The 133,349-nt window shown below is 41.3% G+C and overlaps 2 protein-coding genes and 1 long non-coding RNA gene across 3 annotated transcripts; 2 read left to right on the top strand and 1 right to left on the bottom strand.

Annotated features, from left to right (window-relative positions):
• Positions 1-15,934: 15,934 nt before the first annotated feature.
• cntrob (centrobin, centrosomal BRCA2 interacting protein) lies at positions 15,935-50,887 on the top strand. Its single transcript, XM_029749411.1, has 22 exons — positions 15,935-15,954; positions 16,476-16,491; positions 16,643-16,743; positions 16,900-17,089; positions 17,175-17,262; positions 27,095-27,161; positions 27,289-27,418; positions 27,712-27,828; positions 31,017-31,133; positions 31,367-31,465; positions 31,539-31,742; positions 32,051-32,218; positions 32,335-32,441; positions 34,944-35,048; positions 35,141-35,282; positions 35,539-35,713; positions 37,145-37,333; positions 42,931-43,130; positions 48,689-48,752; positions 48,848-48,958; positions 49,044-49,143; positions 50,666-50,887. The coding sequence occupies exons 1-22, from the start codon at positions 15,935-15,937 to the stop codon at positions 50,832-50,834; spliced, it is 2,679 nt and encodes an 892-aa protein (XP_029605271.1). The 3' UTR covers positions 50,835-50,887.
• A 19,965-nt stretch (positions 50,888-70,852) lies between these two features.
• LOC115191622 (TBC1 domain family member 2A) lies at positions 70,853-120,082 on the bottom strand. The gene is made up of 13 exons (XM_029749409.1): positions 119,965-120,082; positions 119,273-119,602; positions 116,248-116,414; positions 115,654-115,784; positions 115,168-115,379; positions 114,562-114,930; positions 114,070-114,180; positions 112,173-112,344; positions 111,368-111,914; positions 104,398-104,518; positions 96,656-96,841; positions 95,062-95,183; positions 70,853-71,889 (listed from the first exon to the last, which is right to left on the bottom strand). Exons 1-13 carry the CDS (start codon positions 120,013-120,015, stop codon positions 71,694-71,696), a joined length of 2,715 nt encoding a protein of 904 aa, XP_029605269.1. The 5' UTR covers positions 120,016-120,082; the 3' UTR covers positions 70,853-71,693.
• LOC115192084 (uncharacterized) lies at positions 82,499-82,998 on the top strand. The gene is made up of 2 exons (XR_003877871.1): positions 82,499-82,777; positions 82,939-82,998. It is a non-coding gene; the product is annotated as an uncharacterized LOC115192084 (long non-coding RNA).
• Positions 120,083-133,349: the final 13,267 nt, after the last annotated feature.

The following is a 133,349-nucleotide window of genomic DNA, read 5'->3' as shown; positions in this document are numbered from 1 at the left end:
GATTTAGACCTTGTTTATGAAAAACTGTTTATTTCTGTATTTCATGATTGCAACTTGCTGAAAAGTGTCAACAATGTTCCTTTCATCGAGTTTAAACAGTACACCAAAAGGTACTTACAGAGTGACTCAAATATGATTTAGACCTTGTTTATGAAAAACTGTTTATTTCTGTATTTCATGATGGCAACTTGCTGAAAAGTGTCAACAATGTTCCTTTCATCGAGTTTAAACAGTACATCAAAATGGTACTTACAGAGTGACTCAAACATGATTTAGACCTTGTTTATGAAAAACTGTTTATTTCTGTATTACACGATTGCAACTTCCTGAAAATTGTCAACAATGTTCCTATCGTCTTGATTAAGCAGTACAGAAAAAATGGTACTTACAGAGTGCATCAAACATGATTTAGACCTTGTTTATGAAAAAAAAATTATTTCTGTATTTCATGATTGCAACTTGCTGAAAAGTGTCAACAATGTTCCTTTCATCGAGTTTAAACAGTACAGAAAATGGTACTTACAGAGTGACACAAACATGATTTAGACCTTGTTCATGAAAACTGTTTATTTCTGTATTACATGACTGCAACTTGCTGAAAAGTGTCAATGGTGTTCCTATCATCTGGATTAAACAGTACAGCAAAATGGTACTTACAGTGTGCATCAAAAATGATTTAGACCTTGTTTATGAAAAATGGTTTATTTCTGTATTTCATGATTGCAACTTGCTATAAAGTGTCAACAATGTTCCTATCATCTGGATTAAGCAGTACAGCAGAAATGGTACTTACAGAGTGCATCAAACATGATTTAGACCTTGTTCATGAAAACTGTTTATTTCTGTATTACATGATTGCAACTGCCTGAAAAGTGTCAACAGTGTTCCTATCACCTTGATTAAGCAGTGCAGCAAAAATTGTACTTACAGAGTGCATCAAACATGATTTAGACCTTGTTTATGAAAAACTGTTTATTTCTGTATTTCCTGATTGCAACTTGCTGAAAAGTGTCAACAATGTTCCTTTCATTGAGTTTAAACAGTACAGCAAAACGGTACTTACAGAGTGACTCAAACATGATTTGGACCTTGTTTATGAAAAACTGTTATTTCTGTGTTACATGATTGCAACTTGCTGAAAAGTGTCAACAGTGTTCCTATCGTCTGGATTAAGCAGTACAGCAAAAATGGTATTTACAGAGTGACTCGAACATGATTTAGACCTTGTTAATGAAAAACTGTTTATTTCTGTATTTCATGATTGCAACTTGCAGAAAAGTGTCAACAATGTTCCTTTCATCGAGTTTAAACAGTACACCAAAAGGTACTTACAGAGTGACTCAAACATGATTTAGACCTTGTTTATGAAAAACTGTTTATTTCTGTATTACACGATTGCAACTTGCTGAAAAGTGTCAACAATGTTCCTATCGTCTTGATTAAGCAGTACAGCAAAAATGTTACTTACAGAGTGCATCAAAACATGATTTAGACCTTGTTTATGAAAAATGGTTTATTTCTGTATTTCATGATTGCAACTTGCTATAAAGTGTCAACAATGTTCCTATCATCAGGATTAAGCAGTACAGCAGAAATGGTACTTACAGAGTGCATCAAACATGATTTAGACCTTGTTCATGAAAACTGTTTTATTTCTGTATTACATGATTGCAACTGCCTGAAAAGTGTCAACAGTGTTCCTATCATCTTGATTAAGCAGTGCAGCAAAAATGATACTTACAGAGTGCATCAAACATGATTTAGACCTTGTTTATAAAAAACTGTTTATTTCTGTATTTCATGATTGCAACTTGCTGAAATGTGTCAACAATGTTCCTTTCATCGAGTTTAAACAGTACAGCAAAATGGTACTTACAGAGTGACTCAAACATGATTTAAGACCTTGTTTATGAAAAACTGTTTATTTCTGTATTACACGATTGCAACTTGCTGAAAAGTGTCAACAATGTTCCTATCGTCTTGATTAAGCAGTACAGCAAAAATGGTACTTACAGAGTGCATCAAACATGATTTAGACCTTGTTTATGAAAAATGGTTTATTTCTGTATTTCATGATTGCAACTTGCTATAAAGTGTCAACAATGTTCCTATCATCTGGATTAAGCAGTGCAGCAAAAATGGTACTTACAGTGTGCATCAAACATGATTTAGACCTTGTTTATGAAAAATGGTTTATTTCTGTATTTCATGATTGCAACTTGCTATAAAGTGTCAACAATGTTCCTATCATCTGGATTAAGCAGTACAGCAGAAATGGTACTTACAGAGTGCATCAAACATGATTTAGACCTTGTTTATAAAAAACTGTTATTTCTCTATTACATGATTGCAACTTGCTGAAAAGTGTCAACAATGTTCCTTTCATCGAGTTTAAACAGTACACCAAAAGGTACTTACAGAGTGACTCAAACATGATTTAGACCTTGTTTATGAAAAACTGTTTATTTCTGTATTACACGATTGCAACTTGCTGAAAAGTGTCAACAATGTTCCTATCGTCTTGATTAAGCAGTACAGCAAAAATGTTACTTACAGAGTGCATCAAAACATGATTTAGACCTTGTTTATGAAAAATGGTTTATTTCTGTATTTCATGATTGCAACTTGCTATAAAGTGTCAACAATGTTCCTATCATCAGGATTAAGCAGTACAGCAGAAATGGTACTTACAGAGTGCATCAAACATGATTTAGACCTTGTTCATGAAAACTGTTTCATTTCTGTATTACATGATTGCAACTGCCTGAAAAGTGTCAACAGTGTTCCTATCATCTTGTTTAAGCAGTGCAGCAAAAATGATACTTACAGAGTGCATCAAACATGATTTAGACCTTGTTTATAAAAAACTGTTTATTTCTGTATTTCATGATTGCAACTTGCTGAAAAGTGTCAACAATGTTCCTTTCATCGAGTTTAAACAGTACAGCAAAATGGTACTTACAGAGTGACTCAAACATGATTTAAGACCTTGTTTATGAAAAACTGTTTATTTCTGTATTACACGATTGCAACTTGCTGAAAAGTGTCAACAATGTTCCTATCGTCTTGATTAAGCAGTACAGCAAAAATGGTACTTACAGAGTGCATCAAACATGATTTAGACCTTGTTTATGAAAAATGGTTTATTTCTGTATTTCATGATTGCAACTTGCTATAAAGTGTCAACAATGTTCCTATCATCTGGATTAAGCAGTGCAGCAAAAATGGTACTTACAGTGTGCATCAAACATGATTTAGACCTTGTTTATGAAAAATGGTTTATTTCTGTATTTCATAATTGCAATTTGCTATAAGGTGTCTACAATGTTCTTATCATCTGGATTAAGCAGTACAGCAGAAATGGTACTTACAGAGTGCATCAAACATGATTTAGACCTTGTTTATAAAAAACTGTTATTTCTGTATTACATGATTGCAACTTGCTGAAAAGTGTCAACAATGTTCCTTTCATCGAGTTTAAACAGTACACCAAAAGGTACTTACAGAGTGACTCAAATATGATTTAGACCTTGTTTATGAAAAACTGTTTATTTCTGTATTTCATGATGGCAACTTGCTGAAAAGTGTCAACAATGTTCCTTTCATCGAGTTTAAACAGTACATCAAAATGGTACTTACAGAGTGACTCAAACATGATTTAGACCTTGTTTATGAAAAACTGTTTATTTCTGTATTACACGATTGCAACTTCCTGAAAATTGTCAACAATGTTCCTATCGTCTTGATTAAGCAGTACAGCAAAAATGGTACTTACAGAGTGCATCAAACATGATTTAGACCTTGTTTATGAAAAATTGTTTATTTCTGTATTTCATGATTGCAACTTGCTGAAAAGTGTCAACAATGTTCCTTTCATCGAGTTTAAACAGTACAGAAAATGGTACTTACAGAGTGACACAAACATGATTTAGACCTTGTTCATGAAAACTGTTTATTTCTGTATTACATGATTGCAACTGCCTGAAAAGTGTCAACAGTGTTCCTATCATCTTGATTAAGCAGTGCAGCAAAAATGGTACTTACAGAGTGCATCAAACATGATTTAGACCTTGTTTATGAAAAGCTGTTTATTTCTGTATTTCATGATTGCAACTTGCTGAAAAGTGTCAACAATGTTCCTTTCATCGAGTTTAAACAGTACATCAAAATGGTACTTACAGAGTGACTCAAACATGATTTAGACCTTGTTTATGAAAAACTGTTTATTTCTGTATTTCATGATGGCAACTTGCTGAAAAGTGTCAACGGTGTTCCTATCATCTGGATTAAACAGTACAGCAAAATTTTACTTACAGTGTGCATCAAACATGATTTAGACCTTGTTTATGAAAAATGGTTTATTTCTGTATTACATGATTGCAACTTGCTGAAAAGTGTCAACAGTGTTCCTATCGTCTGGATTAAGCAGTACAGCAAAAATTGTATTTACAGAGTGACTCGAACATGATTTAGACCTTGTTAATGAAAAACAGTTTATTTCTGTATTTCATGATTGCAACTTGCTGAAAAGTGTCAACAATGTTCCTTTCATCGAGTTTAAACAGTACACCAAAAGGTACTTACAGAGTGACTCAAACATGATTTAGACCTTGTTTATGAAAAACTGTTTATTTCTGTATTTCATGATGGCAACTTGCTGAAAAGTGTCAACAATGTTCCTTTCATCGAGTTTAAACAGTAAAGCAAAATGGTACTTACAGAGTGACTCAAACATGATTTAGACCTTGTTTATGAAAAACTGTTTATTTCTGTATTACACTATTGCAACTTCCTGAAAAGTGTCAACAATGTTCCTATCGTCTTGATTAAGCAGTACAGCAAAAATGGTACTTACAGAGTGCATCAAACATGATTTAGACCTTGTTTATGAAAAACTGTTTATTTCTGTATTTCATGATGGCAACTTGCTGAAAAGTGTCAACAATGTTCCTTTCATCGAGTTTAAACAGTACATCAAAATGGTACTTACAGAGTGACTCAAACATGATTTAGACCTTGTTTATGAAAAACTGTTTATTTCTGTATTTCATGATGGCAACTTGCTGAAAATTGTCAACAATGCTCCTTTCATCGAGTTTAAACAGTACAGCAAAACGGTACTTACAGAGTGACTCAAACATGATTAGGACCTTGTTTTGAAAAACTGTTTATTTCTGTATTACATGACTGCAACTTGCTGAAAAGTGTCAACAATGTTCCTTTCATCGAGTTTAAACAGTACAGCAAAATGGTACTTACAGAGTGACTCAAACATGATTTAGACCTTGTTTTTTGAAAAACGGTTTATTTCTGTATTACACGATTGCATCTTGCTGATAAGTATCAACAGTGTTCCTATCGTCTTGATTCAGCAGTACAACAAAAATGGTACTTACAGAGTGCATCAAACATGATTTAGACCTTGTTTATGAAAAACTGTTTATTTCTGTATTTCATGATTGCAACTTGCTGAAAAGTGTCAACAATGTTCCTTTCATCGAGTTTAAACAGTACACCAAAAGGTACTTACAGAGTGACTCAAACATGATTTAGACCTTGTTTATGAAAAACTGTTTATTTCTGTATTACACGATTGCAACTTGCTGAAAAGTGTCAACAATGTTCCTATCGTCTTGATTAAGCAGTACAGCAAAAATGTTACTTACAGAGTGCATCAAAACATGATTTAGACCTTGTTTATGAAAAATGGTTTATTTCTGTATTTCATGATTGCAACTTGCTATAAAGTGTCAACAATGTTCCTATCATCAGGATTAAGCAGTACAGCAGAAATGGTACTTACAGAGTGCATCAAACATGATTTAGACCTTGTTCATGAAAACTGTTTTATTTCTGTATTACATGATTGCAACTGCCTGAAAAGTGTCAACAGTGTTCCTATCATCTTGATTAAGCAGTGCAGCAAAAATGATACTTACAGAGTGCATCAAACATGATTTAGACCTTGTTTATAAAAAACTGTTTATTTCTGTATTTCATGATTGCAACTTGCTGAAAAGTGTCAACAATGTTCCTTTCATCGAGTTTAAACAGTACAGCAAAATGGTACTTACAGAGTGACTCAAACATGATTTAAGACCTTGTTTATGAAAAACTGTTTATTTCTGTATTACACGATTGCAACTTGCTGAAAAGTGTCAACAATGTTCCTATCGTCTTGATTAAGCAGTACAGCAAAAATGGTACTTACAGAGTGCATCAAACATGATTTAGACCTTGTTTATGAAAAATGGTTTATTTCTGTATTTCATGATTGCAACTTGCTATAAAGTGTCAACAATGTTCCTATCATCTGGATTAAGCAGTGCAGCAAAAATGGTACTTACAGTGTGCATCAAACATGATTTAGACCTTGTTTATGAAAAATGGTTTATTTCTGTATTTCATGATTGCAACTTGCTATAAAGTGTCAACAATGTTCCTATCATCTGGATTAAGCAGTACAGCAGAAATGGTACTTACAGAGTGCATCAAACATGATTTAGACCTTGTTTATAAAAAACTGTTATTTCTGTATTACATGATTGCAACTTGCTGAAAAGTGTCAACAATGTTCCTTTCATCGAGTTTAAACAGTACACCAAAAGGTACTTACAGAGTGACTCAAATATGATTTAGACCTTGTTTATGAAAAACTGTTTATTTCTGTATTTCATGATGGCAACTTGCTGAAAAGTGTCAACAATGTTCCTTTCATCGAGTTTAAACAGTACATCAAAATGGTACTTACAGAGTGACTCAAACATGATTTAGACCTTGTTTATGAAAAACTGTTTATTTCTGTATTACACGATTGCAACTTCCTGAAAATTGTCAACAATGTTCCTATCGTCTTGATTAAGCAGTACAGCAAAAATGGTACTTACAGAGTGCATCAAACATGATTTAGACATTGTTTATGAAAAATTGTTTATTTCTGTATTTCATGATTGCAACTTGCTGAAAAGTGTCAACAATGTTCCTTTCATCGAGTTTAAACAGTACAGAAAATGGTACTTACAGAGTGACTCAAACATGATTTAGACCTTGTTTATGAAAAACTGTTTATTTCTGTATTTCATGATGGCAACTTGCTGAAAAGTGTCAACGGTGTTCCTATCATCTGGATTAAACAGTACAGCAAAATTTTACTTACAGTGTGCATCAAACATGATTTAGACCTTGTTTATGAAAAATGGTTTATTTCTGTATTACATGATTGCAACTTGCTGAAAAGTGTCAACAGTGTTCCTATCGTCTGGATTAAGCAGTACAGCAAAAATTGTATTTACAGAGTGACTCGAACATGATTTAGACCTTGTTAATGAAAAACAGTTTATTTCTGTATTTCATGATTGCAACTTGCTGAAAAGTGTCAACAATGTTCCTTTCATCGAGTTTAAACAGTACACCAAAAGGTACTTACAGAGTGACTCAAACATGATTTAGACCTTGTTTATGAAAAACTGTTTATTTCTGTATTTCATGATGGCAACTTGCTGAAAAGTGTCAACAATGTTCCTTTCATCGAGTTTAAACAGTACATCAAAATGGTACTTACAGAGTGACTCAAACATGATTTAGACCTTGTTTATGAAAAACTGTTTATTTCTGTATTACACTATTGCAACTTCCTGAAAAGTGTCAACAATGTTCCTATCGTCTTGATTAAGCAGTACAGCAAAAATGGTACTTACAGAGTGCATCAAACATGATTTAGACCTTGTTTATGAAAAACTGTTTATTTCTGTATTTCATGATGGCAACTTGCTGAAAAGTGTCAACAATGTTCCTTTCATCGAGTTTAAACAGTACATCAAAATGGTACTTACAGAGTGACTCAAACATGATTTAGACCTTGTTTATGAAAAACTGTTTATTTCTGTATTACACGATTGCAACTTCCTGAAAAGTGTCAACAATGTTCCTATCGTCTTGATTAAGCAGTACACCAAAAATGGTACTTACAGAGTGCATCAAACATGATTTAGACCTTGTTTATGAAAAATTGTTTATTTCTGTATTTCATGATTGCAACTTGCTATAAAGTGTCAACAATGTTCCTATCATCTGGATTAAGCTGTACAGCAGAAATGGTACTTACAGAGTGCATCAAACATGATTTAGACCTTGTTTATGAAAAACTGTTTATTTCTGTATTTCATGATTGCAACTTGCTGAAAAGTGTCAACAATGTTCCTTTCATCGAGTTTAAACAGTACAGAAAATGGTACTTACAGAGTGACACAAACATGATTTAGACCTTATTCATGAAAATTGTTTATTTCTGTATTACATGATTGCAACTGCCTGAAAAGTGTCAACAGTGTTCCTATCATCTTGATTAAGCAGTGCAGCAAAAATGGTACTTACAGAGTGCATCAAACATGATTTAGACCTTGTTCATGAAAAGCTGTTTATTTCTGTATTTCATGATTGCAACTTGCTGAAAATTGTCAACAATGCTCCTTTCATCGAGTTTAAACAGTACAGCAAAACGGTACTTACAGAGTGACTCAAACATGATTAGGACCTTGTTTTGAAAAACTGTTTATTTCTGTATTACATGACTGCAACTTGCTGAAAAGTGTCAACAATGTTCCTTTCATCGAGTTTAAACAGTACAGCAAAATGGTACTTACAGAGTGACTCAAACATGATTTAGACCTTGTTTTTTGAAAAACGGTTTATTTCTGTATTACACGATTGCATCTTGCTGATAAGTATCAACAGTGTTCCTATCGTCTTGATTCAGCAGTACAACAAAAATGGTACTTACAGAGTGCATCAAACATGATTTAGACCTTGTTTATGAAAAACTGTTTATTTCTGTATTTCATGATTGCAACTTGCTGAAAAGTGTCAACAATGTTCCTTTCATCGAGTTTAACCTGTTATGGATAGGGGGCAGTATTTTCACGGCCGGATAAGAAACGTACCCGATTTAATCTGATTTTTACTCCTGCCCAGAAACTAGAATATGCATATAATTATTAGCTTTGGATAGAAAACACTCCAAAGTTTCTAAAACTGTTTGAATGGTGTCTGTGAGTATAACAGAACTCATTTGGCAGGCCAAAACCTGAGAAGATTCCAAACAGGAAGCGCCCTCTCTGACCATTTCTTCGCCTTCTTGATCATCTCTATCCAAAACAGGGGATCTCTGCTGTAAAGTGACACTTCCTACCGCTCCCATAGGCTCTCAGAAGGCAGCAAAAAGCTGAATGATGTCTTTGCAGGCCCTGGCTGAAAAACACTAGCGCATTTAGATAGTGGTCGATCAGAGAACAGAGATTGGAGGCGCGTGCACGAGGCAACACCATGTTTTTATTATTTCGTCTTTGAACGAAAACAACGACTCCCGGTCGAAATATTATTGCTTTTTATGAGAAAAATAGCATAAAAATTGATTTTAAACAGCGGTTGGCATGCTACGAAGTATGGTAATGGAATATTTCACATTTTTTTGTCACGAAACGCGTCGGGCGCGTAACCCTTCGTCACCCTTGGATAGTGTCTTGAACGCACGAACAAAACGCCGCTATTTGGATATAACTATGGATTATTTGTAACCAAAACAACATTTGTTGTTGAAGTAGAAGTCCTGGGAGTGCATTCTGACGAAGAACAGCAAAGGTAATCCAATTTTTCTAATAGTAATTCTGAGTTTAGGTGACCCCGAAGTTGGCGGATGTCAAAATAGCTAGCCTGTGATGGCCGAGCTATGTACTCAGAATATTGCAAAATGTGCTTTCGCCGAAAAGCTATTTTAAAATCGGACATAGCGATTGCATAAAGGAGTTCTGTATCTATAATTCTTAAAATAATTGTTATGTATTTTGTAAACGTTTATAATGAATAATTTAGTAAATTCACCGGAGGTTTTCGGTGGGTATGCTAGTTCTGAACATCACATGCTAATGTAAAAAGCTGTTTTTTGATATAAATATGAACTTCATTGAACAAAACATGCATGTATTGCATAACATAATGTCCTAGGAGTGTCATCTGATGAAGATCGTCAAAGGTTAGTGCTGCGTTTAGCTGTGGTTTGGGTTTATGTGACATATATGCTTGGTTGGAAAATTGCTGTTTGATTATTTGTGTCTATGTACTCTCCTAACATAATCTAATGTTTTGCTTTCGCTGTAAAGCCTTTTTGAAATCGGACATTGTGGTTAGATTAATGAGAGTCTTATCTTTAAAATGGTGTAAAATAGTTGATTGTTTGAGAAAATTGAATTGTGGTATTTTAGTTGGTATTGTATTTCGCGCCGTGCGATGCCATTGGCTGTTGGCTAGGGGTTCCGCAGGCGGAACGGGGTTCCGCTAGCGGAACATCTGTCCTCAAAAGGTTAACTTTTTTATCACGATTAGAGAAAATGAGATGAGAGAAAAGCAGTTGATAGCTTAGATCGGATACTGTACACCGATTTCAGGCTCGGCTCCTTTCTCTCGGTAGAAGTGGTGCGGACAGGGCCATATTCAACTTCTTTGTCACTCTTCTTCAGCCAGTTAGAGGGGGGTTGAGGTACACACACTGTTCGGTCCAATTATCTTTTCCATGCATTAAGATACCGTCTGATGTCACTTTTCATGATAACCTCGAAAGAACAGATCAGAACAACAGTTTAGTTCAGTTCATTAACTACATGATAAATTATTACTTTTACCAATTATTCTTAATACAAATGTCTAAACATATTTGAAAGAGAATAACAACACATTCTATTGAAACTATTCTTTCAAATTAGCTAATACTTCCCATCACAATTTCAACTTCATCGCAGAGCCAAAAGATCAGGAAGTTAGACCTATAACCCATCGGGAATAGAACAGAACAAACACAACAATACACTCCTTCACATATCACTCAAGGTGTGTAAACTTCAATCCAAAACCTCAAAGGACTGTATCCAAAACCTCAAAGGACTGTATCCTCCCCCATTTTTTAACACAACTCTCCATGAGAGTAATGTATAAAAAAACACTACTACTGGTCAAAAGATAACAACATTTCAAATAACATAATCAAATTAAAATCACTACTCTGAAAAACTCCACAAAGAAAAATTATTGTACCCATATGGTCATAGGAAAATAGACTTAAAGTAGCCTACCTTTAGTTAAAGGCAATGCCCTCCTTCACATTGGTCCAAATTACAAATATGTCTAAGAACTACGAACTCCATCATAATTATCAATTTCACGAATTACCTTGAAATCAGTATAATAAATGACCTAAAATTCATTTGCAAATGGCTTTCCAATGAGGGTGATCAAGCCCCAATGAAAAGCCATGATACGGGTCATAAGTCATACAAACCCTTCAATTAAGTGTTTCTTACCATATTAGATAAATTAAAGAAAAACCGTCAAACATTTTCTACATGTTGTATCTCAAGTTCCCAGAACATTTCTTTATCAAAAGAATAGACATGTTTAATTAAAACAAAAAAAAATTAACTTTTTAAAAAAAAATTAAAATTTTAAAAGTTTTATTTTTTGAGTGACTCTAGGAAACATTCCAAAAAGAGACAATGAAATCCCCATTTTCCCAAAGAAAACACAAAACACTTCGTTAGCATTCATTATACTACACCAATTCAGAAACCCAAAAGTTAACTTCAAACAAAACCTAATAATAATGATAATTCCACTGTACTCCCTCAAATCATTAATCATTAGTTTTAATCTACATCAATGTATACGAATACTTAATTGAACATGCTTAGATACAATTATCCTGGTATCATTACTAGACCAATGTCCAACAAATATGTGATAGCTTTTTCTCCTTTGGATTGTTCCTGTTACCCCACTAAATGAAAAAAATGTATGTTGCAAATGTAGTACATTTCTCAGTGTAAGGAATCAGTGATATTTAATCCCAGCCATTCAATAAAAATGTAGACTTGTTTTCCCATGTCTCCTTTAACATACATACTTTAGTTGACTTCCATCTGTCCCGGAAGAAAGAATCCTACTCGAACACAACAGATAATACAATGTTTAATGAAGTGAAATCAACACCCAAAATAGACAGTGAACAATAAACAAACCCATAACCTCTTTCCAGCAATCAAATCATTTCAACCTGTTGCATAAATTTAGTAAAAACACACATTTTGTTTAACAAATCTAAAACCTTTCAAAAGTTGGTGCTGTCTCATCAGCCTAAGAATCCAAAAAAAAAAATTCCACTCATAATATACAATGTTTTCATTCTTGAAAGGTCAATACTGTTCAGCTCGTATATTAATGATCTTCCTTCTGTCTGTACAGGGTCTGAAGTTCCAATGTATGCAGATGATACAGTGATAAATGCATGCAAATAACAAACAACAAGCTACACAAGAACTCACTACTGTAATGGTTCAGATGACAAAGTTGCTCAGGGACTCATGTTTGTATCTCAATAAAAACAAAACACAGTCTGCATGTTCCTCACAAAGAAAACAACTGATGCCCCTGAGACAGATGTCTATGTATCAGGGGAAAAGCTCCATGTGATATCTGATTTTAAGTTCCACGGCATCATACTTGATTCCAACCTCTCTTTTAAAAAGCAAATTAAAAATGTAATTCAAATAACCAAATTCAACCAAGCTAATTTCCAAAACATATGAAATTGTTTAACCATAGAGGTAAGAAAACTATACTTCAAATCTATGATACTCCCCCACTTAACATAGTACTTTACTAGTATGGCCCAAGCTTGCTGTACAACATTAAAACCCATTCAGTCTGTCTGCAAACAGGCTCTCAAAGTGCTTGATAGGAAGCCCAATAGCTATAAAAAGCATAAGCTCCTGAGTTGGAAAAATATCTTGTGCAATACATTGACACCTATCTTGTATTCAAGATCCAGGCTCCCCTGCCACTCAGTACTTTTGTTAAACAGAAAACCCAAACCTTTTGGCAGCAGATCCACAAAGTCCACCATGAGAGATGACTGTATAGTTCCCTTAAGGAAAAACACCTTTAGTCAATCTGCTTTCAGTGTGAGAGCTTCCCATGTCTGGAATACCGTGCCATTAGACACACACACACACACACACACACACACACACACACACACACACACACACACACACACACACACACACACACACACACACACACACACACACACACACACACACACACTGTGATTAATGTGCACTGTCCCTGTGAAAATAAAAATAAACTCAAACTGCAATCCACTTTAATGACCTGACATTGTTCCACGTAATGGAAAAAGATTATAATGTTAGAATACATGAACTTCCTGCTCAAATTAACTGGTGTTACCTAAACAATAAACCAAGAAACAATAATCAGAATACATTATCACAAAATGTTTCCTTATTCACACCTGAATTACTTACAGCCAAACAGCCCAACATAGCCCTGCGCACACAACTCTCCTATCCTTACCAGTACGCCAAAATATACCCCCTACTCAAACAACGTTCTGCCTTACCCTATCGTAAGATTAAAACCAAACTTTACAACTTAATCAATTTTTATGCGATTTTTCTCGTAAAATAGCGATAATATTCCGCCCGGGCGACGACGTATTCGTTCAAACACTGAAAGAAAAAAATGGAGCTGTCTCGTGCACGAGCGCCTCAGTGTCATTGTTCCCAGAAAGACCACTCACCAAAACCCCTGCTGTTTTTCGCCCAGAGACTGCAGAGCTATCATTCAACTTTCTGCCGCCTTCCTAGAGCCAATGAAAGCCTTAGAAAATGTCACATTACAGCAGAGATGCTGTATTTTTGTTAGAGATGCCCTAGAAGGACAAGAAATGGTCAGACATGACACTTCCTGTATAGAATCTTCTCAGGTTTTGGCCTGCCATATGAGTTCTGTTATACTCACAGACACCATTCAAACAGTTTTAGAAACTTTAGAGTGTTTTCTATCAAAATCTACTAATTATATGCATATTCTAGTTTCTGGGCAGGAGTAGTAACCAGATTAAATCGGGTACGTTTTTTATCCGGCTGTGAAAATACTGCCCCCTATCCCAAACAGGTTAAATCTACCTAGGATAATTTGGCACTTAGGCGGTCCCTCTGGTCATGATTAAAACCTGCACTGTGTACTAACTAGTACACTGACAATCTAAAATGATAAATCCAAAGGGTATCATGTCACACAGATTTAATTTGGTCTTGATTGGGCCAATTCCAAAAATTTTCTTTGTTATTAGTTAATAACATAATATATATGAGCATAAATATGATACAGTAAGTTTGTAAAACTGATGGGCATCAAAATTATTTTTATTTTTCAAGTCCATTTCTGCTTGATACCTGGTATGTCAAATTGCAGTGTGTTTTTTGTCAATATAATTTTTTGTAAATAAACTATGCAATTTATGTAACACACAAATGCTATCTTATCTCCTTGGTGCTTGAGCTTTATTTTCTGGATGTTCAACACTTATAGACCCAGATTATACATTCATGAAATGTGTGTGTGTGTGTGTGTGTGTGTGTGTGTGTGTGTCACGAATCCCACTGAAGGTGGCTCCCCTGCCTGCTCGAGCGGCGTTCGGAGGTCGTCGTCACCGGCCTACTAGCCACCACTGATCCCTTTTTCCTTTTCTGTTTGTATAGTCTTATTGGTTGCACCTGTTCCCTATTGTGTGTCTTGATTTGTGTTTATTTAAGCCTACTTAGCCCACCCAGGTTTGTGCGGGATTACTTTTGCTGTCGTTGTATTTTTTGGATGTGCTGGCTTACGCCTTGTATTCTCTCTCCGGACTGTGTGCCCGTTGTTCTGGGTTGGTCGTTTGTTTACGCGCCCGTTTGTTTTGGCGTTGACCGTTTTGTGCCGGAAAGAATAAAGGACATTATACCTTATCTCTGCGCCTGACTCCTACCACCACTCCTAGTATCCCGTGTGTGTGTGTGTGTGTGTGTGTGTGTGTGTGTGTGTGTGTGTGTGTGTGTGTGTGTGTGTGTGTGCGTGTGCGAGAGAGAAAGAAATTGAGCTGCAGTTCCGAGGTAGAGATACTGACTATTTATAGTATGATAAAGAATTCTAGTGAAGTAACCCTTTTGGACCACACTATCTGCCACATTGAAAAATTCTGGGTTAAGTGAATTATCACTTCTACCTCTAATCAGCAATCATAAGATTTATTCATGCGATCTCCCCCTATCTGCATGCGGTGCTAATCACAACACGCCTTATTGTCATCAGAGTTGAACCAACCAATAAGAATGCTTGAACATTGAACACACCTTTCTTTAGAGGCAAGTGGAAACATAACCAACCCTGTTACATATGGACGGACTCCTGAAGTAGCCTTGGACACCCCCTAGCCACCCCATGTATAACACTCTAGTTCCGCCACTGTTAAGTAGTACTTTAAATCATTTTTACTTGAGTACTTTACACAGCTGTTTGTATGAAGGTTCCCCAACCTCCACAAATATTTTCCGTTTTTGGGATATACTTTCAACATGCACAGTAGGTGGCGGCATGCACATTCGAACGCCATTATTCCAGAGAAGAAGAAGGAAACTACTGGTGTGTGGACTTTGAACCAGACGTGTCGTATCTTAAACAAGCGAAGTGCCGCTAGTTAACACAGCCAAGCGCGGTTTTTTTAATGATTGTTTTTTTAAATCAGGCCCCGGGAGTTTTTATTTTTTTCCCGTTAACTAACGTTAGTACTGTACCAAAGAGCATCTATATACGGACTAGATGTTGATAGCCTTCTGGTAACGTTAGCTAGAAGCTACCACTGAAGAATAGCTTGGTACTGTAGTTAGCTATCCACTACCTTTTCGCGCCCGGGAGTTTTCCGGTGGTAGCGGGAACGTACACAGCCACTCTCAACGGATAGGTAGGGTGGGATTGTGTTCTTGTTAGTCTAACCAGAGTCATACTAAACTAATGACGCTTGTTAGCTAGCTGAGCTTGTTTTACCGTAATGCGTCACTATGATCTACAGTACGCTAGCTTGATTTGAAAATGTATAGCTAGTTAGCTATTTGCTAGCAATATCTCACTTGTTGGTCTCCCATATATTGCTAGCTGTCGTCATAACTTTATACATCCATTTCTTAGGATTAGTCACTTTCCTGTTGCTGGACTAACGACATTGCCACAACAAACAAACGGCATCAAAATTGCCTATTTAACGTTAGTTGGCTAACATTACCTCAGTCTTATTTGCTCACTAAGTTGGCTAACGTTAATGTTTTGGTTTATTTTGTTGCTAGTTAACTTGCGAATTAAATATGAACTTTTTTTAGAGCAATCAAATGTACTGCAACAGTTAACGTTAGTTAGTTTGCTAGCTAAGTAACATTAGCTGACGAATGAGTTCACTGCGAAAGCTATTGTTTGTGAACATAAGTAGCTAACATTAGTTAGCTATGAACCGTAACTAGCTCATGTGGTTGGTGATTGTACAGAAACTCTTTGACTGATTTAGTATTTTCTACACTGACTGTGTTTACTCTGTTTAGGGATGGCATCAACCAGGTGTGAAAAACTACTAAATGACAAAGAACCTTTGCATATATCAGCCCCCACCTCTCCTCCCCCCATTTCCCTCCTCACTGCTTCCCTTTCTAAACAAGCCCCCTCCTCCCCCTCTCTGATCCGCTCCTGGCCTTCCTCGCACCATTACCAGTGGGATGAGTCTTGTGAGGTCAAAGCCCGCCTCTACTCCTCGCTGCAACTCACCCGAGACCTCCATGCCAAAGGTCAACCATCACCAGGCCACACTCACAGGTAACCCTGGCCCTGTCCAGAAACAATCCCTATGCTCCCAGAAACAACCTCACCCCCATCTTGCCCAGAAATAAGACTGGGTTTTCAAAATGCAAATAGACAGACTGGTTGACGGCCAGTGTCATGTCTCGCTCTTAACTATCTCTGTGTCTCCAGACAGGTGTCATTTCAGTTTTCTTCTCCTCGGCTGGGGGGGGAGGGAGGGGGTAAGGCTAGACCCCCCCTGAACCTCCACACCCCCTCCCCCGGGGGGAGACAGGAGGAGGAGGGAGAGGAAGATAGGGTGTTGGTAGAGGAGATGGGTGTTAATCTCCAGACCAGTGTGGACTACAGCAACAGACTCACTGTAACTAACCCCTTACATCCGACACGTGTTTGTTGTATGTGTGCGACTGTGTGTGTGTGACTTCATGTTGGTGTGTTGGTTGCAGAATGGCAGGAGACATATCCAGGACATGGAGAATGTCAGAGCTCACCTTCAAACCATGCTGAGAAGCACACCCAAATTGGAGACAGCGGGTGAGACCCTGGAGACTCTCCTTCTATCCCAAATCAACCCATAGCCTGTACCCCCATAGGCACAGATCATAGAGGAATGGATGGATATCCACAATATGGCAAAAAAATCCGCCTGACTTGTCAGAGGGCAAGATGGAGGTGAAACTAGGGTTGGGCGATATGATGGCATTATCTATTGACGATGATTGACAGCCATCGTCTACAGTGACGACATGTGACAGACGATGGTTTAGCATATTTGAACTTGACTAGTGCCGTGTAGTAAAAAAAGTATCGCAGGACAAGTGACATTCTAATTTGCCTATTCCTATTTGCTATAGCCCAATGGTCACCAACCTTTTCAAGCCTAGGATCACATCCCAAGTCCAAATGTAAACAAAGATCTACCACTTTCAAAAAATTATGAAAAACAAGGCCACAATGTAGTTCCACTTTGACATTCTTTATTTTGTTATCTGTCAGTCACAAGCAAAGTATTCATTTAATTATGTAAATAGAATAATCAGAAGTGCAACTATCATTGATAAGTCATATTACATTTTTCAATATTTCCACAGGCCTATTACTCATTAACCATTCATATACAGTTGAAGTCGGAAGTTTACATACACTTGGGTTGGAGTTATTTTTCAACCACTCCACAAATTTCTTGTTAAACTATAGTTTTGGCATGTCGGTTAGGACATCTACTTTGTGCATGACAATTGTTTACAGAAAGATTATTTCACTTATAATTCACTGTATCACAATTCCAGTGGGTGAGAAGTTTACGTACACTAAGTTGACTGTGCCTTTAAACAGCTTGGAAAATTCCAGAAAATGATGTGATGGCTTTAGAAGCTTCTAATTGACATCATTTGAGTCAGTTGGAGGTGTACCTGTGGATGTATTTCAAGGCCTACCTTCAAACTCAATGCCTCTTTTCTTGACCTCATGGGAAAATCTAAAGAAATCAACCAAGACCTCAGATTTTTTTTTTTGGACCTCCACAAGTCTGGTTCATCATTGGGAGCAATTTACAAACACCTGAAGGTACCGCGTTCATCTGTGCAAACATTAGTACGCAAGTATAAACACCATGGGATCACGCAGCCGTCATACCGCTCAGGAAGGTGATGCGCTCTGTCTCCTAGAGATGAACGTACTTTGGTGCGAAAAGTGCAAATCAATCCCAGAACAACAGCAAAGGACCTTGTGAAGATGCTGGAGGAAACGGGTACAAAAGTTCTACACCTGCATTGCTTGCTGTTTGGGGTTTTAGGCTGGGTTTCTGTACAGCACTTTGAGATATCAGCTGATGTAAGAAGGGCTTTATAAATAAATTGGATTTGATGTATCCACAGTAAAACGAGTCCTATATCAACATAACCTGAAAGGCCGCTCAGCAAGGAAGAAGCCACTGCTCCAAATCCGCCATAAAAAAGCCAGACTATGGTTTGCAATTGCAAATGGGGACAAAGATCATACTTTTTGGAGAAATGTCCTCTGCTCTGATGAAACAAAAATAGAACTGTTTGGCCATAATGACCATTGTTATGTTTGGAGGAAAAACGGTTATGCTTGCAAGCCGAAGAACACCATCCCAACCGTGAAGCACGGGGGTGGCAGCATCATGTTGCGGGGGTGCTTTGCTGCAGGAGGGACTGGTTCACTTCACAAAATAGATGGCATCATGAGGAAGGAAAATTGTGGATATATTGGAGCAACATCTCAAGACATCAGTCAGGAAGTTATAGCTTGGTCGCAAATGTGTCTTCCAAATGGACAATGACCCCCAAGCATACCTCATAAGTTGTGGCAAAATGGCTTAAGGACAACAAAGTCAAGGTGTTGGAGTGGCCATCACAAAGCCTTGACCTCAATCTTATAGAAAATTTGTGGGCAGAACTGAAAAAGCGTGTGTGAGTAAGGAGGCCTACAAGCCTGACTCAGTTACACCAGCTCTGTCAGGAGGAATGGGCCAAAATTCACCCAACTGATTGTGGGAAGCTTGTGGAAGGCTACCGGAAACGTTTGACCCAAGTTAAACAATTGAAAGGCAATGCTACCAAATACTTATTGAGTGTATGTAAACTTCTGACACACTGGGAATGTGATGAAAGAAATAAAATCAGAAATAAATCATTCTCTCTACTAATATTGTGACATTTCATATTCTTAAAATAAAGTGGTGATCCTAACTGACCTAAGACAGGGAATTTTTACTAGGATTAATTGTATTTCCTCGTCCCTGGACCTGCTGTTTCAACAGGTTCTTGGTGCTGTCTGTCTTCTGCTTTTCTCACACTTTACCTTTTTGTAGTCTTGTAGTCTTGCGGGAACCTGCACAATGTTATTACAATACTGAATTTTTCACAATGTATCAAAATAAAGTATTTTCCCACACTACCTCAACCAGGTGCAAATTAGGGGAGGAACACAAAAAATAAATAGCTTTGCATGTGTGACTCCTTACCAACATCGATCAGTATGGCAAAAATAATCTCTGCTCAGAGGCCCTTAAAAATACTTTTTGCAGAGAGAGGAGTGTCTTCCACTTTGGAAGATTAACAATTTTCCAAATGTGAGGATCATGTGTCTGTCAATTCGGACTCTGACAGTGAGTTGGAAGAAGAGGATGAGATTGACCCTCAGCCAGTCCCATGACCAGCCCGTCAGCAACACAGGGACTCCATGGCCACATCACATGCAATAACTTTTTTACTTCGCACAAGCTGGGACAGGAGCTCCTCAAGAGGAAGCTGAAGATTGTAGGAACAGTACAAAAAAACAAGCCAAACTGCCACCTCAGCTGTTGAATACACAGAACAGGTCTATCAATTCCTATAAATTTGTGTTCACGGCCGACGTGTCCCTAGTGTCCTACGTGCCAAAGAAAGGAAAAATGCTTGCGTCCCACCCTAGTCAACAGCGTCGCGCGAAATACAAAACCTCATAAATGCTATAACTTCAATTTCTCAAACATATGACTATTTTACACCAATTTATAGATACACCTCTCCTGAATCTAACCACGTTGTCCGATTTCAAAAAGGCTTTACAGCAAAAGCAAAACATTAGATTATGTTAGGAGAGTACCCTGCCAAAAAAAATCACACTGCCTTTTTCAAAGCAACTAGCATGCATCACAAATACCCAAAACACAGCTAAATGCAGCACTAACCTTTGACAATCTTAATCAGATGACACTCCTAGGACATCATGTTACACAATACATGCATTTTTTGTTCGATAAAGTTCATATTTATATATAAAAACAGCATTTTACATCGGCGCGTGACGTTCAGAAAATATTTTCCCTCAAATGCTTCCGGTGGATCAGCGCTACAATTTACAAAATTACTATTCGAAAACATTGTTAAAATGTAATATTGTCATTCAAAGAATTATAGATTAACATCTCGTGAATGCAACCGCATTGCCAGATTTAAAAATAACTTTACTGGGAAATCACACTTTGCAATAAACGACGTGGTATGCTCAGAAAAATAGGCTAGGCGATACATGTTAGTGCCATCTTGGAACCATCTAAAATCAAATATACTATTGTAAATATTCCCTTACCTTTGATTATCTTCATCAGAAGGCACTTCCAGGAATCCCAGGTCCACAACAAATGTAGTTTTGTTCGAAAAAGTTAATAATTTATGTCCCAATAGTTCCTTCTTGTTAGCGCATTCCGAAGGCTACTCATAATGTACTGAAGCGCGCGGGACTTGTCGTCACGAATGTGGAAAAAATATATATTTACGTTCGTTCAAACATGTCAAACATTGTATAACATAAATCTTTAGGGCCTTTTTCAACCAGAGCTTCAATAATATTCAAGGCGGACGATTGCATTGTCTTACTAAACGTTTCGGAACAAAAGGGTTCCCATGGGCGCCTGCGTCATAGTAGTAATGGCCCTCCCCCTGTGACCAACTTCCCAAGCCTCTCTTTGGGTCAGTTTCTACCATAGAAGACTCAAACCACTTTGTAAAAACTGTTGACATCTAGTGGAAGCCTTAGGAAGTGCTAAATGATTAAGTCCCTGTGTGTTTCAATGGCAAAGGCTTTGAAGTGATTCCACACATCAGATTTCCACTTTCTGTTAGGATTTGTCTCAGGGTTTTGACTGCCATATGAGTTCTGTTATACTCACAGACACCATTCAAACAGTTTTAGAAACTTTAGGGTGTTTTCTATCCAAAGCCAATAATTATATGCATATTCTAGTTACTGGGCCCGGAGTTTGGCACTCACCAAACTCAGATTTACTATAAGAAAAATTGGATTACCTTTGCTGTTCTTCGTCAGAATGCACTCCCAGGACTTCTACTTCAACACCTAATGTTGTTTTAGTTCCAAATAATCCATAGTTATATCCAAATAGCTGCGTTCTGTTCTTGCGTTCAAGACACTATCCGAAGGGTAACGCGCCGGCGCATATCGTGACAAAAAAATTCAAAATATTCCGTTACCGTACTTCGAAGCATGTCAAACGCTGTTTAAAATCAATTTTTATGCGATTTTTCTCGTAAAATAGCGATAATATTCCGACCGGGAGACGTATCCGTTCAAAGACTGAAAGAAGTAAAATGGTGTCATTGTGTGTCATTGTTCTCATATCGACCACTTTCCAAATCCCCTACTGTTTTTCGCCCAGGGACTGCAGAGTCATCATTCCCCGTTCTGGCGCCTTCTGAGAGCCTATGGGAGCCTTAGAAAATGTTACGTTACAGCAGAGATCCTCTATTTTCCATAAAGAGGCTATAGAAGGCCAAGAAATGGTCAGAGAGGGCACTTCCTGTATGGAATCTTCTCAGGTCATATGAGTTCTTCCTGCCATATGAGTTCTGTTATACTCACAGACACCATTCAAACAGTTTTATAAACTTTAGGGTGTTTTCTATCCAAATAAAATAATTATATGCATATTCTAGTTTCTGGGCAGGAGTAATAACCAGATTAAATCGGGTACGTTTTTTATCCGGCTGTGAAAATACTGCCCCTATCCTAAACAGGTTCAATTAATTTATCTGGGGATTTCAATACGTAAATGGGACTTCTCAAACATATGATTTAAAAAGAGAAGTCCTATCAACACACCTACCCACTAACACTCAACTATACTACTTAAGTCTTAAAATGTATTAAATTCAGTTTTCAAAGGTCTTAAGTGCGACAGCGGTGACTAAAGTGTTTCCGTTATATTGTGCCGCCGCTTAATTGTTGCCACCGTGGCAAAAAAAAGGAAAAAATATACAAAAAATACTCCAGGCACACTTTCAAGATGCCTCTGTGTGTTCCAGTGCGAGTCGGGCGGTTGCCAGAGGGGAGAGCAAGGTAGCCTAAACAATTTGAAAGACGACAACACAGTCATTTTCGTGCGAGAGTATGTGCTAGCATTGTGCTAGACTACTGCTTTCCTTGTTACCTGTTTAGCAGCAGTGTTTACTCGTTAACTTTTATTTGTTAGTTATTCTTCTGTTTCTCGTGTAAGTTTTTTATTTATTTATTATTTATTTTCGGCCTGTTTGAAGTAGGCCTACCAGAGTTCTGTGACTTTGACAACCTTGGCTTATTAGTGCAAGCTAGTTTTCTAGTTGACTGTTAACCTCTCTAGGGTATGTGGGACGAAATCGTCCCACCTATGTAACAGCCAGTGGAATCCCGTGGCGCGATATTCAAATACCTTAGAAATGCTATTACTTCAATTTCTCAAACATATGACTATTTTACACCATTTTAAAGACAAGACTCGTTAATCTAACCACACTGTCCAATTTCAAAAAGGCTTTACAACGAAAGCAAAACATTAGATTATGTCAGCAGAGTACCCAGCCAGAAATAATCAGACACCCATTTTTCAAGCTAGCATATAATGTCACATAAACCCAAACCACAGCTAAATGCAGCGCTAACCTTTGATGATCTTCATCAGATGACACTTCTAGGATATTATGTTATACAATACATGCATGTTTTGTTCAATCAAGTTCATATTTATATCAAAAAACAGCTTTTTACATTTAGCATGTGACGTTCAGAACTAGCATACCCACCGCAAACTTACGGTGAATTTACTAAATTACTCACGATAAACGTTCACAAAAAACATAATTATTTTAAGAATTATAGATACAGACTTCCTTTATGCAATCGCTATGTCCGATTTTAAAATAGCTTTTCGGCAAAAGCACATTTTGCAATATTCTGAGTAGATAGCTCGCCATCACAGGCTAGCTATTTTGACACCCACCAAGTTTGACCCTCACCAAACTCAGATTTACTATAAGAAAAATTGGATTACCTTTGCTGTTCTTCGTCAGAATGCACTCCCAGGACTTCTACTTCAATAACAAATGTTGGTTTGGTTCAAAATAATCCATAGTTATGTTCAAATATCCTCTGTTTTGTTTGTGCGTTCAAGACACTATCCGAAGGGTAACGCCCGGCGCGTATCGTGACAAAAAATGTCAAAATATTCCATTACCGTACTTCGAAGCATGTCAACCGCTGTTTAAAATCAATTTTTATGTGATTTTTCTCGTAAAAAAGCGATAATATTCCGACCGGGAAACCCTGTTTTCGTTCAAAGAAAATCTAAAATGGACTCTTCTCGTGCACGCGCACGCCCCAGTCTCATTGTTCTCAGATCGACCACTATCCAAATGCGCTACTGTTTTTCAGCCATGGCCTGCAAAGTCATCATTCAACGTTCTGCTGCCTTCTGAGAGCCTATGGGAGCCGTAGGAAATGTCACGCTACAGCAGAGATCCTCAGTTTTCAATAAAGAGAGTGTAGAAGGCCAAGAAATGGTCAGAGAGGGCACTTCCTGTAAGGAATCTTCTCAGGTTTTTGCCTGCCATATGAGTTCTGTTATACTCACAGACACAATTCAAACAGTTTTAGAAACTTTAGGGTGTTTTCTATCCAAATCAAACAATTATATGCATATTCTAGTTTCTGGGCAGTAGTAATAACCAGATTAAATCGGGTACGTTTTTTATCCGGTCGTGCAAATACTGCCCCCTAGCCCTGGAGAGGTTAAGTGTTCCCTTTATTTTTTGAGCAGTGTATAATTAAACAGAGTAATCTGCCCCCCCTCCAACCATTTACAATTTCTGTTTGGTTCCCTCTTGTGAGCCGCCTCCTGTGGCATATAGATAGTGATCAGATAATGACGACACCAATTCATCTCCCGTCTTGACTACTGCAACACACTACTCTCCGACGTCAACTCAAAATCCTTAATGATTACAAGCATACCCATAACATGATGCAGCCGCCACTGTGCTTGAAAATATGGACAGGTACTCAGTAATGTAGTGGATTTGTCCCAAACATAACACAACACTTTGTTTTCAGGACAAAAAGATAATTGCTTTGCCACTTGTTTTTGCAGTATTACTTTAGTGTGCCTTGTTGCAAACAGGATGCATGTTTTTGAGAACCCCCCCCCACAAATAATCTGTACAGGTTTCCTTTTCACTCTGTCAATTAGGTTACCGTAAATTCCGGACTATAAGCCGCAACTTTTTTCCCAGGCTTTGAACCTCGCGGCTAATATGACGAGGATAATATATGACGCGGCTAATATATGCATTTTTCCCGCTTTTTTTCCACTTTCATTTATTTATTTAAAAAAAAAAAACATTCTGTGACGCACTCAGTTTTTTGGCGGCATGAAGCTTTCATTAGACCAATGAAATTGCCGAACGGGTTACGGTCAAACAACTTTTTTGTTTACTGTTTAGATTAAATCGAGCGCTCTCAAACTTCCCATGTTGGGTTGCGTCAATCGAATCTGGTATTAGGATATAAACAAACCATGCAACTTAGTTTTGCAATGATTATTTCATTAATCTTTAAGTAAATAGAATGATAGTACAAATGGAAAATATGATGTTCGTATATACGGGCTCACTGCACCACCTCGCAGGGTATACAGAGAACTGATCGACCCATCCTTTGTTCTTCCTTATATACTCTGACAGAGATAGGCCAGCAGTGAGCGGGAACTGTCAGAGGGAGGATGAGCATGGTTTAAACTTACTCATCCTATCGCTGGCGTGCAGGCTGGTCCCAGCCTCGCGACGCACTTCCTGTACACTCTGAGCCTATTGACAACAGGCTCAGTTTCTGTTATTGTATTTCAATATCAATTGGTTTCTCATGTTACTCTAGTTTGTGTAACAGCCTTCTGCATGCCTCAACAGTTTTACCCCTTATTTAGCCACAGCCCAGCAGTTAATCACATACAGTCCCTTAGGACATAATAAAAACACATGCATGTAGCATAACAAAAGAGTAGTACATATTGATATATGTGCCGATGTATAAAGATAATTATACCTTACACCCATCGTTCTGATTATGGTAGTCATTTTGTCACCCTCATCATGGCAAAGACACGGAGAAATGCATATGATGCAGCTTTCAAGTTGAAGGCGATTGATCTGGCTGTTGGAAAATGTTTTACTAAATTACTCACGATAAACGTTCACAAAAAGCATAACAATTATTTTAAGAATTATAGATACAGAACTCTATGCACTCGATATGTCCGATTTTAAAATAGCTTTTCGGTGAAAGCACATTTTGCAATATTCGCGCGCTCCAGTGTCAGTGTTCCCTGCCTGACCACTCACAGAAACTCCTGCTTTTTTTTTGCCCAGAGACTGCAGAGCTCTCATTCCACTTTCTGCCGCCTTCCTAGAGCCAATGGAAGCCTTAGAAAATGTCACGTTACAGCAGAGATGCTGTATTTTTGGTAGAGATGCCCTAGAAGGACAACAAATTGTCAGACAGGGCACTTCCTGCATGGAATCTTCTCAGGTTTTGGCCTGCCATATGAGTTGTGTTATACTCACAGACACCATTAAAACAGTTTTAGAAACTGTAGAGTGTTTTCTATCAAAATCTACTAATTATATGCATATTCTCGTTTCTGGGTAAGAGTAGTAACCAGTTATAATCGGGTACGTTTTTTATTCTGCCGTGAAAATACTGCCCCCTAGCCCCAACAGGTTAAATTCAATTTCATGGGACCTGCAGATATCCTGAACCTTTTCTCCAACTATCATAAAAGCTTTAAGATAAACTATAACTTATCAATACTAGCTTATTTCCCAAATATTCTAACCTACGAAGGTGTTGTCCTAAAGTTGTGGCTTTCAAAAATAACAAGAATTAAAGTCCATAGACTAGGCATAGGCTATTCTCAATCACAGCTTTATGAAAGATCAAACAAAGCTTTATGAAAGATGGAACAAACAATATTATTACCCAGTTCTGACGACTATAGACCGCTTCTATCCGGCCTGTAGCCTATAACCTAGCTCACTACGGTAAGACAGCCTATTCCTCATCGGTCACTGCTGCATCATGTGTGCGCCACACACAAACCTTTTCTGCTCCTCCACAAGAAAGGAATATTAGAAAAGATTTGCCGTTGCCTTCATTTAGCCTCTGCTCAGGCTTTCAACAACATTATCTTTCGCCATGATTCGTCCAGTTGCATTTTATTTTGCGCTGTAGCACAACTGTAGTTTTAGCACACTTTTTGGGGGGGTGATCGCATCGTATATAACAATGTTTTATGGGAACATAATCACGATAGGACAAAGGTTGACATCGCCCAACCCTAGGTGGAACCACCACCATATTGCTTACACCTATCCAATCCTCTTAGATCTGTGCCAAGGGGGTAGGGGCTGATTTTGTATTTGGGATTCAGGGAACTGATTACACACACTGAAGAAAAAGGAGACAGACAGACACGCCATTCTCACAAACACACACACACAAACTTTGCCAATATGGTATTCCCTGTATTGTCCTGCAGGAGGCAGCAGTGTTACAGAGAGTCCCAACCAGTCATTTAACAGTGACAGCACCTCACAGCTACTCGGGTAACACTACACATCTTCTCTATTTTAGTTTTTCAATACGTTTTTGTGTTCTATATAATAGCTATGTTGTTGGTACATATTTGACTAAATGTAAAACAAATTGCACTTTTCTTATTCTCTTCTCCAGTGGTGGGGTAGGAGGTTTAGAGGAGTTGTTCCCGCGGTATTCTTTTCATCTGCGTTCTGACGGTGTCTTCTCCTCCCCGGAAGCCACTGTCCTTAGGGAGAACCTAGACAGGGAGAGGACCAGCCGCAAGGTAAACACACACACACACTGATCCTGATATATTCTTTGGCCTCAATACCTTCCAATTCCCGAGGATCAGCCCTGCTTTAGCCTGCTCTAGCCTGGTCAGTGTCTAGCCCCTCTATGTGCCAGTATGAGGGGCAGATGTGTGTGTGAGGGGCAGGTGCTGCCTGGTGTGTAACTGTGTGCGTCTAGTAGGGTTGTCATGGTACCACTATCCCAATACTGGTATCGGGACAACCCTAGTCTGGAGCAGTGTGAGGGGCAGGGGCTGCAGGTTTGTGACGTTACGTGTGTCTCTAGCAGTGTGAGGGGCAGGTGCTGGTGTTGCAGAGTAAGGCTCTGGAGCTGCAGCAACGATTGGCTCTCGCTATGTCAGCTGACCGGAAGAAGGACATCATGATCGAGCAGCTTGATAAGGTGTGGACACACCTTACACTCATACACACTCTTGCGCTCTCTCTGTTTATCTCTCTCTCTCTCTAGCTCTCTTTTTCCCACACACATGCAAATCTTTAGGATGGGTGTTATCTACAGTACCAGTCAAAAGTTTGGACACACCTTCAACTGGAATGTTTTTCCAACAGTCTTGGAGTTCCCACATATGCTGAGCACTTGTTGGCTGCTTTTCCTTCACTCTGCGGTCCAACTCATCCCAAATCATTTCAATTGGGTTGAGGTCGGGTGATTGTGAAGGCCAGGTCATCTGATGCAGCACTCCATCACTCCCCTTACACAGCCTGGAGATGTGTTTTGGGTCATTGTCCTGTTGAAAAACAAATGATAGTCCCAGTAAGTGCACACCAGATGGGATGGTGTATCGCTGTGGTAGCCATGCTGGTTAAGTGTGCCTTGAATTCTAAATTTTATTTATTTATTTCACCTTTATTTAACCAGGTAGGCAAGTTGAGAACAAGTTCTCATTTACAATTGCGACCTAGCCAAGATAAAGCAAAGCAGTTTGACACATACAACAACACAGAGTTACACATGGAGCAAAACAAACATACAGTCAATAATATAGTAGAAAAATAAGTCTATATACAAAGTGAGCAAATGAGGTGAGATAAGGGAGGTAAAGGCAAAAGTAAATACAATGGTGGCGAAGTAAATACAATATAGCAAGTTAAACACTGGAATAGTAGATTTGCAGCGGAAGAAAGTACAAAGTAGAAATAGAAATAATGGGGTGCAAAGGAGCAAAGTAAATAAATACAGTTGGGGAAGTGGCAGTTGTTTGGGCTAAATTATAGATGGGCTATGTACAGGTGCAGTAATCTCTGAGCTGCTCTGACAGCTGGTGCTTAAAGCTAGTGAGGGAGATAAGTGTTTCCAGTTTTAGAGATTTTTGTAGTTTGTTCCAGTCATTGGCAGCAGAGAACTGGAAGGAGAGGCGGCCGAAGGAGGAATTGGCTTTGGGGGTGACCAAAGAGATACAGTGAGGGGGGAAACGTATTTGATCCCCTGCTGATTTTGTACGTTTGCCCACTGACAAAGAAATGATAAGTCTATAATTTTAATGGTAGGTTTATTTGAACAAGGAGAGACAGAATAACAACAAAAAAATCCAGAAAAACACATATATAAATTGATTTGCATTTTAATGAGAGAAATAAGTATTTGACCCCCTCTCAATCAGAAAGATTTCTGGCTCCCAGGTGTCTTTTATACAGGTAACGAGCTGAGATTAGGAGCACACTCTAAAGGGCGACCAAAGGACAGATTTTCACCTGTTTAATATCCATTGATTCTCGCAGTCTCTGAACAGTCGATGTTGAGATGTGTCTGTTACTTGAACTCTGAAGCATTTATTTGGGTTGCAATCTGAGGTGCAGTTAACTCTAATGAACTTATCCTCTGCTGCAGAGGTAACTATGGGTCTTCCTTTCCTGTGGTGGTCTTCATGAGAACCAGTTTAATCCTAGCGCTTGATGGTTTTTGCATCTGCACTTGAATAAACTTTAAAAGTTATTGACATTTTCCGTTTTGACTGACCTTCACGTCTTAAAGTAATGATGGACTGTCGTTTGTCTTTGCTTATTTGAGCTGTTCTTGCCATAATATGGACTTGGTCTTTTATCAAATAGGGCTATCTTCTATGTACCAACCCTCCCTTGTCACAACACAACTGATGGTTCAAACGCATTAAGGAAAGAAATTCCACAAATTAACTTTTGACATTTTGATTTGTTTAACACTTTTCTGGTTGCTACATGATTCCATATGTGTTATTTAATAGTTTTGATGTCTTCTCTATTATTCTACAATGTAGAAAGTAGTACAATTAAAGAAACCCTTGAATGAGAGACACAGGTACAAACACATGCTTACGCACACATTGTGATGTTGTATGGTGGTATTGAAAATGTTGTGTAGTGGATATGCGGTGGTGTAGGGTTTTATCTTTAGCTCATTCATTACAAACATACCGTCATTTCCGGACTATTGAGCGCACCTGAATATAAGCCGCACCCACTGAATTTAAATGTTTTATTTATTTTGAACATAAATAAGCCGCACATGTCTATAAGCTGCAGGTGCCTACCGGTACATTGAAACAAATTAACTTTACACAGGCTTTAACGAAACACGGCTTGTAACAAAAATAAATAGGCTTTAACGAAACACGGCTTGTAACAAAAATTAATAGGCTTTAACGAAACACGGCTTGTAACAAAAATAAATAGGCTTTAAGCAAATACTGCTTGTAACAAAAAATAAAAAATTTGCAGTAAGCTTTAGTTGTCTTTTTGCACTGAGTCAATTCCTCACGCTGCTGTTTCCAACGTCTTATCGTCGACTCAGTAAGACCAAGCTCCCGTGCAGCAGCTCTATTTCCTTTTCCAACAGCCAGATCAATCGCCTTCAACTTGAAAGCTGCATCATATGCATTTCTCCATGTCTTTGCCATGATGAGGGTGACAAAATGACTACCGTAATCAGAATGATGGGAAGTTTGAGAGCGCTCGATTTAATCTAAACAGTAAACAAAAAAGTTGTTTGACCTTAACCCGTTCGGCAATTTCATTGGTCTAATGAAAGCTTCATGCCGCCAAAAAACTGAGCACATTACAGAATGTGTTTTTTTGGAGAAAAACATTTTGAAAGCGGGAAAAATCCATATATTAGCCGCGTCATTGTTTAAGCCGCGAGGTTCAAAGCATGGGAAAAAAGTTGCGGCTTATTGTCCGGAAATTACGGTAGTTCACTGTTTTATATTTTGTTTTACACTGTGGAAATAACTGCATTTAAGAAGCATTGCTAACTGCGGATCTTTGTCTTTCTGCCGATGTTAGCATTTTGTAATATGACACTCAGACGTGATTATTGCCAATCCTGGGGAACCTGGGTGTTTTCATGTTTAAAACAGCTTGCACAAGAAATTAAATCAAGCAGCACTACCCTTTTTTTACTTTCTACATGACTTTGTTGATAGAGGAACATCACCATAGCCAAGGAGTTAGACTATTGAATAAAAATGTTTATTTTTTATATAATGTGGGTGCTTTGGTGTGTTTGGACCCCAGGAAGAGCAGCTGCTGCCTTGGCAGAGGCCAAGGTGGAGCTGTCACCATATATTACTAATAACCTGTGTGTGTATCTATCAGACCCTGGCTAAGGTGGTTGAAGGCTGGAGGAAACATGAGCAGGAGAAGAGTGAGGGAGTGAAGAGACTACAGCAAGAGAAGGAGCTGGCGGAGAGACGACATACAAAGCAGCAAGAGGTAGCACAAACACAGTATTTATGTGCCAACAAAGATTTAACATGTTGCTGCTTTGCATCCATAGCTCTGTTTGAATTTGACAGTGGTTACATTTCCACACCACCATCCCACATCTTTATACCAAATCAAGTGGCGGGACTGTCATTGGCTTTTGTTATCATCACATATACATAGGACTGTATATAATATATAGTGTGTGTGTGTGCGTGCGTGCGTGCATGTGTATTTTCCAGACCCTTGGTCAATTAGAGCAGTCTCTGGCTCAGGTTGCCGAGGCCTTGGAGCAAGAGCAGAAACACACTGAGGAACTACAGAGAACCAACAGACAGCTGGTGAGTAACACACACAGTCACATTCTCTCGCACTATCATTTACACCTATCTGACTGTGTGTGTGTGTGTGTAGGAGCTGCGGCTGGTGGAGTTGGAAGGGTCTCTGTGTGATTGTAGGCGTGAGTATGAGCTCTTGTGTGTGGAGCGAGACAGGCTGCATCTACAGGCCCAGGAAGCCCAGGCTGCTCTGACCTGCCTCCAGGAGCAAACAGCCAATGAGAGAAGATCGCTGGAGGACCAGACAGTCCAGCTAGCCAATCAACTGCAAGAGGAGAGGGTGGGTTTGTCTCTCATGACCAACATTTTGGAATGTCTGTTTAAATCACTCAACTGAAATTGTTACTAAGAAACATGTTTTCCGCAAACGGAAGCCTTGAAAGCAGCTCTGGTCTGTTATTTAGCAACTAACAGCAGTCTCTAACTAGTATTTCCATGTATGAAGCGTTTTTTTAATTGCGTATGAAGCGTACCTAATGGAATCAATGTCCTTTAAATAACTCAAAGCATCTTGAATTGGAGTTAATTCCAAAATTCTAAATTGACCCCATCCTGTGTGTGTGTGCGCATGCATGCGTTTGTTTGTAGGAGTGCAAGCAGCGAGAGGAGCAGCATTTGTTGGAGGTAAGACAGGTGTTGGAGGAGGTGAGGGGAGAGTTGGCCAAAGTGAGGGGGAGACTGCTACAGCTGGAGGAGGAGAAACTGGAGGCTCGGAGAGAGGGGGACACGGAGCGCATGGACTGGGCTTTGGAACAGGTACACATCTATTTGTCTGTGTTTACAAGATCTTATGACTCTGGGGGTTTGTTAACAAAATTGGGGGTCTGGGGGTTTGTTTACAAAATTGTGTGTGTGTGTGTGTGTGTGTGTAGGCCCGATTTGAAGCCCAGCGTTCTCAGTTGGAAGTAAAACTGAAACAGGAGACTGAGAGACTGTCAGCTTTACAGCAGGAACACATTGCCCTGAAAGAACAGCACAGGTACACACAAACGCCACTAGGGGTGATAAAGTCCTAGACCACAGTTATTTTACCCACAAGCAAGGCCCTCCCTCGTCCACCATTTGGCAAATCAGATCATGACTCTGTACTCCTGCTAACTGTTTACAAGCAGAAACTAAAACAGGAAGTACCCGTGACTTGCTCCATTGAGAAATGGTCACCAGAAACAGAGATTATGCTACAGGACTGCTTTGCTAACGCTGATTGGAATATGTTTTGAGACTGCGCCGATAACATTGATAAGCCTCTGTTACAGGCTTTATTAGAAAATGCATCACGGTGAGGGTTCGCTGCTTCCCCAATCAAAAACCTTGGATTAACACCGATGTTGGTGCTAAACTAAAGGACGGGGCTACCACACACAGCTATCGTAGACACCCCTAAAGCTACGGCCATGGACAGGAATAAGTACAAGAAGTCCTGGTATGACCTCTGCAGAGTCATCAAACGAGCAGGACAATATAGGAATAAAGTGGAATCATATTACACAGCCTCCGACGTCCGCCGCATGTGGCAGGCCGTGATCTGCCCAACGATGCCTCTTTACCAGACAAACTCAATGCATTTTATGCATGCTTTGACAACAACAACTTTGTGCCGGGTGTGAGGGCCTTCTCCGACCAAGAGGATTGGGTGATCTCACTCTCCGAGGCCGACATGAGAAAGGTCTTCAATCAGGGCAACACCTGCGATTCTGTGGAGGCGGACGGTATTCCAGGGCGTGTTCTCAGAGCATCCGCAGGACAGTTGGCAGGCATATTCAGTCATTTTCAACCTCTCCTTGTCCCAGTCTGTGATCACCATCATGTAGCACTCACTTCTGTAATCATGAAGTGCTTTGAGAGGCTGGTTATGGCACACATTAACTCCACTTTCCCAGACACCCTAGACCCACTCCAATTTGCATAGCCTTCCCTGTAGCTCAGTTGGTAGAGCATGGTGTTTGCAACGCGTGGTGTTTGCAATGCCAGGGTTGTGGGTTCGATTCCCACGGGGGGCCAGCACAGAAAAAAAAAATCAATAATAATAAAATGTATGAAATGTATGCATTCACTACTGTAAGTCGCTCTGGATAAGAGCGTCTGCTAAATGACTAAAATGTAAAATGTAAATGATACCGCTCCAACAGATCCTCTACACACTGCCCTCACCCACCTAGATAAGTGGAATACCTATGTGAGAATGCTGTTCATTCTCACATTTGGCTCAGCGTCGTCCGGGTTTGGCCTGTGTAGGCCGTCATTGTAAATACGCTCACCAAGCTTAGGACTCTGGGTCTGAACACCTCCCTCAGGAACTGGATCCTGGACTTCCTGACGGGCCGACCCGTGGTGGTGAGGGTAGGCTACATCACCTCTGCCATGCTGACCCTCAAAACAGAGTTCCCTCCTGTACTCCCACGTACGACTCCAACACCATCATCAACTTTGCTGACGACAACAGTGGTAGCCCTAATCACCGTCAACAAGTCAGCCTACAGGGAGGAGGTCAGTGACCTGGCAGTGTGGTGCCAGAGCAACATCCTCTCCCTTAAGACCAAGGAGCTGATCGTGGACTACAGGAAACGTAGTACTCCACATCGACAGTGGAGCAGGTCAAGAACTTCAAGTTCCTCATTGTCCAAATCACAAAAGAATTAAAACATGTCATGAAGAAGGCCCGGCAGCGCCTCTTCCCCCTCAGGAGGTTGAAAAAGTTTGGCTTGGGCCCTCATCCTCAAAATGTTCTACAGCTGTACTATTGAGAGCATCTTGACTGGCTGTATCACTGCTTGGAATGGCAACAGCACCGCCGTCGATCACATGGCGCTACAGAGGGTTGTGCGGACAGCCCAGTACATCACTGGGGCCTAGCTCCCTGCTATCCAGGACATCTATATCAGTCAGTGTGGAAGGAAGGCCCGGAAAATTGCTAAAGACTCTATCCACCAAAACCATAGACTACTCTCTCTGCTTCTGCATAGCAAGCGGTACCGGTGCAACATGTCTGACACCAACAGGCTCTTGAACAGCTTCTATCTAAGCAATAAGACTTATAAATAGCTAACAAAATAGCTACATGGACTATCTGAGTTAACTTTATTTTTGCACTGTCTGTGCACACTCACTCCATCTGTTCACCCACACATAATATGCACATACATTTATAGTGACTATGCACACCCACTCACATACAAGCTGCTGCTACTCTGTTGTCTTATATCCTGTTGCCTAGTCACCTTACCCCTATACATATCTACCTCCATCACTCCAGTATCCCTGCATAAATATTCTATTGGAACTGTCCCTGTATATAGTACGCTTATTTACTTACTTATTGTGTTCTTCATACTTCTTATTTCTCGTGTGTTTTATATAGTATCACATTGTTATTGATTGTTGGGTTTTGAGTTTGCAAGAAAGGCATTTCACTGTACTTGTGCATGTGACATTGAAACTTGAAAACACACACACTTCCACAGTGTTTGACTTGTGTTTTCAGGAATCAGCTGCTGGATCTGAGTGCTCACCATGAGAGAGAACTTTCCTCCCAGTTACAGCAACAACAGCAGCACACACTGACACTCACCCAGGACTACCAGACCAGGTAACACACACACACACACACACGGAAAGTTTATCACACCAGGTTGGTTTTTGCATTTGTAGTGGTTTCTGCCCATTTTGTGTGTGTGTCAGGCTGGCCCACTCCAAGCAGCAGTCTGCTTTGTTGGAGGAGAGCAGGAGGAGGCTCGAAGGGCAGAGAGAGGAGCTTGTGAGCAGACTGCAGAGTTTACTACGCTCCCATTGGACAGAAGCACTGAGACTGCTCAGCACACAGGTACACATACTCACACTCAAACAGTGTTTCCACACAGATTATTTCTGTCACCTCCTGTTAAGAGAGATACTGACTTACACTTTTGCTTTCTGCCTCTGCTAATGTTGGTTCGGTGTAGCATGCCAAAAACGATGCTTATGGGACTCTTGAATTAGGCTTGTGGTGTAGTTGATTTGCTATCATCCGTTTTTTCAATGGTCAAGGCACAGCCTTCTGAGCCAGCCAGTAGAGGTACCTGTGTGTGTTTGTTTTGCAGGCAGAAGGGTCTTCTCTTCCTTCGCTGTGGTACGAGCCCAAAGACTGGATGAACCAACATCCACTACAGGAACCATCATCTAGTTCACACATTACAGTACAGTACAGAGCTGCAGCTGACACGCACATGGTGCAGAGAGAGCAGGAGGGGGAGAAAGTTGCTCGCTTGGCACAAGGTAATCAATAGGAACATTTAATGTTTTAAACCACTCTGCTTAACCTCTCTGGGGTAGCTAGCGTCCCACCTGCGGGACACACTATTCAACAGCCAGTGAAATTGCAGAGCGGCAAATTCAAAATATCAAAAATCTCATAATTCAAATTTCTCAAACATAGAACACCATTTTAAAGATAAAATTCTCCTTAATCTAACCACAGTGTCCGATTTCAAAAAGGCTTTACGGCGAAAGCATAATATTAGATTATGTTAGGACAGCAAGTCAACAAGAAAAACCACACAGCCATTTTCCAAGCAAGGAGAGGCGTCACAAAAACCAGAAATACAGCTAAAATGAATCACTAACCTTTGATGATCTTCATCAGATGGCACTCATAGGACTTCATGTTACACAATACATGTATGTTTTGCTCAGACAAAGTCCAAAAAGTTATACTACAGTTTGTAGAAACATGTCAACGATGTATAGCATCAATCTTTAGGATGTTTTTATCATACATCTTTGATAATATTCCAACCGGATAAATCCTTTGTCTTCAGAACGGAAAAAGAAAACACCTCCCGCTGACGGCCACACGCATGAATGATCTAATGGCACTCAGCCAGACACCTGATACAAATGTATCTCATTCCCTTCCAGTTCACAGTAGAAGCCTAAAACAACATTCTAAATAATGTTGACATCTAGTGGAAGCCTTAGGAACTACAAAATGACCCCTAAGTCACTGTAGAATGAATAGGGAATTAATTTAAAAAACTACAGCCTCAGATTTTCAACTTCCTGGTTGGATTTCTCTCAGGGTTTTGCCTGCCATATGAGTTCTGTTATACTCACAGACATCATTGAAACAGTTTTAGAAACTTCAGAGTGTTTTCTATCCAAATCTACTAATAATATGCATATCCTACCTTCTGGGTCTGGGTAGCAGGATGTTTACTACGGGCACACTTTTCATCCGGACGTCAAAATACTGCCCCCTACCCCGAAGAAGTTAAACTCACTGATTGGACCACTCAATCCTGAAAGTGCTAGCTTCTCAAACCTTCAAACGGTGCCAGAGATCAAGCACGGATTCTCTATTCCCAAGAATACGGTGTTGATGTCTGACTTGTGAGACTACATTCAAATCAAACATTGCATGCTGAGAAAAACACACATAAACAACACTTTCAAGGTAAATGGTGGCAAATCCACAAGCCCCCATTGCCATATTTTTTTGTCAGTCACTTTTATTTTGCGATTTCTAAGCTCAATAATAATTTTTTAAATGTGCTCATGAAACATTAATATGGTTTGCACCGGCCCAAAAGTGTGTGTAATGGTTGCACTGTAGAGTCCTGCAGTGTCTCAGTTGAGAGAAGTGCTTTCTCTATTGTTATTGTTGTTATTATATTTTTGTTAGTATAATTATTATATTTGTTTCACCAGACGCTCAAGCAGTGGTCCTCCGACTCTCCAGAGAGAGAGGGGAATTAAGTGGAGAGGGTGAAGCAAGAGCGATAACAGAGGGAAGAGAGAGAGGGGCAGGAAGAGAAGAGAGTGGAAACCTCAGCGTGCTGAACCACACTCTCTCCTTTAACCTTCTGGAGCCACAACTAGACACCACCAACATTACAGGTACCCACACACACACACACGTCCAGCTAGAAACCACCAACATGACGGTAGGGCTGGGAATTGCCAGGGACCTCACGATACGATATTATCACGATACTTTGGTGCCGATACTGTGATTTTATTGCGATTTGTTGTTCCAATCATATTGCTCATCATATGTCTGCTGCTGAGGGACAAAAGAGAGCTATGAGAAAACAAGTTTTGATCAGTCATTGAAATAAAAGTGCTGAAAACAAATTGTCTCCCTATTTAAAAAGATGGAGAACAGGCTATGAAGGAAAAATACTGGAGTTTTGGTCCAAGTACAGCGAACTACCGCAAAAATAATATTGCGATTATAGTCCAAACAATACGATATATATCGTCAAAAATGGTATCCTTTTATTTTAACTGTCACATTTTCTTCCCCCCCAATCACAACATGATGGGTACACACATGTTCGCAGGCACAAACACACACGTGCACGTTTTGTTCTTCTATCCTCGTGGGGACCTAAAATGAATTTATATTCAAAATCCTTTTTACCCTAACCTGTAACCCAAACCCTAAACCTCTTACCCCTAACCCTCATTGTAATCCTAACCCTAATTTTAACCCTAACCACTGAGTTTAAAATAGCATTTGTCCTCATGGGGACGTGGGAAATGTCCCCACGAGGGAGAATTTTCCATGCGGGAACCTTTGGGGATTTTTGGTCCCCACAAGGATAGAAGAACCAACCACACACACACAGCCAGAAACCACCAACCTGACAAGAACTCAGGTGTGTGTGTGTGTGTGTGTGTATTGTGTAGGTATCACAGGAGGTTGGTGGCACCTTAATTGGGAAGGACAGGCTCGTGGTAATAGCTGCAGCGGAATAGGTGGAATGGTATTCAACACATCAAACACATGATTTCCACGTGTTTGATGCCATTCCATTAGCTCCGTTCCAGCCATTATTATGAGCCGTCCTCCCCTCAGCAGCCTCCACTGGTAGGTATTACACACATATTCAGGTGTGTGTGACATGACTGTGCAGTAGCCTAATAGTCATCTCACCTCGAATCCGTTAATGTCAGAATTGGATTTATGCAGTCTCCCTGAATCCTTCTGCCACAAGGGGCCAAAAAAATGTACAGTAATGCCAACACACTCTTACACACACTAATACACACTTAACACACACACTAATACACACTTAACACACTATCACAATTTTGTCTGCCCTCATCTATCTGCTACCAGAGCCAAATATACACTCACACTAACACACAATGACACACACTAACACAATTGTCTCTTCTGCAACCTAAGCTAAATATACGATAATGCTGCCCTGGGTGTGACCAGGGTGAAATAGAATTTTATTAGCCACATGCGCCGAAAGGTGTAGTAGACCTTACAGTGAAATGCTTACTTACGAGCCCCTAACCAGAAATGCAGTTTTAAAAAATACAGATAAGAATAAGAAATAGAAGTGACAAGTAATTAAAGAGCAGTAGTAAAATAACAATAGCGAGACTATATACAGGGGGGTACCGGTACAGAGTCAATGTGCGGGGGCACCGGTGTCGAGGTAATTGAGGTAAAATGTACATGTAGGTAGAGTTATTAAAGTGACTATGCATAGATAACAGAGAGAAGCAGCAGCGTTCCAGAGGGGAGGTAGGCAATGTAAATAGTCTGGGTAGCCATTTGATTATGTGTCCAGGAGTCTTATGGCTTGGGGTAAAAGCTGTTTAGAAGCCTCTTGGACCTGGACTTGGCGCTCCGGTACCGCTTGCCATGCGGTAGCAGAGAGAACAGTCTAAGACTAGGGTGGCTGGAGTCTTTGACAATTTTTAGGGCCTTCCTCTGACACCACCTGGTGTAGAGGTCCTGGATGTCAGGAAGCTTGTCCCCAGTGATGTACTGGGTCATTAGCACTACCCTCTGTAGTGCCTTGCGGTCGGAGGCCAAGCAGTTGCAACCAGTCAGGATGCTCTCGATGGTGCAGCTATAGAACTTTTTGAGGATCTGAGGACCCATGCCAAATCTTTTCAGTCTCCTGAGGGTGAATAGGTTTTGTCGTGCCCTCTTCACGACTGTCTTGGTGTGCTTGGACCATGTTAGCCTGGCCGTGCAGTCATGAGTGAACAGGGAGTACAGGAGGGGACTGAGCACGCACCCCTGAGGGGCCCCTGTGTTGAGGATCTGCATTTGTTATTAGCTACCCTTACCACCTGGTGGTGTACCGTCAGGAAGTCCAGGATCCAGTTGCAGAGGGAAGTGTTTAGTCCCAGGGTCCTTAGCTTATTGATGAGCTTTGAAAGCACCATGGTGTTAAACACTGAGCTGTAGTCAATGAATAGCATTCTCACGTGGGTGTTCCTTTTGTCCAGGTTGGAAAGGGCAGTGTGGAATGCAATAGAGATTGCATCATCTGTGGATCTGTTGGGGTGGTATGCAAATTGGAGTGGGTCTAGGTTTTCTGGGATAACGGTGTTGTTGTGAGACATGACCAGCCTTTCGAAGCACTTCATGGCTACAGATGTGAGTGTTACGGGTCGGTAGTCATTTAGGCAGGTTACCTTAGTGTTTTTGGGCACAGGCACTATGGTGGTCTGCTTAAAAGATGTTGGTATTACAGACTTGGACAGGGAGAGGTTGAATTTGTCAGTGAAGACACTTGCCAGTTGGTCAGCGCATGCTCGCAGTACACGTCCTGATAATCCGTCTGGCCCTGCGGCCTTGTGAATGCTGATCTGTCTAAAGGTCTTACATCGGCTGCGGAGAGCGTGATCACACAGTCTTCCGGAACAGCTGATGCTCTCATGCATGTTTCAGTGTTATTTGCCTCGAAGCGAGCATAGAAGTAGTTTAGCTCGTCTGGTAGGTTTGTGTCACTGAGCAGCTCTTGGCTGTGCTTCCCTTTTGTAGTCTGTAATGGTTTGCAAGCCCTGCCACATCCGACGAGCGTCAGAACCGGTGTAGTACGATTCGATCTTAGTCCTGTATTGACGGTTCGTCGGAGGGCATAGCGGGATTTCTTATAAGCTTCCGGGTTAGAGTCCCGCTCCTTGAAAGTGGCAGCTCTAGCCTTTAGCTCTGTGTGGATGTTGCCTGTAATCCATGGCTTCTGTTTGGGGTGTGTACGTACGGGCACTGTGGGGGGGACGTCATCGATGCACTTATTGATGAAGCCAATGACTGATGTGGTGTACTCCTCAATGCCATCGAAGGAATCCCGGAACATATTGCAGTCTGTGCTAGTAAAACAGTCCTGTAGCTTAGCATCTGCCTTATCTGACCACTTTTTTTATTGATCTAGTCATTGGTGCTTCCTGCTTTAATTTTTGCTTGTAAGCCGGAATCAGGAGGATAGAATTATGGTCAGATTTGCCAAATGGAGGGAGAGCTTTGTTTGTGTCTCTGTGGTCCAAAGTTTTTTTTCCCTCTGGTTGCACATTTTAACATGCCGATAGAAATTTGGTAAAACGGATTTAAGTTTCCCTGCGTTAAAGTCCCCGGCTACTAGGAGCACCACCTCTGGGTGAGCGTTTTCTTGTTTGCTTATGGCGGAATACAGCTCATTCAATGCTGTCTTAGTGGTATATTTAGCTGTGTGGTATGTAAACAGCTACGAACAATACAGATGGAAACTCTCTAGGTTAGGTTGTGTGGTCTACAGTTTATCATGAGATATTCTACCTCAGGCGAGCAATAGCTCAAGACTTCCTTAGATATCGTGCACCAGTTGTTATTTACAAAAATTCATAGTCCGCTGCCCCTTGTCTTACCAGATGCCGCTGTTCTATCCTGCCGGTGCAGCGTATAACCAGCCAGCTGTATGTTGATTGTGTCTTCGTTCAGCCACGTCGCTGTGAAGCATAAGGTATTACAGTTTTGAATGTCCCATTGGTAGTTTAATCTTCCGCTTAGGTCATCTATTTTTATTGTCCAAAGATTGCAAGTTTGCTAGCAGAATGGAAGGAAGTGTTTTTTTTCTGATCACATAAGAATTCTCAGAAGGCAGCCCGCGCTCCGGCCCCTTTTTCTCCGCCTCATCTTCACGCAAATCACGGGGATCTGGCCTGTTCACGAGAAAGCAGTATATCGTTCGCGTCGGCCTCGTCAGGCTCGTTAACCTCTTACATCTAGATCAGTGGTTCTTAACCTTGTTGGAGGTACTGACCCCCACCAGTTTCATATGCGCATTCACTGAACCCTTCTTAATTGGAAAAATAACTCTCTTCACCTTGAATTCAGCGAGCGTTGTGTTCTTGTATTGTCCATCTCCATGCAGCTTAAGGAAGTGTTCTCTTAGTTTTGCCGGTGCTAGACTAGAATTGCTCAACTTGGCATTGCAAATCATGCAGTTAGGACGCTGACTCTCATCACGTTCCGTTATACATGTGAATCCATATTGTACATATTCGTCCGACCACTTTCTTTTTTTGCTCGACATAGTTAGTATGAAGGGATTAAAATATTAAGAAAGAAATCACACAACGTACCATCACGACAGTCACAATTCGACTACTGAGCGCGCCAAATTCCCTGCAGCACAGATAGGCCAAGCGATGTTGCGTGATCACCTGCAGCCAATGATGGCCAAGCGGGGCGTGTCATCACGAATCATATGAGTCGGGTGTGTGTCTTGACCTCCGCCGAACCCCTGAGACTGACTCACCGAACCCCTGGGGTTCGATCGAACCCAGGTTAAGAACCACTGATCTATGCTCCAATATCCAATGATGGGCGTGGCGCGAAATACAAACTCCTCTAAAATCCGAAAACTTCCACTTTTCAAACATATGACTATTTTACAGCTATTTAAAGACAAGACTCTCGTTAATCTAACCACACTGTCCGATTTCAAAAAGGCTTTACAGCGAAAGCAAAACATTAGATTATGTCAGCAGAGTACCCAGCCAGAAATAATCAGACACCCATTTTTCAAGCTAGCATATAATGTCACAAAAAACAAAACCACAGCTAAATGCAGCACTAACCTTTTATGATCTTCATCAGATGACACACCTAGGACATTATGTTATACAATACATGCATGTCTGTTCAATCAAGTTCATATTTATATCAAAAACCAGCTTTTGATCCTTAGTTTTTGGAAGAGATGTCAAAGAAAGCAAATAAATGGTCAGACAGGGTACTTCCTGAACAGAACCTTCTCAGGTTTTTGCCTGCCATAGGAGTTCTGTTATACTCACAGACACCATTCAAACAGTTTTAGAAACTTTGGAGTGTTTTCTCTCCAAAGCTAATAATTATATGCATATTCTAGTTTCTGGGCAGGACTAATAATCAGATTAAATCGGGTACGTTTTTTATCCAGCCGTGAAAATACTGCCCCCTAGCCATAAGAGGTTAAAGGAAAAAAAGGATTCTGCCAGTCCGTGGTGAGTAATCAAAGTCCTGATAGCCAGAAGTTATTTTTGGTCATAAGAAAAGGTAGCAGCAACATTATGTACAAAATAAGTTTTAAAAAAAAAGTTACAAACAACGCAAATAAACGAACAAAAAAACACAATCGTACACATCCAGGGTTAATCTCTCTACACAGCTAAATATACTCTACGCTTGTGCCTACATCGCCACTTTTCTGTTTGTGTAGCAGGACTTGAGGAGCTGTGTGACAGAGGGGGAGATCTGAGGGGATGTGTGGAGGAGGAAGAGGAGCATAAGGGAGAAAGACAGAGAGCTGAGAGTGGAGAGAGGCAACAGTGGGCGGAGAGGGGTCCCAGCCTCACCTCTGGCCCCAGCCCTAGCTTTGACCCCGGAAGGAGGAGTGAACTACAGTACTATGTCTCCATGGTGAGTACCTCTCACTTGCTCTCTGTGACACACAAACTCACACACACTCTGTCTATGTTCTCTTTACTTTCACTTACACACAGTTCTCTAAAACTATGAACTAGGTTTGAATATTTCCCTGTTATTTTACAAAAGTTCCATTCCGAGAATTAATCATAATTCTCCCTGTATTTTCTGCCAAAACTGTAAGTGTATTTCTAAAGCATATGCAGTGCATTCGGAAAGTATTCAGACCCCTTGACTTTTTCCACATTTTGTTACGTTACAGCATTATTTTAAAGTTGATAATAGTTTTTTTCACTCATCAATCTACCCATAATGACAAAGAAAAAACAGGTTTACATTTTATTTGTGCAAATTTATACAAAGAAAGCCCAGGAAATATCACGTTTACATAAGAATTTAGACACTTTACTCTGAAGCAGCTTTTGCAGCAATTACAAGCTTTGCACACCTGTATTTGGGGAGTTTCTCCCATTCTTCTCTGCAGATCCTCAAGTTCTGTCAGGTTGGATGGGGAGCGTTACTGCACAGCTATTTTCGGGTCTCTCCAGAGATGTTCGATCGGGTTCAAGTCCGGGCTCTGGCTGGGCCACTCAAGGACATTCGGAGACTTGTCCCGAAGCCACTCCTGCTTTGTCTTGGCTGTGTGCTTAGGGTCGTTGTCCTGTTAAAAGGGGAACCTTCGTCCCAGTCTGAGGTCCTGAGCGCTTTGAAGCTGGTTTTCATCAAGGATCTCTTTGTACTTTGCTCTGTTCATCTTTCCCTTGATCCTGACTAGTCTTCCAGTCCCTGCCACTGAAAAACATCCCAGAGAATCTTATTTCTCATGGTCTGAAAGTCTTTAGGTGCCTTTTGGCAAACTCCAAGCGGGCTGGAATGTGCTTTTTACTGAGGAGTGGCTTCTGTCTGGCCACTCTACCATAAAGGCCTGATTGGTGGAGTGCTGCAGAGATTCCTTCTGGAAGGTTCTCCACAGATGAACTCTGGAGCTCTGTCAGAGTGACCATCGGGTTGTTGGTCACCTCCCTGTCCAAGGCCATTCTCCCCCGATTGCTCAGTTTGGCCAGGCAGCCAGCTCTAGGAAGAGTCTTGGTGGTTCCAAACTTCTTCCATTTAAGAATGATGGAGGCCACTGTGTTCTTGGGGACCTTCAATGCTGCAGAAATGTTTTGGTACCCTTCCCCAGATCTGTGACTCAGCACAATCCTGTCTTGGAGCTCTATTCCTTTGACCTCATGGCTTGGTTTTGGCTCTGAAATGCACTGTCAACTGTGGGACCTTACATAAACAGTTTTACATATACTGATTTTACTGTAATTTTTTTTTATATACATTTGCAAAAATTTCTAGACTTGTTTTCACTTTGTCAGTATGGGATGTTTATTTGTAGGGGAGGTGGGACGAAATCGTCCCACACTATTCAACAGCCAGTGACAAATCAGAGCTCCAAATTTAAAACCACAAAATGTCATAATTCAAAGTTCTCAAACATAGGACTATTTTACACCATTTTATAGATACACTTCTCCTGAATCGAACCACTTTTCCCGATTTCCAAAAGGTTTTACAGCGAAAGCAAAACATTAGATTATGTTAGGAGAGTACATAGACACATAAAACCACACAGCCATTTCCAAGCAACTAGCATGCATCACAAATACCCAAAACACAGCTAAATGCAGCACTAACCTTTGATGATCTTCATCAGATGACACTCCTAGGACATTATGTTATACAATACATGCATGTTTTGTTCAATCAAGTTGATATTTATATCAAAAACCAGCTTTTTACATTAGCATGTGATGTTCAGAACTAGCATACCCACCGCAAACTTCCGGTGAATTTACAAAATTACTCACGAAAAACGTTCACAAAATACATAACAATTATTTTAAGAATTATAGATACAGAACTCCTTTATGCAATTGCGGTGTCAGATTTTAAAAGAGCTTTTCGGCAAAAGCACATTTTGCAATATTCTGAGTACATAGCTCGGCCATCACAGGCTAGCTAATTTGACACCCACCAAGTTTGGTGCTCACTAAACTCGTAATTACTATTAGAAAAATTTGATTACCTTTGCTGTTCTTTGTCAGAATGCACTCCCAGGACTTCTACTTCAACAACAAATGTTGTTTTGGTTCCAAATAATCCAGAGTTATATCCAAATAGCGGCCGTTTTGTTCATGCATTCAGGTAACTATCCAAACGGTGACGCGCGAGCGCATTTCGTGACAAAAGAATTCAAAATATTCCATTACCGTACTTAGAAGCATGTCAAACGCTGTTTAAAATCAATTTTTATGCTACTTTTCTCGTAAAATAGCGATAATATTCCAACCGGGCGACGTTGTATTCATTCAAAGGCTGAAAGAATAAAATTGAGAATTCTCATGAACGCGCATCTCCAGCGTCACTGTCCCCAGCCTGACCACTCACAAAATCTCCTGCTGTTCTTCGCCCAGAGACAGGAGACACGTCATTCCACTTTCTGGCGCCTTCTGAGAGCCAATGGAAGCCTTAGAAAATGTCACGTTACAGCAGAGATGCTGTATTTTCGATAGAGATGCAACAGAAGGATAACAAATTGTCAGACAGGGCACTTCCTGTATGGAATCTTCTCAGGTTTTGGCCTGCCATATGAGTTTTGTTATACTCACAGACACCATTCAAACAGTTTTAGAAACTTTAGTGTTTTCTATCCAAATCTACTAATTATATGCATATTCTCGTTTCTGGGCAAGAGTAGTAACCAGTTTAAATCGGGTACGTTTTTTTATCCGGCCGTGCAAATACTGCCCCCTAGCCCCAACAGGTTAAAGTAATGATGGACTGTCGTTTCTCTTTGACTATTTGAGCAGTTCTTGCCATAATATGGTCTTTTACCAAATAGGGTTATCATCTGTATACAAACCCTACCTTGTCACAACTCTTTTTTTTATTTTTATAATTGACCCATGGTCACTCTGACAGAGCTCTAGAGTTCCTCTGTGGCGATGGGAGAACCTTCCAGAAGGACAACCATCTCTGTAGCACACCACCAATCAGGCCTTTATGGTAGAGTGGCTAGACTGAAGCCACTCTTCAGTAAAAGGCACATGACAGCCCTCTTGGAGTTTGCCAAAAGGCACCTAAAGACTTTGACCATGAAAAACAAGATTCTCTGGTCTGATGAAACCAAGATTGAACTCTTTAGCCTGAATACCTAAGCGCACAGCCAAGACAATGTGGGAGTGGCTTCGGGACAAGTCTCAATGTCCTTGAGTGGACCCGCCAGAGCCTGTACTTGAACCCAATTGAACATCTCTAGAAAGACCTGAAAAAAGCTGTGCAGCAATGCTCTCCATCCAACCTGACAGAGCTTGAGAGGATCTGCAGAGGATAATGGGAGAAACTCCCCAAATACAGGTGTGCCAAGCTTGTAGCGTCATACCCAAGAAAGTCTTCTTGGGTATGACGCTACAAGCTTGGCACACCTGTATTTGGGGAGGCTGTAATCGCTGCCAAAGGTGCTTCAACAAAGTACTGAGTAAAGGGTCTGAATACGTATGTAAATTATATTTCCATTATTTTTTTTATACATTTGCAAACATTTCTAAAAACCTGTTTTTGCTTTTGGGTATATTGTGTTGAGGGAAAAAATTATTTAATCAATGTTATAATAAAGCTGTAACGTAACAATGTGGAATAAGTCAAGGGGTCTGAATACTTTCCGAATGCACTGTATCTTGATTAGATAAGTATTCAACCCCCTGAGTCAATACATATTGATACAACTGTAGCTAATATGGGGAGAAGTCTGTCCATAATAAAGTGCTATTCTACCTTCTTAACAGCACTATCAACAAGGCTCTACAGGCTCTAGTTTTGTCACACCTGGACTACTGTTCAGTCAATTGGTCAGGTACCACAAATAGGGACTTAGGAAAATTGCAATTGTCTCAGAACAGGGCAGCACAGCTGGCCCTTGGATGTACACAGCAAACATGAATAATATCTCTCCTGGCTCAAAATAGAGAGATTGACTTCACAAATTTGATTTGTGAGAGGTATTGACATGTTGAAAGCACCGAGCTGTCTGTTTAAACGACTAACACAGGTCAGGCACCCATGCATACCCCACAACACATGATTTCACAGTCCTTAACTCCAGAACAGACTTTGGGAGGCGCGCAGTACTACATAGAGCCATGACTACATGGAACTCTATTCTACGTCAGGTAACTGATGCAAGCACAAATATAGGCACAGACACATGCATACACACACGCTAACATACGCACTATACACATACATGCACATGGATTTTGTGTTGTAGATATGTGGTAGTGGAGTATGGGCCTGAGGGCACACACTTAGTGTGTTGTGAATTCTGTAATGAATGTATTGTAATATTTTTTTTAAATTGTTTAACTGCCTTAATTTTGCCGGACCCCAGGAAGAATAGCTAGGCGGCAACTAATGGGGATCCATAGTAAATACAAATAGATGTTAGACACACCTTTGGCTGCGATTACAACTTAGTCATTCTGGGCAGGTTTCTAAGAGCTTTCCACACCTGGATTGTGCAACATTCCCATTATTATTTTCAAAATTCTTCAAGCTCTGTCAAATTGGTTGTTAATCATTGATGGACAACCATTTTTCTGGTCTTGCCATAGATTTCCAAGTCGATTTAATTCAAAACTGAAACTTGGCCACTCAGGATCATTCACTTTCTTCTTGGTGAGCAAATCCAGTGTAGATAATGCCTTGTGTTTTAGGTTATTGTCCTGCTGAAAGGTGAATTCATCTTCCAGTGTCTGCTGATGAGCAGACTGAACCAGGTTTTCCTCTAGGATTTTGCCTGTGCTTTTATCCTAAAAAAAACTCCCCTATCCGTAACGATTACAAGTATACCCATAACATGATATGTAGATATACCCCAAACATAACTTTTGTATTACTTTCCCACATTTTTTGCAGTATTACGTTAGTGCCTTGTTGCAAACAGGATGCAAGTTCTGGAATACTGTTATTCTGTCAATTGGGTTAGTATTGTGGAGTAACTAATATGTTGTTGATCCATCCTCAATTTTCTCCTGTCACAGCCATTAAACTCTAACTGTTTTAAAGTCACCATTGGCCTCATGGTAAAATCCCTGAGTGGTTTCCTTCCTCTCCGGCAAGGAAGTTGGGAAGGCGCCTGTATCTTTGTAGTGTTGGGAAACCGCCCTGGTCTTTGTAGTTGAATCTGTATTTGAAATTCACTGCTCGACTGAGGGATCTTACAGATAATTAATTGTATGTGTGTGGTACAGAGATGAGGTAGTCATTCAAAAATCATATTGAACACTATTATTGCACACAGAGTGAGTCCATGCAACTTATTATGTGACTTGTTAAGCTTATAATTTACCGGCTCTTCAGTTATTTATTCATAGAAAGGGAGTGGGTTTGGGTGTTAAATCTTAGTAAGCCTCGGTAACACGGTTCCCACTTTTTAACCCTGCTATGAACTGCCTAGTAAGGGAAACCAATGAGACCCCTCTCTCCATCTGTCTTTCTATCAGTTGTTAGATCGTTCTCCAGGAGAGCCCGTGGAGAGTCCAGCTCAGGACAACACAGGTAACCATGGCAAGTAATATTCTAATATTACAAGGTTTAATTACCTCAAGGGTGGTGAAGCATTATGTGTTTTATTTACCTGGAGGGGGTGTGTGTGTGTTTAGGTCTGGGGTCATCGTGGGACAGTGTGAAGTTTCAGCTTCATGCCCCTCTGGACACTCCCTCCTCCCCTGGAGACCAAACCAGACACCCCACACGCAATCCAACTAACACAGGTGTGCTGCATACACACAAATATAGCCTGGGGATATATATCTAATTTCAGTTTATAAACCCACCTCCGCCCCTGTGTGTTTGCAGGTCAGGTGTCAGCCCAGCTCAGGTCTCTCCTGGCGCAGTTCCCCTCCCAGCCTGACAGGGTGTCGCACTCTCTGCAGTTGCTGGCTATGCTGACCCATGGGTAAACCACAGACGCACACCCCTTATGAACCTACCTGTCCACAACTAACATTTAACAAGCTGTATTTCAGAATGTTATTGGAGCTCTGAGCATTCAGACTGCGGTTTATTGTGGCTGTGTATTGTGTGTGTATTAAGGTTTGTGTTTCATATCGTTTACTTTTTTATTTACCTTAATTGAATCAAGGAGTCACCATTGAGATCAGTGTCTCTTTGGAGGGAGCCCTGCATATACATTACCGGTCAAAAGTTTTAGAACACCTACTCATTCAAGGGTTTTTCTTTATTTTTTACTATTTTCTACATTGTAGAATAATAGTGAAGACATCAAAACTATGAAATAACACATATGTAGTAACCATAAGTGTGAAACAAATCCAAATATATTTTATATTTGAGATTCTTCAAATAGCCACCCTATTATGGCAAGAACAGCTCAAATAAGCAAAGAGAAACAACAGTCCATTACTTTAAGACATGAAGATCAGTCAATACGGAACATTTCAAGAACTTTGAAAGTTTCTTCAAGTGCAGTCGCAAAAACCATCAAGCGCTATGATGAAACTGGCTCTCATGAGGTCCGCCACAGGAGTGGAAGACCCAGAGTTACCTGTGCTGGAGAGGATAAGTTCATTAGAGTTACCAGCCTCAGAAATTGCAGCCCAAATAAATGCTTCACAGAGTTCAAGTAACAGACAGGTCTCAACATCAACTGTTCAGAGGAGACTGCATGAATCAGGCCTTCATGGTCGAATTTCTGCAAAGGAACCACTACTAAAGGACACCAATAGGAAGATACTTGCTTGGACCAAGAAACAAGAGCAATGGACATTAGACCGGTGGAAATTTGTCCTTTGGTCGGGTGTCCAAATTGGAGATTTTTGGTTCCACCCGCAGTGTCTTTGTGAGACACTGTGTGGGTGAACGGATGATCTCTGAATGTGTATTTCCCACCGTAACGCATGGAGGTGGTGGTGTTATGGTGTGGGATTGCTTTGCTGGTGACACTGATTTATTTAAAATTCAAGGCACACTTAACCAGCATGGCTACCACAGCATTATGCAGCGATATGCCATCCCATCTGGGTTGGGCTTAGTGGGACTATAATTTGTTTTTCAAAAGGACAATGACCAAAAACACACCTCCAGGCAGTGTGTAAGGGCTATTTTACAAAGAAGGAGAGTGGTGGAGTGCTGCATCAGATAACCTTGATTTGTTTAACACTTAATTTGGTTTCTACATGATTCCATATGTGTCATTTCATAGTTTTGATGTCTTCACTATTATTCTACAATGTAGAAAATAGTGCAAATAAAGAAAAACCCTTGAATGAGTAGGTGTCCTAAAACTTTTGACCGGTATTGTCCAATTTCATGAAATACATAAAAAGTAAAATACAATATCAAACAAATAAAATACAGCACACTACCTATTGAACCGAGAAACATAAATGTACACAATATTTACAAAACAAAGTGAACACATTCTTCATTTATAAAAATCCTCTGTCCGGTCTGTATAGGTCTGATGGTGAGTGTGAGGAGAAGCCGAGCTGCCTGAAGAAGAGCGACCCACTCCTCCGGAACTCTGGAGTGTCCCGGGTAACTAGTCAGGGGTCTGGGGTGAGGGGTCAGATGCTGGGTATGAAGGGCAGAAGGGGATGGCAGGGAAGGGGGGGAGCGTGGAGATGATGTTTTTGTTAAAAATCTGTTTGTGACTTATTAAAATCAACTTTTTCTATTCATGAGGTTCTGTGTATATTCTTCACATATTTTTAATAAATGTTTTTTTTAAAATTAGGACAAATTATTATTTTACAATGATGGCCTACCCTGGCCAAATCCTCCCCTAACCAGGACGACAATTGTGTGCCGCCTTATGGGACTCCTGATCATGGCCGGTTGTGATACAGCCTGGGATCGAACCGGGATCTGTAGTGATGCCTCTAGCACTGAGATGCAGTTCCTTAGACCACTGCGCAACTCTGAAGCCCAAGTGAGAATAGAAATATATAATCTCCCTCGTCCCTCTTACTCACATTAGGGATTGTGTGAGGCCACTTGGAACCGAGTACGGTCTAGTTTAGATCACTTAAATGTCTGACAATCTCCACTCACCATTCACTCACTGATCCCTGGCACGCTTTCTCGCACACACTTATCCTCTGATCCCACAACATAGGAAAAATAAGGTAGAGAAGCACCCTCTTTCTGTCCCTCTCATTCTATCTGATGATCATAGAGATGGGGCTGTGGTCTGGTGTATTTGTATTTATTATGGATCCAGCAAGAATGGGGATCCAGCAAAATTAAGACAGCTTTATACAATTTGAAAACATTACAATCCATTCAGATTTCACAGCACACTGTATGCCCTCATGCCCCTACTCCACCACTACCACATATCTACAGCTAATGGATATCCATTATACAAAAATACAAAGCCTTGCGTAACACGTTTAACAGGTACGGAAGACAGCTTAGACTGACCCCTGTAATCTTAGAATGCATGTTGACTACCCTAGCTGCAGTTTAGTTCACATCATAGAAACATTAAGATGGACACAACTTGTTTGCCATATATTAAAGATACAAATTGTCTGAAAATAATTGGCATAAATAGAAAAATATACCAGTTACATTTGAGGACAAAAAGGTTGACAGCTGCGCCATACAGGTTGCAAAATACATGGGAAAGGATTTTCAATGTACTGATTCCATGGCACATGGTTTATGAACTGATATAAAAAAACAAGTTTATCAATTTAAATTTTATAGAAAATTCTTTCCACCAACAGAATATATATAAAGAGATGGAATCACTTAATCATTTATTCTGGTATTTCCCCTATGTAGCTTGTTTCTGATCACAGGTTCAGGAATGGTTAGAAAATCACAACATTCCCTTAAAATGAACCTTACAAATAGCAGTGGTGGGCAATTTGGAAAGCCATAGTCAGTCAATGATAATACTCGTAGGAAAGGTTTTCATTTTTAGCTCACATTCCGTGGATACTATGCAATTAGAATGGTTCAAAATGTATGTAAAACATTTACAGCACAATTAAAAAGTATATGGCACATGGAAACCAACCGAGGGGTGGTCTATGGTGATAGGTGGGACTAAAGCGCTTATGTTAGGTAATATAATTGCTGTATATAAAAGTACTATGTATGTCAAATGTATATGTAAAATGTACAGTACCAGTCAAAAGTTTGGACACCTACTCATTCAAGGGTTTTTCTTTCAATGTAGCCCCCCTTTGCCTTGACAGCTTTGCACACAATTGGCATTCTCTCAACCAGCTTCATGAGGTAGTCACCTGGAATGCATTTCAATAGCAGGTGTGCCTTGTTAAAAGTTAATTTGTGGAATTTCATTCCTTAATGAGTTTGAGCCAATCAGTTGTGTGTCTCGCTTCCAGACAGTAGTCAGGACGGCTCAGGGGAGCCTTCCCTTGCCTGCTCCAGGGACAGATGTTATGGTGTAATTCCCACATTTGGGGATGTTCTCTGGAATTCCACTGAAGTAGTTAACTTTTATTAAAACTTCTACATCATTTGAGGTAGTCCGAATGACAAAATAAAATAGTGGGCTAATGGAGCAAAAAGAGCGTGGCTCACAGTTCAGCTACATCCCTGTCACACACAATTGCATCACAATCGAAAGTTACCTTACTACGTTACCCATAATGTACTTCAGTGTTTTAAAGCTATTCCCCTACTTTACCAACACTACCCCACTCTGGATGGTGATTAGATCTAACACCACTCCACCACTCATACAAAGGCACAACACCCAATGGTTTTTATTTCAGTTACATGAACATTAGATATGTTACCCCTTTGGGTTCTTGAAAGTTACATTTTTCTCTTCTTTTCAGTCCACAAAGCCCTCTGAACTTGTCCTGTTCAGTAATAACTCCACTTGAAGGAGCAAATCAGTCTATACAGTCCGTATTCCCTAATTTCCCGAAAGCACATGGAGCGGTGGGTAGCACCATACAAGGGCTGTTGGTTTAAGAGGAGGATGCCTAGAGAAAAGGAAGGCAAGTCAGTGGTTCCAGTACCTAGCAGTACATTATGTAGTTCCAGTATCACTTCTGAAAAAGTAAGAAGGTTAACACTGTTCTATTTCAAGAATGTTACTTTCCATTTACAGAAATAGCTGGCTTTCTTCCCATACAAAATAACACAGTGCCCAAAACATAAATGGCCCACGTCTCAATGCATAGAATATAAAACTCACAATTTACAGTCCCAACTACTTCAGTGTGTTTTGTTCTTTTTTGATTTTATATATAACTCCAGTCATTGCTCTGGGTAGGGTCCTGTATTGTGCAGGGGGAAGTCTGGCGGCAGGGCCTCCTGGATAGGACGTCAGCATTTTCGTGGTGGCGTTCTAGACGATGCATGACCTTGAAGCAAGACCAAGCTTCACGATCCACCTCGCCAGTTGACCTTCTGGTTCCTTCATCCTTATGAGCCACCGAAAGCTGCTGTGGTCGGTGCGCACGATGAAGGGTCTTCCGAGCAGGTATTGATGGAAGTGTGTAGTGAACTCCACTACTGCCAGTAGCTCCCTCCGTGTTGTACAATAGTTTTGCTCAGTGGAGGACAACTGCCGGCTCCCATACGCTAATACGCGTTCCTCACAGTCCTACATTTGGGACAAGACGGCTCAAATGCCGAAGTTGCTGGCATCTGTATCGAGTATGAGGTCGCCGCTGTTGAGTGGATAGCCCAAGACGGGCGTGGTGGTGAGTAGCTTCTTTAATTCTTTGAACGCCTCCTGGCACTCGCGTCCACCGGAAACGATAATGTCTCTGTAAGCTCATGAAGGGGCTTGTCTACAGCAGCAACGTTTTTGACAAATCGTCGGCAGTACGAGGCCAGGCTACGAACTGACGGACTATTGAAACACAGGTAGGCTGGGGGCATTCTTGGACTTTCAGAATTTTCTGGTGATCTGTGGCGATGCCATGTTCGGAAACGATGTGTCCAAGGTAGGTTACCTGTCGGGAACCCACTTGGAGGGTTTCAATTTCAGGTTGGCTTGGCGTCGCCGATCAACCACTTGTGCCAGGCATTGGAGCATCTCTGTGACATCCCTTCCCAGGATGAAGACATCATCTAGATATACAAGGCAGGTCTCCCATTGCATTCTAGCCAGGACGCCCTCAATTAGACGTTGAAACGTCGCTGGTGCGTTGCAGAGCCCAAAAGGCATCACGTTCCACTCAGAGGCCCTTCCTGCTGCAGAAAGCGGCCGCCTTACGGGCCCTGGGGGTAAGCTCTACCTCCCAGTAGTCTGACACTAGGTCCAATGTGCTAAACCATTTGGCCGTTGACATGGTATCGAGGATACGAGGAAGAGGATATGCATCAACAGTACGCTCATTTAGAGCCCTGTAGTCCACACATAGACAGTATGTCTGGTCCTTTTGTGGCTTGGAGAGGCTACTCCGGTTTCAAGACTTTGCTGGATCTACTGGTCTGCATTGAGCTGCTTTTCTAATGCCATGCGCCGCAGTTACTGCATCACAGGGGGCCCAGGAAATGTCTAAATGTCATGCTGTACAAGACTAGTGCGACCAAGATCAGTGGGTCCAGTAGAGAAGACATCCCGGTAGGTACTAAGGAGCGGAGCCAGCCCACAACTTCGTCTGCACTTAGCGCAGTAGAGCTTTCTGTATACACTGATTGTAAGTGATCAGGAACCGCTGGGGAGACGAGACTAGTTTGTGGTGACATGGAAGAAGTATCAGTGGGCTGAACAACATCTGCTGCCTGGAGGAATCCGGCAGAATGACGCCGACCGAGACGGTCGCCTCGTTTCGCGTTCTTAGGAAACGATGCAGTATTTCGTTTTTTTAATGTATTATTTCTTACACTGTTACCCCAGGAAATCTTAAGTCTTATTACATACAGCTGGGAAGAACTATTGGATATAAGAGCAATGTCAACTTACCAACATTACGACCATGAATACGACTTTCCCGAAGCAGATTCTCTGTTTGGACCACCACCCAGGACAATGGATCGGATCCCAGTAGGCAACCCAAAACAACGGTGCCACAGAAGGGGCAGACGGAGCGGTCTTCTGGTCAGGCTCCATAGACGGGCACATTGCTCACCGCTTCCGAGTATACTACTCGCCAATGTCCAGTCTCTTGACAACAAGGTAGATGAAATTCGAGAAGGGGTTGCCTTCCAGAGAGACATCAGAGATTGTAACATTCTCTGTTTCCCGGAAACATGGCTCACTCGGGATACGTTATCAGAATCGGTACAGCCACCTGGTTTCTTCACGCATCGCGCCGACAGAAACAATCATCTCTCTGGTAAGAAGAAGGGCGGGGGTGTATGCCTTATGATTAACGAGTCGTAGTGTGATCATAACAACATACAGGAACTCAAGTCCTTTTGTTCACCTGACCTAGATTTCCTTACAATCAAATGCCGGCCTCATTATTTACCAAGAGAATTCTCGTCGATTATAATCACAGCCGTGTATATCCCCCCCAAGCAGACACCTTGACGGCCCTGAAAGAACTTCATTGGACTCTATGTAAACTGGAAACCACATATCCTGAGGCTGCATTTATTGTAGCTGGGGATTTTAACAAAGCTAATCTGAAAACAAGGCTCCCTAAATTTTATCAGCATATTGAATGCGCGACCCAGGCTGGCAGCTTTTCTGGATCATTGTTTTGTTGCTCCCAGCCTATAGACAGAAACTAAAACAGGAAACGCCCATGCTCAGGTCTGTTCAACACTGGTCCGACCAATCTGATTCCACGCTTCAAGATTGCTTCGATCACATGGACTGGGATATGTTCCGGATAGCCCCAAACAACTACATTGATGTATACGCTGATTTGGTGAGCGAGTTTATTAGGAATTGCATCGGTGATGTTGTACCCACGGTGACTATTAAAACCTTCTCCAACCAGAAACAGTGGATTGATGGCAGCATTCGTACAAAACTGAAAGCGCGAACCACTGCTTTTAACTTCTATGGGCTAGGTGGGACGTTTGCAAAACATTAGATTACGTCAGGAGAGTACCCTGCCAAAAATAATCACACAGCCATTTTCAAAGCAAGCATATATGTCGCAAAAACCAAAACCACAGCTAAATGCAGCACTAACCTTTGATGATCTTCATCAGATGACACTCCTAGGACATTATGTTATACAATACATGCATGTTTTGTTCAATCAAGTTCATATTTATATCAAAAACCAGCTTTTTACATTAGCATGTGATGTTCAGAACTAGCATACCCACCGCAAACTTCCGGTGCATTTACTAAATTACTCACGATAAACGTTCACAAAATACATAATTATTTTAAGAATTATAGATACAGAACTCCTTTATGCAATTGCGGTGTCAGATTTTAAAATAGCTTTTTGGTGAAAGCAATATTGCAATATTCTGAGTACATAGCTCGGCCATCACGGCTAGGTAATTTGACACCCACCAAGTTTGGGACAACCTAAACTCAGAATTACTAGTAGATAAATTGGATTACCTTTGTTGTTCTTTGTCAGAATGCACTCCCAGGACTTCTACTTCAACAACAAATGTTTTGGTTCCAAATAATCCAGAGTTATATCCAAATAGCTCTGTTTTGTTTGAGCGTTCAGGTCACTATCCGAAGGGTGACGCGCGAGCGCATTTCGTGCCAAAAAAATTCAAAATATCCCATTACCATACTTCGAAGCATGTCAAACGCTGTTTAAAATACATCTCCAGTGTCACTGTCCCCTGCCTGACCACTCACAAAATCTCCTGCTGTTCTTCGCCAAGAGACAGGAGACACGTCATTCCACTTTCTGGTGCCTTCTGAGAGCCAATGGAAGCCTTAGAAAGTGTCACGTTACAGCAGAGATGCTGTGTTTTCGATAGAGATGCAACAGAAGGACAACAAATTGTCAGACAGGGCACTTCCTGCATGGAATCTTCACAGGTTTTGGCCTGCCATATGAGTTCTGTTATACTCACAGACACCATTCAAACAGTTTTAGAAACGTTAGAGTGTTTTCTATCCAAATCTACTAATTATATGCATATTCTCGTTTCTGGGCAAGAGTAGTAACCAGTTTAAATCGGGTACGTTTTTTTATCCGGCCGTGCAAATATTGCCCCCTAGCCCCGTCAGGTTAAACAGCCATCACTAACATTGAGTGGCTGCTGCCAACATACTGACTCAAATCTCTAGCCACTTTAATAATAAAACATTGGATGTAATAAATGTGTCACTAGTCACTTTAAACAATGCCACTTTATATAATGTATACATACCCTACATGACTCATCTCACATGTATATACTGTACTCTATACCATCTACTGCATCTTGCCTATGCCGCACGGCCATCGCTCATCCATGTATTTATATGTACATATTCTTATAATTCCTTTACACTTGTGTGTGTATGAGGTAGTTGTTGTGAAATTGTTAGATTACTTGTTAGATATTACTGCACGGTCGGAACTAGAAGCACAAGCATTTCGCTACACTCGCATTAACATCTGCTAACCATGTGTATGTGACCAATAAAATTTGATTTGATTTGATACTGCCCTTTTTTTACTTTCACTGACTCGGTTCCTGGTGGGCCTGATTGGGGATTTGATTATTGGTCTGTTCGTCAACCACAACCCGTGCCACCAGTAAACAATGTTTTTCAATTAATCCTTTAGTTGGGCTTAGCATCACGTTGCCTCTGACACGTTCACGGAAGTGTGCATTCCCCGGCACAATGTACTCCCACCCTGATTCGAGAATAGCTGTGCGTGCTATTCTTATGACATGCACCTTCGGTTTGTTCTTTGGGTTGAAGTAGGGCACCTGTTCACCAAACAGCACAGTCCTCTGGCTCCCGAAATCAAGGCATGCCCGTGACTGCTCCTTCTGAGTAGCTTATTTGTCCTCACTGTCAGATGAGATATCATAATGTACATGCCGGGGCTGCCTACCACGTGAACTATATCTTGCTCACTTGGGGCGAGACTGTTTTCATAACAGTACATTGCATTACCTTCAGTGGGTAGAGCATCACTACGGATACATCCATGGCTGTCCTGCGACTTTGAGCGGTGGTTTTCCACAGGAGGCATGACTGGATAGGAGGGCAGAGCTGCTGGCATCCTGTGTGGGTAATGGGAGTAAACAGCATCTACACGGGTACTCGCTGCATAGAGTATGTGGTTGGCAGAGTTGAAAGGGTTAGTGCATGGAGTATACAGCATTTCAGTAGTTGGCTGAAACACATTTCCAGAGATAGCATTTTTAGGTGAGCATCTGTCATGCCAGGTGGCATAGTTTTGGTTGTGACTTAGCTGTGATTCAATTCCACTGTCACCCCCAATTCCGTTTTTTGCATGAGACTTGAATGGATTTGTTTCTCTCCTTGGCTGTTGAGATGTCTTTGACTCACTGCATGAGTCAGCCATATTAGCTGGGGTGGGCTGCATATTAGCTTCATCTGAACTTGGCATACATGGATTGCAGTTACTGTTAGCATTTGCAACATCAAATTCGTTCATCCAGTCGGCAAATGAGATTTGTGATTGCCTTTCTTCAGTCACTGTATTTAGCGACATGAATGGATTTGAGTAGCACATTGAATCCTCAGGCAATTTATCTCTCGTAATAACAGATTTCCTGTGTGAAGCCACCATTTCACAGCTTTAGCTAGAACATCAGCCACTACTCAGACAATGATGATTAACTTCGTTAGCCGTTGTCTCGTGAAAGTCAAATTCTATTTATTTTGTGATTTTTTTGTTGTTGTCATGTTTATTTATCTTTGATATTCCGGAAGAATGTGAATAACTCACCGATGCAGGCAGGATAAATCCCGGACGAGCCCCCAATGTTACCTTTCCTGGCTGTCCTCCAGACTGTAGTCAGGGCGGCTCAGGGGAGACTTCACTTGCTAGCCAGAGCAACTTATGGATGTTCTGGGGTAATTCCCACATTTGGGGATCTTATCCGCTGCTAATGATGAGTTAGTCTGGAATTTCACTGAAGTAGTTAACTTTTACTAAAACTTCTACATCATTTGAGGTAGTCCGAATGACAAAATAAAATAGTGGGCTAACAGAGCAAAAAGAGCGTGGCTCATAGTTCAGCTATATCCCCGTCACACACAATTGCATCAAAACCGAAAGTTACCTTACTATGTTACCCATAATGCACTTCAGTGTTTTAAAGCTATTCCCCTACTTTACCAACATAAGGTAGGGTTGGTATACAGAAGATAGCCCTATTTGGTAAAAGACCAAGTCCATATTATGGCAAGAACAGCTCAAATAAGCAAAGAGAAACGACAGTCCATCATTACTTTAAGACATAAAGGTCAGTCAATCCGTAAAATGTCAAGAACTTTGAACATTTCTTCAAGTGCAGTCGCAAAAACCATCAAGCACTATGATGAAACTGGCTCTCATGAGGACTGCCACAGGAAAGGAAGACCCAGAGTTACCTCAGCTGCAGAGGTTAAGTTCATTGGAGTTACCAGCCTCAGAAATTGCAGCCCAAAATAAATGCTTCACAGAGTTCAAGTAACAGACACATCTCAACATCAACTGTTCAGCAGAGACTGCGTGAATCAGGCCTTCATGGTCGAATTTCTGCAAAGAAACCACTACTAAAGGACACCAATAAGAAGAGACGTGCTTGGGCCAAGAAACAAGAGCAAAGGAGGTTAGACCGGTGGAAATTTGTCCTTTGGTCTGGAGTCCAAATTGGAGATTTTCGGGCACACCCGCCATGTCTTCGCGAGACGCTGTGTGGGTGAACGGATAATCTCTGCATTTGTATTTCCCACCTTAACGCATGGAAGTGGTGATGTTATGATATGGGGTTGCTTTGCTGGTGACACTGTATGTGATTTATTTAGAATTCAAGGCACACTTAACCAGCATGTCTACCACAGCATTATGCAGCGATACGCCATCCCACCTGGTTTGGGCTTAGTGGGACTATAATTTGTTTTTCAAAAGGACAATGACCCAAAACACACCTCCAGGCGGCGTGTAAGGGCTATTTTACAAAGAAGAAGAGTGGTGGAGTGCTGCATCAGATAACCTTGATTTGTTTAACACTTAATTTGGTTTCTACATGATTCCATATGTGTCATTTCATAGTTTTGATGTCTTCACTATTATTCTACATTGTAGAAAATAGTAAAAATAAAGAAAAACCCTTGAATGAGTAGATGGTCTAAAACTTTTGACCTGTATTGTCCAATTTCATGAAATACATTAAAAATAAATGAAAGATGCTCAACAATAAAGGATCTGTAAAATGTAGTCTGGATGAACTTGTCCACCTCAAAAGTGCTCTATCCGTTCTCCCCAATTAAGGTGCCACCAACCTCCTGTAATTGAGACACAGACCATGCAAATATCTCTAGCTTAAACAGATGCTTTTTGATGGGGATTTTTTTTAATGCCAATTAGACTTCCGCAGGGGGGCGGACATTGACTCTAGGGGTATCAGACCGTGATACAGTGCCTTCGGGAAGTTTTCAGACCCCTTGACTTTTTCCACATTTTGTTAGACTACAGACTTATTCTAAAATTGATTAAATCGTTTTTTTCCTCCAATCTATACACAATACCCAATATATACAAAAATGTGTTTAACCTTTATTTAACTGGGCAAGTCAGTTTAGAACAAATTCTTATTTACAATGATTTGGCCTACTCCGGCCAATTGTGTGCCGCCCTATGGGACTCCCAATCACGGCCGGATGTGATACAGCCTGGATTTGAACCAGGTACCATAGTGACGCCTCTTGCCGCTGCTCCACTCGGGAGCAAAAACTGGTTTTTAGAAATTTTTGCAAATAAAAAACTGAAATATCACATTTACATACAGTTGAAGTCGGAAATTTACATACACTTAGGTTGGGGTATTTAAAACTCATTTTTCAACCACTCAACAAATTTCTTGTTAACAAACTATAGTTTTGGCAAGTCGGTTAGGACATCTACTTTGACACAAGTCATTTTTCCAACAATTGTTTACAGACAGATTATTTCACTTATATTTCACTGTATCACAATTCCATTGGGTCAGAAGTTTACATACACTAAGTTCACTGTGCCTTTAAACACCTTGGAAAATTCCAGAAAATGATGCCATGGCTTTAGAAGCTTCTGATAGGCTAATTGACATCATTTAAGTCAATTGGAGGTGTACCTGTGGGTGTATTTCAAGGCCTACCATCAAACTCAGTGCCACTTTGCTTGACATAATGGGGAAATCAAAAGAAATCAACCAAGACCTCAGAAAAAAGATTAGACCTCCACAAGTCTGGTTCATCCTTGGGAGCAATTTCCAAACGCCTGAAAGTACCATGTTCATCTGTACAAACAATAGTTCACAAGTATAAACACCATGGGACCACGCAGCCGTCATAACGCTCAGGAAGGAGACGCGTTCTGTCTCCTGTGGATGAATGTATTTTGGTGTGAAACGTGCAAATCAATCCCAGAACAACAGCAAAGGACCATGTGAAGATGCTGAAGGAAACATGTACAAAAGTATCTTTGTCCACAGCAACACGATTCCTATATCGACATAACCTGAATGGCCGCTCAGCAAGGAAGAAGCCACTGCTCCAAAACCGCCATAAAAAAGCCAGACTATGGTTTGCAACTGCACATGGGGACAAAGATTGTATTTTTTGGAGAAATGTACTCTGATCTTATGAAACAAAAATAGAACTGTTTGGCCATAATGACCATCGTTATGTTTGGAGGAAAAAGGGGGAGGCTTGCAAGCCGAAGAACACCATCCCAACCGTGAAGCACAGGGGTGGCAGCATGTCGGGTGCTTTGCTGCAGGAGGGACTGGTGCACTTCACAAAATAGATGGCATCATGAGGAGGAAAATGATGTGGATATATTGAAGCAACATCTCAAGACATCAGTCAGGAAGTTAAAGCTTGGTCGCAAATGGGTCTTCCAAATGGACAATGACCCCAAGCATACTTCCAAAGTTGTGGCAAAATGGCTTAAGAACAGCAAAGCCCTGTCCTCAATCCTATAGAATATTTGTGGGCAGAACTGAAGAAGCGTGTGCGAGCAAGGAGGCCTACAAACCTGACTCAGTTACACCAGCTCTGTCAGGAGGAATGGGCCAAAATTCACCCAACTTATTGTGGGAAGCTTGTGGAAGGCTACCCAAAATGTTTGAACCAAGTAAAAACATGTAAAGGCAATGCTACCAAATACTAAGTGTATGTAAACTTCTGACTCACTGGGAATGTGAGGAAAGAAATAAAAGCTGAAATAAATCATTCTCTCTACTATTATTCTGACATTTCACATTCTTAAAATAAATGTCAGGAATTGTGAAAAACTGAGTTGAAATGTATTTGGCTAAGGTGTATGTAAACTTCCTACTTCAACTGTAAGTATTTAGACACTCAGGCCTTTGTTGAAGTGATTACAGCCTTGAGTCTTCTTGGGTATGATGCTACAAGCTTGACGCATCTGTATTTGGGGAGTTTCTCCCAATCTTCTCTGCCGATCCTCTCAAGTTCTGTCAGGTTGCATGGGGAGCTTTGTTACACAGCTATTTTCAGGTCTCTCCAGAGGAGTCCATTCGAACATAAGTCCGGGCTCTGGCGGGGCCACTCAAGGTCATTTAGAGACTTGTCCCGAAGCCACTCCTCCATTGTGTTGGCTGTGTGCTTAAGGTCATTGTCCTGTTGGAAGGTGAACCTTCACCCTCATCTGAGGTCCTGAGTGCTCTGGAGCAGGTTTTCATCCAGGATCTCTCTGTACTTTGCTCCGTTCATCTTTGCCTTGATCCTGGCGAGTCCGTTAAGAACAAATTCTTATTTACAATAACAACCTTCCGGGGAACAGTGGGGCGGCAGGTAGCAACTGGATGCTGGATCGAATAGCAAGGTAGCAACTGGTTGCTGGATCGAATCCCAGAGCTGATTAGGTAAAAATCTGTCATTCTGCCCCTGAACAAGGCAGTTAAACCACTGTTCCTCGGTAGGCCGTCATTGTAAATAAGAATTTGTTCTTAACTGACTTGCCTAGTTAAATAAAAATCCAGTTCATTCTGCTGAAAGTCCTCCCCACAGCATGATGCTGCTTCACCTTAGGGATGGTGCCATGTTTCCTCTAGATGAGACGCTTCGCATTTAGGCACATTTGCTATTCAACGCAACAGTTTGTGACAAAACTATTGGTAGAGTTGAAAATGTGATGGAAACACATTGAAAGTCACCACCCATTGAGTTATATCCGCAACAAGTCCGTTTAGTGGAAACACACAACTGATGGGAAAATGCGCATATTTTCTTTTAGCAGATTTTTTTTAGCTGTTTCACAAAAGTTCTGAAGTGAGAAATGTTTTTTCATTGAGTCAAACGTGTAGTCTTAGTGAAATCCCATCGGTTTTTAGTGCTCTGTGATTGTAATTTGTAATATATATTTTACGGACACAGTATATTTTACATTAGTCATGTTGTTATTTTTAGTCCCACCCTTCAGCTCCACCCAACCCCTCCCATCTATCTATGAACACCATCCATATTGCATTTCTATTTGCCATTTCTATATTTTTCAACTGTGCTGTGAAGTTTCAGAAAAGTTCTGAACCTTTCTATTCTCATAGTTTCTAAAGATTGTAAATTAAAGATACAATTTTTTACTAAGAGTATTATTATATTATTGATCGATTGACTCGGACTTTTCAAATCACCCAGCAGTGCTATTTGCAGATTTAGCTCCAAGTAAATGTTCCAATTCTTCAGTCAATCTTGAACCTGTGACCAAAAACAAGCTACATATGGACAGTGTCAAAACAAATGATCTAATGATTCTGTCTCTTCACAGCAAAATCTGCAGAGCTGGGATGGTTATATCCCCCATATATGTATATAACATTCTATTGGTTGCAAGATTTTGTACAATCGTTTAAATTGAAAAACTCAAAGTTTTCAGTACATCAAAAATCTCTTCCCAACTATTTAGCTATCTATATTGCCCCGCTGTCAATTTTTTTATCCTTAAATGAAACAGTATACTTTTTTATTCATCACAATTTTCTTTAACCAATTTTGGTTAAACCCGCCTGCCTGACCATTCTGCCTGCCATGACCTCGAGCCTGCCTGCCACACTGTACCTCCTAGACTCTGAACTGGTTTTTACCTTTTGCCTGTCCATGAGCATTCTCTGGCTGTGATAGGAGCCAAAGCCATATCTCTGTCCAGTGTTTGTGTTCTTTTGCCCATCTTAATATTTTATTTTTATTGGCCATTCGGAGATATGGCTTTTTCTTTGCAACTCTGCCTAGAGGCCAGCATCCCGGAGTCACCTCTTTACTGTTGACATTGAGACTGGTGTTTTGCGGGTACTATTTAATGAAGTTGCCAGTTGAGGACTTCTGAGGGGTCTGTTTCTCAAACTAGACATGAGGGGTGCTATAGTCTAGGGTTTACACCAGAAGTTAATGGGTTAATTAACTAGGAATTTACTTTTACTCGTCACAGATGAACCAGTTTATGTGAACAAAACTGCATGATATGGAAACTACATGCTCAACGAGTAAATGACTATGGGAATGGATTTTTCTTGGAGGAATGTATATGATCAGTGCAATTAAGTTTGGAATGTACTGAGTGCAGAAAAAACAATCACGTGGCAACACTGATAAGGGGAGAGAGCCGTGGATTAGTGAAGGGGGTCGAGGTCAGGTCAGGTCACATTAAAGGAGAAGGATCAGTTTATTGCCAGTATCACTTATTTTCCTGCCTAGCAATACAGATGCAATGTTTAGCGAGGAGACTCCACCCCCAATTGGGGTATATATACCACAACTGGTAGAACCATGTCTTTGTCTGTTCAGCTTTTTGATCCTTTGGGATGAATAAACTTGGTTTAAGCTTTCATAATGTCTGTCGAGTTCTTACTCTGATATTTAGAACCTAACAGCATCCAGCCCTGGAGTTTTCCCTGGCCTAAAGGCTTTAATTGCATCAAGAAGTTCCTCCTCTGTAATTCAAGAAGTTCCTCCTCTGTAATTTGGCCTTCACATTAATCTTTCTGTATAGCTGTTAATTTTACATTATTAATAGAAAAAAATCCTTAGAGTTAACTTCGGTTTGTGGAGATTGAGGAGACTGAAACGAAAAAAAATTCTTAAAGTACTTTGCTTCCTCTTTTCAAAATTTTGTTTGGTGAATCATAGGTAACAAGTTTCAGGAAAAAATGTTTTGGCAGTCTGTTTTTTTCCCATATTCCATCCAGTTCTCTTTATTTAATATATTACACTTAATCTTTGAATAAGTTCTTCCATTTCTTTTTGTTTTTCCTCTAATGTATTCTGTGCCTCTATGGCACATGTTTTATTACTTTCTATCTGTACCATTAGTCCCTCTATTTACTTTGTTAATATGAACTATTTTGATCTAAAAATGTGTACTGAATTGCATGGCCTCTAAAGGCACATTTAAAAGTGTCCCATACCAAAAGGGGATCTATGTTATGTTGGAAAAAGTCAGGTATAAATTCTTCTATCCTGGTTAAAAACAAGTAAAATGTTCAATATCCTCGCCCACATGGAAATTCTGTAAGAGTAATGTATATGCCAATTATTTGATGGTCAGACCACATTCTGTCCCCTATCAACAGTTTATTTTACTTTTGGTGCCAGCGAGAATGACAAAGTAGTCAAGACGACTAGCTTGACTGAGCATCCGCCATGTATATCTTACTAGGTCAGGATATTTAAGTCTCCGTATATCGCTAGTTCCAATATATCCATGATATTTGTGATTACATTAAGTGCATAAGGGTGATAGTTCGTAGTGTGATTTCCTTTACGGTCCATTTAATAAAAATACAAAAATAATTATTTAACCAGGCAAGTCAGTTAAGAGCAAATTCTTATTTACAATGACAGCCTACTGGGGAACAGTGAGTTAACTGCCTTGTTCAGGGGAAGAATGACAGATTTTTACCTTGTCAGCTCGGGGATTCGATCCAGCAAGTTTTTGGCCCAACGCTCTGACCACTGGGCTACCTGTTGCCCCAAATTAAGGTATGTAAAACCGTATTATAATCTCACACCATAAAAATTGTGTGTTGCTTGTAGGCCTGAAACATTATTATATATACTGTAGTTTCAAAGAGGCGCGGATCATCATTATTTGGGCCGTATAGATTAATTAGCCAAATATGTTTATGGTCCAATTACATATTTAAAATAATCCATCTACATTGCGGATCTGTTTGAACAATTTGAACATTCGGGAAATAAATATTGTTAATTAATATCAACACCCTTTTTGAGTTTCTTTTCCCATCAGAGAAGTTAATCCCCCCCCAGTCCTTTTTCCACACAACTACATCTAAAATTGTTGAATAAGTTTCCTGTAAATAATAGTTAACCTCCTACATCTAGGCGTTCCGCTAGCGGAACCCTGTTCCGCCAGCGGAACCCCTAGCCAACAGCCAATGGGATCGCATGGCGCGACATACAAAAACAACTAAAATACCACAATTCAATTTTCTCAAACATGTGACTATTTTACACCATTTTAAAGATAAACCTTTCCTGAATCCAACCACGTTGTCCGATTTCAAAAAGGCTTTACAGCGAAAGCAAAACATTAGATTATGTTAGGATACACCACAGCAAAAAAACAACACAGCCATTTTCCTAGCAAGGACAGCCATTTTCCAAGCAAGGGTAGCTGTCCAAAAGCACAAAACCAGCTAAAATTATGCACTAACCTTTGACGATTTTCATCAGATGACACTCCTAGGACATTATGTTAGACAATACATGCGTTTTTTGTTCCATCAAGTTCATATTTATAAACAAAAAAAAACATTTTACATTGGCGCATGACGTTCAGAAAATGTATTCCCACCAAAAACTTCCGGTGAATTTACAAAAATACTCATCATAAATGTTGACAAAATACAGAACAATTATTTTAAGAATTATAGATACAGTACTCTTTTATGCACCCGCTGTGTCAGATTTCAAAATAACTTTACGTAGAAAGCACATTGTTCAATAGTACTGAGCCCCAAGCTATTCATTTAGCCGTCCAGCCACGGCATCCTCAAAACGCTGAAATATGTAAAAAATATTATCTTACCTTTGCTGATCTTCGGCTGAATGCACTCGGAAGGTCTCCCACTTCCACAAGAAATGTCCATTTGTTCGATAAAGTCCATAATTTATGTAGAAATAAATCTGTTTTGATGGCGCGTCCAGATCACCATTCCAAAATGCATCTATCCATCGTCGACAAAAAGTTATAAAGTTCCCTCAGCGTTTGTAGAAACATGTCAAACCATGTTCACAACCAATCTTTAGGGTGTTTTTACCGTAGAATTTCCATAATATTCCAACCGGACAATAGCAGATTCATTACAGAATAAAAATAAAAATGCCTAGCCCTGCAGGAGCGCACACGAGGTAAGTCAATGACACCAGGTCGACAACATACTCTTCCGGGTATTATTCAAACAAATTGCATTGTAGACGCCTCAAACAAGGTTCTAATGACTGTTGACATCTAGTGGAAGCCTCAGGAAGTGCAATATGACATCACAGACACTGTAGTTTAGACAGAACATCATTTGAAATGACTACAACCATGTGAGGTGAAACTTCCTGGTTGGATTTTTCTTAGGTTTTTGCCTGCCATATGAGTTCTGTTATACTCACATACATCATTCAAACAGTTTTAGAAACTTCAGAGTGTTTTCTATCCACATCTACTAATAATATGCATATCCTACCTTCTCAGTCTGAGTAGGAGGCAGTTTAATTTGGGTATGTTTTTCATCCGGCCGTGAAAATACTGCCCCCTATAGTGAAGAGGATATTATATTCCTTCTCTTTAGCCAGGTAAATACTGATTGTCTTTTCTTATTATCTGCTAAGCCATTACAATTCTAACTGGCTATACTTATTTCACCATTAACCATAATGAGATGCAAGTTTCAATTCTATTTATCATAATATGTTTTTAAACTTGCCATTAAAAAGTACCATAATGACTGAGTGTCCATTTAGCTGTACCATGGTATTTGCACTGCTACTGAGTAAACCCAATTCCAATTGTTCTCCAAATCTAATTTTATTTGTCACATGCGCCAAACACAATAGTTTACAATTACCGTGAAATGCTTACTTACAAGCCCTTAACCAACAATGCAGTTCAAGAAAGAGTTTGAAAGAAAATATTGACTAAATAAACTAAAGTAAAAAATAATAAAAAGTAACACAATAAAATAACAATAACGAGGCTATATACAGGGGTACCAGTACAGAGTCAATGTGCGGGGCTACAGGTTAGTTGAGGTAACTTGTACATGTAGGTATGGGTAAAGTGACTATGCGTAGACAGCATGAAGAAGCAGTGAAAAACAAATGGAGGGGGATGTCAATGTAAATATTCCGGGTGGCCATGTGATTAACTGTTCATCAGTCTTATGGCTTGGGAGTAGAAGCTGTTAAGGAGCCTTTTGGTCCTCGACTTTGCGCTCCGGTACCGCTTGCCATGCGGTAGCAGAAAGAACAGACTTGGGTGACTGGAGTCTTTGACAATTTTTTGGGCCTTCCTCTGACACCGCCTAGTATATAGGTTCTGGATGGCAGCAAACTTGGTCCCAGTGATGTACTGGGCCGTACACACTACCCTCTGTAGTGCCTTACGGTCAGATGCCGAGCAGTTGCCATACCAGGCGGTGATGCAACCGGTCAGGATGCTCTCGGTGGTGCAGCTGTTGAACTTTTTGAGGATCTGGAGACCCATGCCAAATCTTTTCAGTCTCCCGAGGGGGAAAAGGTGTTGTTGTGCCCTCTAGATGTCTTGGTGTCGATGTGTTTGGACCATGATAGTTCGTTGGTGATGTGGACACCAAGGAACTTGAAACTTTTGACCCGCTCCACTTCAGCTCCGTCGATGTTAATGGGGCCTGTTCAGCCTGCCTTTTCCTGTGGTCAACGATCAACTCCTTTGCCTTGCTCACATTGAGGGACAGGTTGTTGTCCTGGCACCACAGGTCTCTGACCTCCTCTCATCGTTGTCGGTGACCAGTCCTACCACTGTTGTGTCATCAGCAAACTTAATGTTGGTGTTGGAGTCGTGTTTGGCCATGCTGTTGTGGGTGAACTAGGAGTACAGGAGGGGACTAAGCACACCCCTGAGGCGCCCCCGTGTTGAGAATCAGCGTGGCAGATGTGTTGTTGCGTACCCTTAACACCTGGGGGTGGCCCTTCAGGAAGTCCAGGATCCAGTTGCAGAGGGAGGTGTTTAGTCCCAGGGTCCTTTGCTTAGTGATGAGCTTTGTGGGCACTATGGTGTTGAACGCTGAGCTGGATTCAATAAACAGCATTCTCACATAGGTGTTCCTTTTGTCCAGGTGGGAAAGGGCAGTGTGGAGTGCAATTGTGGATATGTTGGGGCGGCATGCGAATCGGAGTGGGTCTAGGGTTTCCGGAATGATGGTGTTGTGAGCCATGGCCAGCCTTTCAAAGCACTTCATGGCTACCGACGTGAGTGCTACGGGCGGTAATCATTTAGGCAGGTTACCTTTTCTTCCTTGGGCACTATTCCACCCGCTAAAACCTACCCCCATCCCAAGTTGGATTGTCATCCCAGTGACTAGCAGACCACCCCTGTCCACCTGGATCCTAGGGCCTTTGAGAGTTTGGGACCTATCCTTTCAAAAGAGCACAGTGCCATCCACAGAATAGAAGCAGATTTACTGGCAAAAGCATTTCCAATGCCCTCACCTTGATTGTATTGTATACAGTTATTGAAAAATATATATACAGTGCATTCTGAAATTATTCAGACCCCTTCACTTTTTTCACATGTTGTTATGTTACAGCCTTATTCTGTTAAATAAATAATAATACAGATTTACAAAACATGTTTCTAGCACTCAAGCACACTTTGCAATGGTACAACAGCACAGTATTTTTGCATTATTTATTAACTGATTATGCACACTCACACTTCATTTGCTCACACACACACACACACACACACACACACACACACACACACACACACACACACACACACACACAGAGAGAGAGAGACTACGCACACACACTCACATACAATCATCTGTGGCGTACAGCAAGTCAGCCACCAGGGAGAGACTCGTCGAGGTCTGGTGACAGACGGTGTATACATCACGAGGCGATGGCTCCATCTGCTGGACATGCCAAGTCTCGACGGGTTCTCTGGCTAGGACTAATTGGGGCTGATTGGGAGTTGGTGAGTAATCAAGGGCTGATTGCTCACCAGCTGTGCAAGGCCCATAAAGCTGCCAGAAGGGCAGCACACAGGAAGAGAGTGGGGGAAGAAAGGACTCCTGTATAGTTGGGGACAGTTACAGAGGTAACAGGAGTGAGTGCAGTTTTGATCCTGGCTGGATACAGCAAGACCCGGAGCCCAGAAGACGGTATCCCGGAGAGGGTCTCATGGGGGAGACCTATCCTTTTCTTTTTGATTTATTATTTAAATAAACACCCTTGAAACCGAGCTAATCCTACTTTGTCCGTGTCTGATCTGTGTGAAAGTCTTGACCAAACCCCCTGGTCTGGCACACATCATATATCCTGATGCCTAGTCACCTTACCCCTATACATACAGTGAGTTTGAAAAGTATTGGGACAGTTACAAAGTCCTGAATGAATCATGAATAATGATGAGTGAGAAAGATATTTATGCCTCTAACTTTCTCACTCATTATACAAGATTCATTCAGGATTATCCATAAATATGGTAGCGCCCACAAGTGACCATGCATTTTTTTGGGACACAAAATAATCTGAAACACAACCAAAACAAACAGCAAATGCATCCAACAGAGTCACAAGCTTGATATAGTCATTGCGTGCTATTAAAATGGGACCAAATGCTTAACATTTTTCTACACGTAAGTGAATTTGTCCCAATACTTTTGGTCTCCTAAAACGGGGGGGGGGGCTATGTACAAAAAAGGCTGTAGTTTCTAAACAGTTCACCTGATATGGGTGAAAATACCCTACAATTTAAACTGACAGTCTGCACTTTAACCTCACAGTCAGTCATTGATTGTATCATTTCAAATCCAAAGTGCTGGAGTACAGAGCCTAAACAACAAATGTGTCACTGTCCCAATACTTTTGGAGCTCGATGTATCTACCCCTACCACTCCCTGCACATTGTAAATATGGCATTGTAGATATGGTACTGGCACTGACCCTGTATATAGCTTACTTGCTTACTCGTGTTCTAATTTCTATTTTTCGTCTTTTTTTATTCTACTTTATACATTTTTATAGTACTGCATTGTTGGGAAAGAGCTGGCAAGAAAGGCATTTCACTGTATTTATGCACGTGACTATAAAACATGAACCTTGAAAACATCAAACAAGAAATGACAACCGACAATATCTACTGGGATAAGTGAGTAAGGAGGCAGGGGGTAGAAGTTCTGATTGGAATCTGGCCAGAGCCTTTTATCCAGAGCTCATGTTTATCCAGAGCTCTCGCTGGAAACGAGCCCAACCTCCCTGTCCTTGTGCTGGCGTTGCTCTCTACCCAGCTCCCTCTGGACACGCTCTAACTCACTCAACTGTACATGCACACACTGAAGGTGCAGGGCCCGTCTCTGACGGAGCAGCCTGAAAGGAAACGGGTTCATGTCGCTGAATGCAATGGTCGTCAGTCTCCTGTGGAGGGAAGGAAAAAGCAGTGTGTGATGTGTATATCGGTTGTATATTTTGACGCTTCTGTTGTCCAATCACACACTATAAGTATATAGAAGTATTTTCAGTCCTGTTGACAAGTTTTGACAAATTGGTGGGAATTGTATTAAATGGTTTTGGGGAGAAGAACAGTCTCTATAACCAGGTTTCCATCCAACCATTTAATGCGGATTAATTACCTGAGACATACTTGAGAGAATGGCGCCGAAGGAGATGGCTGCTGTTTCACGATCCCGTATCCAATTGTGCTACTGTGTATGTTTTTTTACTTTATTCGTAACTTATTTGTACATAATGTTTCTGCCACCGTTTCTTATGACCGAAAAGAGCTTCTAGATACCAGGACAGCTATTACTCACCAGTACTGGAGGAATACTTTTTCTTCAACGAGTCGAACGGGAAGGATTTACTTCAGATGCCTGACAAGGCCCTCATCCCCATAATTCGCAGGGGAAAGAGACGGTGGTATCGAGGACGAAGTTCCGGGTGTCTTGTAAGGATCTGTCGCCAAGAGGGTAATCTACCTTTACCATCAGTCCTATTAGCCAACGTACAATCAATCGATAATAAAATAGACAAACTACAATCACGTATATCCTACCAACGGGACTTTAAAAACTGTAATATATTATGTTTCACCGAGTCGTGGCTTAACGACGACATGAATAACATACAACTGGTGGGTTTTAAGCTTATTCGGCAGGATAGAACAGCGGCCTCTGGTAAGACAAGGGGTGGCGGTTTATGTATATTTGTAAACAACAGCTGGTGCACAAAATCTAAGGAAGTCTCGAGGTTTTGCTCACCTGAAGTAGAGTATCTCATGATAAGCTGAAGCAAGAGAGTATGTACATACCCCAACCAGAAGCCATGGATTACAGGCAACATCCGCACTGAGCAAAAGGGTAGAGCTGCCGCTTTCAAGTAGCGGGACTCTAACCCTGAAGCTTATAATCCCGCTATGCCCTCCGACGAACCATTAAACAGGCAAAGCGCCAATACAGGACTAAGATTTTATTTTACTACACTGGCTCTGATGCTCATCGGATGTGGCAGGACTTGAAAACTATTACAGACTACAAAGGGAAGCACAGCCACGAACTGCAAAGTGACACGAGCCTACCAGACGAGCTAAATTACTTCTATGCTCGCTTCGAGGCAAGTAACACTGAAGCATGCATGAGAGCATCAGCTGTTCCGGACGACTGTGTGATCACGCTCGCTGTAGCCCATTTGAGTAAGACCTTAAAAAAGGTCAACATTCACAAGGCCGCAGGGCCAGACGCATTACCAGGACGTGTACTCCGAGCTTGCGCTGACCAACTGGCAAGTGTCTTCACTGACATTTTCAACCTGTCCCTGACTGAGTCTGTAATACCAACATGTTTCAAGCAGACCACCATAGTCCCTGTGCCCAAGAACACTAAGGTAACCTGCCTAAATGACTACCGACCCGTAGCACTCACATCTGCAACCATGAAGTGCTTTGAAAGGCTGGTCATGGCTCACATCAACACCATTATCCCGAAAACCCTAGACCCACCCCAATTTGCATACCGCCCTAAACAGATACACAGATGATGCAATCTCTATTGCACTCCACACTGCCCTTTCCCACCTGGACAAAAGAAACACATATGTGAGAATACTTTTCATTGACTACAGCTCAGCTTTCAACACCATGGTGCCCTCAAAGCTCATCACTAAGCAAAGGACCCTGGAACTAAACACCTCCCTCTGCAACTGGATCCTGGACTTCCTGACGGGCCGGCTCCAGGTGGTAAGGGTAGGTGACAACACATCCACCATGCTGATCCTCAACACGGGGGCCCCTCAGAGGTGCGTGCCCAGTCCCCTCCTGTACTCCCTGTTCACTCATGACTGCATGGCCAGGCACGACTCCAACACCATCATCAAGTTTGCCGATGACACAACAGTGTAAAGCCTGATCACCAACAACGATGAGACAGCCTACAGGGAGGAGGTCAGAGACCTGGCCATGTGGTGCCAGGACAACAACCTCTCCCTCAACGTGATCAAGACAAAGGAGAGGATTGTGGATTACAGGAAAAGGAGGACTGAGCACACCCCGTTCTCATTGACGGGGCTGCAGTGGAGCAGGTTGAGAGCTTCAAGTTCCTTGGTGTCCACATCACCAACAAACTATCATGGTCCAAACACACTAAGGCAGTCATGAAGAGGGCACAACAAGATTTGTCATGAGACTGAAAAGATTAGGCATGGGTCCTCAGATCCTCAAAAGGTTCTACAGCTGCACCATCGAGAGCATCCTGACTGTTTGCTTCACTGCCTGGTATGGCAACTGCTCGGCCCCTGACCACAAGGCACTACACAGGGTAGTGCGTATGGCCCAGTACATCATGGGCCAAGCTTCCTGCCATCCAGGACCTCTATACCAGGCGGTGTCAGAGGAAGGCCCTAAAAATTGTCAAAGACTCCAGCCACCCTAATCATGGACTGTTCTCTCTGCTACCACACGGCAAGCGATACAGGAATGCCAAGTCTAGGTCCAAAAGGCTTCTTAACAGCTTTTGCCCCCAAACCATAAGACTGCTGAACAGCTAATCAAAGGGCTACCCAAACCCCTCTTTTACATTGCTGCTACTCTCTGTTTATTATTTATGCATAATCACTTTAACTCTACCTACATGTACATATTACCTCAATTACCTTGACTAACCGGTGCCCCCGCACATTGACTCTGTAAACGTAGGTAGAGTGACCCTGTATATATCCTCACTATTGTTATTTTACTTCTGCTGTTAAATATTTGTTACTTTTATTTTCTATTTTTTACTTAACACTTTTTTTTCTTAACTTCTTAAAGCGTTGTTGGTTAAGGACTTGTAAGTAAGCATTTCACTGTAAGGTCTACACCTGTTTTATTTGGAACATGTGGCAAATTTGATTTGATTTGAAAAGAAGTCATGACAGGCCTGATGGAATTAGTACATTTGTGGGTAAAATGTTCTAACGTTGACAAAACAAAATACGCTATACAAGGGTGGATCATTTTTTGGTCTGTGAAATTTATTGTGACAATTGCTGTGGAAACACCTTTATGCGCAAATATTGATATAATAACCATCATTCGAAGTAAGCGTAGAGTCAAGGGTTTATATGTAACGTTGTAGACGTACCACCACCACGTGGAAAAGCATCAAGAGTATATAGGCAGATGAAATAAGTTATGAACTTCACATGGTGGTTAAGTGCATGTAATCATGCACATGTCCAATAAATAGATAGTTTATTTTTTTTATGCTGAGGACATGATCGTTGCTTGGCTGCCAATTATTAAATAAAATTATCTTGCTCTTTCATATATTGTACTGTTCTAACTCTAAGCTGTACTCCCAAGGAGTATATGTTGAGTTAAACAGTCAGCTACACTCTTATCAGCACTTAGCCCTTCAAGGAACAGACAGGTGTTGTCTTTTGACAGGTTTAATGCTGAAAAGTGTGAAACTGCAAATACATATATAACAATCTATGCATAGCAAATCAACAAACAAAGTTCACTTTTAAGCTAAGCTAGATGGAGCTAATGAAACTAAACACAATGCTAATACCTGTAATGGCTGTGCTAGATGACCATGCAATTATTTTGAATGAGGGCCATGCTACAATTGCTAGCGATTTTCAAACGCATACAAAAGTTGTATGAAGTTACATATTTCTCAAAATAATGATACACATGTAAAGATAACATTAGAATTATGTTTACCTGCTGATAGTGCCACTATAAGGGCCAAAAACAAAGGGATGGAAATTGATAAATAGCAGTTAGCCTGAACACTGCAAGGTATTGTGTACAACTGAGTTCACTGTCACGTTTTTCTTCTATGGTAAAAACAGGAAGTGAAATGATGACAATCACCACTAGGTGGGGACAAACTGAAATTAATATATTCAAAGGTTGCAATACATTCCCCACCTGGCATCTTTTAAGATGCCACTGTAACTGATAGTTAATCTGTAAGTCTAAGACAAGAAGGTGTAAGAGTGTGCTTAAACTGTATTTTCATTTACTTTATAGTTCTCACGGAAGGTGATAATTCTGACGAAACTACAGAATAAAGCCGCCAGTTAAAATCAAGGAACGGTTGTGCTCGTGGTTACTGGAGGGAGTTACAGTGAGAACTCAATGCTCTTCACAAGCAAGAGAGAAAGAAGAATCTCATCCAGCTGTAAACGTCTACAAGATACCCAAATCCTGGTAGGCCCTGTCATCTGCCAGATAAGAGTTTTGCACCTACCTGCAACCTAAGAAGAAAATCTCCACATAAGGAAGCATCGTGAGGCAACATAAGGTCAAGGCTAACAGGAAAGTCAGACACGTATGTACAAGTCAAGGTGTTTGAAGGTGGCCCTAGCCTTGTGAACTGCTAATAAGAGACTTTAAGATTACAATTCGTGAGGACTGGAGATAGTTGTGTATTTCATCAAGACGCTGGTATTATGCATTTGCTCTTTCTATCTTAATGTATCGCTGTTATGTGTATTACTGGAAAAATATTATTTGATACTTACCAAAACAATATATATTGCGACAAAACATTAAGGGTCAGCGTACACCTATTCATTATATTTTCACCTGTAAGTTAATAGTGTAATTGTTTGGTAAGGTGTTTGTTCAAGCCTTTGTTACAAGCATTATACATGTTTATACCACATACTAAGGTTTAAATTACCTACTCACTTATCCAAACCTTACCTAGAATTGATTTGATTTGATTTAGAATGTCAGAAAAGGGTAGTTTCACTAAAGGTGATAGAGATGGGGTGGGTCAAGTTGAGCAGCTGCAGCAACACCTCGCAAACTTCAAGCCTTCATCAGAACAAACAGAGCAGCAGGAAGAGACCCAGACTGGTGTGGAGTCACAGCTGCCAGCGAATGATGTTACAGAAGCTGCTAATGAGACATCACAACAAGAGCCACGAAAGGGTGAGAGGGTCCGCAGGTTAACTGAAAAGGGCAGAGAACTGCGCGACGAAAGGTGGAGACAGCTCGAACATCGTTTCAGGGTCAGCTATGAGAAGTGGAAGGCTCTGGTAAAGGAAGCAAAACTGTCACTGACAGGCTGTTGCTCTGAAGACCTACTAGAAGACCTCTTAAACAAGATCAGCCATACCTCTACAGAGCTAAACCTTGTTTATGTACATTTGCGTCAAATTGACATTCCCGACATTGATATACGCCGCAGAGTTGATACGTGTGAAGCAGTTACAATGTCTATTATCAAGACTGTAAGGTGTCATCTAAAGGTCAGGGAAGAAGGTCAAAGTAACCAGATAGAGCTGCACTGGAAGGACAGCAATTCCTTGAGTATGTCTGAACTCTCACATATACAGTAAGTCAAGTCTCAACTATCAGCCCTCAAGCGTTTCCTCCCAGTCTCAAAGCAACTCAAAGGTCAACTCCAGACATTCAAGCGTGTCATCTGTCAAGAGACAAGAGGCTGCGGCGGAAGTTGCTGCTAACCAAGCAGCTTTAGAAGTAATGGTTGAGCAAGAACGCCAACTAGAAGAGCTTCAGAGACTCGAAGATGAAGATAAGAAGAGGACAGCGGAGCAAGAAGCTGAGGCTGTGAAACGCAGCTTAGAAGAAGCTAGGCTGCGAGTCAAGTTAGAGGTAGAAAATGCTGCCAGACGAAGGACGCTAGAAGACAAGCGTAGAGAGTTAGAGCGCCTAGAAGTGCTCAAGAAACGAAATACTGCCAAGGCGCGGATGCAAGTGTATGAGCAAGATGAAAACTCAGAGGACGAGAAGAGAGAACTACTCTCTAACTGCAAATCTGTGAAAGAAGTCATGCACAGAAGTGGCTCATCTCACAGTCTCTCACCAAAACATGTTGTGACAAGCACACATGAAGATAGCACCAAGACCATGTTCAGGTTACTAGCGGAATCAATCAGTGAAAGCCGCCTCCCCATACCAGAACCAGTAACATTCAATGGAGAACCACTCTCGTTCACTGACTGGAAGGTCTCTTTTCAGACTCTGATAGACAGGAAGAACATACCAGCAACTGAGAAGATATATTACTTAAGAAAATATGTCGGTGGGCCTGCCAAGAAAGCCATCGAAAGTTACTTTATGTTAGGAACAGAGTCAGCCTACCATGCTGCGTGGACCATTCTTGAAGATAAGTTTCGAGAGACATCCTTGAATGACCATCTCCTCACCGGTCCAGAGTTGACAAACACATTGCTGGGTGTCCTTTGTCGTTTTCGTAAGGGTCCAGTTGCAATCATGTGTGATGTAGAGCGCATGTTCCACCAGTTTCATGTGAAAGCAGAAGACCAAGATTATCTGCGGTTCCTTTGGTGGGAGAACGGAGATCTAGAGTCTCAACCCTCAGTGTATCGTATGAAGGTCCACTTGTTCGGCGCAGCTTCGTCTCCTGGTTGCGTCAACTATGGTCTCAAACATCTCGCTGCCGAAGGACGAGGAAGCTTCAGCGAGAAGTCTATCCAGTTCATAGAAAGGAACTTTTATGTTGATGATGGGTTGACGAGCGTATCGTCTGAAGCTGAAGCGGCCCAGCTGGTGAAAGAAGCAAGGGAGCTTTGCAGCATCGGCAAACTTCGGTTGCACAAGTTTATCTCTAACAGCAAGGAAGTTATAGCCACAATTCCCAAGGAAGAATGTGCTGAGGGTGCCAAAGACCTGGATATGGCTCTGGGTGAACCACACATGGAGAGGGTGCTTGGTGTACTATGGTGTGTCGCATCAGACGAGTTCCAGTTTAGGGTAGTTGTTAACCTGTTAGGGCTAGGGGGCAGTATTTACACCGCCGGATAAAAAACGTACCCGATTTAATCTGGTTACCACTCCTACCCAGTAACTAGAATATGCATATACTTATTAGATATGGATAGAAAACACCCTAAAGTTTCTAAAACTGTTTGAATGGTGTCTGTGAGTATAACAGAACTCATATGGCAGGTAAAAACCTGAGAGATTCCTTTACAGGAAGTGGCCTGTCTGACCATTTATTGGCTTTCTTTGTCATCTCTCTATTCATTACAAAGGATCTCTGCTGTTACGTGACACTTCCTACGGCTCCAATGGGCTCTCAGAGCCCGGGAAAAACCTGAATGACGTAATTCAAAGCCCTGGCTGAAACACACGAGCGCTTTTGCTAAGTGGTCTATCAGAGGACAAAGGGCTTCATGCTCGTGCACTGGCCGCCCCCGTCTTTCTGTTTTTCCCTCTATTTACCGAAACGCAGATTCCCGGTCGGAATATTATCGCTTTGTTACGAGATAAATTGCATAAAAATTGATTTTAAACAGCGGTTGACATGCTTCGAGGTACGGTAATGGAATATTTAGAAATGTTTTGTCACGAAATGCGCCATGCGCACGACCCTGATTTACCATTTCGGATAGTGTCTAGAACGCACGAACAAAACGCCGCTGTTTGGATATAACGATGGATTATTTGGGACCAAACCAACATTTGTTATTGAAGTAGAAGTCCTGGGAGTGCATTCTGACGAAGAACAGGAAAGGTAATAACAGCCGTGATGGCTGGGCTATGTACTTAGAATATTGCAAAATGTGCTTCATCCGAAAAGCTATTTTAAAATCGGACATATCGAGTGCATAGAGGAGTTCTGTATCTATAATTCTTAAAATAATTGTTATGCTTTTTGTGAACGTTTATCGTGAGTAATTTAGTAAATTGTTAGTAAATTCCCTGGAAGTTTGCGGGGGTATGCTAGTTCTGAACGTCACATGCTAATGTAAAAAGCTGTTTTTTGATATAAATATGAACTTGATTGAACAAAACATGCATGTATTGTATAACATAATGTCCTAGGTGTGTCATCTGATGAAGATCATCAAAGGTTAGTGCTGCATTTAGCTGTCTTCTGGGTTTTTGTGACATTATATGCTAGCTTGAAAAATGGGTGTCTGATTATTTCTGGCTGGGTACTCTGCTGACATAATCTAATGTTTTGCTTTCGTTGTAAAGCCTTTTTGAAATCGGACAGTGTGGTTAGATTAACGAGAGTCTTGTCTTTAAATAGCTGTAAAATAGTCATATGTTTGAGAAATTGAAGTAATAGCATTTCTCAGGGATTTGAAAATCGCGCCACAGGATTCAACTGGCTGTTGAGTGGGTAGCCCTGAGAGGTTAAGGAACGCCCACTCACAAGAAGAGGAGTGTTGTCTACAGTAGCCTCTGTATATGATCCGCTTGGGTTTGTGGCACCCTTTGTCCTGGCAGGGAAGCAGATCTTGCAGCAGATGTGTCGTGACAAGATCGACTGGGATGACCCCATTCCAGATGACCTACGTTTCCAGTGGGAATTCTGGCTCCAAGGTCTACAAAAGTTGTCGGAAGTAAGGATCCAACGAGGCTACTTTCCTTCAAGGAAGTGCAGAGTTATGAGCTCCATCACTTCTCCGATGCTAGTACCTCAGGTTATGGAGAGTGCTCATACCTCAGAACAATCAGCACAGCAGGAGAAGTTCATTGCTCCCTAGTTATGGGGAAGTCGAGAGTCGCCCCTTCCAAGATTACGACCATACCACGACTGGAACTTTCAGCAGCGGTGGTAGCTGTTCGAACAAGTGACATGCTCAAAAGGGAGCTAGAGATACAAGGTCTACAGGAATACTTCTGGACAGACTCGAAGGTAGCTTCATCAACAATGAAGCCAGAAGATTCCATGTCTTTGTAGCTAACCGTATCCAACGCATTAAGCAAAGCACAGATCCCGAACAATGGAGATATGTGACCTCTGAAGAGAATCCTGCGGATCATGCCTCCAGAGGTCTCACATCAGAACAGCTCATGGCTTCCAACTGGTTCACAGGTCCAGGCTTTCTTTGGCAAGAAGAACTTCCCAAAGGAAAAGTCAAGGGGGGAGAGTTCTCAGACAATGACCCAGAGCTGCAGAAATCCCTGGTCCATGATACCCAGGCAAAGGAAGAAAGATCGTTACTAGATCACCTTCACAAGTTCTCAGACTGGGCAAGAGTGGTAAAAGCTATTGCCAGGCTCAAATGACATGTCAAGGAAGCCATAGGCTTAAAATTGAGGTCTAGTGAAGCTACAAGCATAGAAGAAAGGAGAGAGGCAGAGCTCACCATTATAAGGATGGTTCAAGAAGCAGCCTTCTCCCATGAGATACACAACCTTAGGCACCAGAAAGACATCAAGGCCAAAGATAAAGCAAGCAAGTTGCATAAATTGAGTCCATTTCTGGATGAGCAAGGTATCCTCAGGGTGGGAGGTCGCTTGGCTCATGCAACTCTTCATTCCCACGTGAAGCATCCTGCAATCCTGCCAAGAGATAGTGCTTGACGAGCAGCACTGACAAGTGGCTATCATGAAAGAGTACGACACCAAGGACGTGGAATAACGATCAATGAGCTGCGATCCAACGGTATATGGATCCTAGGATGCAGCAATGCAGTTTCCTCGCACATCTACAAATGTGTGAAATGCAGGAAATTCAGAAGATGTACAGAAGAGCAAAGGATGGCAGATCTTCCGAAGGAACGCATGGAGACCACGCCTCCCTTCACATACTGCGGGATGGACTGCTTTGGACCTTTCTATGCCAAGGACGGAAGAAGAGAGTTAAAGCGTTATGGGCTCCTACTCACATGCATGGGCTCTCGAGCAGTTCACATTGAAATGCTTGATGACTTAACCACCGATGCCTTTATCAGTGCCCTGCGTTCATTCATCGCCATACGTGGTAATGTTCGTCAAATCAGATGTGATCAAGGCAGCAACTTCATTGGCGCAAGACGCGAGTTTGTGGACGCCCGGAAAGAAATGGATCAAGAACGATTGAAGGAACTTGGATGCGAGTTTATCATGAACACCCCATCTTCAAGTCACATGGGTGGTGTTTGGGAATGGCAAATCCGCACGATACGAAGTGTCTTGACATCCATTCTTGATCAGTCTGACGGAAGACTCGACAGCGCTTCTCTGCGTACCTTTCTCTATGAAGTCATGCCGATTTTAAATAGTAGGCCCCTAACTACGGAATATCTGAATGATCCATTAGGTCCAGAACCGCTCACACCAAATCACATCTTGACAATGAAGTCCACAATTCTCTTACCACCACCTGGACAGTTCATCAAGGAAGATCTTTATCTCCGCAAGAGATGGCGCAGAGTACAATTCTTAGCCAATGAATTCTGGGCAAGGTGGAAGAAAGAGTACCTCCTAAACCTCCAACACAGGCAGAAATGGAATAAAGACAGAAGAAACGCAAGTATTAATGACATTGTCATATTGCAAGATGATACTGCACCACGCAACCAGTGGAAATTGGCAAAGGTTACAGAAGTGTACCCGGGACAGGATGGCCGGGTGAGAAGATGCAAGTTACTGATCAGCGACTCAACCCTGGATGAGAGAGGTAAACGCAACATCAAACCCACCTATCTGGAGAGGCCCATCCATAAGACAGTCACCCTCCTGGAAGCCGATCAAAAACCCTGCAGACCCCTTTCACAGAAATCACAGGTGATTGGTGGGAGTGTAACTGACAGTAAATCTGTAAGTATATGTTTTTGTTTTATTTGTTTGAATTGTTTACGTGTTCGCTATGCGGGGGAAATGATAAGACAGGTGGAACTACGTGGCTAATAACTGTTGTAACGGGGATCATTATCGTAGCAACACATCTTTGGGGGTGAAGGCTTTCCCGCCCGATGTTAGTTTTCATGTTACCGGGTGTAGTTCGTAAAGGTTGATATGTGTATGTTAGGATGAAGCATGAATTCATGCCAGGAATAATAAGTGTGAAGTTTGATTTCCTCCCTTCTGTAATAAGCAGCCAATGAGGTATTTTTTCCTTTATTCGTGTGTTCAATCTGATACTGTTATAGCTCCGGCTAAACTGTTTATGTATGTAAGCACTTCAGAGTTATATCAAGCTAATAAGTCACTCATAAGACAAGAAGGTGTAAGAGTGTGCTTAAACTGTATTTTCATTTACTTTATAGTTCTCACGGAAGGTGATAATTCTGACTAAACTACAGAATAAAGCCGCCAGTTAAAATCAAGGAACGGTTGTGCTCGTGGTTACTGGAGGGAGTTACAGCCACTTCTAACATATTTACATAAACGTATCTTCAGGGGACAAGAGAAGGACGATATCTGAGATGGGTGTTGAGAAGGTCTTGGAGACATTGTGTCGGGTTACTTTAATTTCCACCTTCCTGACCATTCCATCTTTGCTCAGAAGAGCCTTCACAATGACTCCCATTGGCCATTCATTCCTTCTTGCCTGAATGTCCATCATCAGAACAATGTCTCCTTCCTTGAGGTTGGGTCACTTGCTTTCTGATGGCTTTGCAGCGTGTTGTGGTATTCATTGCACCATCTGGCCCAGAATATGTCCACCAGTACCTGAACACTTCCACAGTTGCTGAAACAGGTTTCTATTTATATATATATATATATATATATATAAAATGTACATATACATTCTACAGTACAGACTGTTGGTCACAGATACCTTGTTGGTCACAGATACCTGTATCTGTTGGTCACAGATACCTTGAAAAAATACCTTGAAAAAAGTAGGGGGCGTGGATCAGAAAACCAGTCAGTATCTCGTGAGCAGCCCGACATCTCCTTTGCATAGAATTGATCAGGCTGTTGATTGTGGCCTGTGGAATGTTGTCCCACTCCTCTTCAAAGTGCAAAGTTGCAGGATATTGGAGGGAACTGGAACACACTGTCGTACATGTTGATCCAGAGTATCCCAAACATGCTCAATGGGTGACTGTCTGGTGAGTATGTAGGCCATGGAAGAATTCTGACATTTTTTGCTTCCAGGAATTGTGTACAAATCCTTGCGACATGATGCCGTGCATTATCATGATGAAACATGAGATGATGGCGGCCGATGAAGGGCACAACAATGATCTTGTCAGGATCTTGTCACGATATCTCTGCGCATTCAAAATGCCATTGATAAAATGCAGACAATATTGCCACTCATATTTGCCACATCTTCACTTTGAGCCTACTAGAAAGTGTGTGCCCTCAGGCCTGGAGGGAAGCTAAAGTCATTCTGCTTCCCAAGAATAGTAAAGGCCCCTTTACTGTCTCAAATAGCCAACCAATCAGCCTGTTACCAACCTTTAGTAAACTTCTGGAAAAATAGTTTTTGACCAGATACAATGCTATTTCACTGTAAACAAATTGACAACAGACTTTCAACACGCTTATAGGGAAGGACATTCAACAAGCAAAGCACTTACACAAATGACTGATGATTGGCAGAGAGAAATTCATTATAAAATGATTGTGGGGGCTGTCTTGTTAGACTTCAGTGCAGCTTTTGAAATTATCGATCATAGTCTGCTGCTGGAAAAACGTATGTGTTATGGCTTTACACCCCCGGGTATAATGTGGATAAAGAGATGCTTGTCTAACAGAACAGAGGGTGTTCTTTAATGGAAGCCTCTCAAACAGCTTAGGCTCCTTGCTTTTTAAAATTTTTACTAACGACTTTGAGAAAATCAGTGTCTATGTATGTAAAAGACTCAACACTATACACGTCAGCTACTACAGCGAATGAAAAGACTGTAACACTTAACAAAGAGTTGCAGTTAGTTTCAGAGTGGGTGGCAAGGAATAAGTTAGCCATAAATATTTCTAAAGCTAAAAGCATTGTATTTGGGACAAAAACATTCACTAAACTCTAAACCTCAACTAAATCTTGTAATAAATAATGTGGAAATTGAGCAAGTTGAGATGACTAAACTGCTTGGAGTAACCCTGGATTGGCCACGCAGTCATGGGTGAACAGGGAGTACAGGAGAGGGCTGATAACACACCCTTGTGGGGCCCCAGTGTTGAGGATCAGCGGGGTGGCGATGTTGTTTCCTTACCCTCACCACCTGGGGCATCCCGTCAGAAAGTCCAGGACCCAGTTGAACAGGGCGGGGCCGAGACCCAGGGTCTCGAGCTTAATGACGAGTTTAGAGGTAGCTGATAAATTACCATTTTTATAGGAGTGATTAAAACATGATAAAATTAGATCTTTGAGTAGATAAAAAATTGTTTAACATTCAACTGGTATGCCATCCAGCCCTGGAGAGTTCCCTGGCCTAAAGGCTTTAATTGCATCAAGTTCCTCCTCTGAAATGTACCCCTCAAAAAAGTGTTTCTGTACAACTGTTCATTTTACACTATTATTCAGGAAATCCTTACAGTTAACTTCAGTTAGTGGAAATGGAGGAGACTGTATGCTTAAAGTACTTTGCTTCCTCCTTCAAGATATTATTTGGTGAATCATGGATGACTGAAGGTTTCTGTAAATAATTTTTGGTAGCATTTCTATGTTGAAGATTCAACAATAATATGGTTCATTTTTCAACAAGTTCTCATTTACAATTGCGACCTGGCCAAGATAAAGCAAAGCAGTTCGACAACATACAACAACACAGAGTTACACATGGAGTAAACAACATACAGTCAAAAATACAGTAGAAAAAAAATAAGATTATATACAATGTGAGCAAATGATGTGAGATAAGGGAGGTAAAGGCAAAAAAAATGCCATTATGTGCCTCTATGGTACCGTTTTTATTGCTATCCATCTGTACTGCTATTTTTTGTATTTCCTTTGTTAATATGAACTCTTTTGACAGAAATTGCTCTTGTTTGAAAGAATATTGAATTGCATGACCTCTAAAGGGCACATTTAAAAGTGTCCCACACAGTAAGGGGATCTGCTGTACATAAAGTGCATTCGGAAAGTATTCAGACGCCTTGACTTTTTCCACATTTTGTTACATTGATTAAATTAAATGTTTTCCTCATTACATACAGTACCCCATAATGACAAAGTGGAAACAGGTTTTTAGAAATTTTGCAATTGTATATATATAAACAGTTGAAGTCGGAAGTTTACATACAGACAAATACATTTAAACTCAGTTTCCTAGTAAAATGCCCTGTCTTAGGTCAGTTAGGATCACCACTTTATTTTAAGAATGTGAAATGTCAGAATAATAGTAGAGAGAATTATTTATTTCAGCTTTTATTTCTTTCATCACATTCCCAGTGGGTCAGAAGTTTACATACACTCAATTAGTGTTTGGTAGCATTGCCTTTAAATTGTTTAACTTGGGTCCAGCATTTCTTGGAGCCTTCCACAAGCTTGGGTGAAGTTGGGTGAATTTTGGCCCATTCCTCCTGACAGAGCTGATGTAACTGAGTCAGGTTTGTAGGCCTCCTTGCTCGCACACACTTTTTCAGGTCTGTCCACAAATTGTCTATAGGATTGAGGTCAGGGCTTTGTGATGGCCACTCCAATACCTTGACTTTGCTGTCAAGCCATTTTGCAACTTTGGAAGTATGCATGGGGTCATTGTCCATTTGGAAGACCCATTTGTGACCAAGCTTTAACTTCCTGACTGATGTCTTGAGATGTTGCTTCAATATATCCACATAATTTTCCTACCTTAACATGCCATCTATTTTGTGAAGTGCAACAGTCCCTCCTGCAGCAAAGCACCCCCACAATATGATGCTGCCACTTCTGTGCTTCACAGTTGGGATGGTGTTCTTTGGCTTGCAAGCCTAACCATTTTTCCTCCAAACATAATGATGGTCATTACGGCCAAACAGTTCTATTTTTGTTTCATCAGTCCAGAGGACATTTCTCCAAAAAGTAAGATTTTTGTCCTCATTTGCATTTGCAAACCATAGTCTGGCTTTTTTTATGGCGGTTTTGGAGCAGTGGCTTCTTCCTTGCTGAGAGTCCTTTTAGGTTATGTCGATATAGGACTCGTTTTACTGTGGATATAGATACTTTTGTACCTGTTTCCTCCAGCATCTTCACAAGGTCCTTTGCTGTTGTTCTGGGATTGATTATCACTTTTCGCACCAAAATACATTCATCCACAGGACACAACGCGTCTCCTTCCTGCGTGGTCCAATGGTGTTTATACTTGCGTACTATTGTTTGTACAGATGAACATGGTACCTTCAGGCGTTTGGAAATTGCTCCCAAGGATGAACCAGACTACATTTTTTTCAGAGATCTTGGCTGATTTCTTTTGATTTCCCCATGATGTGAAGCAAAGAGGCACTGAGTTTGAAAGTAGACCTTGAAATACATCCACAGGTACTCCTCCAATTGACTCAAATGATGTCAATTAGCCTATCAGAAGCTCCAAGACAGGATTGTGTCAAGGCACAGATCTGAGGAAGGGTACCAAAACATTTCTGCAGCATTGATGGTCCCCAAGAACACAGTGGCATCCATAATTCTTAAATGGAAGAAGTTTGGCACCACCAAGACTCTTTCTAGAGCTGGCCGCTCGGCCAAACGGGACAAGTCTTAATGTCCTTGAGTGGCCCAGCCAGAGCCCAGACTTGAACCCGATCGAACATCTCTGGAGAGACCTGAAAATAGCTGTGCAGCGACACTCCCCATCCAACCTGACAGAGCTTGAGAGGATCTGCATGGGAGAAGAATGGGAGAAACTCCCTAAATACAGGTGTGCCAAGCCTGTAGTGTCATACCCAAGAAGACTGTAATTGCTGGCAAAGGTGCTTCAACAATGTACTGAGTAAAGGGTCTGAATACTTACGTAAATGTGATATTTCAGTAAAAGAAAAATTTGCAACAATGTCTAAAAACTTGTTTCTGCTTTGTCATTATGGGGTATTGTTTGTAGATTGATGAGGGGAAAAAAATATTTAATACGTTTTAGAATAAGGTCTGAATACTTTTTTAATGCACTGTATATTATTCTTAGGGCTAGCTGGACAACATCCGCTGAAACTGGAGGGGGCGCAATTCAAATAAATAATCATAGAAATTATGGATATTAAACACTTAGGTACATACATGTGTCTTACATCGGTTGAAAGCTTAAATTATTGTTAATCTAACTGCACTGTCCGATTTAGCTATTACATCAAAAGCATGCTATGCGATTGATTGAGGACGGCGCCCTTCATCAAAATATTTTTACACCGGCACAGGTTTCACAAATTCACAAATAGTGATTAAATATTCACTTACTTTTTGAAAATCTTCCTCTGATTTGTCATCCAAAGGGTCCCAGCTATAACATGTAGTGTTGTTTTGTTAGATAAAATCCTTCTTTATATCCCAAAATGTCAGTTTAGTTGGCGCCATCGATTTGAGTAATCCACTCATTCAACATGCAGAGAAAAGAATCCGAAAATCTACCCCTAAATTTTGTTTCAACAAGTCAAAATATGTTTCTATTTACTCCTCAGATACCCTAAAATGTAATCAAACTATAATGTTTCTTACAGAAAGAAGTATGTTCAATAGGAAACCGATTTCGTTTTGGAAGTTACAAGCCTGAAACCTTGAACATAGACTGCTGACACCCTGTGGAAGCCAAAGGAATTGCATCCTGTGAGCTAGAATTCAGTGTGCCCCTATACTTTCCATTGTGAGAGCATGGTCACTCTCCAAAAAAAATTATTACGCTTGGTTTTTCTTTGGATTTTCTCCTGCCATATCTATTGTGTTATAGTCTCCTACATTATTTGAACATTTCAACTCATCCCAAAACAAAGAAAACCCCTTGAATAAGTAGGTGTTTCCAAACTTTTGACTGGTACTATAGACTAATTAGCCAAATCATGGGTTGACAAGCTCAACTGAAGCTTGCTCATCGCATGCTGACCTGTCAGGCTAGAGAAAGAAAGCTGGCCCAGGCAGCCATATCGTACTTCCAAGATGGCCTGCTTGGACAGATCATGAACCATGGTCAGCTGGGTTGTGTTCTGTCGGGACATACTTCCAATGCTCTGGTTGCGTTGACTGTCTAATGAGTTGTACTCGGTTGTTCACATACACAAATCTTTGAGTTTGATTATATAAGTATCCTAACACCACTTTGATGCCGATGTGGAATGTGATCCTATTAGTTTCAGGTCCATTTCTTCCACAATAAGTTTGGCGTTCTCTACAGCCAAGACGGCAGCACACAGGTCCAGTCTGGGAACGGGGAGCTCAGGTAGAGGAACCAGCTTGGCTTTGCCAAGGACGTCTTTTCTGTCTTCGCCTGTGGTATTCAGGTAAGCAACTGCCACTATTGCCTTAAGACATCTGAGAAGACAGATAGTTCTGTGCTTTAAGCTTTTGAAGTGGAGAAAGATGCATAGGTTAGTGGAACATGTGACACCTTGAGTTCCAGCAGCAGCAAATCTTGGGATTTTTTCCCAGTCTTCGTACTTGACCTCAGGGAAGGGGTTATCCTACTCTGTGTCTTGAGAGGAGAGTTCTCTTAGAAACAGTTTTCCTTGAATCGTCTGGGGGTAAGGAATCACTGTTGAAAAGCACACCTTAAGGTCTTCTGCCTCTCAGGAACTTGGATTGTAAATGTATCTGACATGATGTTCCAGCTCACTTCAAGGCTGTGCTGGACAGGAAGATCATCCAAAGAGCAATCCAGGTCTTTGAGGTCTTTGGCCCGATTTTCTCAGGGGAAGGAATTCATCACTTCTGTTTTGTTTGAGGCCATCTTGTGAAGCCTGAGGTTGGAGAGTTTGAGCATGTTCTGGGCTCTTTGTAGAACATCAATGCCCTCAGCCTCTGTGGGAAAGAACTTAAGAGCGTCATCCACATAGAAGTCTCTCTCTATGAAGTGTCACGCACCTCCTATTCCTTCGCTGCCTTCTTCAATCCAAAGATTACCGGAGACATGGACTCTCATGCGGTATTCAACCACTTCTTTGTTGAGATCACCATAAGAAACGCAATACATCTCAGTGGCCTTCATGAACCACAAAACAGTGGAACATCTGTTCTTTGTCTGTTGTGATGGCGACAGATTCCTTCCTGAACCTGAGGAGGACCCCTATGAGGCTGTTGTTGAGGTCCGACCCAGACAGCAACATATCATTCAGGGACACTCCATCAAACTATGCACTTGAATCGAACACCACATGGATCTGTCTGGGCTTTTGGGGGTGGTACACACAAAAGTTGGGGATATACCAGCATTCTTTACCCTCTTCAAGTGGTGGCGCCAACTCTCTTCTGCATAAACTCAATGAAATGAGCTCTCATGTTGAGTTTCTTTTCAAAAGTGTGTCGAAGTGACATGGGTTGTTTGTTGGAGTACGCTCTGTTGTTTGGGAGGAGTATTCTGGAATGGCATAGGGGCAACCCAACTGTTGGTGTCATCTTTGAAGAATTATTCTTCCATCATCTGCAGGAAGGTCATATCCTCGACAGATGGTGCTTGCTGGTTGTCGTCCTCAGTTCGGCAGAAGATGGTATCTCCTAGGCTTTCTTCAGTGAGTATAACTGGTGAGCTTGGCATGTGAATCTGTGGAGACTAATCTTTTTGCTGGCTTCTCAGGCCGAAGTTCTCCTTCACTCTAACATGATATCCAATTGGTAGTTACGATCATGTCTCATCGCTGCAACAGGCTCGGGAGAGGCAAAGGTCGAGTCATGCGTTCTCCAAAACATGACCCGCCAAGCTGCTTCATAACACCTGCTCGCTTAACCCAGAAGCACCAATGTGTCAGAGAAAACACTGTTCAAATGACAATTGAAGTCAGCTTGCAGGATTCTGGCCCACCACAAGGAGTTGCTAGAACACGATGAGCCAAGGAAAGCACCCCTGCCAAACCCTCCCCTAACCCGAATGACACTGGGCCAATTGTGCGCCACCCTATTGGAATCCCGGTCACGGCCGGCTGTGACACAGCCTGGGATCGAACCCCAGTTTGTAGTGATGCCTCAGTGATGTGGTGCCTTAGACCACTGCGCCACTCGGGAGGCCCAGAGCACTAACTTCTGTTGGCTTGTGAGCACTGCCGAGGCACACATGGCCTATGATGACCATTCCCAAATCTAGATTCTTGGCATAGGGGGCACTGTGGGGTCCATTAGACTGTTTGCGGACCTGCAGGATGTCTCTTCCCAATAGGAGCAGAATGTCAGCAACTGGGTCGATGGTGGGGGGAGGATCTCGTCAGCTATTGAGTTTAACTGACAATGATGGTATGCAGCCCTGTTGTCCAGAATCTAAATGCACTTGATCAGGGTAGGGAGCGGGAGACTGGTCTTTCCATCTGCAGACTCCATAACGTAGCAATAGACTCTTTTCCAAGCTGTCTTGGCTACTCCTGCACAGGTTTTCAAGGTGTAAGGAGCTGTAGTTCCCTGAATGTTAAACATTTCAAAGAACTTTATCCTGGCAAGTGACATGTTACTTTGGTCATCCAAGATCGCATACATCTTCTTGAGTTCTTTGCAATGGCCATTGGGATACACACTCACCAGGCAGATCTTTGAGCTGGATTTGCCATCTATGTCTGCACTGCATACTTCAGTGCACTTGGATGTGACAGATGAATGGTGACCAGGTACCTTTCACTGGGGCCTCACAGTCCTTTGCCTGATAAGAGGTGGATACACATCAGCGGAAACATATGAGATTCTCCTTGAGGAACTTCTTGTGGTCATTTAAAACCATGTTTCTGAAGCCTCTACAATTCTTCAGTAGGTGATGCTTGTCATGGAGATACTATCTGGTCCATCTGACTTGTTTGCCTTGTTTGCTTTCGGGGAAGCATCTGATGATGTCACATTCATTTTATGTACAGAGACAGCCGTTCTTAAATTGGAGAAACCTGCCTTCTCATTCTTGTGAATAGCCTCAGGGAGGGGGAGGGATACACTCAAAGTCCTTGAAGAAAGTGAAAGGGGGGAAGGATACACCATACTCTCTCTTGGACTTCGACCCTTGAGACATCATTTGTCCTGAAGGTAGAAGGGCAGCTTCTTCACAATGGGCTGCACTCCTTTTGCAGTGTCAAGGTAAGCTAAGCCTGGTAGGTATCCATCTAGCTTTGCTGCATTCAGCTCAAGTAGAATGTCAGCGAGCTCTTGAAGCTTTTCTATCTTTGTTAAGTATCTTGGAAAAGTGTTCTACTTTCAGTAAGAGAGCTCTCTCTATGGCCTCTGTTGAACCATATGTTTTCTCCAGCCTTTCCCAGAACATTGTAATCCCAAGTGTGGGATTCCTAATGTTCACTGATTTGATCCTGAGTGTGTGCTCATTTGTTCCTTTCCTTAGCCACTTAATAAGAAGGTCCATCCCTTCACTTGCTGTGAGCTCAAGACCGTTGATTGCGTTGAGGTCGGTGGACTTCCAGGCGTGGAAGTGCTCAGGGAGTTCATCAAACATAATAAGTCCTGAGGAAACCAATAGATTTTTATTGAGAAACCTGGCAAGATCAGTGATAGCACTGTTAGGGTCATCCGTAGTATGGGCTCTGTGTGATGATCTGGTGGGGAGAGAGCTGTACTGTTGTGTGTAGCATCTCTGGTGTGGTGATGCTCCATTGAGGATGGGCGTGCTGTTCTCTTCTCTGGTAAAATGCAACAGACTCATGGCTCGGTTGCTGGGTGCTGGGACATATCAGTGCTTAGGTTGACTGGTCGAGGTGTGCTGTCTGGTTGAGGGTGTGGCAAACTTCTTCCTTTGTCTCAGAAAGTTTGCTGAAGGCGACTTGGAATGACTGGTAACATATTCCTCTGTTCTTTGGAGAACACTGGCTTGGAGGGAAAGGTACTCTATCTATTTATTATGTTTGACGACTCCTAGATCTGCTGCCACTGCCTCCAAGACAGCAGCCTTGGCTATAGCAACCTCAGCTTCTTTTTCCTGCTTTACAAGTGTAACTTCAAGACGGCGTCTCTCTATTTTGAAATCTATTTCTCTTTGGGAGTAGGCTAATCTGGCTTTAGCTGCCTCAGCTCTTGCTCTAGCTTTGGCTGCGGCAGTACTTGCATGTGAGTTCAGATGAGCAGGATTACTTGCTGGAGCGAGAGGAGATGGACCCAGGGTCGATACCCTCTTGTGAAATTGTTGTCAGACGGAACATCTCTATTGCTAGCAGGATCCATTGTAGTAGTGAGGACAATAGGAAGTGTCTGGCTACTGTAGTTATTTTGGCACACTTGCAGGTACAGGTCAGTTGAGGTAATTTGTACATGTAGGTAGGGGTAAAGTGACTAAACAGGGAGTAGCAGCAGTGTAAAAACAAAGTGGGGGGTTGTCAATGTAAATAGTCTGGGTGGCCATTTGATTAATTGTTCAGCAGTCTTATGGCTTGGGGGTAGAAGCTGTTAAGGAGCTTTTTGGACCTAGACAATACTGCTTGCCATGCGGTAGCAGAGAGAACAGTCTGACTTGGGTGACTGGAGTCTTTGACAATTCTTTGGGCCTTCCTCTGACACTGCCTAGTAAATAGGTCCTGGATGGCAGGAAGCTTGGCCCCAGTGATGTACTGGGCCGTACACACTACCCTCTGTAGCGTCTTACGGTCGGATGCCGAGCAGTTGTCAGGCAGGGATGCAGCTGGTCAGGATGCTCTCGATGGTGCAGCTGTAGAACTTTGAGGATCTGGGGACCCAACCCAAATTGTTTCAGTCTCCTGAGGAGAAAAGCTGTTGTCGTGCCCTCTTTATGACTGTCTTGTTGTGTTTGGACCATGATAGTTTATTGGTGATGTGGACACCAAACTCTCCACCCGCTCCACTACAGCGACTGAGGTGATATAATCCACAATGCCATTAGATGAATCCCTGAACATATTCCAGTCAGTGCTAGTAAAACAGTCCTGTAGCGTAGCATCTGCGTCATCTGACCACTTCTTTATTGACCGAGTCACTGGTGCTTCCTGCTTTAGTTTTTGCTTATAAGCAGGAATCAGCAGGATAGAATTACGGTCATATTTTCCAAATGGAGGGTGAGGTAGAGCTTTGTACTCATCTCTGTGTGTGGAATAAAGGTGGTCTAGATTTTTTTCCTCTGGTTGCACGTGACGTGCTGGTAGAAATGAGGTAAAACGGATTTAAGTTTGTCTGCATTACCGTCCCCGTCAACTATCAGTACCGCTTCTGTATGAGCATTTTCTTGTTTGCTAATGGCCTTATACAGCTCGTTGAGTGTGGTCTAAGTGCCAGTGTCAGTTTGTGGTGGTAAATCGACAGCTACGAAAAATATAGATGAAAACTCTTGGTAGATAGTGTGGTCTACAGCTTATCATGAAGTACTCTACCTCAGGCGAGCAATACCTCGATACTACCTTAATATTAGACGTCGCGCACCAGCTGTTATTGACAAATAGATACACACCCCCACCCCTCGTCTTATCGGACGTAGCTGTTCTGTCCTGCCAATGCACGGAAAACCCAGCCAACTGTATGTTATCCGTTAATGCCACCGTAAGGGACAAAAACGAAGGAATGGACGTGTATAGATAGCAGTTAGCCTAGACACTGCAAGATATTGTGTACAACTAAGTAACTTCCTGTCACATTCTTCTTCTATGGTAAAAACAGGAAGTGCAATGACAATGGTAATTACAACAATTACCACTAGTTGGGGACAAACTGAAATAAATATATTTAAAGGTTCCAATACATATATCGTCATATTGTAATAACCTACCCTGTCCACTTTATCAGCGAACTCTTGTCTATAGAGACAATGTGCCAAAACCAGAGTGGGCAAGTTTACTAATTAGGTAGAGGTGAAAATGCGGTGGAAACACATTGACCTACTGTTTTTTTATTTGGTACATGGCAATTAAAGCTGGAATCCGTAATGGTGAAACTGCCATCTCCGTTTGCGATATTACAATGAAGAAATTACTACAAAACAACAAACACAGTTTTTCCCTCTTGGAAATTATTACACGCGCGATAGCTCAGTTTGTATTGCGGTTTTTTTTTTTACCACGATGAAACAATAACAAATGTGCTTGGGCAAACAGTGGAGCCATTTCCCCTTATGTGGATTTCAGCTTTAAGCGCTAAAGTGCTTTTAATGTGCACTAATGTCATCACGTAGAGCTTTTTATCTGTACCAATTCAGTTTGATGGAAACACACCTCTGGTGGGAAAATGTGCATATTATTTATAGAATAGTCGCACGGAAATCTGCCACCAAATGGATGGAAACCTAGCTAATGAGATCATCACAAAGAAATTAACATTGTATTTTGTTGCACTACTGCAGTTGGTTAAATTGCCATCAATCAAATTGTCCTTCATTAGATCTATAGAAGAGCTTAGGGGATAACGTATCTACCTGCTGTCTGTGATGGTTCTGGTGATGAAATGGAGGTACTGGTAGATATCCACACGATGATGAATCTTCAGAATGTCCTCTTCTGTGTATTTGAAGAGCGCCAATGCATAGCGAAATATCACCTGTAAAAATATGTGATAAAATACGATGTCCATTAAGTAGTATTGTTTCTTGCTACTATAACAATAGTGAATAGAAATCAAATCAAATTGTATTTGTCACATGCGCCGTGAAAATGCTTACTTACAAGCCCTTAACCAACAATGCAGTTCAAGAAATAGAGTTGATAAAATATTTACTAAATAAACTAAAGTAAAACAAAATCTAAATCAATCAAAAAGTAACAAAACATTTACATAACAATAACGAGGCTATATTCAGGGGGTAACGGTACTGAGTCAATGTGCGGGGGTACAGGATAGTCAAGGTAACTTGCAAAATGACTATGCATAGATAATAAACAGTGAGTAGTAGCAGTGTAAAAACAAAGGAGGGGGGAGGGGTTCAATGTAAATAGTCCGGATGGCCATTTTATTAATTGTTCAGCAGTCTTATGGCTTGGGGGTAGAAGCTGGAGTCTATTGGACCTAGCCTTGGTCGCTCCGGTACCGCTTGCTGTGCGTTAGCAGAGAGAACAGTCAATGACAGGAGTCTTTGACAATTGTTTGGGCCTTCCTCTGACACCGCCTAGTATATAGGTCCTGGATGTCAGGAAGCTTGACCCCAGTGAATTACATAATCCTGTTTGTTTTTTGGATATAAGTGCTTCCTTTATTACTGATAAATAAACTAAATACTTATGTAAATGAGGGATACAAAGTATATTGAAAGCAGGTGTGGTTCCAAAGTTAATTAAGCAATTAAAACATCCCATCATGTATAGAAATGCCCAGTTGCCCATTATTTTTGCCTACCATAGCTAGAAGATTACTAGCTAGTGACTTTGAAAGAGGGGTCTCAAAGGAGCATAGTGGGTTTAAAGGATGTGTGTGTGTGTGTGTGCGTGTGTGTGTGTGTGTGTGTGTGTGTGTGTGTGCGTGCGTGCGTGCGTGCGTGCGTGCGTGTGTGTGTGTGTGTGTGTCTCAGTCACCAGATCTCAACCCAATTAAACACATGGGAAATTTTGGAGCAGCACCTGAGACAGCGGTTTCCACCATTATCAACAAAACACCAAATTATGGAATTTATCGTGGAAGAACGGTGTCGCATCCCTCAAATAGAGTTCCAGTTGTAGAATCTATGCCAAGACACATTGAAACGGTTCTGGCGGCTTGTGGTGACCCAATGCCATATTAAGACACTTGATGTTGGTGTTTCCTTTAGTTTGGCAGTTGCCTGTATATTTAAATAACTTATTGTCATTTCTCAGTACTACCATAGAGACCCATTCTGGAAATATGTCTAAAACACCAAACAACCACTCCATCTGACTAATATTGCAATGGTATTCCTCTCTGAAGAATTGTTCAATTACCTTTATGACAAGTCACTTTAATATGGTACAATATCAAAACATCAATATCACTGAAATATACGTCCAAAACCTGTAACCTGTAACCTAAAAACCCTAATCCCTTCCTCAAGCCCCATTGACCTTGGTGCCCTCGTACAGGAAGGCGTCCCAAATTCTGAGCAGGACGTCACTGGTCAGCCTCTCCACAAACGCAGCTAGGAACCAGTCGGAGGTGACCAGGGACACGTCCACTCCGTGACAGTGGAAATGGGCTGTTAGTCTCGGCATCTTCTCTGCCATGAAGTCCTTGAGCACGCGCTGCTCCACCTGGGATTAAGACACAAGATGGGTAAAACAAACCTTTCTGTCCCACCACAGTCTAAACCCAGTTCACGCTTCCTATTAGTGGGTTCTACACTAACTTGTTACACTGGTGGCACCAGAACATTATTTGCTCACACCAATTTTTGCTATATATTTTTGTCGTCCTGCATTCCATACAGAACCAGGCTAATAATGACAAGCCATCTTTTAAATGAGCATGCCCTTGTGTTCTTACATTGATTTGGATAGATTTACTGTAACAGCAAAGAAAATAGTTAAAATAAAGTGCAAAATGTATTTTTTGCACAATTCAAAATGCCATGTTCTTTTCTGCAAAATCCTTCACAGGGCAGAATAAAAAAATCAAAAAACGATACCATGACAATATATATATATATATATATATATATATATACATATAATGCGGAGGACTGATTTTCATTTTCTCTCTCTCAAAATCTCACTTTTTTAAATAGGAAACAACAAAATTGGATGTTCTAAGTCCACCACAATGCTTAAACCACATCTGGGGACCATTTTTTAGGTCTGGGAAAAATCTGAGAAATACATTTTTTTTTGTGTATTTACCCTTTAATTCAGGTGAGAACCAGCCAGACAGTTTGGTTTTCTGTGTTTCTGTAGCCCACTTGAGATGGAGTTTTCAAAACAAAATGGGCACTGGATTGGTGCAAATAATCATGATTCTGGTACTTTGCAATTACCTTTTAATTGCCTTTCCATCTACCCAGTGGTAGTGGTAGAAGAATAATTCATTTTTAATGGCATTATGCATTGACATTCACATTATTTTTTACATTCTAAAATATGTCAGAATAATGTGGGCATTAACTGACTAAATAGACAGCATGCTCCCGACACAAACACACTAATGAAGTCTGTCCATGTGGTAGCTACTCAGTCTCGACATTTGAGATGCTGAAGAGTTAAGCCGGGTGTACATTACACGACTACTTATTCCAAGATGGCGTAGCAGTAGGACGTCTCTTTGTCTTGTCCCGTCTCATGTATATATATTTTTTATATTTCCGTCTACGGACTGAACCTTCTCTCCTGCAACCCGCCTCATCCAATGTGGTACGGATCTGCTATCTTTTACACTTTAGAACCGGAGCCCCCATCAGAAGCTAGCCAGCTAACTAGCTACTAGCCAGTTAGCCACTGCTAGCGGTCATCACCATTAACTCGGACATCAGCCAGCCTTAGCTTGGTCAATTCCTGCCAGTCTGCACAGCGTGATATCAACCCAGAGCATATCGGACTGCTTTTTCTCTACCACATCTCCGGATTCCTACCGCAAGCTCTGAACCTTTACACCAGATCATCACAGCTAGCTAGCTGCTATCCGAGTGGCTACTCCTGGCTAACGTCTCTTTCCTGAAGAAAGCACCAGTTAGCCTGGAGCTAGCCTTGAGCTAGGCCCATCTGCTAGCTGTCTGAATCGCCGTGTCTCCAGCTCGCCTAGCTACTCACTGGACACTATGATCACTCGACTACACATGCCTCTCCCTAATGTCAATATGCCTTGTCTATTGCTGTTTTGGTTAGTGATTATTGTCTTATTTCACTGTGGAGCCTCCAGCCCTACTCAATATGCCTTAGCTAGCCCTTTTGTTCCACCCCCCACACATGTGGTTACCTCACCTGGCTTAAATGGTGCCTCTAGAGACAAAACCTCTCTCATCGTCACTCAATGCCTAGGTTTACCTCCACTCTATTCACATCCTACCATACCCTTGTCTGTACATTATGCCTTGAATCTATTCTTCTGCACCCAGAAATCTGCTCCTTTTACTCTCTGCTCCGAACTTACTAGACAATCAGTTCTTATAGCCTTTAGCCGTACCCTAATCCTACTCCTCCTCTGTTCCTCTGGTGATGTAGTGGTTAACCCTGGCCCTGCAGTGCCTAGCTCCACTCCCATTCCCCAGGCACTCTAATTTGTTGACTTCTGTAACCGTAAAAGCCTTGGTTTCATGTATGTTAACATTAGAAGCCTCCTTTATAAGTTTGTTTTATTCACTGCTTTAGCACACTCCATCAACCTGGATGTCCTAGCCGTGTCTGAATCCTGGCTTAGGAAGGCCAACAAAAATCCTGAAATTTCCATCCCTAACTATAATATTTTCCAACAAGATAGAACTGCCAAAGGGGGCGGAGTTGCAATCTACTGCAGAGATAGCCTGCAGAGTTCTTTCATACTATCCAGGTCTGTCCCCAAACAATTCAAGCTTCTACTTTTAAAAATCCACCTTTCCAGAAACAAGTCTCTCACCATTGCCGCTTGCTATAGAGTCCCTTCAGCCCCCAGCTGTGCCCTGGACACCAAATGTGAATTGATTACCGCCATCTATCTTCAGAGTTCATACTGTTAGGTGACCTAAACTGGGACATGCTTAACACCCCAGCCGTCCTACAATCTAAGCTAGATGCCCTCAATCTCACACAAATTATCAGGGAACCTGCCAGGTACAACCCTAAATCCATAATAATCCATAGTTATATCCAAATAGCGGCGTTTTGTTCTTGCGTTCAAGACACTATCCGAAAGGTGACGCGCCGGCACGTATCGTGACAAGAAATGTCAAAATATTCCATTACCGTACTTCGAAGCATGTCAAACGCTGTTTAAAATCAATTTTTATGCGATTTTTCTCGTAACATAGCGATAATATTCCGACCGGGAGACGTCGTTTTCGTTCAAAGACTGAAAATGTAAAATGGACTCTTCTCGTGCACGTGCGCGCACCCGTTTCATTGTTCTCAAATCAACCACTATCCAAATGCGCTACTGTTTTTCGGCCAGGGACTGCAGAGTAGCGCCTTAGAAAATGTCACGTTACAGCAGAGATCCTCTATTTTCCATAAAGAGGCTATAGAAGGCCAAGAAATGGTCAGAGAGGGCACTTCCTGTATGCAATCTTCTCAGGTTTTGGCCTGCCATATGAGTTCTGTTATACTCACAGACACCATTCAAACAGATTTAGAAACTTTAGGGTGTTTTCTATCCAAATCAAACAATTATATGCATTTTCTAGTTTCTGGGCAGGAGTAATAACCAGATTAAATCGGGTACGTTTTTTATCCGGCCGTGAAAATACTGCCCCTATCCTAAACAGGTTAAATAAGTGTGCCCCATTACAAAAATGTAGAACTAAAAACAGATATAGCCCTTGGTTCACCCCAGACTTGACTGCCCTTGACCAGCACAAAAACATCCTGTGGCATTCTGCATTAACATCGAAAAGCCCCCACGATATGCACATTTTCAGGGAAGTCAGGAACCAATATACTCAGTCAGTTAGGAAAGCTAAGGCTAGCTTTTTCAAAACAGACATTTTTATTCTGTAGCACTAATTGCAAAAAGGTTTGGGACACTGTAAATTCCATGGGAAATAAGAGCACCTCCTCCCAGCTGCCCACTGCCCTGAGGATAGGAAACATTGTCACCACCGATAAATCTACGATAATTGATCATTTCAATAAGCATTTTTCTATGGCTGGCCATGCTTTCCACCTGGCTACCCCTACCCAACATCTCAGCACCCCCTGCAGCAACTTGCCAAAGCCCCCCCCCCCACTTCTCCTTCACCCAAATCCAGACAGCTGATGTTCTGAAAGAGCTGGATCCCTACAAAATCAGCTGGGCTTGACAATCTGAACCCTCTCTTTCTAAAATGATCAGCTAAAATTGTTGCAACCCATATTACTAGCCTATTCAACCTCTCTTTCGTATCATCTGAGATCCCCAAAGTTTGGAAAGCTGCCGCGGTCATCCCCCTCTTCAAAGGGGAGACACTCTAGACCTAAACTATTATAGACCTATATCCATCCTGCCCTGCCTTTCTAAAATATTCAAAAGTCAAGTTAACAAACAGATCACCGACCATTTCGAATCCCACCGTACCTTCTCCAATATGCAATCTGGTTTCCGAGCTGGTCATGGGTGCACCTCAGCCACGCTCAAGGTTCTAAACTATATCATAACCGCCATCGATAAAAGACAGTACTGTGCAGCCGTCTTCATTGACCTGGCTTCCTATTTCGCAACAAGCCTCCTTCCCTCATGCTGCCAAACATACCCTCGTAAAACTGACTATCCTACCGATCCTTGACTTCGGCAATGTAATTTACAAAATAGCTTCCAACGTTCTACTCAGCAAACTGGATGTAGTCTATCACAGAGCCATCTGTTTTGTCACCAAAGCCCCATATATTACCCACCAATGGGACCCGTATGCTCTCGTCGGCTGACCCTCACTACATATTCGTTGCCAAACCCACTGGCTCCAGGTCATCTATAAGTCTATGCTAGGCAAAGCCCCGTCTTATCTCAGCTCACTGGTCACATAGCAACACACACCCATAGCACGCGCTCCAGCAGGTATATTTCACTGGTCACCCCCTAAGCCAACACTTTCTTTGGCCGCCTTTCCTTCCAGTTCTCAGCTGCCAATGACTGGAACGAATTGCAAAAACCACTGAAGCTGGAGTCTTATATCTCCCTCTCTAACTTTAACTTCTTTGGGATAGGGGGCAGTATTTTCACGGCCGGATAAAAAAATGTACCCGATTTAATCTGGTTGCTACTCCTACACAGAAACTAGAATATGCATATAATTAGTCGATTTTGATAGAAAACACTCTAAAGTTTCTAAAACTGTTTGAATGCTGTCTGTGAGTATAACAGAACTCATATGGCAGGCCAAAACCTGAGAAGATTCCATACAGGAAGTGCCCTGTCTGACAATTTGTTGTCCTTCTGTTGCATCTCTATCGACATTACAGCATCTGTGCTGTAATGTGACACTTTATAAGGCTTCCATTGGCTCTCTAACGCCACCAGAAAGTGGAATGGGGTGTCTGCTGTCTCTGGGCAAAGTACAGCAGCAGAGTTTGTAAGTGGTCAGCCTGGGGACAGTGAGACTGAGATGCGCGTTCACGAGACTTCGCAATTTTTTTCTTTCAGCCTTTGAATGAATACAACGTTGCCTGGTTGGAATATTATCGCTATTTTACGAGAAAAATAGCATAAAAATTGATTTTAAACAGCGTTTGACATGCCTCTAAGTACGGTAATGGAATATTTTGATTTTTTTTGTCACGAAATGCGCTCGAATTACCCTACGGAACGCACGAACAAAACGGAGGTATTTGGATATAACTATGGATTATTTGGAACCAAAACAACATTTGTTGTTGAAGTAGAAGTCTTGGGAGTGCATTCTGATGAAGAACAGCAAAGGTAATCCAATTTTTCTAATAGTAATTCTGAGTTTAGGTGACCCCGAAGTTGGCGGATGTCAAAATAGCTAGCCTGTGATGGCCGAGCTATGTACTCAGAATATTGGAAAATGTGCTTTCGCCGAAAAGCTATTTTAAAATCGGACATAGCGATTGCATAAAGGAGTTCTGTATCTATAGTTCTTAAAATAATTGTTATGTATTTTGTGAACGTTTATCATGAGTCATTTAGTAAATTCACCAGAATTTTTCGGTGGGTATGCTAGTTCTGAACATCACATGCTAATGTAAAAAGCTGGTTTTTGATATAAATATGAACTTGATTGAACAAAACATGCATGTATTGTATAACATAATGTCCTAGGAGTGTCATCTGATGAAGATCATCGAAGGTTAGTGCTGCATTTAACTGTGTTTTGGGTTTATGTGACATATATGCTTGCTTGGAAAATGGCTATGTGATTATTTGTGTCTAATGTACTCTCCTAACATAATCTAATGTTTTGCTTTCGCTGTAAAGCCTTTTTGAAATCGGACAATGTGGTTAGATTAACGAGAGTCTTATCTTTAAAATGGTGTAAAATAGTTGATTGTTTGAGAAAATTGAATTGTGGTATTTTATTTGGTTTTGTATTTCGCGCCGTGCGATGCCATTGGCTGTTGGCTAGGGGTTCCGCTAGCGGAACATCTGTCCTAAAGGTGAAATAAAAAATTAAATAACGACTTTCAAAATCGCTGAGCCTCTCACATTAAACGACCGCCTTTCCTGTAGTTTTGTTTGTCTTTCCAACGTAGTGGTGCGCACACTTAACGATGTGGCACAGACGGAGGTCACACACTATAAGATTCTTCACTTGGTCATGTGGATTGTTGATACCACACTGTTTCGCAAAAACAATGATGTGATTAGATTTAACATACTGTAGCTACAACAAGCCGCAGCTCAAAGCAGCCTTATAAACATTTTCAGTCAGACATTCACGCTTGCCATACAGAGTTGAAATGTCTACCCAACATTTTGAATTTAATAACATTGCTTGTTCAAATCAGAGCTGTAACGATTTGACACGTTGGCTTTGGATAAAGGCAAGTACAAATGCATACTAGTAGTAGTCATCGCTCCTGCTTGAGAGTCTTCTGGGTAATGAAAACAATGTCATCATCTCATTTGCTTCTTCTCTGGCGAGCTCTCATTGGCTATTGCTAATCACCATTCTTAAAACTTGTTGTACATCTCACACTAAAAGAGCTTTGCAGATTTTGATCCAAGTATCGGGAGGTCAGGAACTGCTCTAAGAGATCCGTAGGCCTTAGATTGCATCTCTGATGCACTCACACTAAACAAGCGATGGTGACGGCCGCGTGTCCCGGCAACAACATTGGGATTTTGTTTCCGATCTCAAAAACTTGTTTGGAACAGCAAAATCGAGGCCAAAATCTGTGGTGTACACCCGGCTTTACTGTATCATGTTTTAAAATGAGAAAGTGACAAAAAAAAGGTTTATTTGTAGTGGAATGCTTTGTATGGAAAACCAAGTTGAAGCCAACATTATCTTGCTCATAATAATGAATTGAAATGGTGGGAAACAAACATTAGCGCCTACATCTCTCATAAAAATGGATCATAAATAAAATCACAGAACTAACGTGACCAGGTAAATTGTTTTCACTGGCACCCTTGTGATTGATTGTCACAGTCTTGGAAATGAGCGGACCAAGGCGCAGCGTGAGTATAGTTCCACATATTTGTTTAAGTGAAACTAACAAAACAAAATAACAACTACAAATTAAATTACAAATTAAATTACAAAGACCCTGAGGACGTAGTGCCCAAACACACTAACAAACAATCAATGTCCCACCAAAACACAGGTGGGAAAATAGCTACCTAAATAGGGTTCCCAATCAGAGGCAACGATAAACAGCTGCCTCTAATTGGGAACCCATTAACACCAACATAGAAATAGATATACTAGATCACCCCCTAGTCACGCCCTGACCTACTACACCATAGAGAACCAAGGGCTCTCCATGGTCATGGCTTGACACTGATAAAAAATGTAAAGTTAAACATCCCAAATGTGACAGATTTGGTCACAGTATCGAACCCTGAACCAATGCTTGAATTTTTATGCTTCACTAGCTGGGTCATTTGAGTGTTTTTTGTTGTTGTTTTTTTACATTAAAGTACATTACAAGTACATTAATGGATCTCCACCCACATTTTTTTTATCAGAAGTAATTGCAACTTCAGCAAAACATACATTAAAAACTATCAAAGGAATCGTTTCACATACCTGAGATGCTGTTAGAGTCTTGCCATAGAAGTCCTTAGGCATGATGGTCTCGACAATGGCCACCAGACACCAGAAAGAATCTTCCTCGCTTTGCAACACTAGCAAGGCCATTGCAGCCAATCTGACAAAAAAAAGAAGACAGATAAAGCAATGACAAGACTAATACAGTTGCTGTGTCCGAATACACATTCTAGCATACGACATACTTAAACTGCATGTTATGTACTCATCGTTGCATACTATTTAGCACGTTCTGTTTAATAAAAAGTATGCAGTATGCCAAGGCCGCAACGCACTAACGGCTCCTGACTGGCTGAGTAGGTGGGGTGGGGCCGAGTGCGGGTGGCTTTTCCAAATTCAACAGACATGCATTACACTAACCAGCCTGATAATAGCTCATTTCCAATTCTATTGATTTCTCTATCCTCAGAATAGAATAGGAATGTAGTTATAGGCCTCCTCAGGTTGGTTATAAACAGACTACCAGACTACCACATTCGAGCTATAGCCTACCGTAGCCTACTATCTATCCTATTTAAAAAGCACTGAAGATAGAAACAGATCATTTGGTTCCATTTTATTAACATACAGTATTTATTAGTGAAACAAAAGTGCTGTAACATAAATACATTAAATAGCCTAGTACACACACCAAAACTTATCAAAATGTTCAAATCAAAAGGGTATTGCGCAGCAAAACGTGGACAGCATCGCAAATTCAGAACCACTGTACAGCAACATAATAAACTAAAGCACTGATCATTGGGAACAAGATCAGAATGACTGCTAAGGCTTGATCCATAAACTAAATAATTCAATAGGTAGCTTACAAAACTATAACAATCCATATGTTCAAATCAAAAGGCATGGCTAACATGACATCAACAATGCAGCCACATCCCGAGTCCTGGTGCCGACATCGAAAGATGTTCAGTATTTTGTTTAAAAGCTCTGATGAAGGCCAAGACAACAAGAAACACTTTTCAATGAGAAAACAGAAATCCACTTTGGGTAAAAATACTTCTGATTTCAAAGATGTAGCTTACAATAAAATACTTGTGATCATTTTAAGGAGGACAGAAACTACTTAGCTAACATTTGAACACCACCGCAGAAGCTTCGCTTCCCAATGAAGTAAATTAGTTTTGTTGTTTGTTTCCTTGAAAAGAACTAGGGCCTATCACTTGCCGCCCATCTATTCCAATGCATTGTGGAAAAGTGTGCATCGAATTCTACTAAATAAAGAGCCATTCTCGATTTTCAAAAATTCACATACTATAAAACATATTTTTGCATACTGAGAATGCATCATGCGCAATTTTCATTGTTTCTAGGTATAGGTTGATTTCGGTGTGAAATTAGCCGAAATTAGTATGACATCTGGGCATTTAAACTATACTTGATTTTCTAAATGTTGCATACCCAAAAGGCCTACTATTTAGGATGGAAGTATGGGTATTCGGACACAGTCAATGCCTCCTCAAAGTGAGTACAAACCCAAAATTGTACCCCATACATTAAGTTTCCATCCACAGTTTTTATGGGAGTAAAGTCATGCCAAATATTTTTTTTTTAAATCACGGTACAATTTTCTGAATACAGACATCATTTGTTTGTTTGACATGGCAGGATCTTTTTGGAACTGGAAGTGCCTTTATGCGTAAATATTGATATAATAACCATCATATCAAAGTTAACTTGGAGTCACGTGAGGATACTTCAGTATGATGAACTTCACAGGGTGGTGAAAGTGCATGGTGATGATTCTGATAAATATTGAGGGTCTTATTCTGCTGACATGATGATCAATGCTTGACTGCCATTTGACAAAAATATTCTCGCTCTTATCCATAATAATCTCATCATGTAGACTAGCCTACCCGCACTGTGTCTGCAAGCTGTTGGCTAGACTGCACATGCCAAGACCAGAGTAGGCACATTTGCTATTCAACGCAACAGTTTGTGACAAAACTATCGGTAGAGTTGAAAATGTGATGGAAACACATTGAACGTCACCACCCATTGAGTTATATCCGCAACAAGTCCGTTTGGTCGAAACACACAACTGATGGGAAAATGCGCATATTTTCTTTAAGCAGATTTTTATAATACAATGGATTTGGAAAGCATTCAGACCCCTTGACTTTTTCCACATTTTGTTACGTTACAGCCTTATTCTAAAGTGAATTAAATCGTTCCCCCCCTCATCAATTTACACACAATACCCCATAATGACAAAGCAAAAACAGGTTTATATACATTTTTGCTAATTTATTACAAATGAAAAACTGAAATATCACATTTACATAAGTATTCAGACCCTTTACTCAGTACTTTGTTGAAGCTCCTTTGGCAGTCATTACAGCCTCGAGTCTTCTTGGGTATGACACTACAAGCTTTGCACACCTGATTTGGGGAGTTTCTCCCATTCTTCTCTGCAGATCATCTCAAGTTCTCAGGTTTAATGGGGAGCGTCGCTAAACAGCTATTTTCAGGTCTCTCCAGAGATGTTCAATCGGGTTCAAACCCGGGCTCTGGCTGGGCCACTCAAGGACATTCAGAAACTTGTCCCGAAGCCACTCTTACTTTGTCTTGGCTGTGTGCTTAGGGTTGTTGTCCTGTTGGAAGATGAACCTTCGCCCCAGTCCGAGGTCCTGAGCACTCTGGAGCTGGTTTTCATCAAGGATATCTCTGTACTTTGCTCTGTTCATATTTTCCTGGATCCTGAGTAGTCTCCCAGTCCCTGCCACTGAAAAACATCCCCACAGCATGATGCCCCCACCATGCTTCACCATAGGGATGGTGCCAGGTTTCCTCCAGATGTGACGTTTCGCATTCAGGACAAAGTGTTCAATCTTGGTTTCATCAGACCAGAGAATCTTGTTTTTCATGGTCTGATATCTTTAGGTGCCTTTTGGCAAACTCCAAGCGGGCTGTCATGTGCCTTTTACTGAGGTGTGGCTTCAGTGTGGCCACTCTACTATAAAGGCCTGATTTGTGGAGTGCTGCAGAGATGGTTGTCTTTCTGGAAGGTTCTCCCATCTCCACAGAGGAATGCTGGAGCTCTGTTAGAGTGATCATCGGGTTCTTGGTCCCTCCCTGACCAAGGCCCTTCTCCCCCGATTGCTCAGTTTGACCAGGCAGACGGCTCCAGAAAAGAGACTTGGTGGTTCCAAACTTCTTCCATTTAAGAATGATGGAGGCCACTGTGTTCTTGGGGACCTCCAATGCTGCAGAAATGTTTTGGTACCCTTCCCCAGATCTGTGCCTTGACACAATCCTGTCTTGGAGCTCTACGGACAATTCCTTCGTCCTCATGTCAACTGTGGGACCTTATATAGACAGGTGTGTGCCTTTCCAAATTATGACCAATCAATTGAATTTACCACAGGTGGACTCCAATCAAGTTGTAGAAACATCTCAAGGATGATCAATTGAAACAGGATATACCTGACCTCATAACAAAGGGCCTGAATACTTATGTAAATAAGGTATCTGTTTTTTAACATTTCTAAAAACCTGTTTTGGCTTTGTCATTATCGGGTATTGTGTGTAGATTGCTGAAAAAAAATGTTTTAATACATTTTAGAATAAGGCTTTAACTTTAAGTCAAGTGGTCTGAATACATTCCAAAGGCGCTGTGAATCTATAATAAACGCAACATGTAAAGTGTTGGTCCCATGTTTCATGAGCTGAAATTAAAGATTCCAGAAATGTTCCTTATACACAAAAATGTATTTCTCTAAAATGTTGTGCAGACATTTGTTTACATCCCTGTTAGTGAGCATTTCTCCTTTGCCAAGGTAATCTATCCACCTGACATGTGTGGCATATCAAGAAGATGATTAAACAGCATGACCATTACACAGGTGCACCTTGTGCTGGGGACAATAAAAGGCCACTAAAATGTGCAGTTTTGTCACACAACATAATCTCACAGATGTCTCAAGTTTTGAGGGAGAGTGCAATTGGCATGTTGACTGCAGGAGTGTCCACCAATGCTATTGACAGAGAATTGAATGTTAATTTCTCTACCATAAGCCATCTTCAACAAATTTTAGAGAATTTGGCACCCCCCTTTCCACATCGACGGGACAGTAGTGGAGAAGGTGGAAAGTTTTATGTTCCTTGGCGTGTACATCACGGACAAACTGAAATGGTCCACCCCCACAGACAGCGTGGTGAAGAAGGCACAACAGCGCCTCTTCAACCTCAGGAGGCTGAAGAAATTTGGCTTGTCACCAAAAACACTCACAAACTTTTACAGATGCACAATCGAGAGCATCCTGTCGGGCTGTATCACTGCCTGGTACGGCAACTGTTCCGCCCACAACCGTAAGGCTCTCCAGAGGGTGGTGAGGTCTGCACAACGCATCACCTGGGGCAAACTACCTGCCCTCCAGGACACCTACACCACCCGATGTCACAGGAAGGCCAAAAAGATCATCAAGGACAACAACCACCCGAGCCATTGCCTGTTCACCCCGCTATCATCCAGAAGGCGAGGTCAGTACAGGTGCATCAAAGCTGGGACCGAGAGACTGAAAAAGAGCTTCTATCTCAAGGCCATCAGACTGTTAAACAACCATCACTAACATTGAGTGGCTGCTGCCAACATACTGACTCAAATCTCTAGCCACTTTAATAATAAAAAAAATGATGTAATAAATGTATCACTAAACACTTTAAACAATGCGACTTTATATAATGTTTACATACCCTACATTACTCATCTCATATGTATATACTGTACTCTATACCATCTACTGCATCTTGCCTATGCCATTCGGCCATCGCTCATCCATGTATTTATATGTACATATTCTTATTCATTACTTTACACTTGTGTGTAAAAGGTAGTTGTTGTGAAACTGTTAGATTACTTGTTAGATATTACTGCATGGTCGGACCTAGAAGCACAAGCATTTCGCTACACTCGCATTAACATTTGTTAACCATGTGTATGTGACCAAAAAAATGTGATTTGATTTGATACATCCAACCGGCCTCAACTGGAGACCATGTGTATGGCGTTGTGTGGGCAAGCAGTTTGCTGATGTCAACGTTGTGAACAGAGTGCCCTATGGTGGCGGTGGGATTATGGTATGGGCAGGGGGCAGTATTTACACGGCCGGATAAAAAACGTACCCGATTTAATCTGGTTACTAATCCTACCCAGTAACTAGAATATGCATATACTTATTATATATGGATAGAAAACACCCTAAAGTTTCTAAAACTGTTTGAATGGTGTCTGTGAGTATAACAGAACTCCTATGGCAGGCAAAAACCTGAGAAGGTTTCATGCAGGAAGTACCCTGTCTGACAAGGTGTTGTTGTTCTTGCTTCTGTTTATTGAAGAGTCAGGATCTTAGCTGTAACGTGACAATTCCTACGGCTCCAATAGGCTCTCAGAGCCCGGGAAAAACATGAACGATGACGAGGCAGCCTCAGGCTGAAACACATTATCGCCTTTTCCAAGTGGTCCATCAGAGGACAATGGAATTAGGCGCGTGCCCGATTCGACCCCGTGCAGTATTTTCCTTCGGCTGTTTAGCTAATTGCAGATTCCCGGTCGGAATATTATCGCTTTTTTACGAGAATAATGGCATAAAAATAGATTTTAAACAGCGGTTGACATGCTTCGAAGTACGGTAATGGAATATTTAGAATTTTTTTGTCACGTTATACGCTATGCGCACGACCGTGATTTACCATTCTGATAGTGTCTAGAACGCACGAACAAAACGTTGCTGATGGAACATAACTATGGATTATTTGGGACCAAACCTACATTTGTTATTGAAGTAGAAGTCTTGGGAGTGCATTCTGACGAAGAACAGGAAAGGTAAGACCATTTTTCTTATGTAATCACATTTCCTATAAGAAAAATGGTCTTACCTTTCCTGTTCTTCGTCAGAAGGCTAAACTGGGTGGGTGTCTAAATAGCTAGCCCCTGATGGCTGGGCTATGTACATATCGAGTGCATAGAGGAGTAATGTATCTATAATTCTTAAAATAATTGTTATGCTTTTTGTGAACGTTTATCGTGAGTAATTTAGTAAATTGTTAGTAAATTCCCCGGAAGTTTGCGGGGGGTATGCTTTTTCTGAACGTCACATGCTAATGTAAAAAGCTGGTTTTTGATATAAATATGAACTTGATTGAACAGACATGCATGTATTGTATAACATAATGTCCTAGGTGTGTCATCTGATGAAGATCATCAAAGGTTAGTGCTGCATTTAGCTGTCTTCTGGGATTTTGTGACATTATATGCTAGCTTGAAAAATGGGTGTCTGATTATTTCTGGCTGGGTACTCTGCTGACATAATCTAATGTTTTGCTTTCGTTGTAAAGCCTTTTTGAAATCGGACAGTGTGGTTAGATTAACGAGAGTCTTGTCTTTAAATAGCTGTAAAATAGTCATATGTTTGAGAAATTGAAGTAATAGCATTTCAAACGTTTTGAAAATCGCGCCACAGGATTCAACTAGCTGTTACGTAGGTGGGACGAATTCGTCCGCCGGTCCCATAGAGCTACGGACAACAAACACAATTGCATTTTATCAATGGCAATTTGAATGCACAAAAGTACCGTGACGAGATCCTGAGGCCCATTCTTAGGCCCATTTTTTTTAAAGTCTTCTGTGACCAACAGATGCATATCTGTCTTCCCAGTTATGTGAAATCCATAGATTAAGCCTAATGAATTTATTTCAATTGACAGATTTCCTCATATGGGACTCAGTAAAATCTTTGAGATTGCTGCATGTTGCGTTTATATTTTTGTTTAGTATAGTTACTGACACAGTACTGAAGTGTACAATTGTTTTACAAATATTACAAACCAAATAAATGTTTTACTCCACTAAACTTAGTTAAACAATGGAAGGTTTCTATATATTTTCTGTATTACAGAAGATATCAACAAATAAAATAGGTATTTTTTTTAAAGTCTGTGAATGTACCTGTTGAGGCCCTGGCAGTAGCCGACAGACGGGTTATGACAAGAAAAGGCCAGGAGGATACGGTGTAGCTGCCGGACGGCATGCTTTGCGGGGAAGGAGAAGTGGCGGTTCCCCCTCAGAGTGGTCTCCAGGTCCAACCAGATCTGCCGCGAGACCCGGTGGGCCGACGCAACCTGGCTCCTAAGGCATATCTGTTGGTACCAGTGGGGGTGGCGCTCTCTCAGGAACTGGGTGCGGCTCCACACTATCCAGCGCCACACACGGCGCCTGTAGTGGTGCGGCACGCCCTTTCTCAGAAGCCCCTTCAGCTTCTGAGAGGCCACCGCCTTGTCTGATCGTCTGCCATCAAAGTGCTGTGCCCAGCGGCCCCAAAGACGCTCGCTGTCCCCCTCCTCTTCCCCGTCCTTCTTTTGTTGTGGGGGATCGTGGGAACGAATCCCTAATGCTTGCAGTTTGGCCAGCAGCTTCATATCATCCCTTTGGATGTCAGTGGAGATTCTGAACCCATACTCATCATATTCCCTACACAACACACAAATGACGACAGCTCATTAACTCTGCTAGGAAGTTCTTTGTCTTTCTCATGATTAGCATCACTTACTGTAACTTTCCCAACAAGTACTCACAAGAAATAATAGGAATCATAAGTGTGATTACAATGAACACCCTTAGTGAGGTTAACTTACCTGAAAATGTTTCAATTAATGCTACACACACACACACACACACACACACACACACACACACACACACACACACACACACACACACACACACACACACACACACACACACACACACCCACACCTGACAGGGTTCAGTTCCAGAATGTCCCTCCCGCCCTCCCGAAGAGTGTCTGTGATCAGGGTCTTTATGGCTTCCCTGTGTCTCTCCAAATCTCTGCTGTCCTGTAGCTTGAAGAGGACTGTCAAAGACCTGCTCTCCATCCGGAACACCTTGGCCTCCAGATGGGCACACTGACACATACACATACAAAAGCACAAGAGGAAGAAGGAATGTAACAATTTACAAGGTACACTGCTACTCATCTGGAATTAAGCATACTACAAATTCATACAGTACTTAATGTCTCAAAAAAAGCCATGCTTTTGGGGATTCTTTTGAGACAATGCTTTTACCATTATTTCCAGCGAGATCCACTAGGTTTGCTGCATGTAGAAAATCCTAGGATTCAATCAATCAATGTCTGGTTGTGCGTGTGTGTTTGGTGGGGGGGGGGGGGGGGGTAGAATCACTGATCTACACATAGTATTCAATGCCAAATACGCTTAGTGCGATTATGATTAGCAGACCTACACCAAAGATAAATGAAGTTCACTCAGGCTGTTTACCATTGGAAAAAAAATGCCAGTTCCGCTTCAAATTATGTAGACGACGCCACACACATTTACATAGAAAAATCCTAAACGTTTCTTGTCTGTCACGAATGTTGAATAAAATAAAATGTAAACTTTGCCGGTTGTCCGTGGTGTTGGTAGAAACTTGAGACAAAATATCCCCAGGAAATTATTATTAAACCAACTTCAAAACGCAGGTCTATGTGTGTGGCAATCAATATGTGCTTTGCTCATTACTGAAGGTACATGTTAGTATACATGCGAACCATGCATACTAACCAAAGTCTTGCAGGTGTTTACATAGTTTTGCGCATGTGTCAGGTGAAATGTCAACTTCAGTACGGTGATGTAAAAAGTTGGGTAAACAATTACTTTCCTGCGGATATTTTTTCTCAAATGACGAGCAGCTGAAGGACCAACACCATTGACAATTGGCAGAGTAAGTATTTAGAAATTCACCGTCTGGTCCCCAGGCAAAGTTCCAGTCTACTTAACTGGGTTTGTCTCCCATAGACACCGGTGCAATAGGGTTTTCCACTAGTTACCACAGCCGCAAAGTCAAAATTGGCAATATTGTATATATTCATGAAAACAAAAATGTTTGGTCATAATTTAAGGTTAAGGCATAAGGTTAGCAGTGTGGTTAGGGTTAGGTATATAATCAGATTTTAAGAAGAGAAATTGTAGAAATAGGCAGGGTTTATGACTTTGTGGCTGTGGTAACTAGTGACGACAATGCAATAGCAGCTGGGTCTGGTCTAATCGCTTCCTCTTCCGTCTCTGCCTACACCTCCCCTGGCTTAAAGACGCTGCAGGGTCAAGCTGATGTCTGCATTGGCTGTGCAGCATTTACTGTGATACAGTCTTTGCAGCAGTCAGGACATTCATACCTCTTGCGCTTCACGGAGCAGCACAGAGCTTCTGAGCAGAGCTGTTAAAAAGGAAGAGTGTGTGTTTATACAGGACCTACCGTCAATCAATCATGTCAATGCGGAGCTATACAAAGCCCTCAGGATTGTTACAAAATTTGGGAGGCACACAGCAATGTGGTACCGAGCTCAATTTAGCCTCGGACCACAATTCCGGATCAAGTATAAATTCGCTTTTAGGTGATCCCCCACCAAAGACACACACAACCAGACATTGATTAATTGATTGATTGGAAATGGCTTGCATCAAATAAAGAACATTTCTTTGGATTTTCTACCTGCAGCAAACCTAGTGAATCATGCTGGAAATACCAGTAAAAGCAAAGTGCCTCAATAAAAGCCACAAAATAATACTACACAATCTACAATGCAACATCAAAGTCAGGTCTTGTAAATGTCATGCAGCAGCAGGTACCTTTATCATCAAGCACTTCTCTTGTTCTGTACTCTGCCTCCATACTTTGGTTAGCTTGTAGATCTCTGCGTTCAAGTAAGTATTCTGAGTCTTGTAGGCCTCAATGTTGTCCTTGGGGAGGGGAGAGAGCATTTTAACTTAATGCCTTCAGTACATTTATAAAGTGTATTTCAAGTTTACAGAGGTTGCTCCTGAATTATTGTTTGATATACTGTTATTGTTGTAGGAACTATTTCACAACTGAAAAAACAGCAGAGACTCCCCTCCATCTTCCAGAATGTGAGTTAGTGAGTGTGTGTGTGTGCTTGCAATAGTTCTTTGATGCTGCATAAACGTTGCAACGGCAGGTTTGATTGAATACGGGCTTCATTCTACTAAGTGATGTCCATCTTGATCCTCCCGATACTGGTCATTTAAGTGGAAGCCTTCAACTAAACTTACAGCCCCATGCTCTAGCTCGCTAGTCCACTAAGCCATTGAAACCTTCCCCACCTTAAGATTCCTAATCTCCTGTCTCAGCTGCTCCTGCGTTTCAAGGACAGTCCAACCGCGGACGAGGCTTCGCTGGGGGTCGGCCAAACTCTCAGCCACTTGTTGGGACAGATGGAGGACCAACTCTCTCTCAGCCTGGTTCCTCTCAGCCAGTAGCCGGAGGTGATCCTGAGATTCAGCCACACAGTCGTGCCGCAGCAGTGGCGCAACCTGCAGGCCATACGAATGATCTGTGTTGCACTCGCCTTGATTCCATGGTTGTGAGTTGGAACTCTTCCATTCACACTCCGACCTCAGGGACTCTACTGCAGGAGTCAATTTCTCCTGCTGGGCCAACTCTAGGGCCTTCTGCAACAGGGATACTAGATCCTAAAAAGTAAGTGACATCAGAGATTACAGGGACAGGCTTAGACGTGACACCCAGCAGGTGGTCGCTATAGTACAATGTGTCCATAGTTGTCTAATTAACATGATCTTGTGTAAAATGTTTGACATGGACCTCAGAGAAATATAGGGCTATATAGACACTTTCGATTTCGAGTTTAGCTTTTTTTACTGATACAGAAATATTCCAGGACTGAGTCGTTATGTTATTCCAGACCTCACCTTCTGGGCCTTGACCTGGCCTGCCAGACTGAGCACTTCCTGTTGAAGATGGGCGGTGTCTGCAGGCTCTTCCTGCTGTGGACTAGAGGTCTTGTCTGTGGGGGTAGAAGAGGAGCCCTCACTGCTTAGGGAGCTCTGGCGTTTCTTTGGTGCCTCTATCTCCTGGACCCACTGTGTTGCTGGCCCAGAGGGCTCAATATTTGTTTTTGGAGCTGTGCAAAGAGAAAAAATGGTTTTCAATTCATTTAAAAAGTCACTGTTAATTACAAAGGTGGCATTGGTGGTTATATAATAGTGACAATCTTTCCCACAGGCACCAACCACTCAGCATTCACAGGTCTAAAAGGACTGGATTGATGGCAGCAAAACGGCCATTACTCAGTCTTGTGCTCAATGAAGCCTCTGTCATATTGCTTTAAACTATCCAGCCCTTTCATATCCGTGAAAATCCAAAAAGGTGGATCAGGTGTTCTAGGAGAGACCTACGGGATTTGTCCTGGTCAAAATATGGATGGGCCTGGATGTCTTTGAGTGGCAGGAATGGGTCCCAGAGTTCCTCCCAGCTGAGGCTGTGGCTGAGCTCCTGGGAGGAGCGGCTCCGGAGTAAGTTTTCCTTACTAAAACCACAGATGGACATAAACATACAGTAAATAAGCACACACTAACTCTGTTTATGTAAAACATTTAAACTATACATTTATTTACAAAGACTCAAATGACAGTAAAGCAAGCTAATATTTTGGTTTATGATAGGGTAAAACAGTTGTACTTTGCTCATGAGGTATTTCTAAGTTATATTCTTCAAGAATCAATGAGTAGATATCATTACTTTTATGTAGTTCTGTCCATGAGCTGTTCTAGTCTATTAATGTTCTGTATTATGCCATGTTTTATGTTTTGTGTGGATCCCTGCTGCATTAGCAACAGCTAATGGGGATCTTAATAAAATACAACATTCTGATATTTCCTCCCAATCTAAAAAGCTATGTCAAATTTCTAGAGTGAACCAAGACCAATTCTGTTTAATATGTGTGTGTGTTTGCAGATGTATGAAAAGGGTTCATATTTGTGTATACTGACTGAATTCCTGTCGGAGTGTGTCTGAGGAGGACGTCACTCAGCGTGGTGTATCGTCGTAGTGCATGGTGACTGGTGACCATTCCCAGCTTTCCAGAAATATTCCCATGATGCCACCTCTTCAACTGGAGCTGCTTCAGCCAGTATATCATAGACTCGCAATTCACAGCCTGAAAGGACCTCAGGGCAACATTTTACTTTCAAATAAATAACTTTTCTAAGCACATTTGGAGTGAGAAAAAAACACAAATAACCACAAAACTGTATACCACAGGATGTCTGCCTAATACAGCATTAGGTTTAACGGAGTTGAGGTCCTTTGATTCTCTTTATTGTTTCAGAGCATACTTCTTTGCAGTGTCTGTATAGAATCTATTGAAAAATGTATACTTTAAAGAGGTTGGGGGAATGATGCCTATGTAAGGTGCAAATTTAACTCCTTTGTCCTGCTGTGGGTGATTTGCATTAAACTTGGTCAGGACATTGAATTATGCATTTCATAGAAAGGTGGTAGGAAGGTTGTGGGTGTGTCCACTTTCTTCTTGTCATTGGTTGTACATATGTAGACAGCTGTGACCTTAGACATCTTCGAGGCACTTCCCTCTTTCCCACAGATGAAACACTACTCGTCTAAGATTTCAGCACCAACAGCACCAACAGCCATAACCACAACCCTACTTACTGTACACTGTACTCTGCCAGACCTACTTCATGGGACTGCTGAGCTGCACTTCATCAGACTTTGCACACTCCTTATTTATTTCTATGTATGTCTATATGTCACTATATATTGAAATGTGCAAAAGCCTGTTGTGTCGTTATTTCTTTGTAATCAACATTAAACCGTTCACAAAAATGTTTGCTTTTAGTTTTAATGCACCGTATTGCTGGAAATACACACAATACCCCATAATGTCAAAGTGGAATTATGTTTTTAGAAATGTTTACAAACTAATTCAAAATGTAAAAAATGTGCTTAACAAATGTGCTTAACAAGTCACATAAAAAGATGCATGGATTCACTCTGTGTACAATAATAGTGTTTAACATTTTTTTTTATGACTACCTCATCTCTGTACCACATAGAATTATCTGTAAGGTCCCTCAGTCGAGCAGTGGATTTCAAACACAGATTCAACCACAAAGACCAGGGATGTTTTCTAATGCCTCGCAAAGAAGGCCATGGGTAAAACAAAAAAAAACGCAGACATTGAATATCCCTTTGAACATGATGAAGTTATGCATTACACTTTGGATAGTGTATCAACATACCCAGTAGTGCATCAATACACACAAAGATACAGGCACCCTTCCAAACTCAGTTGCCGTAGAGGAAGAAAACGCTCAGGGATATCACCATGAGGCCAATGGTAACTTTAAAACAGAGGATGGATCAACAACATTGTAGTTACTACACAATACCAACCTAAATGGCAAAGTGAAAAGAAGGAAGCCTGTACAGAATACAAATATTCTAAAACATGCATCCTGTTTGCAATAAGGCACTAAAGTAAAACCACAAAAACATCTATTTTTTATTTTTATACGAGTACATGTTCATTAAGGCCAGATTGCTCTTCATGGCACAACGTCCACAGAAGGTGGCGCCTCTCCCCGGTCGGGCGGTGCTCGGCAGTCGTCGTCGCCGGCCTACTAGCTGCCACCGATCTATGTTTCAGTGTCTGTTAGTTATGTCTGTTTTAGGTTGCACCTGTTTCTTGTTTGTCATTAGTGGTGGGGTATTTAGTTTGTCTGTGCTTAGTTAGGATTCGTGCTGGATTGTGTTATGTTACGTGTGGTAGGGGTAGAATTTATGTACGTAGTTTATTTTTGCTACGTGTTGTATAGGCATTAGGGTTGCCGGGCTGCGCCCCGTCTGACTTTGAGAGTGGAGCTGTTCTCATTGTTTATCTTTTGTGCACCCTGCCTTGTATTTGGATTTTGCCCCTTGGCAGTATTAAATACGTTTTTGTTCAACGGACCTCAGTCTCCTGCGCCTGACTCATCCCTCCTGTTATTTATCTGCCCGTGACACTTCAAAATGTTCATAAATGACCAGCAGGGTCAAATATAATCCCAGTGGTTGTAGAGGGTGCAACAGGTCAGTACCTAAGGTGTAAATGTCAGTTGGCTTTTCATAGCAGAGCATTCAGGTTGAGTGTCACGTCCTGACCAGTAAAGGGCCTATTTGTTATTGTAGTTTGGTCAGGACGTGGCAGAGGGTATTTGTTGTACATGTTTTTGGTTATGTGTTTATATAGAGGGTTATTTTGTGTAGAGTGTTTCTGGGTTTAGTGGTGTATCTATGTAGAATGGGTATTTGATTTAAGTGGATCGGGGTTTATGAGATATGTATTTATGTAAGATGGGGTGTTTGATTTAGGTATTCCGGGTTGTTGGGTATGTTCTTGTTTTGTATTTCTAGGGGGCTGGTCTAGTGTTGTATTTCTGTGTTGGCCTGGTGTGGCTCTCAATCAGGAACAGCTGTACATCGTTGTTGCTGATTGAGTGTCATACTTAGGTCGCCTGTTTTCACCTGTTAGTTTGTGGGAGATTGTGCTTGTTTAGCTGTGTGCCTGACGAGACTGTCCAGTTCGTTTGTGTTTTTGTATACGTTTGTGTTTCCCTTCTTCACCTAATAAAAATAAGATGAGTATATATTTTCCCGCTGCGTCTTGGTCTTTACCCTACGACACCCTTGACATCGAGACAGCAGATTCGGTAGAGTGAGAGAGAGATGATTACAAAAACTTGGGCAGCCAGGCCCTTCTAAAGAGGTTAATTCTATCTGTACGATTTATTGGAAGATTATTCCATTTAATTAGATCTGCTTTCATATTGTTGAGTAATGGAATAAAGTTATATTTATATATTTGTTTGTTGTAACTTATTAAGCATCCTAAGTATTTCATATTTTTTGTGGTCCACTTAAAGGATTGCTGTAGATCATGAGTAAGTTATTTTTAATTTTCCTATTGTCATATATGAATACTTTCTGAAAGCACATGTTGCGCTTGGGCAAGTTTACCTTGAGGGTGAAGGTGCGCTCAGGTGTTTGAATGTAGAAGGTCCCCTGGTCTGCCTGCGGTAGGTCTCCCAGTATGGCGTTGGACAGGTCAATCCATCCCAGTGGATTCATATCCTGGGCACACTTGTAGTAGACCAGCTGACACTCCTTCTCCTCGTATATGAACCAGAGGGACCTCCAGACCTTCAGTGGCCCGCTCAGCTTGTCCAGATACCCGCATAATGTGGCAGCAGCAGATACCACTGGGCTCTGCTTTCTGGGCTCAGTGGGAAAACTGTCCCCGTCTTTGTTTCGAAAGGCAATGTCATTCATTCCATCTCTGCCTGCTTTCTCCACCGCAAATCAAATCAAATGTTATTTGTCACATGAGCGGAATACAACCTTACCGTGAAATAAATAAATGCTTACTTACAAAGCCCTTAAGAAAAGTAAGAGTTAAGACAATATTTACTAAATAAACTAAAGTAATACATTTAAATACATTTTAAAAAGTAACACAATAAAATAACGGCACAATGGCACCGATGTCCAATCAATGTTCAAGTTTCATAGATTTGTTCAAGTTTAAGCTGCCCCTATGCACAAAAGGTGCCTAGATCTGAAGGAAACTTTTCAATAGTAACTTCAATTAAACACAGAAAAATACATAAGGGAATGTACAAATTTGTTAGAATTTATACATTACTACTCACTTGATCAAAGAAGACAAATGAACACTTCCACAGATAAACATACAGTATCATACTTGACAAAGGTTACCAAAACCTTTTTTAAACTGCTAGTGGAGTCCAACTGAAGTCTTCGTGTATGGAAACTCTTCCTAGTCAAGTCTCTTGTAAGAAGCTACAGGGTGTGAGGTTATTTTTAAAAGGTTGCATCCAGAGTTTTAGGTTACGAAACTGTAGTGCACATGTACAAATCTAAACGTTGCTACTATATATACACCATTCCACCACTGCCATATGCCTACTACCAATATGTTGTTACTGTGAAAAGTACATTTCTAGTAGGGTTAATTAAATAAAGTAAAATACTTTCTCAATAATTTTTGGCACTAGACAGTGAAAAATCTTCTCATACTTCTGGGGGGAAACCAAGTTGACCCCAAATGTGAACAAAGCCAGCATACTACTGCATCTGACGCACATACAGTGTGTTCCATAACTATTGTCACCCTTGATAAAGATGAGCATAAAAAAACTTCAGACAATAAATAATACAAGTTTATGATTTATTCATATTGTATGCAAAAAAAGGGGACAATATATTATTTTATACTAATACAATTGCTCAGAGGAAGAGTGTAACGCTAGGGCATAGTGGGTGCAGAGTCAGGAGCAGGAGGCAGAGAATGCAGGGTAGTGTTATTTATTTAACACACAACGGCAAAACACAAGCCGCCCCAACAGCGAACTAGAGCGCACACCAAAACCAACGTGCCCAAACACATGGGACAAAAACAGGTCGGCGCAAACTACTCACTCGCACTTCAAAAATACAAATGAGCGTGCATACACAAGCAATACAGTACCAAACAATCCCGCACACAGAGCAGGCGGGCCTCCTGGCTAAAATAGCCCAGCTAATCAGCCCAAACCAAAAACAGGTGCACACAATCAACAAAAAGGGGGAAAAGGAAATCAGTGGCAGCTAGTAGGCCGGCGACGACGACCGCCGAGCGCCACCCGAACAGGAGGGGGAGCTACCTACGGTAGTAGTCGTGACAAATAGATTTTGTTTAGCAAGTAAAGAAGAAAAAAATATAGGAGTAAACATTATTGGCACCCCTGTTTTCAATATTCTAGCACCCTCCCCTTGTGAGGATGACACAATTTTTCTAAAATGTTTTATGAGATTGGAAAACACGTTGGGATGGATCTTAGACATTCTTCCATTCAGAATTTTACAGATCCTTGATATCCTTCATATGTGCTTATGGAGTGCCCTCTTCAATTCAAACCACACGTTTTCAATAGGGTTCAAGTCCATAGACTGAGACGGCGATTGCAACATGTTGATTTTGTGGTTAATGAACCATTTATTTGTGGATTTTGATTAGTGCTTGAGGTTATTGTCTTGCTGGAAGATGCACTTGTGGCCAAGTGACAGCCTCCAAGCAGAGGCAACCAGGTTTTTGGCTACAATGTCCTGGTACTCAGTGCCAGATTACCGAACGGGCATGCAGAGCACGTGCCCTGGGGAGGTCAGGGACACAAATTCTCTGAACTAACTGGTGAGAGTTATTGTTGCCTGAACTAAAAACATGTGAAATTAAAACTTGTTTTGGGGGGCCCCCTTGGAGTTCGGGGGCCCCCTGGGAGATCGGAGCCCCCTGGGAGATCAGAGCCCCCGGGGAGGTTGGCTCTGAACTAACTTTTGAGAGTTATTGTTGCCTGAAATAAAAACACTTGAAATGAAAGAGTAATTTCAATTTCGGTTAGGAGAACATAAAACGTCAGCCATTTTCTCCGCCGCCATGATACTTGCTTGCAGTTAAACTGTCCTGGTAGCAGGGACAACATTTTCAGAAAATTTCGACAGAAACAAACATCCTCGGTTCTTGAATCTAAATCAACCTGAACCCAAAGAGAAAAGGCGAGAAAAAGACTGCTCATGACCAATCCAGAAACCTAGCTAGATATGCTTTTCCCATCGGTCTCACTCACAGGGCAGCCGCCATAGGCCGCTTTGTCACGCGGCAGCAGTGCTCCTTTTCCTCACACAGGCCAGCCACTACAGCTGCAAGTGAGAAGCAAAACGCTTTTTCAGGGTCACGACTTCTGCCAAAGTCGATGCCCCTCCTTGCTCGGGTGGTGCTCGGCGGTCGACGTCACCGGTCTTCTAGCCGTCATTGATCAGTTTTTCATTTTCCATTGGTTTTGTCGTCTTCCTACACACCTGGTTCCAATCCCATGAATTACATGTTGTGTATTTAACCCTCTGTTTTCCCTCATGTCCTTGTCGGTGATTGTTTGTGTGTTATGTACGCGTGTATTTTTGAATCGGTGTGCGACGGGTTATTTTTACCCATGTTATTTGTGTACTTTGGTTTTGGAGTTTGTTTTGTGTTTATTAAAATACTCCAGTTTAACCAAGTTAGTTTCTCCTGCGCCTGACTTCCCTGCCACCTACAAACACGATTATGACATTCAGCTTCAAGCCAGCAGATTGCCTACTCCCTCTCGCCATTTATTTGTATATACACTGCTCAAAAAAATAAAGGGAACACTTAAACAACACATCCTAGGTCTGAATGAAAGAAATAATCTTATTAAATACTTTTTTCTTTACATAGTTGAATGTGCTGACAACAAAATCACACAAAAATAATCAATGGAAATCCAATTTATCAACCCATGGAGGTCTGGATTTGGAGTCACACTCAAAATTAAAGTGGAAAACCACACTACAGGCTGATCCAACTTTGATGTAATGTCCTTAAAACAAGTCAAAATGAGGCTCAGTAGTGTGTGTGGCCTCCACGTGCCTGTATGAGCTCCCTACAACGCCTGGGCATGCTCCTGATGAGGTGGCGGATGGTCTCCTGAGGGATCTCCTCCCAGACCTGGACTAAAGCATCCGCCAACTCCTGGACAGTCTGTGGTGCAACGTGGCGTTGTTGGATGGAGTGAGACATGATGTCCCAGATGTGCTCAATTGGATTCAGGTCTGGGGAACGGGCGGGCCAGTCCATAGCATCAATGCCTTCCTCTTGCAGGAACTGCTGACACACTCCAGCCACATGAGGTCTAGCATTGTCTTGCATTAGGAGGAACCCAGGGCCAACTGCACCAGCATATGGTCTCACAAGGAGTCTGAGGATCTCATCTCGGTACCTAATGGCAGTCAGGCTACCTCTGGCGAGCACATGGAGGGCTGTGCGGCCCCCCAAAGAAATGCCACCCCACAACATGACTGACCCACCGCCAAACCGGTCATGCTGGAGGATGTTGCAGGCAACAGAACGTTCTCCACGGCGTCTCCAGACTGTCACGTCTGTCACATGTGCTCAGTGTGAACCTGCTTTCATCTGTGAAGAGCACAGGGCGCCAGTGGCGAATTTGCCAATCTTGGTGTTCTCTGGCAAATGCCAAACCTCCTGCACGGTGTTGGGCTGTAAGCACAACCCCCACCTGTGGACGTCGGGCCCTCATACCACCCTCATGGAGTCTGTTTCTGACCGTTTGAGCAGACACATGCACATTTGTGGCCTGCTGGAGGTCATTTTGCAGGGCTCTGGCAGTGCTCCTCCTGCTCCTCCTTGCACAAAGGCGGAGGTAGCGGTCCTGCTGCTGGGTTGTTGCCCTCCTACGGCCTCCTCCACGTCTCCTGATGTACTGGCCTGTCTCCTGGTAGCGCCTCCATGCTCTGGACACTACGCTGACAGACACAGCAAACCTTCTTGCCACAGCTCGCATTGATGTGCCATCCTGGATGAGCTGCACTACCTGAACCACTTGTGTGGGTTGTTGACTCCGTCTCATGCTACCACTAGAGTGAAAGCACCGCCAGCATTCAAAAGTGACCAAAACATCAGCCAGGAAGCATAGGAACTGAGAAGTGGTCTGTAGTCACCACCTGCTGAACCACTCCTTTATTGGGGGTGTCTTGCTTATTGCCTATAATTTCCACCTGTTGTCTATTCCATTTGCACAACAGCATGTGAAATGTATTGTCAATCAGTGTTGCTTCCTAAGTGGACAGTTTGATTTCACAGAAGTGTGATTGACTTGGAGTTACATTGTTTTGTTTAAGTGTTCCCTTTATTTTTTTGAGCAGTATATTTATTGATTTTATTATTTAAAGGTCGACTTTGGGGAAAACCTAAAAAAAACAGCTTTTCTTTCCCTTTCCCTTTAAACTGTATAACTGATCAATGCACCAACATACCAGGTCATTTAAAGGGAAACTTCACTGCTAGACACTATTTGGGGTGTTTTTCCAGTCTCCCTACATACTTATGAGCATAGCCGCAGGAAGTAGGGGTGTAGGGCTGAAGCACCCCTTTTACAATTATTGTGTCCTTTGTGTTTTGCAGATTGCACCATCACGCAATCACGGGAGTAGATATGGTTATCCTTGTTCAATAGGGCCTTTGGACTTGTCTCAACAATGTTCCTAGCTGCCAGGATATTGTAGGATATCTAGGTTGAATCATTTCCCCTGGCTTTGTAAAGACTACAGCCTGATGGAAGCCATACTTCCTTGTTCCCACACTCAAAGGCAGGATTTTCAAAACTAGGGCAGTACTAGTTTACAGGTTCGTGGGAACTATGTTACAGTGCACTGTCTATCTGAGACTGCTAAATAATAAGCTACAATGGCTGCTTCTGATGATTCCTTTTTCCAAGAAGATTTGTTTTACATAAGAACATACAGTCCTATTTATTTGTGCTGGAGTACACTGAAGATAATTGCGAGACCAAAACATTATATACAAGCCAAACATTATTGTGTCACCAATTTGCATATCTAGCTTTAGCTAGCTAGCTAGGTAACGTTAGGTAGTTAAAACAAATGTCATAAGCGTCGTTGAAGGGGGACCAAAACGCAGCGGGTAAAGTGCTTATCTTCTTCATCCAGGTCGCAATTGTAAATGAGAACTTGTTCTCAACTTGCCTACCTGGTTAAATAAAGGTGAAATAAAAAATAAATAAATAAAATGTATTTAAATAAAGTGAACACTTAAACAAAAATACTAACAAATGATGAAAACAGTCCAGTAAGGTGCACAGACTATACTAGAAACAACCACCCACAAACACAAGAGAAAACAAACCCAACTAAATATGGCCTCCAATTAGAGACAATGACAACCAGCTGTCTCTAATTGGAGGTTATTGCCAAAAACCCAACATAGGAATAGAAAACCAGATAAACACATAGAAATAGAAAATATAGAACATAAACCAAAAACCCTGAATCAAATCAAATCAAATGTATTTATGTAGCCCTTCTTACATCAGCTGATATCTCAAAGTGCTGTACAGAAACCCAGCCTAAAACCCCAAACAGCAAGCAATGCAGGTGTAGAAGCATGGTGGCTAGGAAAAACTCCCTAGAAAGGACAAAACCTAGGAAGAAACCTAGAGAGGAACAGCCTAAAACCCCAAACAGCAAGCAATGCAGGTGTAGAAGCACGGTGGCTAGGAAAAACTCCCTAGAAAGGCCAGAACCTAGGAAGAAACCTAGAGAGGACCCTATGAGGGGTGGCCAGTCCTCTTCTGGCTGTGCCGGGTGGCGATTATAACAGAACATGGCCATGATGTTCAAATGTTCATAAATGACCAGCATGGTCAAATAATAATAATCACAGTTGCCGAGGGTGCAACAAGTCAGCACCTCAAGAGTAAATGTCAGTTGGCTTTTCATAGCCGATCATTGAGAGTATCTCTACTGCTCCTGCTGTCTCTAGAGAGTTGAAAACAGCACGTCTGGGACAGGTAGCATGTCCGGTGAACAGGTCAGGGTTCCATAACCGCAGGCAGAATAGTTGAAACTGGAGCAGCAGCACGGCCAGGTGGACCGGGGACAGCAAGGAGTTATCATGTCAGGTAGTCCTGAGGCATGGTCCTAGGGCTCAGGTCCTCCGAGAGAGAGAAAGAAAAAATAGAGAAAGAGAGAATTAGAGAGAGCATACTTAAATTCACACAGGACACCAGATAAGACAGGAGAAATACTCCAGATATAACAGACTGAATGCTTCCCTATCCACCGGATGTGTACCAAACTCACTAAAAGTGGCAGTAATAAAGCCTCGCTTGAAAAAGCCCAACCTTGACCCAGAAAATATAAAAATCTATCGGCCTATATTGAATCTCCCATTCCTCTCAAAAATGTTAGAAAAAGCTGTTGCACAGCAACTTACTGCCTTCCTGAAGACAAAAAATGTATACGAAACACCCCAGTCTGGTTTTATACCCCATCATAGCACTGAGACTGCACGTGTGAAGGTGGTAAATAACCCTTTTAATGGCGTCAGACCAAGGCTCTGCATTTGTCCTCGTGGTCTTAGACCTTAGTGCTGCTTTTGATACCATCGATCACCACATTCTTTTGGAGAGATTGGAAACTCAAATTGGTCTACACGGACAAGTTCTGGCCTGGCTTAGATCTTATCTGTCAGATAGATATCAGTTTTGTCTCTGTGGATGGTTTGTCCTCTGACAAATCAACTGTAAAGGTTGGTGTTCTTCAGTTTTAGGACCACTATTGTTTTCACTATATATTTTACCTCTTGGAGATGTCATTCAGAAACGGAAGTGGAAGTGGATGGCGGCAAAATATTTACTTTGAAACACGGACAAAACAGAGATGCTACTTCTAGGTCCCAAGAAACAAAGATATCTTCTGTTGGATCTGACAACTAATCTTGATGGTTGTACAGTCATCTGAAATAAAACTGTTTAGGACCTTGGCGTTACTCTGGACCCTGATCTCTCTTTTGAATCACTGACGTGATCTTCCTGTCCGGGTTGGAGCCCCCCCCCCCCCCGGGTTCGTGCTGTGGGGGAGATCTTCGTGGGCTATACTCGGCCTTGTCTCAGGGTAGTAAGTTGGGGGTTGAAGATAAGATATCCCTCTAGTGGTGTGGGGGCTGTGCTTTGGCAAAGTGGGTGGGGTTATATCCTGCCTGGTTGGCCCTGTCCGGGGGTATCGTCGGACGGGGCCACAGTGTCTCCCGACCCCTCCTGTCTCAGCCTCCAGTATTTATGCTGTAATAGTTTGTGTCGGGGGGCTAGGATCAGTCTGTTATATCTGGAGTATTTATCCTGTTTTATCCGGTGTCCTGTGGGAATTTAAGTATGCTCCCTCTAACTCTCTCCCTAGGACCATGCCTCAGGACTACCTGGCCTGATGACTCCTTGCTGTCCCCAGTCCACCTGGTCGTGCTGCTGCTCCAGTTTCAACTGTTCTGCCCATCGGCTATGGAACCTTGACCTGTTCACCGGACGTGCTACCTTGTTCCGGACCTGCTGTTTTCGACTCTTTCTCTCTACCGTACCTGCTGTCTCTAACTCTGAATGATCGGCTATGAAAAGCCAACTGAAATTTACTCCCGAGGTGCTGACCTGTTGCACCCTCTACAACCACTGTGATTCTTATTATTTGACCCTGCTGGTTATCTATGAACGTTTGAACATCTTGGCCATGTACTGTTATAATCTCCACCCGGCACAGCCAGAAGAGGACTGGCCACCCCTCAGAGCCTGGTTCCTCTCTAGGTTTCTTCCTAGGTTCCTGCCTTTCTAGGGAGTTTTTCCTAGCCACCGTGCTTCTACATCTGCATTGCTTGTTGTTTGGGGTTTTAGGCTGGGTTTCTGTATGGCACTTTGTGACATCGGCTGATGTAAAAATGGCTTTATAAATACATTTGATTTGGGTTTTAACCTAAAATTAGCTTTTTCAAAATGTAACTTCACAGACATATGAAGAACCATCAGGAAGCTAGGCACATTGGGTGCACCCTATCAACCAACAGAGGAGACAGCAGGGCGATTACTACCACCTGGTTGCTGAACTTCGTCTAGATGGAGCACGCCATCACTAGTACTTTAGAATGAGCCAAGAGCAAATTAACAACATTCTGTCTACAATTGGGCCAGAGCTCAGAAGGCAGATTACAAGCTACAAGGCGGCTATTGAGCCGTCTGTTTTTCTTTTTTTTGTCGGGTTAAAGTTATTTTGTGAGGTGGTCGGATCTTTCCATGAAGGAGTTTGTTGTTCCTTCATAGTGTAAAGCTGTTGGTACTCGTCGATTTCTCTCAGGATCTCCTTAGTATCCAGATTGGCTCTTTACTCCAACCAGTTGTTTTACGAAAAGATAACAATGAGTCTTTCAGGTGGCTGTAGTACAGCCAGCAAGCACTCGCGGAATCCACGCAAAAAAGGAACACAAACTTGCAGTCCCAGCCGTAAAGGCTAACCATGTCGTGGAATCCTTAGCAACAAAACTTTCGTTCGGATTAAAATTGATTTAATGAAAATGTTTTAATGTTAACAACAACCCGAGTGTAGACAGTACAATGTTCAGTTGCGCACTCTGATGACGCATCTCTGTGACGTGTCTCTGTATAAAAACAATATTAACTTATTCAACATATACTTAGTATCTATACTTGGTATAAATTCTTAGTATCTATATGATGCTTAATCTTCAACACTCAAAGTTTTTGCATCACTCTTTTACTTTACATTACAAATTGAAATATAAAAACAACATTCATGGGTGCCTGACTTTGTCTGAAATTGGGGGTGCAAAAAAACAATGAATGAATTAAACATTTAAAAATATGTGTTTGTTTTTAATAACTATTTCCTGCAATTCTACACTTTCTTCACAGGGGGAATCCATATTTTATGAACCGAACACAACAGTTTTTCTTAGCTACTGCCACAATAAATTATATTGAACTCAAGTACTTGAATGAAAAGAAATGTGATCTTTTTAGAACACAAGACCTTAAGAAAATATGTGCACATTTATCTAGGCCTATATTACAACAGTTCGCAATAATGTCTAATTTATGATTACCATTACAGGTAACAATTCCTAACTGCTAAATTGCCCCATATATATTCAGTCAGTATAAATGGCACTAGCAGATCGCAAAGTAGCCTGTGGAAAATGGAAAATAGACTGGACACAATTATTTGAAAACTGCAGGTCATTGGTGGAACACATATTTTCATACTTCAATCAACCAGTCCATTTAGAATGTTATTAAACTGTCTTAATTTGGCAAGGAATGTAGCTTGTGTATACCACCAGTTAGATATGTTTTTATTTGTGACCCGTTTCAGGAAACTAGGCATATGTCACAGGAAAGGCATTTTAACATAAAACATTTTTGGGGGCAGAAATGCCTTCTGGAATATGTGTTCTTTCATGTGCCTTAATAACAAACTTGTATGGAATCCGTGAATACAATTGTTAAATTATGAGGCCAGCTGGTTTAGTCCCAGAAAAAGACAGGAACCTTCCAGCTAGCTATGATTGGCTGAGATACTGGATGGACTGGACATGCTGGGAGATGAGTTTGGATTGGTCTGCCATACAGCATGCTTCTGTCTATAAATGTGAACTGCTCAGTATGTGTTGATAAACCATTCTACCATGCCATTTTTAAAAGATATAACCTTAGCCGTCGAGAACTACAAAAGTTTGGTACTTTTCTCAACAACATTGACGCTATCGACAAGCGCTATCGACAGATCAGTTGGAAAAAGTGATGGGCTACTTTTTGCACATGCCTCGGTCAGTTAAATGGTTCCAGTCTGCAGTGGAACATTCATCCATGTATACGGGTAAGAGTCTAGCAACATTTTCAGATATTTTGCGTTTCAAATTCATTTTTATTTCAAGTTAAAGCATACTGTTCGGTAGCTAGCAATGATTTGTGTAGTAATATTATTTGAATCCGAAATACATTTGCATTGATAGTTATAGCCTATTGTTAGCTAGCTAACATTGGACCTAGTTGTTAGCTTTAGCGACCTGCAGATTCATACTACAGCTATGACAATGTTTGTATTGGTAGCTAATTTTCCCCTAACTTCGGACACTCTCTAGTGGTTAGAGGATAAAATCACCTCGAGTTCAACATTTAAATGGCCTGGAAAATAACGGTACATTTGCGACTGACTAGCTATCTGACTACCGATTTTTATTGCAGTTTAAGTTAAGTTAGGCTTTGAGAGTTTTCAAAAAAGTAATATTTAAATACACTGTATATTGTAAAATTCAAAAAGTTGACAGGCAAGTCATTTTTTTTACTGGAAGGTTAGCCAACTAGTCAACTATCTAGTAAACACTTCGGATACGAGGTTGGTGTCTCTTTTTTGAACAAAATTAAACGGATATACCTTGTAATTGAACAAAATAGTAAGGTGGCCAATAACTGGGGACCGTATGCCGATAATACGGGACATATTTATTTTGCGAAACCGCTTATCAAAAAGCTGATAGTAGTAGTATTTCCACTGAAATGTCAAACATTCTAATTGCTAACCCGTTAGCTAACATTTTTACGACACCAATAATCACAAAACATTGATGGCTTGATCACAAGATAACACTGTTGAAGGTAATATATTTTTTAAACGCTGTTGAATATGCCAATAATATGGGTGCTACGCTAGATTATCCGGGATTATCCCGGTTCATTGTTTAGCTAGCTAGCTACTGTACACGTCTAAACAAAAGACTCAACTTTGCCAGATGATTACATGATCCATCAAGTTAGTCAGGTGTTTCTGGGGGTGATTACGGCCATCTATTGTATTTCATGAACATGCGTACACTACCGGTCAAAAGTTTTAGAACACCTCCTCATTCAAGGATTTTTCTTTATTTTTACTCTTTTCTAAATTGTAAAATAATAGTGAAGACATCAAAACTATGAAATAACACATATGGAATCATGTAGTAACCAAAAAAGTGTTCAACAAATAAAAATACATTTTATATTTGAGATTCTTTAAATAGCCACCCTTTGCCTTGATGATAGCTTTGCACACTCTTGGTATTCTCTCAAACGGCTTCACCTGGACTTCAATCTGCAATCCGACTCATCCCAAACCATCTCAATTTGGTTGAGGTTGGGGGATTGTGGAGGCCAGGTCATCTGATGCAGCACTTCATCACTCTAATTATTGGTAAAATAGCCCTTACACAGCCTGGAGGTGTGTTGGGTTATTGTCCTGTTGAAAAACAAATGATAGTCCCACCAAGCCCAAACCAGATGGAATGGCATATTGCTGCAGAATGCTGTGGTAGCCATGCTGGTTAAGTGTGCCTTGAATTCTAAACAAATACACAGACAGTGTCACCAGCAAAGCACCCCCACACTATAACACCTCCTCCGCCATGCTTTGCGGTGGGAAATACACGTGTGGAGATCATCTGTTCACCTACACCGCATCTCACAAAGACACAGTGGTTGGAACCAAAAATCTCCAATTTGGACTCCAGACCAAAGGACAAATTTACACCGGTCTAATGTCCATTGTTCGTGTTTCTTAGCCCAAGCAAGTCTCTTCTTATTGGTGTACTTTAGAAGTGGTTCCTTTTCAGTAATTTCACCATGAAGGCCTGACTCACACAGTCTCCTCTGAACAGTTGATGTTGAGCTGTGTCTGTTACTTGAACTCTGTGAAGCATTTATTCAGGCTGCAATTTCTGAGGCTGGTAACTCTAATAAACTCTTACACACTCTCACTATATCACATCCAATATCATACACATCAACCTACTCAGATTTGCTACACATAATATCTTGTCTCAATTTTCTATGGCTCACAGGCAAACAGGCAAGGAAATAAAACAAATATTGCTAGAACCTATTTCTTGAATTCTAAATATCAGACATTTGAAAGCTCTAGTTTTGACCTTCATAATACCTCTGATGGCAGTAACTTTACAAGCACTAATTATGGTCAATTTAGACTGAGAATAGTATCTAGTTATGGTAAGGGGTGAAATAAGTATAGCCAGTTATAATTGTAACGGTTTAGCAGATTATAAAAAAAGAAGATCAGTCTTTACATGGCTAAAAGAAAAGGAATATAACATATACTGTTTACAGGAAACTCACTCTAGTTGTGTGGAAAAAGGAATGAGGTGGTGAAATAATTTTCTGTCATGGACAAAGGAACTCAAAGGGTGTGATGATATTAATTAACCAAAATGTTGATCTGACTGTGCAAATAGTCATCAATGATTTGCAAGGAAGGTGGATCCTTTTGAATATGAAAGTGGACGAAAAAGAGATTTTGCTTATTAATCTATATGGTCCAAATCAGGAATATCCACACTTCTTCAAAAACATGTATACCAATTTATTGAACTTACAGACAACAAATGATCTAATCATTATGGTAGGAGACTATAACACAGTGTTAAGTACCTCAATGGACCGTAAAGGTAATCACTCTACAAACTATCATCACCGTGCCCTTAAGGAAATCACAAATATTATGGACACATTAGAAATAGTGGATATTTGGAGACTAGAAAACCCCGACCTAGTGAGATATACATGGTCGTCTTGACTACTTTCTTGTCTCTTTCTCTCTTGCATCAAAGGTTAAAAAAGTTTTAATAGGAGACAGAATGCGATCGGATCATCATCTAATTGGCATTCACATAACTCTTATAGATTTTTCACATTGACTGGGATATTGGAAATTTAATCAAAGTTTACTGGAGGACAACTTATTTTTAACTAAGCTAAATAATTTATAACTGAATTCTTCCAGTATAATATAGGTTCAGCAAATCCCATTATTGTTTGGGATACCTTTAAATGTACCTTCAGGGGTCATTCAATTCAATATTCATCAATAATAAAAAAGCAGTTTCTGGCTAAAGAGACAAGACTAACAAGGGAAATCCATGAACTAATAGTACAGGTAGATAGCAATAAAAACAATACTACAGAGATACAAAATAAGTTAGAGGAAAAACAAAAATAACTTGAGGAACTTATTCAAGAAGGATCTAATGTAATCTATTACAAAAGTAAAGCAAACTGGATGGAATATGGAGAAAAATGCACAAAATTCTTCCTGAATCTCCAATACAAATGGACGATACATTTGAGATAATATACGACAACTACTAGAAATAATATAACATCATGAAACATATAAGAAGCCAGGAATGGTATTTATAGCGGATTTTGAAAAGGCATTTGATAAAGTAAGACTGGATTTTATTTATAAATGCCAGGATTTTTTCAATTTCGGTAATTCTCTTATAAAATGGGTAAAAATAATGTATAGCAACCCCAGGTGTAAAATAGTAAATAACGGCTACATCTCAGAGAGTTTTGAATTGTCAAGAGGAGTTAAACAAGGGTGTCCGCTGTCACCATATCTATTCATTATGGCCATCGAAATGCTAGCTATTAAAATCAGATCCAATAACAACATTAGAGGATTAGAAATCCAAGGCTTAAAAACAAAGGTGTCCATGTATGCCGATGACTCAAGTTTTATATTAAGTCTGCAAGCTAGATCCCTGCAATGTCTCATTAAAGATCTAGATAACTTTTCTGTACTCTCTGGACTAAAA

Source organism: Salmo trutta, chromosome 4 (assembly GCF_901001165.1).
Source record: "Salmo trutta chromosome 4, fSalTru1.1, whole genome shotgun sequence".
Classification (NCBI taxonomy): domain Eukaryota; kingdom Metazoa; phylum Chordata; class Actinopteri; order Salmoniformes; family Salmonidae; genus Salmo; species Salmo trutta.
This window is presented reverse-complemented; position numbering and strand designations above follow the sequence as displayed.

Coding starts and splice junctions, on each gene's coding strand:
- cntrob (XM_029749411.1), top strand. CDS start 15,935: ATGCGTCACTATGATCTACA. Junction 27,419..27,711: donor GGGAGAGGACCAGCCGCAAG/GTAAACACACAC, acceptor GTGTGTCTCTAG/CAGTGTGAGGGGCAGGTGCT. Junction 43,131..48,688: donor TACAGTACTATGTCTCCATG/GTGAGTACCTCT, acceptor TCTTTCTATCAG/TTGTTAGATCGTTCTCCAGG.
- LOC115191622 (XM_029749409.1), bottom strand. CDS start 120,015: ATGATACTGTATGTTTATCTGTGGAAGTGTTCATTTGTCTTCTTTGAT. Junction 111,915..112,172: donor GGAACTGAACCCTGTCAGGT/GTGGGTGTGTGT, acceptor AGAGTTAATGAG/CTGTCGTCATTTGTGTGTTG. Junction 104,519..111,367: donor TACTGCCAGGGCCTCAACAG/GTACATTCACAG, acceptor TTTTTTTGTCAG/ATTGGCTGCAATGGCCTTGC.